Source organism: Microcaecilia unicolor, chromosome 4 (assembly GCF_901765095.1).
Source record: "Microcaecilia unicolor chromosome 4, aMicUni1.1, whole genome shotgun sequence".
Taxonomy (NCBI): domain Eukaryota; kingdom Metazoa; phylum Chordata; class Amphibia; order Gymnophiona; family Siphonopidae; genus Microcaecilia; species Microcaecilia unicolor.
Window position 1 is genome coordinate 96,003,853 of NC_044034.1, and position 130,423 is coordinate 96,134,275.

Sequence of the window (130,423 nt, forward strand, 5' to 3'; positions counted from 1 at the left end):
CCAGACTCCTCCACCCACTCAGAGGGATGCCTGAAAGATTATCCTAAATGGGCTAGATTCTATGTATGGTGCCAAAAGAACTGGTGCTGAAAAAAGTGCTATTCTATAAGCTGTGCTTAAAGCTAGACTCAGTTTATAGAATAGCACTTATGCCTGGGAATCATGCCTAACTTTAGGCACGTCCATTTGCACCAACTGAAATGCGGTGCAAATGTGCACGCCTACATTAGGCACGTATCCCCGTTATTCTATAACAAGCATTAATTTTAGAAATACCCCTGTTATGCCAATGACCCTCCCATTTCTGTGCCCCTTTTCAGATCATGCGTAAATTTTAAGCACGGATCCTGTGCCTAAATTTATGTATGTAAATACCGATTAAATCTAATTCGTGCCAATAATTGCTTGTTAAAAAGCCAATTATTGGTGCTAATTAGCTTGCTATTCAATTAAATTGCATACATAAATAGTGCACACACCCAAATTTGCACATGCAATTTTAGGCAACTTTTATAGAATTAAGGGGAATGTGGGTAATAGTATTTGTGTTGTTACATTAGGTGCATATTATTACACATATACAGATAGCTGATTTGTATGTGGGTAAAATGCTTTTTAGTTGCAGATTACCTTTTAGACAACTAGAAAGCTTCATTCTCCACTTCACCCATGCTAAGATAACAAGCATTTGCATTTTGAAACATACAATGCAGAACAAACGATCTCAAAAGGAAGTGGGAAGAAAATGAGGAAAAAATGAGCATTGGCAAGGAGACAACAATCATCCTCAGGGTCACATCATATTGGTGAAATGAACTAATTCATAGAAACTCACTGGCAACTCTTGTCTCTCCCAAATATACTAAATATTGGCAGGAATGTTAGCAACTATGGCATAAAAACATTGGTGGACACTTCTGAACACAGAAGATTGATTTGTGCCAATCATGTTTCTTTTCACCCTCTAGAATAAGGGTTCTCAACCTAGTCCTTGGGGTACACCTAGCCTGTCAGGTTTTCAGGATATCCACAATGAATATGCATGAGATTAATTTGCATGCACTGCCTCCATTCTATGCACATCAATCTCATTTTTTCATTCAAGGATCTGTTTTGTTACCCTGTTTTCATCTGCACATTGAACTTGGAGATCCCTTAGTGCACAACTGGTTGAGGCTGACCATATAGCCAATAAACTGCTCTGGATGCTACAGAGCCCTGAGTGTTCCATATGATGTCATGAAGGAAGGAAATTGTGGAGGCAGACATGATGAGAGATAGATGAAATCTTAAAATTCTTTATTAATAGTAGACTAAAATAATCCCAACACAGCAGTGTTTCACCCTACATGGGCTGCTTCAGAGGCTTAAACTTGACTTTGCTTAGCAGTTAGCCCCAGTATTGTCAGTGTTAACCACGTGAGGCAGAAAAGAGCAATGGAATGGGTGAGTAATGGGCAGGGACTGTGCCTTACATTTAATGTAGAGGTAATTATCTGATAGATAACATGGCACAGTTATCATTATCTCATGAGATGTAGCTAACTGCATCAAGTTGTCTTCCATTTAGTTAACTCGTTAAAAAACAAATGTCTGTGCATTAAGAGAAACTGCTTGGAATGTTTCCCACTGTTAACACAGAGGTTTTGCAATTATTGCTTGTTATTTTTGGGCAATTATTGTGTGGTTCCTGCAAGATTTTACAGCACTTTAGTATGTAGGGCCTCAGAGCAGACTGAGGAGGTGTGCCCTATTGGTTAGAAATCAGGGAACCTAGGATTCACATCCCTTGTCACCCAATGACATTCTGTGTGAGCTTGCGCAAGTCCCTTTATCTCCTGTTGCCTCAGGTACATTGTATGTTATTTGGGGAAGGGACTCATCAAACCTGAAATAACGTCTTCAACCAGCTTGAGCTCAAATTGGAAATACAGTGCGCTCCATTTAAGTGCATGTCAGATAAGCGCATGCTCTGTTTAACTGCATGCCATACTTCGGTCCTGATTTTGGCGCCATCAATTTCTATGGGGATAAACTTTGGTTTAGCGCACCCCTGATAAGTGCAAGATTCGCTTATATGCATGGTTTAAGACTGCTCCTCTGCAGGAAAGACTCCGCATAAGCGCACGCATGGAATAGGGAAGCCGATTGGCACGTGACAAAGGGGCGATAAATTTGAAATCTCATTGGTTAACTGCCACTGGCAGAATAAGTGAAAGAATGTTGTTAGAGTGTACACTGGAGTCATCGTTGTCATCACGCAACTGTAAGACTTTAACACTGGCTGAACGAATAGAAGTTCTTAAAAAATTAGAAAACAAACAAAGTCAAGCATCTACTGCTAAAGAATATGGTGTCAATCCCAGCCAAATTTCACGTATCTTGAAGCAGAAAGATCAGCTTCTGGAAGACTGGCAAAACAATACAAATCCACACAGGAAACGTAAACAGGTGGGAAAAGCTGAGGATGTAGAAGATGCTCTTCTTCAGTGGTTTTCTCAAGTCAGGAAAGACAGTTTCCTGTCAGTAGTCCACTGCTTATGGAGAAAGCTAATCAGCTAGCTGAAAATCTTGGACTAACTGAATTCATAGGAGCCAACTTTTCAAAATGATTGGGGGTGCTAAGCCCAGTGGAAATAGCCCTTCCTTGGACACATACAAGGAAATTCTCAATATTGGGGGTGCTCAAGCACCCACAGCACCCACAGAGTCGGCTCCTATGACTGAATTCAAAGCCACTGTTGGATGGTTGGAAAGATGGAAGGAGAGGAACAACATAAAATTCAAGAAACAGCATGGTGAAAAACAAGACGCTGATGACTTTGGTGCTGAAAATTGGGTTGTTTCAGTTCTTCCTACCATCTTGAACGAGTTTGCACCTCATGACATTTTCAATGCTGATGAAAACGGTCTCTACTGGCGAGTGATTCCTGATGGAACACTTGCATTCAAACAAGCCGAAACTACAGGAAGTAAAACGTTGAAGGACCAACTGACGATCCTCCTTTGCTGCAATATGGATGGGAGTGAGAAGTTGGAACCACTTGTCAATGGAAAGAGCAAACAGCCCCCTTGCTTCAAGAATGTTAAGCGACTTCCTGTGTCATACTAGGCTAATGCAAATTCATGGATGACTGGGGAAATTTGGAAGCAGTGCCTAAAGAAGTTAGACACTAGAATGCGGGCACAAAAGCGTCAGATTTTGTTGCTTTGTGATAATTGTGCTGCACACAGTGATGATGTCAGGCTGTCTAATGTCAAGGTGGTCTTCCTGCCACCAAACACTATCTTTCTGATCCAAACTATGAATCAGAGCATAATAGCCAATTTCAAACAACATTATCGGGCTCTTGTGCTATGTCGTCTGATGAGCGCTATGGATGATCAGACTGGCAAGGATAAACTGCTGTTGAACTGGTTCATAATCTATCACTGTTGGATTCCCTACATACAGTGGCGTACCAAGGGCGGGGCGGTGGGGGCAGTCTGCCCCAGTTGCACGCTGCTGGATGGTGCAGAGAGCAGCTGCGCTCCCGTCAGCTCCCCTGGTTCCCTGCTCCCTCTGCCCCGGAACAGGTTACTTCCTGTTCCGGGGCAGAGGGAGCAGGGAGCCAGTGGAGCCAACAGCCGCTCCCAGCAGCTAAGAATGCACCTGGGGGGGGACTTGATGCACCGGGGGGGTCGTGCTGCACCCTGGGGGGACAGACGCTGCTGCACCCGGGGGGGGGGGGGGGCTGCGCAGCGGTGATCCGCCCCGAGTGGCTGCCAACCTAGGATCGCCACTGCCTACATATGCAGAAAGAAGCCTAGAATCATGTTACACAGGCAACCATTGTGAACTGCTACAAGCGGGCAAGATTTTTTAAGGATGTGGAGAGGGACAAAACAGATGCAGCTGTTGCAAGCGCGTCAGATGAACAGGCTATTGACACCCCAGCCGGGGTTACTGAAGAGGAGTTTCAGCACTATGTAGCAGTTGATCACGATCTACAAACAGCTGATGGCAGCACTGATGTCGAGATATGCACCTACACGCAGGCAACAATGGCTGATGATGAAACAGATGATGAAATGAGCAACAAGGCACATGCTGACGAAATTCAACAACCTCCTGTCACTTTTGCAAGAGCGCTGGAGAGTCTCAACACCATGCGGGCTTATCTGGAGGCCACTGGATGTCAGTGCTATGACAGTTTTTACCGTCTGGCAGATGTAGTCTATGGAACTCACAGACACAATAGTGTACAGAGGACTATGACTGATTACTTCAAGTAAGCCTAACGTCAGTTAACGCAAACTGTATAACATCAGTTAATGGAGACTGTATACTGTACGTATAATAAACTGTACTGTACATATGTTTATCAGATGTCAAGCTTCTTTTGGTCACAACGGTTAAGTGCATGCTCCGGTTAACTGCATGTATTTCTTTGGTCCCAGACCCTTGCACTTAAGAGGATTGCACTGTACAGTCAAGAAATGAAAACATTATTATTCTCACATCTATGTTTCTATAAGAAAGGGAGGGTGAACAGTATGGGTTTGCTTGCTGGTGACCACGAACTGGAGTGAGTATGTTCCGGAAACTCTGAACAAATAGAAAGAAGACAGTGGACAAAAACTGGATGTGCTGTGATGTTTTACTAACCCATTCCATCTTCCCCTCTTCATTTTCCATACATCCTTTTATGAATTTAAAAGCAAATACTGCTGCTGTAGCCTAATCAACAATTTATTTGAGTATTTAGAACATTTCTTGACAAGCTTTCGGGAGCTTATACCTCCTTCTTCAGAACAGGATAGAATAAGCAAAAGACAGCATTAGCAGAAAGTATATGTGAACCATTAAAAGCGTTCCAGTGATAGACAGAAGGGAAAAAGTGTGTGTGGGGGTGGGGAGGAGAGGTCCATGTATAATCATCAGAAGATATCAACTTACTGAATGCTTGTTTTATGTTGATTTTATTTATTTAATTTTGGTTTTGTGCATTGGAGTGGACTAACACAGTATCTACACTACAGGTCATTTTCCTTGGGCAATGAGTATGATTCTCAAAATCTCAGGCAAAAATATATTGTTTAGCCTGGTGAAAAAGGTTATTGCTTGAAACTTATCTCCTAAACCTTAGTTCTTCATATTTCAGTGAACTAATACAGGGCCTGCTCCACTTCCTTATTTGAACTGTATCTTAGCATAGAGCAGATAAAAAGAACACAATAATGTGTTTAGTGTGAAGAGAGGGAAGGAGAAAGGGGGCTGATGTGGCAGCTGGCTCTCCATGTGTGAAAAAGAGAACACAAGCAATTTTGTATCTGCAAAGAGAACATTTCAATAGGGCTTCAGAGGAAGTGGTAAGAGCTATATGTATATTTCACTATGACCTGCTCTGTGAGTAATCAGGTGATGGAGGAGGGTAGTGGTTTAAGAAGAGAGTGACTTATTGCCAACAAAATTTCCTTATAAAGACAAAATCTCTCTCTCGCTGTTGGGTGACGCTCTATCACTCTAGCTACTTCCTTCCTTCTTGCCATGTAGTGGAGGTTGACAAGTGGCATTCTCAGATCATACAGGAGGGTCTCCTGAGCTTGCTTGATCCTGCAACACCTTGTCGTCTGAAGCTCGGACCAGGTAAATTTTTAAGAAAAAATCACAAGCTTTACTCCCTTTGTGATCTGGATATGATTTATTCCACGTTCATTATCCTGATGGGCCCTTGGCTGCTTTGTAACTCCTGAAAGTTTACGGTATCTGATTGCGCCCATCAACCATGGAAGATGAAGGGGCTATTGCAGCAGTTTAACTGCACAGGAAACTTGTGGTCAGTCAGTGCAACAGCAGAGAATAAGTGGCCTACCATGAGTTCCTAAGAAAGAAAATGTGTCTGAGCCATAGTTTTAGAGTTTTTCACAACTTCTCTTTTTTTTGAAAAGTTATTAGTGATCTGTTGTATGTTTAAAATTAAAAAAAAAACATGAGATAATTATGACATGTAGTTTGAAATGATTTGATCCAAGGATAGCACTCTAAGTTTAATGTTGGTATAGAGTTTATCCTTTCCACTGATGCCCGCAGAACTATGGACTTTATTTTATAAAAATTCAGAGATGTAAAATGTATAGGCTGGATTAAATCCAGTGGGATGCCCTTGGAGTAAATGGCAATTTTCTGTCAGGTTATACCATGTTGCTTGTCAACCTAGAATCTTTTGCAGTTTGCTGCTTTTTCTCTTCTGCAGCTGGGGTGGAGGTGAAGGTCATGATTAACACCAGCTGGTTTTGTTTGTTTGCTTTTAGAAAATTCGCACTGCAGTGATCAAATATTTCCATCATTTGGTTCATTTAGGGGTCCTTAGAGTGCCCTTACATTGGGTTTTTCCCAAGTTCTAAGGCATTTTTACTGCGGCTGTTAAGTAGCCGATATTCCATTTTTGCATTAAAGCCCATGTGCTAAAGTTGCCATTAGCGCATGACCATTAATAAATTACCGCATGAGTACTTCTGCCACCCATTTTGTGGGCAGTAAGGGCTCATGTGATAATCCTGCACTAACTGATTGGTGCAGGAATGTTCCTGACACGCCCCCTCTCCCCCCAAATTTAGCATGCGTTAAATTGGCAGCTACTGCAGGACACCTGAGCTCGTTCCACAGTACATCACATTAAGCTGTGTTAAGCGTGCAAAAGGACCCTTTAGGTACCTCACAAATTTTGGAGGACTGAGGCCCACTAGTGTACATACCAGTGGCTTTTCATTTCTTCAGATAGTGATGGTGCAGGGGGATATCAGCAGGGTTATTTTTTTTCAAGTTTGTTTTGTCTTTAATAACATGTAGTAGAAATGAAACAAAATAGAAACCCCCAAATTTCATTGCATGTTTAATGCGCGTTAATAATGTGTGTGCGTTAACCATGTATGTGCCTATAATATACCTATAGGCACCTACACGGTTAGCGCGCACGCTAATTGTAAGCGTGTTAAAAATGCTAACGCGCCTTAGTAAACAGGGCCCAAAATGAATCAAGCCTATTTTGTTGCATTTTCATTCAGTGAGATTGGATGAATACAGATCTTCAGTTTTCTATATTGCTGGACCCAGACTGTGGAATTCTTTTCCATATAATATAAGAGCCATACAGACTATAGGGTAGTTTAAAAAGGATTCGAATACCTTTTTAGTTCAACAGTCATATGGCGTAATCTGACCTGAAAGAGCTGAATTGAATTAATATCATCTGGGGGGCACTTTTACTAAGGTGTGGGAGAGCTAACGCGTGGGTAGCATGTGCCAAATTTGCTGAGCTAGCATGTGCGCCTGGCGGTAATTGTGAGTTTGGCTTGCGCCGAATCCCACAGTAGATTTTCTACAGAGGGGGGTGTTCCTGGAAGTAATCAGCTGTTGGCGCTCGCTGCATGGTTACTGCGCGATTAGCATGTGAGCCCTTACTGCTAAGTCAATGGGTGGCGGTAAGGGCTTAGGCCGTAAATAGGTGCGTGCTAGTTTTAATTTCAGTGCACACCTATTTCCCGGCCCATTAAAAGAAGCCCTTTTTCCCAGCTGTGGTAAAAACAGACTCAGCGCACGCCCAAAACATGCGCTCACACTACCGCAGGCCACTTTTTACTGCGGCCTAGTAAAAGGACCCCAAGTTATGATGATGGAACTGGGACGTGGATTGAGGTTTGATAAGATGCTGGGGAATAAATTTATTATAATGATGTAAGAGCTGAGTAATGCTGAATTGTTTTTTGTTTCGTATTTTCTGAATGTTCTGTTTTTGATTGTGTACGTTTATTGCTGTCCGCTCAGAATTTTATGATGGTGCAGAATACAAATAATATAAGGAGGTCTTTTACTAAAGTTTATTAAAGTTGTTTGTTTATCCCATTGTCTGTCAAGCCTTCTTCCTTTTCCCGCTTCTTGTTTTGCTGCTGTTACCCCATGGGACTTGTTTGTGTTCAGTTACCTTTTGGTTGTGTTAGTGTGGTCACCATGCTAACTGAAAATGTGCTCTATATGTTCTGTGCATATGGCAAAATATTATGGGCATCTACACGGTTAGTGCATTCTAAAAATGCTAGCGTGGCTTTGTAAACAGGGCCCAGAGTGAGCTTCGATGGCCAATAGTTGGGGAGTATGTCCAGTGCTGGGCAGACTTCTACAGTGTGAGCCCTGAAAATGGCAAGGACAGATCAAGATCAAGAACATATGTGTTATATTGCAACACATGCTATGAGTTTACCTTATTAGGTAAACTGGATGGACCTTGCAGGTCTTTATCTGCCGTCATCTACTATGCTACTATCCCCCCTGTTCTTTTTTTTTTTTTACCATTGCTTGTCTATGGGTAAAACAAATACCTTGTAAATAATGCACTAAGGAGCCCTTTTACTAAAGGGTTGCCATGCAGTAGTGGGCTTGCCACGCTACAAATCAGAACTACCTCAGGCCTAAAGTGGCCCCTGGCACCAGTGCATGGCATTTCTGGTGGTACTGAAAATTCCAGAAAAATATTACTGTAGGAGGTGGTAATCGGGCAGCATAATGCACTGCCCGGTTGCTGCTGGGTTAGCGTGAGGGCCCTTAAGGCCACCTAAATGGGTGGCGGTAAGTGCTTCCCCTGAAATGGCTGCAAACTTACCACATGGGCATTTCTTTTTTTCAGACTTTTTACCCGCTGCGGTAACAAGGGCCTCAGTGCATGCCAAAAAGGACCGCTGCTGCTGCTAGTTCAGAGCCCCTTTTATTGCAGCTTAGTAAAAGGGCCCCTCAAGGGAGTTAGGCTTGCAATTTAAGCTCACAAACATGGATGCAGCCCATCTCTAGGACGGATGATTAGACTGCACATTCTTGCCATCAGGAAACACCTGCAGAGTCAGTGAGGCATTAAACCTGGACTCTTTGCAAGCCTGCAAAGGAAAGTAAAAGAAAAATCCTTGTTATCAGAGCTCATGTAAGTGAGGCACAAGGAAACTTAGGAGTCCTCTTACAAAGCAGCGATAAGCCCAATGTGGGCTTACCGCTCACTAAAAGGGAAGTACAGCTGGTCTACCACAGCAGCCTGGCGGTAGTTCCCACCCCCAACACAAGCCATTTCCAGTGCTACAAAAATATTTTTATTTTTGTAGCACCGGTGTGTACCTGGCGGTAATCAGGCAGTGCCACATGATGCCCGGTTACCGCCGGGGCAGCATGGGAGCCCTTACCGCCACCTCAGTGGGTAGCGGTAAGTGCTCCTACCCAAAATGGGCACGCAGCAATTGCTTCACTTGCCGCACATCCATTTCTTAAAAAAAAAACTCTGCCTTTTACCTGCTGTGGTAAAATGGGGCCACAGTGCGAATCAAAACATGCTCGGATGCCAGCGCAGGCCCCCTTTTGCTGCAGCTTTGTAAAAGGACCCCCAATGTCTTGTAAAACACCCCTACATATATGTGGTAGAATATTTTGAGTCTGATGCAAGCTTCTAAGATAAAATAGATCCAGCAGCAGGCGTTGTCCTTCCACCTTGCATCCAGTATGATGTGGGTATAACCTTGCAGATTAATAAGGTTCATTTGGGGACATTATAAAATGTGAAGGGGCATTTTCGAAAGGATGTCAAAGTCAGAATTGGACTGTGCAAAAAGAAGCACAAAAGGGCCTTAAGGAATGGAAGAATCGAGAGTCCTTTAATCAATAGACCCGACACGGGCTGTGTGCCTGCGTGAGGGGTATAACAAATAAACATTAAAATACAATGGAAATAAAACATAAGTAATAAACATTTATCAAAATGTAAATATGAAATAAAATAATAAGTAAAAAAAACAATAATAATACACATGCTGGTTTTGATAAAAACAAAAAATCTTTACATAAAACTCAGAATTGGGACATCCTGCTCATAACATCCAAAAAAGTCCACCTCACAGTCATTTTTGAACAGGAAATATGTTGGGGGTTTCTGTTCGAAAATACCTGAGAATGTCCAAAATGCAGGGCTGGTCTTAGCAAGTGCGGGGCCCTATGCAGACCAATTTGATGGGGCCCCATCCTAGCCCCGCCCCCACCCTAGCTCCAGGGCCAGCCACCCCTCCCTCTGAGCTCCAGGGCAGCCACCCCTCCCTCCGAGCTCCCTCCGAGCTCCCGGGCCATCCCCTCCAAGCTCCAAGGGCCCCTCCCCCCAGGGCCCCCCAGCTCCAGGGCTCCCCCTCCCTCCCAGCTCCAAGGCCTCCCTGCCTCCCTCCCAGCTCCAAGGCCCCCCACCCAGCTCCAAGGCCTGCCCCCCCCGAATTTAAAAAGTTTACCTTGTCGACGTCGGGTTACAGCGGCCAGCAGGTAGCAGCAACAGTGAAAAGTGTGCGAGCTGCGAGCAGCTCGCATGCTTTTCACTGTTGCTGCTACCTGCCAGCCACTGTAACCCGATGTCGATGAGGCAAACTTTTAAAATTCAGAGGGAGGGGGAACTGGAGCTCGGGTGGTCGGGTTGGGCGAGTTCAGGCACGCTGCACGGGGTCCCCTTGAGCATGAGGTCCTATGCGGGCGCCTCAGTCGCCTTGCCCTAAGACCGGCCCTGCCAAAATGAACAGCCAAATAATGAACACCAAAAATCCAAGGACAAGGACATCTGTCTGGCAGCATTTTTTTCAAAAATGGCCACACAGACATCTTTGTGGAGCAGAGGAGCAGTGGACTGTAAACCAGGGTACCCAGGTTCACATTCCCCTACAACTCTTTTATTTTAAATGCTGAGCCCTCCAGCAACAGGGAAATACCTACTGTACCTGACTGTACACCACCTCAATAGCCTTCAGGTTTACAGGTATCAAAATATTTGGGTACAGTAGGTATATGTCTGTTTCTGGTGGGATCACAATTTAAAGTAAAAAAAAAAAATGAGAGAGAGAGAGCTGAACTTGGTTCTATGGTTCACAGTCCACCACTACACTGACCACTAGGCTACTCCTCAGATCTACTTTCTGCTTTGTTCAGAATGCCCATAATACCTGATGCTGTCATAGAGCATGGCATTCCTTTCTAGTTTCATTTTCAGGGGAGAGGGAGGGGACAGCAACCGCTGGGGGATTAAAGAGGGGCCATGGCTTAATCCTTCCAGTAGTAAGCTGCTCAATCAGAACTTTTTTTTTTTAACTCTGGACATGACTGAAACAGGTCTACAAAGAAATGTCCTTCTTTTTAGACAAAGGCGTTTCTTCCCATTCGGTTACCTCTGTTGGACATCCTAATTTTGAACCCACCCTCATCCCGCCCACAATACTCCCCATTCCTATTTGGATGAACTGCAGTGTAGGACCTCCAAATTTTGCTGTTCCAAAATTGCAATTTGGACATTTTGGGCAGATGAACTTTTTTTTTTTTTTTTTGCCATTTTGAGACATCCATGTGCTTTGAAAATGAGCCCCTTGGTCTCTGAAAATGGATTCAGATCTCTGCTGCATGATGCATTTTGCAGACTCTGATGTTAACTCTAGACATTTCCTGCTCCCCCACCTCCAAGTACATAAATCAGATAACAGTCTAGGAAAAGCAAGTACTTGATGATGCAGAATGTAAGAAACTCTCACATTCTTATGTTTGAGAAATGTTTGACATTCAAAATTACACTTTATTTTTCATTTTTACCTGTTTGCTACCATCTTTGACCCTCCTTTATCCAGAAGACGTACCAGGGAGGCTCTGAGACCCTCTCTAGTCCAAGAGTTGAGGGAGTATGGGGGAGGGGACAAGTGTCTCCTCCAATGTGTATCCATTTGGATACAGAAAGTGAAAGTGCCTTGGTGCTTTGTAGCTTTTACTATATGAGACGTGGGGTAAGGAATAATATATTGTAGAGGAATATATTCGAGTTATTCCCCAAGTTTTCCACGTCATCACTGTGACCCCTGACGCAGGTGCTAGTCACCGAAACACGGCCCGTGTCGGGTCTTTTTGTCAAGGCTCATTCATTAAAGAACTGTGTTCCATTTGTAAAGGCCCGTGGTGCTGTTTTTTTTGTTTGGACTTTAGTTTGTTCTTCGTTCCCTCTCTTTTGTTATATTACCTGTTTGCTACCATCTTTGACCCTCCTTTATCCAGAAGACCCTCTCTAGTCCAAGAGTTGAGGGAGTATGGGGGAGGGGACAAGTGTCTCCTCCAATGTGTACGCTCAGCATCATGTGATCCAGGAGTGGTCAGCAAAGCTGTGCACTCATCTTCCACCACTCTCTGGGCCTGAGCCATCACCTCTGCAGCCCACCTGGCACCAAATAGACAAGGGATCCCAGCACCACTTACATCACAGTTCCTTTCCCTCCCCTCCCCCCATACTCATTCTGAATATTTTATGTATGTGTATCCCATTGTCTATGAGAAGCTGTTCTCCTTTCCCTTCACAATACCTTTGTGGTGATCCGGGTGCCACTGGTTACAGTTCAGAACTGTTTGTGTCTTTAGAAGTCTTATGCTTACAAACTGCTGGGCTGCAGCTTGGCTTGGAAGAAAAGCCTCAGCATTTCCAAAAATATTTTGATGATTGAAACAAAAATATTGCAGTGCAAAGCGTTTTACATTTGTTGCTGGGCAAAATGTATAATCTGATAAGTGTTGCTTTCAGAAAAGGAAAATGCACAGTTCTAAAAAAAACCTGGTGTTTTTCAAAACCACACATTGTGCAGCATTTGGTTTAGGAGTCAGACTTTGCTTCATGAAATCTTTTTAATAAGAAAATATTTGCACTTTAATGAAACCTGTTATTTATACAGCGGGACCACTGTGAATGGCCTAGTTCAGCAGGGTCCTGGAGCACCCCTTAGCCAGCTGGGTTTTCAGGATACCCACAATGAATATGTATGAAATAGATTTGCATTTAGTGGAGGCAATAACCAGACTGGCTAGGGTATAGCTTGCCAACTGTGCCACAGATCTTAATTGGATACCCAACAACAAGGGTAAGGGAAGCAAAGGGGGTCCCCTCTGAACCTGAAGATGGGGAGGAGCATAGGGGATATAATCACTGGTATAAATATTAGTATTTTAACAACTAAATAACACTGAAATGCCCTGGACATCACCTATCAAGCAGATCTGAAACACCGAACAGACAATAATTAATACTGAACAATATATTCCAGTCAATATAAGAATTCTGTAAAAAATACTGTACACAAGCCTTTTAATCTGCATAGAACCCTTCTTCAGAGGCCACAGCATAGATAATACTCACATCTGAAGACGGGATTTAGGTGGAGCCAGGAGCTCAATACTTTTGGATAATAATTGCATTGATCTAGAAAAGGTATTAGAAGGTGGCAACCAGTGCAGTTGCCCTGGATCCTAGGCCATAGTAGGCCCCATGACTGCATCAAACTGATGGAGACATAGAGGGGTATAATCGAATGGCGCCGGCCATCTCTATGGGCAGCCAACTCCGTGGCCGGCGCCATAAGTGGGCGGAGCCAACCGTATTTTCAAAAAAGATGGCCGGCCATCTTTTTCTTCGTTAATACGGTTGGGCCTGGCCAAATGTCAGAGCTCGCCGGGTTTGAGATGGCTGGCATCGGTTTTTCCTCCATATACACCTAGTGGTTATTTACAGTGAATACATACATTTGATATTGTTTGATGGCATCAGTTTTCGGCCATAATGGAAAATAATGCCGGCGATCTCAAACCCAGCCAAATCCAAGGCATTTGGTCATGGAAGGAGCCAGCATTTGTAGTGCACTGGCCCCCCTCACATGCCAGGACACCAACCGGTCTTCCCCGGTTTTGGCCTATAATGGAAACCGAGGACACCCATCTCAGAAATGACCAAATCCAAGCCATTTGGTTGTGGGAGGAGCCAGCAGTCGTAGTGTACTGGTCCCCCCCCCCCCCAGAACACCAGCCAGGCACCCTAGGGGGCACTGCAGTGGACTTCAGAAATTGCTCCCAGGTGCATAGCTCCCTTACCTTGTGTGCTGAGCCCCCCAAACCCACTCCCCACAACTGTACACCACTACCATAGCCCTTACGGGTGAAGGGGGGCACTTACAGGTGGGTACAATGGGTTTCTGGTGGGTTTTGAAGGGCTCACATTTACCACCACAAGTGTAAGGGTGGGGGGGGGGATGGGCCTGGGTCCGCCTTCCTGAAATGCACTGCACCCACTAAAACTGCTCCAGGGACCTGCACACTGCTGTCTTGGAGCTGGGTATGACATTTGAGGCTGGCATAGAGGCTGTCAAAAAATATTTAAAAAGTTTTTTTTAGGGTGGGAGGGGGTTGGTGACCACTGGGGGAGTAAGGGGAGGTCATCCCTGATTCCCTCCGGTGGTCATCTGGTCAGTTTAGACACCTTTTTGAGGCTTGGTTACAAGAAAAAATGGACCAAGTAAAGTCGGCCAAGTGCTCGTCAGGGACGCCCTTCTTTTCTCCATTATCGGCTGAGGATGCCCATCTCTTAAGCACACCCCAGTCCCGCCTTTGCCACCCTGCTGACATGCCCCCGTGAACTTTGGTCATCCCGTGACGGAAAGCAGTTGAGGGCACCCAAAATTGGCTTTTGATTATGCCGATTTGGGCGACCCTGAGAGAAGGACGCCCATCTCCTGATTTGTGTCGGAAGATGGGCACCCTTCTCTTTCGAAAATAAGCCTGATAGAGTTGCATGCTGAAATCTAAGCTTATTCCATAGCAACGCACGTAACTTAATTGGCTTAACAAGCTAATCAGAATTGATAACAGCACTTAACAAACAATAATGAGCACTAATTGGCAATAATTAGAATTTACGTGCATAACGTGCTAAGCGTATTCAGTAATGTACTGTACCTAGGGGCGTGGTCATGGATGGGGAATGGGCATTTCATTGGTGTTCCAAAATGTGCATGCATTGTTATAGAATATGGCCCTCTGCGCCTAAATCGATATGCCGGGATTTATGCCATGTTTTCATTGGTATAAAATGGAAGTGTGTAGATTTAGGTACTAGGATATCAACTAAGCATATTCTATATATTGTGCCTAAATGTAGGTGCTGTTTATAGAATACGCTTAGCCAGAATTGTTTTCCTTGTTGATTTTTTAGGCACCATATATACAATCTGATCCTTTGCGCCTAACTTTGGGTGCGAACGTTTACACCTGCCAAGCTAGTGTAAATGATGGTGCCCGACTGATGGCAGTTAGGTGCGGAAATACAGGTCTTCTATAACATCACTCCTATATTCTGGGAACACCCATGACCCGCCCATGCCCCTCCCATGGTCACACCCCCTTTGGAGTAGCATTCTATGAAATTTAGGCCTGCATATTAAGGAACTAGGCATAGGACAGATCCATGCGTAACTCCTGATTACTGTCAATTAAGTGCTTATTAACTCCAGTAATTGATTGTTAGCACCTAATTGCCTAATTAGTTTACATGTGGATCTGGGATTCGTGCCCAAATTTGGGCAACCTATACAGAATCTGGGGGATAGGGGTAGATAGTGATGAGGTAGCAGACCAAATAAACAGTCTGTGATCAGTTTATTAAATTACTATAAAACATAGTTTAGTTACAAACCAATGCCTTATGTGTTTAATACATTGATCACAGACTGTTTATCTGGTCTGCTACCTCATCTCCACCTTGGTGGATCTGGGAATCTATCAAAAAGCTAACTAGTTGAGTAAGTTTGGATTCATAATTAAATGAGAGTAACTACAGTAGAACGCCGATTATCCGAACACCGATCATCCAGATTTCGAATTATCCTGACCCATTATCCACCAATATCTTCCCAGCCAATCCTTGTGGTCTGGGCAGAGAAAAGCTCTGCCTTTCCTTTTCTGGCCCTTTCCAGACTCACACGCAGCAGAAAAAAGCCCTTTCTGTCTTGCTCTTGTGGGGACGTGGCAGAGGAAACAGCCTTGCTATCGCTGCTTGGAAATGGGAAAAAAAAAAGCGAAAAAGGCATGTTTTGTCAGAAAATTGATATTGTGGAGAAATTAAGAAAAGGAGTGTCGGGAAAATTTTTGGCAGAAGAATATAGTGTAGGAACATTAACCATATCTGACATAAAAACACAAAATGATGCTATTGTAAACTGTTTTTGAAAAAGATGAATGGAGTTGTTCCAGAAAAACTACGAAAAGGTCACCTATTGAAAAGGTAGATAAAGTTCTATATGTTTGGTTCCTGTAAAAAAGATCCTTGGGACACCCAATTTCTGGGCCACTATTAGCCAAAAAGGCAATGTTTTTCACTAAGCAGCTTCATGGGGATTCAGACTTCAAAGCCAGCACTGGATGGCTTCGAAATTTCAAGCACTGCCGCGGAATAAGGCAAATGAAATCCATGGTGATAAACTTTCTGCAAATTTACTAGCAGCTAGTGACTTTGTTCTTCAATGTAATGATATTATCAAGAACTATGACCCTGATTGTGTTTTATAATGCAGACAAAACAGGTCTGAATTGGAAATCACTACCCCGTAAATCAGCTTCATACAGGAAAACAAGGAGATGTCATTGTATTGTTGGACAATGCACCTTCACATCCTACAGCTGAAAGCCTAGCGCAAGAGGAAGGTAGATTCAAAGTGCTTTTTTTGCCACCAAATGCGGCATCTTTAATGCAGCCAATGGATCAAGGAGATTGTTTCATTGAAATGACTTTACAGGAAACAACTGCTAAAAAAAACTTATTTGAGCTGATATTGAAACTGACAGTGGCATGATCCAATTCATAAGAGAATTGAACATAAAAGCTTGTTCCTACATGGTTGCTGACGTTTGGAATCATGTTAAAAACCAAACCCTGAAAAACGCGTAGAACATAATTCTACACAAACCTGAAAGACCCGGAGAGTGAGAGGAAGATTGTGTCCTTGAAAACAATTATCCAGATTTATGATTATCCGGACCACCCTCTGCAGAGGACAGTCCGGATAATTAGCATTCTACTGTAGATATATGAGAGTAATAAAAAGAGTAATGAAATAGATCTTGCATATGTAGCATCTTTGACTGATGAAGAGGCAGCTGAGGCATGAGCTGAATGCCCATGTGAAAAGAGTCGCTGCTGAGGTCACTGATCCTGTCTAAGCAGATGATTCTGTGATACTGGTGAAAGTTCTAGACACAATGGACTAGATTCTATATATCATGCCTAAAAAATTGGCGTACTTTATAGAATAAGCCTAAATTTCTGTGCAGTTTATAGAATAATCCAAGCACCTGTCCACACGACTAAATTTAGTTGCCTGTAGTTACACCAAGTAAGACTTGGTGTAAATTCTGACACCTAAATTAGGTGCAGACCGGGTGTATTCCAGGGGCGTATCTGCGTGGGGCCACAGGGGCCTGGGCCCCCGCAGATTTTGCCCTGGACCCCCTACCGCCGTCAACCCTCCCCGCTGCCGTTGTTTACCTTTGCTGGCGGGGGACCCCAACCCCCCGCCAGCCGAGGTCCGCTTGCCGCCTTTAAAGATATTTCTTCAGCTGGCGGGGGACCCCAACCCCCGCCAGCCGACCCGACGTCTTTAAAGTTCTTCTTCGGCCTCCGTGGCCGTGCTGTAGTTGACTGTTCAATCCAGTTCGGAGTCTGACATCCCAGCCATGCCCCCTTTCCAACTATATGACTTAAAATTTGTGCTCATCACATTATAGAATATTTATTTATTTATTTGTTACATTTGTACCCCGCGCTTTCCCACTCGAGGCAGGTTCAGTGCGGCTTACATAGTAATGGATTACAAGGTATTGCAGAGAGAGTACAAGCTGTGGTATAACAGAATAATGATGGAGATATGTAGATAGGTGGGATGGGAGGGTGATAAGGGGTAGGAGAGACAGGAGGGAAGATAGAGATAAGCAAGGGGTAAGAGGATGGGAGAGGTCATAGTTTGAGGGACAGCATAGGGAGAGTTGGTGGAAGACGTGGTCTAAATCTGTCTATTCTGTCTATTACATGGCGAAATGATTTCCAGTAGATCTAGAAATAAAATCATTTTAAAAAGCAAGATTAACACCTAAATAAGCAGGGGTAGATCCATGCAGTGCTTGATAGGTCAAAGCTGATACCTTAAATTGAAATCTTGTTTCTAATAGTAGCCAATGCAAATGAAATAACAAAGGAGTAATATGATCATATTTGTCTGCTGCAAAATAACTCTTGCTGTTGCATTCTGTACTCATTGTAATTTAGACTTCAGCACCTTTGTGCAACCAAAGTAGTCTAACAGTTAGTGCAGTGGGCTTTGGGCCTAGCAGCCTGGGTTCAATTCCCACTATAGCTCCTTGTGACCTTGGGCAAGTCACTTAACCCTCCATTGCCACAGGTACAAAAGCATAGATTGTGATGCCTCTAGGGATGTCTGGGGGACCAGTCTGTTGAAAATGCTGGCTCCTCCTTCATAGTAACATAGTAAGTGACAGCAGAAAAAGATCTGTACTACAGTCCATCCAGTCTGCCCAACAAGATAAACTCATATGCGCTACTTTATATGTATACCTGACCTTGATTTGTATCTGCCATTTTCAGGGCACAGACCGTAGAAGTCTGCTCAGCACTAGCCCCGCCTTCATCCCAAAGGCTTGATTTTCAATGTTTTGCACTTATTTGGTTTGGGGGTTTTTGTTTTCGAATAACGACCAAAAAACAAAACGTCCAAAGCATAAAACCTTGTTCAAAACAGTATTTAAAAAAAAAAAAAAGAAAAGATGTTTTTCTTTTTCAAACACAACCTTCTTTCCTATTCGGATTTTGGACTTTTTTGTGCAAAATGTCCAAAGTCGGATTTAGACGTCATATCAAAAATGCCCCTCCACGCTTCCTATTGTAAGAGCTTATTATGTATCTGTACCAGGGAGGGTGATGATTATAAGACACTGTATTTGACCAATTTTTTGGAGATTTCGCTTAAAGTAATAACCCAGAGCATAGCTTTGGAGTTGGCATTTGCATTGGAAGTGGACCATAATCTTGTATTGTGTTTATTCTTCAAGTATATGCAAGAGCAGTTTTTGGGATCTGTAATTCGTATTTCTGGACTTATCAAGAGCAAAGCAGAAGAGAAGTCCAGAGTTCTTGGCCATTAAGCCTTGAACACTTGCGCTTGGTGTGAGCTTTTTGTTAATATTTCCCTGTAATTGTTTTGTTCTGTTTGAGGGTAAATCATATTTATTTTTTGACCAGAAATAGCTCTTAGAGTTTGTGATATATCAAGAACATATGAAAGCTTTGAATGTAACTCCACAGGTATAACTGCTGATGTTGGCTGTGGGATAACCTCCCACATGTCTTTGGCATGTATTAGGATTTGATTTCCTTGTGGTTATTTTTCAGTAGAAACCCACCCCCTTTAATATTGTGGACAAACTAGTAAATTTTTATTTCCAATATTTCTTATTTCCTAGATATTGTTGCTATTTTTCTTCTTACTTTTGAATGTGATTATAAAATTGTAAGTTATAAATCAATAATGATTTTAAAAATTTAAATTAAATTTTAAACCAGAAATAAACTCATATGAGATAATGTCTGATTGGTTCATGTCATGTGAGACATCACTTGTGACATCATAATTGACAGGGCTAATAACACTCTACATGTGCAAAAGAATTTGTAGTAAAGAAATTAAGAACTATTCAAAATTTTTAAAATTTATCTGTTTATAGATTTATAGATTGTTGGTTCAAGTTTTGATACTTTCAAAACTGGACAATTGCGACTCTATATTACTGTTAATCATTTATATAGTGCTACTAGATGTAGGTAGCACTGTACACTTTATATGCAGCTATTTTCTCTGTCCCTAGATGTTTTGTTTCGTACAATAATAATATTTCTCAGCACTTACTGAGTCTTAATGTCTTGCCAGTTAAGCAATGGAAGAGCCCTAGGGCACCATTGTTGGGCTGTACTTAGGGCATTGGTTGACTTATTCCAGCTTCTATGTCCATTCTCTTTCTTAGTGCCCTGTTACAAAAATGATCCCCTACATGGCTACATGGATTTAAGTGGCTGAAATTATATATATATATATATATATATATATATATATATATATATATATATATATATATATAACTGGCCTGCATTTTGATTATGCAAAGCACATAGGCAATTGACACCGTCACAGTATCAGTGCTTTGGAATATTGGCAGAAAGTGACTTGTGCAAGGTCACACAAAGTGAATAGCAGAAGGGGACTTCTGACTCCTGCTCAGATGCTAGAATGTTACCTGGCTCACAATTTGAATGCAGAGACTCTCATGCAGAAAGATTTGCATAAGGCCATAAATAGGTGAAGGCCCTGGGAACTAACCGGGGCAGGGAAGGAACCTGTAAGAATGAGACAAGAATGGAGAAATGGGAGAAAGTGGCAGAAGTAAGGGAGATTGTGTGAGCATCCTTGCCTTTCACGGACCTTCTGCAACAAAGCCTGTGAAGGATAGCTACTCAAATTTAACACAAAGAGCCACTTTAAAGGGGTTAATGTAGCAGAAATGCATTAAGATAGGATTTGCAATACATCAGAACCATTTGTAGATCACCAGTGACTAGAAATAGGGTATGACATTCAGAATTAACTCAGGGGCTTTTTTTTCTAGCACAAGGAAGAACTTGAAATGGGAAGCTGTAAAATGAAAACCAGAGGAACTTGCAAACATTTGGATAGTTTCTGGGTTTGTTATTAATTCCTCTTTTAAAATGAGAGTGCTTGAGCAGTATGGTTCTCTTTCTCACTCTCTCTCTCTCTCTCTCTCTCTCAGCATAAGCAAACAAAATATTTAAAATATGTTCTTGTCAATTGCAAGTTCCACAAAAAATAACTGGCAGCAGAAGGCTGTTGGAGCTTTGCAGGAAGTTAGTAGTTGAATGGAAGCTTTAAATTAGAAAACTGACCCCTCAGTGTATTATCTTTATGATTATGGCTATTATTATTGTTAAAATCATCTGTATATTGCTATCAGGTGTACATAACCCTGCTTCTTAGAGCTTACAATTTAATAAGACAGACAGACAAGTGACACAGACAAAACATATGAGGTGGGGGGTCTCAGTTAAAATGATGGGGCCAGCTGCAAGAAAAGCGGCCTTGTAAAAACTCTCAGAGCTGGGAGACAGGGTAGAGTCTGACTGAAGAGGCAAACGCCTTACCTAGGGGCCTTTTCACAAAAGCGCAGGAGGGCTAATTCAATTCAATTCTTGTATACCGCTAATATTCCCTTTCCGGGGTTCAGGGGGTCTTTTACTAAAGATTAAAGTTAACTGCAGCAGGGTCCATTTATGGGTCCTGCTGCAGATAACTCGAGTTAATCTTTAGTAAAAGACCCTCTCAGTGTGGTTTACATTCTAAGTGAGACAAAATCAAATAGTGTTAGTGTGAGTTGTGAAAACAAAAATTAGAGATTATTGGTGTAATGCATGAGACTAAAAACATTAAGGAAAGGATAATGGATGATATTAGAAATCATGATCGATTGTTATGAAGCAGTCTTTGTGAAGAGAGAGGTTTTTAGCCTCTACTTGAAGTTGAGTTACCTGTTTTCTGTTCTGATGGGAATAGGTAGAGAATTCCATATTTTGACTCCAAGAACGAGGAATAGAGAGCTGAAAATCTTCTGATTTCAGATTGTCTTTTAGAACGGTGATGCTAGCAGCAGTTGTTGTTTCAGTCTGTTAGACTGGGACAGACATAGTGAAGTGGTTTTAGCAGTTCAGAGGTCAAGCCCTGTAGTGCGCACACAATCGGCACTACCGCTGGGGTAATGCACATGCCTGGCAGTAATTCCGATTCTGGCGCACGCCGAATCCCACGGTAGAAAATCATTTTCTATTTTCTACCATGGGGATGTTCCCAGCGGTAACCGGCAGCAGGCCCACGTTGGCACGCACTGCATGGTTACCACATGGGTAGTGTATGAGCCCTTACCGCTAGGTCAATGGGTGGCAGTAAGGGCTCAGGCCGTAAATAGGCATGTGCTAGTTTTAATATTAGCTTTTTTCTCAGCCGTGGTAACAAATGGCCCAGTGCGCGCCTAAAAGACGCATCAACACTACCACAGGCCACTTTTTACCGTGGTTTTGTAAAAGGACCCCCAATTAGCTGAATCAGTGGAAAATGTTTGGCTGAAAACTTTCTATATTCATTTGGAATGTGCTATTTGTTTAAAGAAACATGGAAAATGTAAACAACATTTCTGATATTGTTTCACATTGTTTTAAATCTGAAACAACAAGACATAACCTGCAGCATAGGGCCAAACAGCATCCCAATTCCCCACCTTCATCACATCCCAAACCCTTCTCAATCACAATCCAAAGCCCACTAAGACCATCACTTGACCCATCCCTGACCCCCTCTGATCTCCAGTACCAGCATTAGGTATTGTATCATCCTTACCCTCTGATCCACCCAAAGTGTTAGTATCACCCCTTCTCTAACCCCCCCCAAAGAAGTGGCCCACCTTCTCTGAATCTCCTCCAGCACATCAGGTATACCAGGTATATAGTGTCGGTGTAGAAGTGATCCCCTTTCACTTCTAGTCCTGTTACCACCTGGGTTCAAAATGGTGGATCTGAGTAATGGCACTGGCTAATTCTTAGAATTACAAGGTGAGACACCCACAAAACTATAATTTCAAACTTTTTCTGGTATTTAGAATTTGAGTTGAGACGGTTTGAAATTCCAAGTTTTATATTTAGACTGTCTAATTCTTGCAATAATTGATAAATAAAATGCAGAACTTTTGGAAATAGGTGACAGGAAGGCTCATTTTCAAAGCACGTGGACTTACAAAGTTCCATATGTTCGCGGGGATTTTTGCAATGTGTGATTTACGGGAGCAATGATGCAACATGAAATTTTGCATGAAACTGTGGAAAACATTCACGGAAACATTAAAACTTTTAAAGCAAGCTTACGGTGAGGATACTCTAGGTCGTACGCAGTGTTACGAATGGTTTACCCAATTCAAAAGTGGTCGTCAATCAGTTGAAGATGACCCTCGACTAGGAAGGCCTTTGACCTCAACTGATGACACTCATGCTCAGAAAATCAATGATCTGGTGCATGCAAATCATTGTCTGACTGTCAGAGAACTTGCAGAAGAGGTTGGAATCTCAATAGGGTTGTGCCATGACATTTTGACCGAAAAATTGAACATGCATCGAGTTGCAGCAAAATTTGTTCCTCGTTTGATAACCAACCTGCAAAAGGAAAATTGAGTAGATGCTTGCCTGGAACTCCTTGAACAAGCCAATAATGACGAAACATTCATGCAAAGGATCATAACGGGTGATGAAAGTTGGGTTTACGGCTACGACATTGAGACAAAAGTTCAATCATCACAGTGGGTTGGCAAGGGATCCCCCGCCCAAAAAAAAACATGAGAGTCCCGTTCCAATGTGAAGGTGATGATCACTGTTTTTTTTTTTTTACTTCAATGGGGTTGTGCACTTTGAATTTTTGCCTCAAGGTCAAACAGTCAACCCTCAGTACTACGAAGGTGTTTTGAAACAGTTGCGTGAAAAAATTTGCAAAAAGAGACCAGAGTTGTGGCGAGACAACTCATGGTTCCTTCACCATGACAACGCTCTTGCTCACTCAGCCTTGTCAATTTGCCAGTTTTGTGTCAAAAATCAAATGACTGTCCTCCCCCAGCCTCCCTACTCACCAGACCTGGCTCCTTGCGACTTTTTCTTTTTCCCAAAATTAAAATCTGTCCTGAAAGGATGCCGTTTTGACACCATTGATGACATTAAAACAAATTTGTCGCAGGCATTGAAGGACATTCCGAAAGAAGCATACCAGGACTGCTTTGCAAAGTGGAAACACCGCTGGGAAAAGTGTGTGAATAGGGGAGGGGAGTACTTTGAATGGGACAAGGACCAATAATCTGAAACTTGTAAAATAAACATTTTAAAAATAAAGTTTGGTTATTTTTTTTTAACAGACCTCGTACATAGCAATTCTGCCCCTGCTCTGCCCATACTGTGGACCCAGGAATGCCTATTCATATAGGGAGTAAATTCACAACAGCTATTATCTATTTCATCAAATATTCTTCTATTGATAGGAGGAAAAAGACTTTAGAAGCTCAGAAAACCAACCACATCTGTTATTATTTAGGCAACCCCACATTTAGAGTTGCTTTACTTCTTTCATCCTGTGCCTCAAGCTCGTCTTCCATCTTTCCCGTCCCTGACATGTTTCCTAGGAAACCCAAGCCTACCCTACATTGGATTGGTTTGGGGAATCCATACTTCATCAGCAAGGACCGAGACTGGAGGGGTCAGATTTGAGAGCGGAAAAGTTGGTTGCAATGCACTGCCAGGGCCTGTCTGCTGTGCCTTAATTTCTAGTTCCTTTGGGTTGTTGTTACTTTTTAATAGGCTGCCCCCAGGGTGCTTGTCAACTGTAGCAAGATTTGGCAGTGGCTCCTTTTCAGCCCTTGTTTCAAGTCTGGTTTCAATGAGAAATGCGTGTGTGAAGAATTAAGGAGTTGGTGCTATGGCTGTGCGAAGAGGGCTCCATACAAGATGATACTTCATAGAGTGAAGAATGCTGGCTGCAGGCGCCCGGATCCGATAGGTGCGCCTTTCTTTTGGGGTGATTGGGAGTGTTGCTTAAGGAGTGGGCCTTAAGTGGGAAGGCCAGCTCCTTTAGTATTGTGCTCTTTTTTGGAGTTCTCTTCTGCTGTCATCCTGCAGTTTTGTTTGGTTCCATTCTAAAGCCACTTCTATTGCTGCTTTTACAGGGTAGTACCAGAGTTCTCAGAGAAGCCACTTACAGACAGATGATCAAAACCCCACACTGTTCCAAACAGCGCTCAAAAAATAGCACTGGAACAGCGCAGGGCGTTATTAGACCTATGATCAGAGATAAGTGCATGCAAATTTAAGCACGCAATTATCTCTGATCATGGGGTAGAAGTGCAGGAGAATTGTGCCTGAGCATGCGCTCAGCACAATCCTCCCGCACTTGTTTGACAGGTCTGGGCTGTCAAAAGCTCAAACCTGTCAAACACAGGGGCTGGAGGTCCATGGGACCACCAGGCCCCAACTACCCCTGCCCCGAGCAACGGGGGCTGGAGGTCCGATGGACCTCCGGTCCCCGCGATGATTCCCCCCCCAGGTTCAGGGAGGGCTGGAGATCCGGTGGGTCTCCAGCACCCCCTAACTCCCCCAGCAAAGGGTCCATGGTGGCCTAGTGGGTGACCAACCAACTCCCCCCGATGATCCCCCCCGAGGTTCAGGGAGGGCTGGAGATCTGGTGGGTCTCCAGCCCCCCTAGTCCCCCAGCAAGGGGTCCCTGCTGGTCCAGTCCCCCCTACCCCCCTACCTTTATTTATTTGTTTAGATTTTGCTCACACCTTTTTCAGTAGTAGCTCAAGGTGAGTTACATTCAGGTACACTGGATATTGCTCTGTCCCAGGAGGGCTCACAATCTAAGTTTGTACCTGAGGCAATGGAGGGCTAAGGTACTTGCCCAAGATCACAAGGAGCAGCAGCGGGATTTGAACAGGCCACCTCTGGATTGCAAGACCGGTGCTCTAACTACTGGGCCACTCCTCCACTTGTGTGTTGGAGGAGGGAGGGTAGCCTGCCAAACTCCTCTTCCTGCGACACCGCAAAATGGCAGCGCCCAGCCCTGCCCAGTGTATCCTGGGATGCGCTGGGCGGGGCTATACACTATATAAGGGAGCTTCAGGGGGGTGATTGGTCGCCCATTAGGCCACCGGGGACCTTTTGCTGGGGGAGTTAGGGGGGGCTGGAGACCCACCGGATCTCCAGCCCTCCCTGAACCTGGGGGGGGGATCGTCGGGGGGGACCGGAAGTCTGCCGGACCTCCAGCCCCCTGTCACTGGCAGGTTTGCTGTTGGGGGGAATGGGGGCCTGCCAGCATGCAAATGCATGCTAGACAGGGCTCACCATTCCTCCTCAATGATCCGCAAACCCTAACGCCAGCTTGGAGCTGGCATAGGGTTTGCCGCGGCCAGCGACTCAATCTTTGGTGCGCTGGCTGCTGATCATTGGGGATGTATATGTTTAGCCCTGTTTAGCATGCATTTGTATGCTAGTTGCATTCAGAGCCCTCAAGCGCGTTGTTTCACATGCTCGAGGGCTCTGATCATGAGGCGTTAGCAAACACAGGTGCTAGTATGGCGCTAACAGTCTCTAGTGCCGGCGTTTGCTTCTGATCATCCCCCTGTTAATGGCTTGTTATTGGGATTGATTGCCCAGGCCACTCCAGAAGTTGAAAGCCAGTGTACCCAGACTCTGAGTACATGCTAATCCAGCTTTAATCTAGCTGCAGATTTTCTGTTTTTGCATGCATGTTTCTGTAGGTGAAAGAGAACCAAGAAGGTGGTTTGAATAAAGATGGGATCCCCTGTCGACTGGTTTAAAGTACATGTTTACATGTGTTGAGTGAGTTCTTGAGTACCAACAATATTAAACAAACTAATTTATTGTATCCACGTTTGGGGTGACTTGTCTTAAATTTAGCATTCTCAGTTGTTTTGAAAAGTTGGTTACTATATGTGCCTGCTTTTACACTGTGTGAACTTTGTGCTAGTCAAAAAGAGGTGTTTAGAGGTGTTCTAGAGATTGGTGCAGGGGAGGAGGAAACATAGATTTGAAAATTAAATCTGCATATAATGTGGTAAATGATGACAGAGAAATACCAGTATGATCCATTGAGCCTTACTGGGGAGGTTATTGAGGTTGCACCTGCAGTACAGGGCAGGTTACTTTGGCTTGTGTTGTTTGGGTTCCACCTGCTGTGGAGTACAAGTTACTTCCCCATGATTTCTTAGAAGTGCAAAAAGTCATTTTATAGCTGAAGTGCTCTATGGTTCTATTGTTTTGTTTTGTTAAAAAGAGTGTTTTAGCGTATGATTAAACTTCACAGCATGTAACAAACTTGGACTTATTTTTGCGCTTGTTTTGGGCCACAGAACACCTGGGTCTCAATGATACATTTAATTCTGACAAGGCTGCCTCACTGCCTGTGCCGTATACACCAGAAAGTTCCAGGGCTTGAATTGCATACTTCAGAATGAAAAGTTGCATGGATTGTGAGGTTTTGGAGGGAAAAACAATAACCTTCATTTTATGCTTCACCTTATTAAAGCGGCAAATGTAAGAACAATGCAAATAAATTTTCAGTCATAAGAAGGTGAAGATAGCATAGCTTGCTAGGGTCTCCATCTTGGATTCCTCCCCCCTTCTTCCCTTCCCCCAACATAACTCTTTATATTAGGAATATAATGGTAGCCAATGACAAACAAGTGGGAAATTCTGTGTATATTGGACTATTATACAGTTCTCTAGCACGGGGAAAGGAGGTGGATGCAAATGGTAAAAGCTATCACCAGGATGGCATGAATTAATTAAATTACAAAAATCACACTGAAGCAAATTTTATAAAGCTATTTTTTTCTACATGTATTCCTTTATATACATGTAAAAAGCCTCTAATAAAATTACCTCAAATGTAAAACTTCGCATGATGACAAGAGTTAATCAGTGTTTGAGCATAATTGAACAACGGATGAGTAAGAATCGCTTGCCCATTGATTTGGCAAAGACCGAGATGATGGTGGTTGAGAGACGTGTGCTTGGTTCTCCTAAACCTATTACATTATATTACATCAAGCTTATATAACGCTCTATACCAAATGGTTCTGAGCGGTTTACAATAAGGAAAACCAAGGTAAACCCTTGGGAAGTTTACATGCTTATCAAGCTACATAAGCAATATTACAATCTCCTACCAAAATAATCTGCAAATTCTGTCTGAAATAAGATAAGCATTATAATGAATCCAGAAATCTCTTCAAAAGTAAAGTTTCCAAGTTTTTGTCCGAACAAAATTAGATAGCTGAATAAAACAAGAAGATACTAACTGTCAAATCTTTGTTGATTGTACAGCAATAAATTGATCATAAATTAAAAATCTCTTTCTACACTTAGGAGCTAGAGTGAAATAAGAGAAATTACAAACTCTCTGAAGCTTATTAAATTGACTAAATTCAATAAGAGAAACTTAATATGCTGGACAAGCTCCCGATAGGATTTTAAATTATATACAACATAATTTAAAATGTATTCTCACTTGTATTGGCAGCAAGTGTAACTTCAAATAATAAGCTAAAATCCAACCAAATTATGTGATCTAGTTGATTATAGAAACATTACTATTGTACATTTATGATTAATTTTCTTGGCACATTTGTTGGTTTTAATAATTTTATTTTATTCTGTATTTTTATATTAATTATACTGTATTAACATAACATAACATTTCAGCTCTAATATCCTGCCATTAACCTATTCAGCTCTTTGCAGGTAACAGTTAAGAGAACTGGGACAAACCAGGAATTACAATTAAAGCAATAATAACCAGAAATTCTAAATTAAAACAAGTATGTAGGATATCAACAAGATTTGGTCAGTGGGCTGCGGCGGCTAAGAAAGCAAATAGGATGTTAGGTATTATTAGGAAAGGAATGGAAAACAAAAATGAAGATGCTATAATGCCTTTGTATTGCACCATGGTATGACCGCACCTCGAATATTGTGTCCAGTTCTGGTCATCGTATCTCAAAAAAGATATAGTGGAATTAGAAAAGGTGCAGAGAAAGGCGACGAAAATGATAAAGGGGATGGGACGACTTCCCTATGATGAAAGTCTAAAGCAGCTAGGGCTCTTCAGCTTGGAGAAAAGGCAGCTGAGGTGAGATATGATAGAGGTCTATAAAATAATGAGTGGCATTGAACTGGTAGATGTGAAGCGTCTGTTTATGCTTTCCAAAAATGACTAGGGGACATGCAATTAAGCTACAATGTAGTAAATTGAAAACAAAATGGAGAAAATATTTCTTCACTTAACGTGTAATTAAACTCTGGAATTCATTGTCAGAGAATGTGGTAAAGGCGGTTAGCTTAGCGGAGTTTTAAAAAGGGTTGGATGGCTTCCTAAAGAAAAAGTCCATAGACCATTATTAAATGGACTTGGAGAGAATCCACTATTTCTGGGATTAGCAGTATAGAATGTTTTGTATTTTGGGGGGATTTTACCAGGTATTTGTGACCTGGATTGGCCACTGTTGGAAATAGGATGCTGGGCTAGATGGACCTTTGGTCTTGCCCAGTATGGCAATACTTATGTACTGACGATGTTCTTGAAATAAGACGGTCTTCACGTTTTTTCTAAAAAGATGATAATTATGTAACTGTCTAACTGAAAGTGGAAGGGAATTCCAAACCATGATAGCCTGATAAGAAAATGAAGATCTAACAAATTTATAGGAAGTAATTTTTTTAACTACCAGAAAACTTTTAATTTCAACAGATTCTGAAGATGGTGTCTGTTATATCCTAATGAAAGTTGTATAAGCTCTATCATATAAGATGGTGCAACTCCATATATGATTTTAAATACCATTATATAAATTTTATCCTTGCTTCCTTTGGGAGCTAGAGTAAATGTACAAAATATGATGTTATTTTACCTTATTTTTGAGCAGAATATATAAGTCTTACCACTGTATTCTGAATCATTTGTAGCTTTTTAAGGACCATCCTCGGGCATCCAGCATATATGCTATTGCAGTAGTCCAGTTGTAATAACAGTAAGGATTGTACCATCAGAGTAAATTCAAAATTTCTCCTAATCAGGCTCAGTTTTCTCAGCAAGAGGAAGGACTTTTTTTTTCAGGTTATTTACTTGTGGTTCATTGGCAGCAGACTATCTGAATACCGAATATCTGCACAGTAGAATCAAAATTATAGGAATCATTATCTACTTTAAAGATCCATTTGTTCCAACAATGGTTTGATGATCCTATGAACAAGAATTTGGTCATCTCTCTATTCAACTTTAGTTTGTGTGCCATTATCCAGCTCTCAATGGCATTCATATAACCCTTTAATTCATCTAATTATTAGTTATTGATTTATGCATTTACTCTGGGATTCTATGTATCATATTGTGCTTTATTTTCCACATGGAAGTCGAAGCATATTCTATAACAATGAGCATAACTTAATTGTTTTTTTTTTAAATATGTTTTAGTGATGACAAATTTGTACAAAAGGAAATGGTGTAGGTACAATCAAATATCTACCATATATTTGTGTTATTAATGAAAATACCAAATTTACAAGGGTGCAATTTGCCATCTTACTTGTTAACTTTCCCTGCAGCCCTCCCCCTTACTTCCCATGTTATATGCCTTATACATAAGTTGAACCATCAAGCAGACAACTTTAAACAGTGCAAACAGCATTGATTCTCAAAGTCCAAGTTCTGGCCTGCTCCATTCTCCGATTTACAATAAATCTCCCTTCAGGTTCCCTCCCCCCCCCCACCAACACCTCCCTCCCCCCCCTTTTCACTAAATAAGGCGTATCTTATGTCTAATTAACCATTGAGTACTCTACTATGAGCAAGTAGAGTCAAGGTGTCACAAAAGGAGACCAGCACTGTAGAAATCTATCTCTCTTACGTGAGGCAAGGTCTAGTACTGTCCTATGTTCCATACTACTTAATGTGATCATGTGTGACCTCCAAAGTTGGATAGAGGGACTGTCTGATTGTAACCACGTCTTGAGTATCATTTTTTTCCCCCATCATCTCTGTATGTCTTAGAAAGTCTTTCAGGCCTGCTCTGGCTGGTCTTTGAATAATAAATACTTCAAACAGCAGTGTGGGGGCTTGCCTCCATGGGATATTCCACATCCGAGAGACATGGGAACCTTCCTGAGTCCAGAAGGTTAATACTGAAGGGCAGTGCCGGAAAGAATATTTGAAGCGGGGGAGTCGGAGAAACTAAACAAATTCTCTGTAACCTTGGAGGATGTAATGGGTCAGTTCAGCAAGCTGAAGAGTAGTAAATCACCGGGACCTGATGGTATTCATCCCAGAGTATTAATAGAACTAAAAAATGAACTTGCGGAGCTACTGTTAGAAATATGCAATCTGTCCCTAAAATCGAGTGTAATACCGGAAGACTGGAGGGTAGCCAATGTTACTCCGATTTTTAAGAAAGGTTCCAGAGGAGATCCGGGAAATTATAGACCGGTGAGTCTGACGTCGGTGCCGGGCAAGATGGTGGAGGCTATTATTAAGAATAAAATTGCAGAGCATATACAAAAACATGGACTGATGAGACAAAGTCAGCACGGATTTAGTGAAGGGAAGTCTTGCCTCACCAATCTAATGCATTTTTTTGAGGGGGTAAGCAAACATGTGGACAATGGGGAGCCGGTTGATATTGTATATCTGGATTTTCAGAAGGCGTTTGACAAAGTGCCGCACGAAAGACTCCTGAAGAAATTGCAGAGTCATGGAATCGGAGGTAGGGTATTATTATGGATTAAGAACTGGTTGAAAGATAGGAAGCAGAGAGTAGGATTGCGTGGCCAGTATTCTCAGTGGAGGAGGGTAGTTAGTGGGGTCCCGCAGGGGTCTGTGCTGGGTCCGTTGCTTTTTAATGTATTTATAAATGACCTAGAGATGGGAATAACTAGTGAGGTAATTAAATTCGCCGATGACACAAAATTATTCAGGGTCGTCAAGTCGCAGGAGGAATGTGAACGATTACAGGAGGACCTTGCGAGACTGGGAGAATGGGCGTGCAAGTGGCAGATGAAGTTCAATGTTGACAAGTGCAAAGTGATGCATGTGGGTAAGAGGAACCCGAATTATAGCTACGTCTTGCAAGGTTCCGCGTTAGGAGTTACGGATCAAGAAAGGGATCTGGGTGTCGTCGTCGATGATACGCTGAAACCTTCTGCTCAGTGTGCTGCTGCGGCTAGGAAAGCGAATAGAATGTTGGGTGTTATTAGGAAGGGTATGGAGTCCAGGTGTGCGGATGTTATAATGCCGTTGTATCGCTCCATGGTGCGACCGCACCTGGAGTATTGTGTTCAGTACTGGTCTCCGTATCTCAAAAAAGATATAGTAGAATTGGAAAAGGTACAGCGAAGGGCGACGAAAATGATAGTGGGGATGGGACGACTTTCCTATGAAGAGAGGCTGAGAAGGCTAGGGCTTTTCAGCTTGGAGAAGAGACGGCTGAGGGGAGATATGATAGAAGTGTATAAAATAATGAGTGGAATGGATCGGGTGGATGTGAAGCGACTGTTCACGCTATCCAAAAATACTAGGACTAGAGGGCATGAGTTGAAGCTACAGTGTGGTAAATTTAAAACGAATCGGAGAAAATTTTTCTTCACCCAACGTGTAATTAGACTCTGGAATTCATTGCCGGAGAACGTGGTACGGGCGGTTAGCTTGACGGAGTTTAAAAAGGGGTTAGATAGATTCCTAAAGGACAAGTCCATAGACCGCTATTAAATGGACTGGAAAAATTCCTCATTTTTAGGTATAACTTGTCTGGAATGTTTTTACGTTTGGGGAGCGTGCCAGGTGCCCTTGACCTGGATTGGCCACTGTCGGTGACAGGATGCTGGGCTAGATGGACCTTTGGTCTTTCCCAGTATGGCACTACTTATGTACTTATGTACTTATGTACTTATATGCCCTAGATGGGCTCCCACCCCAGAGCACTTCGGGTAGTTGTTGCTGGGCCGTATAGCAGCTCTAAATGCTCTATGTGGGGATATGTAAAGGCACATAATGAATTTGTATTGCAATTCCCACAAGTCTGCACTTCCAAAAACTTTATAGCATTTCAGTAGACTTGTTTGCAAATGTGTGTCTCGGATGTGGCACCCCAACTCTAAGGACCATCTCTGCGCTAGAGACCCATATGCCACTGCTGGCGCATCTTCTCTCAGTTTAGTGTGGTAATATTTAAGGGGTACTGCCAATTGAGCCTCCAGATCATAGATCTCTACAAGTTTTTCCCATATACATAATGTGAGAGAATCTTTCGGCAGAGACTTAACTGAAAATAGGTTAGGAAATCCTGTGCGAAGAGACCCTGACTGACCTGCAGATCTGCGGGGGATTTCAAAGTACCCTCTTCAGTTAATACTTGGAATAGGAAGATAGTCCCCTTACACCTCAGTCGCTCAAAAGCGGCCGATGAACTTCCCATCTGGAAGTCCACATTACCAGAAAGCGGCAAAAGTGGAGTGGAGTGCTGGTTGACCTTATAATATTTGCAAATCCACCTCCATGTCTTCCTTAAAGAAGAAAAAAGGAAAGTCAGATGTGCTGGAGTTTGGGCTTGGCCCGGTCTCGCATGTAGCCAATAACTAAAGTGTGTGGCTCCCAACATCAAACATTCTGTGTTGGGGAAAGAAAAATACGATGTGCCTCTGAACCCGTCTGACAGGTGCCTCATACATCCAGCCACAGAGATGAATTTAATACTAAGAGCCCCCAAACCGCCCCTGTTTCTTGGAAGGTACGTCTGTGCCACCAATACCCTTGTCCGGCAACCATTCCATAGGAACTGCTGTATTAAGCAATGTAGGCCCATTTCATCCTTATGGGTAAGAAAAAGGGACAATACCTGAACTACATATATCCATTTAGGCATTATTATCATATTATATAAAGTGACTCTACCCCAGAGAGATAAAGGGAGGTTCTGCCACATCGCTAGTGATGTCTTTGTGGAAGCCAATAGTGGCATAAGATTGATTCTATATGTCTGACTCAGCTTAACTGGAATGTAGACCCCCAAATATTTAATGTGATCGGTCTCCCACTTAATAGGGAACTCTCCCTCCCATTGATCATGGATAGAGGACTGTGTTAATTGGATGTTAACAAGCAATTATCAGCACTAACTGGCATTAATTAGGATTTATGTGCATAACTCACTCAGCATTTTCTGTAATGTGGTGCGCATAAATTCTAAGTTGCATAGTTGAAAAGGGAGTATGGCCATGGGTGGGGTGTGAGCATTTCTAAAATCTATGTGCGTTGTTATAGAATACACCCGCTCTGTGCCTAATTTAGGTGTTGGGGTTTATGCCAAGTAAAACGTGACGTAAACGGCCATGACTAGATTTGGTTGCATGGAGAGGCGATCAGAGTAATTCTATATACCGTGCAGAAATTGAAGCCTATTCTATAAAATTTAGGCATACTATAGAGAATACGCCTAGGCATACTTTATTTTCCACGCAAAATTTTCAGGCGCCATATATAGAATCTAGCCATTAGGGCCAGATGTTCAAAAGGACTTATCTGTATAAAGTCCACCACTGTAGGGGCAGTTTTGGTGCTATTCTGTGAGAAACTATTTTGTAACAATACATGGGCACCCAGGTTCTGTTCTAGAATATTAGCATACTGACATGCCTAACATTTGGGTGCCTGCACTTCAGAGGTATAGTTAGGTGGAGTGCAAGGAGAGCAGCCGCTCCCCCAAATAGATTTTGAATAAAATGGCGCCTATGCAGATTAGCCCTTCAGCTTCACACTGACACCTATTTTACAAAAGGACTGCTCTCCCTGACCTCAAAACCTGGCTACGCTTCTGATGCAGTTAAACAGCCATACAGCTGGTGCCTAAAAGTGGCAGGAAAATGTTAAATTTAGCAATATTCTGGTAAATTTTATGTGTAAGTGGGAGCCCCTCCTATGTCCCGCCCATGCTCAGCCCCTGTGTATGCCCCCCTTGTATTTATGCATAATGCCACTTAAATGTGGCATTAGAGAATAGCACTTAAGTGGAACATTGACATTTTTTAAGTTAGGTTACGTTAGGTTATTTTTCTTGATATACCATATTTAACTGACTCACAGACCAGTGGCGTACCAAGGGGGGGCGGTCCGCCCCGGGTGCACGCCGCTGGGGGGATGCCGCGCGCCTGTCGGCTCTTCGCATTCATGCTCCCTCTGCCCCGGAACAGGTTACTTCCTGTTCCGGGGCAGAGGGAGTATGAAAACAAAGAGCCGGCAGGCGCGCGGCACCCCCCCCCCCAGCGGCGTGCACCCAGGGGGGGTTCTTTTGCCGGGGGATCGGGGGTTCTTTCGCCGGGGGGCGTCGCGCTGTTCCGGGGGGGCGCTGCACCTGGGGGGTGGGGCGCATCGGCGATCCGCCCCGGGTGTAAGCCCCCCTAGGAACGCCACTGTCACAGACTAAAGCGGTTTACAAATTCACTTGTCAGTGTTAGTAGTCTGTACATTTATGCATGTAGGGGTAAATTCCATAAGTGGTGCCAAAAATTATATGTGCTGAGCACTCTTCTATATAGGGTTCGTGTCCTTTATAGAATAGCGCTTATGGCATAAACCGCGCCTGCTAAAAACCGGTACAAATGCCGTGCCTAAATTAGGTACAGTTCGGCTGAATTCTGTGTTTATGCATGTAAAATTTTGGAACTCCCACGGAATGCCCCTAGCCACACCCCCACAAGTTTGTGCACATTAGGATTTAAATGGAGATCGTAATAGAATATGATCTGTGCGCAAATCCTAATAAGGCCAATTATCAGCACTGATTGTCTTGTAAAGCAATTGTTGTGTGTATAAATTGGCTATGTGCACTGATTTGCACGCACAACTTTAGTTGCTGTTTATAGAATCCTGGGGGGGGGGGGGGGGGTAATGTGCACATAAATGTTAGCGGGCAGTTAGTTCATTTTTTATTTTATTTATTTATGACATTTCTACCTTGCACTTTCCCAAGAAAGCTCAGGTTCAATGTGGCTTACATAACAAATTAAGAAGAAACATTACAAGAAAATTAATATTAATACAAGAATACAACTATTTAAAAAAATTCATATTAGCTGAACAGAGATCTAAATAATTGGGCTTTAAGTAAACTTCTAAACAACATATAATCAACTGGGTGTTTGATATACTTGGGTAATGAGTTCTAGACTTTGGTACTTTGGTAAGAACAATTAGCGTTATGGATTGTTTTGTAGGTTAAATTTTTACAACTTGAGAAATGTAATATGAGATATTCTCTAGAAGATAAGGTCACTGAACATATAAAGAGGAATCCAATAAAATTTATATGGAAATATAATGTATGATTTTAACAAAATATTTCTAAAAAGCAAGGAAAAGACCTCAAAACGCTCGACCGCTTACTTTCAGTTTTCAGCGGCTTTAACTGGGGGCGTGGTGTTCATCACTGGTCATAAAAACCTTGCTTGGAAAGAATTATTTTAACTTTTAATTTATTTCCAAATAGATTTTAACAATTTTGCTCTTTTTACAAGAAAGCACTAAGTTATGGTCAGATCAAGAGAGAGGAAAAAAATTTTCTCAATTCTTTCCCTGTCGAAGCACAGCCCTTGAAAAAGCCCACAAGCGAAACGGATGGGGCCACCGTCGGGCAACAGATAAGTGCTCGACTTTACTTTATCTTTGTAAAGCTGCTTTAGAGCACTTCAAGAGAATCAGTGAAGGTTTTTATGAACCAAAGAAAATTTCAAGTTAGCATTGATATTGTCAATATATTTAAAAATATTTTGAGGTCTTTTACTTGCTTTTTAGAAATATTTTGTTAAAATCAAACATTATATTTCCATATAAATTTTGTTGGATTCCTCTTTATATGTTCGGTGATCTTACATCTTGGAGTCCTGTATGGTAATCCTTTTACTATTGTCTAGAAGATAAGGTGGCATTTCATGGTGAATGGTGATAACTTAATGAGATCTTAATGAGTGCCTCAGGGATCGGTGCTGGGGCCGATTCTATTCAATATATTTGTGAGTGACATTGCCGAAGGGTTACAAGGTAAAGTTTGCCTTTTTGCGGATGACACCAAGATTTGCAACACAGTGGACACCCCGGAGGGAGTGGAAAACATGAAAAAAGATCTTCGGAAGCTAGAAGAATGGTCTAACGTTTGGCAATTAAAATTCAATGAGAAGAAATGCAAAGTGATGCATTTAGGGAGTAGAAATCCAATGGAGACGTATGTGTTAGGCGGGGAGAGTCTGATAGGTATGGATGGGGAGAGGGATCTTGGGGTGATAGTATCTGAGGACCTGAAGGCAATGAAACAGTGTGACAAAGCGGTGGCTGTAGCTAGAAGATTGCTAGGCTGTATAGAGAGAGGTGTGACCAGCAGAAGAAAAGAGGTTTTAATACCCCTGTATAAGACGTTGGTGAGGCCCCACCTGGAGTATTGTGTTCAGTTTTGGAGGCTGTATTTTGCGAAGGATGTTAAAAAAAATGGAAGCAGTACAAAGAAAAGCTATGAGAATGGTAAGGGATTTGCGTTACAAGACGTATGAGGAGAGACTTGTTGACCTGAACATGTATACCCTGGAGGAAAGGAGAAACAGGGGTGATATGATACAGACGTTCAAATATTTGAAAGGTATTAATCTGCAAACGAACCTTTTTCGTAGATGGGAAGGCGGTAGAACGAGAGGACATGAAATGAGATTGAAGGGGGGCAGACTCAAGAAAAATGTCAGGAAGTATTTCTTCACGGAGAGAGTGGTGGATGCTTGGAATGCCCTCCCCCAGGAGGTGGTGGAAATGAAAACGGTAACGGAATTCAAACATGCGTGGGATAAACATAAAGGAATCCTGTTCAGAAGGAATGGATCCTCAGGAGCTTAGCCGAGATTGGGTGGCAGAGCCAGTGGTGGGAGGCGGGGCTGGTGGTTGGGAGGCGGGGCTAGTGCTGGGCAGACTTATACGGTCTGTGCCGGGGCTGGTGGTTGGGAGGCGGGGAAAATACTGGGCAGACTTATACGGTCTGTGCCAGAGCTGGTGGTGGGAGGCGGGGCTGGTGGTTGGGAGGTGGGGATAATGCTGGGCAGACTTGTACAGTCTGTGCCCTGAAGAGGACAGGTACAAATCAAGGTAGGGTATACACAAAAAGTAGCACATATGAGTTTATCTTGTTGGGCAGATTGGATGGACCGTGCAGGTCTTTTTCTACTGTCATATACTATGTTACTATCTATGTTAAAATGGTAAGATAGCATAAAGAATCTGATGAACAAGAACACAGAGCTTAAATGAAATTCTTTCATTGACAGGTAACCAATGTACGTAGATCCTTAAAAAGAGGAGATGCTTCAATGTAATGCAGCAATCTATATGTAACGCGGGCAGCCATGTTTTGTACAGTTTGTGGTTTTCTTAGGAGACTACACCTTAATACCTGCATAAATTGAATTGCAATAGTCAAATTTAGTTAAGACTAACAACTGAACTAAAGTGCAAAAGACTGATCTTGAAAAGAATGGTCTTAATCTTTTAAGTTTCCATAACGAATTAAAGACATTCAAGACTACGATCTGACGAAGAAGGGCAACCTTTGAAAGCTAATCAAGAAATGTATTAAGTTATGTCCAATAAAAAAGGTATCATCTTATTTTCTTTTCCATGTTTTATTTTGTTTGATTTCTATTGATAACCTTAAGAGTGGACTAACACGGCTACCACACTCCTCTACAAGACTACTTTGGAAATTTGGCAATCAAAAGAAAGAAACTGATCAATTAAGATCTCTAGGATTTACATTGTTGAACCCAAAGAATAAGTAACATTATCAATCTTAAAACTTGAGATGGCTATTGGATGATAAGGGCTAGTTACTATAATAAATTTCATTTCATCAGTATTAAGTTTCAGTTTGAAATTAAGAGCCCAAGATTCCATTAATACCTACTTTGATTTTGGATACAGATAAGTCCCCTATCTATGTATTTTCAACAGCACTGTAGGAGAGTAATTTTATAGGAAACGAGAACTTCTTCCTTTTTCTGTTGCCAGTACGCAACTGTGGAACACCCTTACAGGACACTTGTGGCTTTGTAGTAATGTGATGAAATTTAAGAAACTTCTCAAAACACAGTTGTTTGTGGCTGCATTTTATTGAGTGTTTGTAATGTTATGTCTTCTGATACCAAAGAGATGAGATTTCTTGACGCGAGAAAATGCCTCTGTACGTCAGCGGTCTGAATATTTTTTAACTTAACAGGCTCGCTGAACTGACTCTTCATTGGTAAAAAAAAAACCTCATGTTTTCTTGTATCTCTTTTCTCTTTATAATTTCTTATTTCTATTTTTCTTTATTATTTCATTAATTTTTTTATGCTATTGGAAGCAATATGGCTGAAAGCAAATACACCTAAATAGTCACTTATCTTCAGGTCTTTACCTATGGGTCCCGTTTTGCTCTTACATCTACATAGGATTCATCAGGGAAAACTTTGTCATTCAGACTATACTTTCAACGATTTCTACAAAATCAAAAAGAAACCTCATCAATTCCACATTTTTAATCCATACACAGTCTTAAACTGCAAATTCTAATAAGGACTGATGTTTCCCGATGGAACGCAGCAAACTAAAAATGCTGTAATACAGAGGCATTTTCTCGCATCAAGAAATCTCATCTCTTTAGTATGTCTTTTCTAAATGACTTGCGCACAAAGTAAGATTGCAAGATATAAACTTTATCCCATCTAGAAAGTGTCTGATAAGTGAAGTTACACAGCACTATTCAGTATAACCACCTCGGATTTAGATTAAGGTTTAAATTTTGAGTGGTGGAAGTTCTACTATTTTGAAAGTATGCCCTCTGATACAACATGTATTTATTTTAGTTATTTGTGATTTGACTTTACTGACAAACAGAACAAAGTGGTTAAACAAATACAAAACTAAATTAAAAAGAGTAGAAAAAGAACTACAATATAAAATAGGAAAGAAATACAATCAACCAGAAGACAGCAGTTTAGACACTCATCACATTCTCATTTACTTTCTCTCCCAGGCAATATAATGCCCTCTCTGTTCAATTATACATCATCATTAACAAAAGCCTGCTGGAACAGCCATGTCTTCAGTCCAGTCTTAAATCTAGTGATGTTAGTTTCACTGTGCAAGACTAAAGGAATGGAGTTCCACAAATGTGGAACTGCAAAGATAAAAAAAAACCCACTATGACGAGATGATTCTAATTTGGCAAAACAAAGCCCTGGTAAACACCATACAGTGGACATTGAGTGATTGTAATGCTCGTGGTAATGAATATGGAATAGTTAGTGATGACAGATAAGAAGTACTTTGACAAAATGCCCTAAATGCCAAAAGTAAACCTTTAAACTGAATGTGAGAGAAAACTGGCAACCAATGATGATCCTTTAATATTGGGGTGACATGATCATATTTCTTTAGATGACCTATTTTCAAAGCACTTAGACTTACAAAGTTCCGTGGAGGGGCATAATCGATAGGGACGCCCAAGTTTTTCTGAGGACTTCTCGTGAAGGGGCGGGGAAACCCATATTATTGAAACAAGATGGATGTCCATCTTTTGTTTCAATAATACGGTCGGGGACGCCCAAATCTGGAAATTTAGGTCGATCTTAGTGATGGTCATCCTTAGACTTGGTCGTTTCTGATTTTCGGCAATAATGGAAACTGAGGATGCCCATCTCAGAAACGACCAAATGCAAGCCCTTTGGTCATGGGAGGAGCCAGCATTCGTAGTGCACTTGTCCCCCTCACATGCCAGGACACCAACCGGGCACCCTAGGGGGCACTGCAGTGGACTTCAGAAATTGCTCCCAGGTGTATAGCTCCCTTACCGTGTGTGCTGAGCCCCCAAACCCCCCTACAACTGTACACCACTACTATAGCCCTTATGGGTGAAGGGGGGCACCTAGATGTGGGTACAGTGGGTTTCTGGTGGGTTTTGGTGGGCTCACATTTACCACCACAAGTGTAACAGGTAATGGGGGGGAATGGGCCTGGGTCCGCCTGCTTGAAGTGCCCTGCACCCACTAAAACTGCTCCAGGGACCTGCATACTGCTGCAATGCACCTGAGTATGACATTTGAGGCTGGCATAGAGGCTGGCAAAAAGTATTTTTAAAGAATTTTTTGAGGGTGGGAGGGGGTTAGTGACCACTAGGGGAGTAAGGGGAGGTCATCCCCGATTCCCTCTGGTGGTCATCTGGTCAGTTCGGGCACCTTTTCGTGGCTTAGTTGTAACAAAAAAAGGACCAAGTAAAGTCGTTGAAGTGCTCATCAGGGATGCTCTTCTTTTTTCGATTATGGGTTGAGGACGCCCATATGTTAGGCACACCCAAGTCACACCTTCGCTACGCTTCCAACACGCCCCCGGGAACTTTGGTCATCCCCGCGACGGAAAGCAGTTGGGGACGCCCAAAATTGGCTTTCGATTATGCCGATTTGGGCGACCTTGGGAGAAGGACGCCCATCTTCCGATTTGTGTCGAAAGATGGGCATCCTTCTCTTTCGAAAATTAGCCTGATAGTAACCTATGGAACTTTGTAAGTCTAAATGCTTTGAAAATGAGCCCCTTTAAAGTAAGCAAATAGCTGTGTTCTGTAAAGTTTGCAATCTTTTAAACAGGGTTTTAGAAATACCTAAATAAATAATGTTACAATAATCTAAACATGTTGTGAAAAGAGAGAGCAACAGTGACTGAAATGTATCACGGGTGAAAAGCGAACAAACTGATTTCAGTTGGTGTAAAAGAAAAAAATTGAGATTTACATAACACTGAAACTTGTGGTTCAAAAGAAAGACTAGAATCCAGAAACACACCTAAATAGCAGAAACTTGATACATAGTAAATGATGGCAGATAAAGACCTGTACAGTCCATCCAGTCTGCCCAACAAGATAAACTCATTTTACATGGTATCTGATACTTTATATGAATACCCGAGTTTGATTTGTCCTCAGAGCATCAAACAGCATAAGAGGAATAGAAGGAGGGGATAGGTGACCTATCAGTCAACAGGCCACTATTTTATCACAATTTAGGACAAGTAGGTGATCAGCAAGCCATTTAGAAATTACATCAAGACAACATTGAAGACACGATAAATCAGGGTTAGAAGAATTAACTTTATAAAGCAGTAAAATATCATTTGCATAGATATGAAAGGAAATACAAGATTCCTGAATTAGAGCAGCAAGCGGACTTAAGAAAATATTAAAAAGAAGTGGAGAGAAAATAGAGCCTTGTGGTACTCCACAGATTAGAGATTTAGAGTCCGAAGTCGAATGATTGAACATGACAGAAATTGATCTTGTATTAGCCAGGGACGTAGCCAGAAGTTGATTTGGGGGGTTGTGTCCTGGGGTGGGGGCAAGAATTTCCTCTTCTCCCGCTGCAGCACCCCTCCACTCCAGCTCATATCTTTATTGGTGGGGATGTTCAAGCCCCCCCCCCCCCAGGTGAAGAATTATTGCCAGAGGCAGAGCCCTGCACGTGGTGTCTGAAAAGCAAGGAAACATGCGCTGCTCCACCCTCTGCTACCAGCACTTCCAAGCATGCTCAGTTCAAATACATGAACTGAGCATGAGCGGAAGTGCAGCATCAGTGGCTAGAGCACCCTGCTGATTTCATCCTACTACTTAAGCAGCACTAGCAGGGCTCTGGCAGCAAAACACTATGGCTGGCAGGTGAGCACCCCCACCAGCCACATATTAGCTGCCACAATTTTAGAGGAGGCCTGAGCCCCCCACTCGCTACGCCACTGGTATTAGCACTGGCTCTTCTAATAATTCTTGGTTGCGAAAGGACTCCACAACTTTAAACCAGTGCTCTTGGTAGAACACTGTATGTTTGAGTGGCAGTCACTGAAAACGTGGCACACAAAATTCAGACTACATGGATATGGAGGCTACTTACAAGTTATGGAGCCCTTTTACTAAAATTCACTAGCGTCTGGGCTTGATGTGTAGTAATGTGGGGTTTTATTGCATGCCAAGCCCAGATTTAATGTAGCACTTCTGTTTTGTTTTCTTTAAAAAATATTTTATTGCAGGTCGTGTTTGAATGTTGTCATTAGCACACAGTAACTGCATAGAGTTAACGCAGGAGTACTTAGTGCTCCTACATTAAGTCTGTGTTATCCAGTTACCATGTGCTAATCATAATGCGGTAGCTCAGTGGTTCCCAAACCTGATCCTGGAGGCACCCCATCCAGTCAGGTTTTCAGGATATCCACAATGACTATTCATGAGACAGATTTGCATGCAGCGGAGGCAATGCATGCAAATCTGTCTCATGAATATTTATTGTGGATATCCCGAAAACCTGACAGGCTGGGGTGCCTCCAGGATCAGGTTTAGGAACCACTGGGCTAGCTGGATAATTTTTTTATTTATTTGGATTTTGCTCACACCTTTTTCCGTAGTAGCTCAAGGTATGTTACATTTCCCTGTCCCCAGAAGACTCACAATCTAATTTTGTACCTGAGGCAATGGAGGGTTAAGTGACTTACCCAAGATCACAAGAAGCAGCAGTGGGATTTGAACCAGGCACCTCTGGGTATCCAGAATGGTGCTCTAACCACTAGGCTCCTAATGCAGGAACGCCCACTCTCTGCCACCTCTGAAAAATGTTTAGAATAAATCTTTTACATGCAAACAGGCAAAATGCTTTAACATATTGCTGTTAGCATATGCTTGATTACCTTTAGCATAATGCTTGATTAGCACACTCATGTTTGAGTGTGCTAATCAAGCATTAACCCCTCATGTTGTGCATGCTTGATTTTAATGAAATTGAGCATGTGCAAAGTGTCGTGCATGCTCAGTTTCACTAAAACCGAACATGCACGCGATGAGAGGAAAGCAGGGCAGGCAATGTAAGGAGAGCATCGCTGGGGAAATGTTTCAGCTGGCAGGGGTTGGGGACCCACACCAGCCAAACCAGGGGGCACTGGATCCATTTTGGGGGCCCAGACCCCTGTTGTCCCCCGTAGCTATGCTACTGGCCCTAAGCACCTGCTGATTTTGCTTATTGTTTAATCCAGGGCTGGCCTTGAACTACCACTGGCAAAGCGAGAGCTAAATGAAAACAAAAAAATCTGGTTAACTTAGATCACATCAGTATTTGGTTTACTTTAGGATATACAGTAATGTTCAGTAATCTAACTTAACCAGTTAAGTCAGCTGAATTATAGCTGATTATAGTTAGTTATGTGGATAGCTTTAACCGGATATGTTTCTACTGAATACAGAAAGATGTTGAAAGTCAAGAAGAACCATTTGTGCTGCATGAGCACAGAACACTTTAATCTTTCCACTGCTTACAACTGGCACCAGTTTTACTTTCATTTGCAGCTCAAGAAAGCAGGTTGGAAACTATTTTGTAATCTTGATTTCCATATCATCATGCTGATCAATCCATAGACTGGTGGGTTGTGTCCATATACCAGCAGGTGGAGATAGAGAGCAATCCTTTTGCCTCCCTATATGTGGTCATGTGCTGCCGGAAACTCCCCAGTATGTTCTCTATCTCAGCAGGTGGTGGTCACACACAGCAGCAGCTCTGGCTAGGTCTCCAAGCCTAATCTTTAGGTTTTGTTGAGTACCTGGGGTTGAGGGCTCTTCTTGAGCAAGTGCAAACCTGGTGGTGCCAGGTCCCTCCTTTTCTCCCCCCTCCCGCTGGCTCCGTTAAAAAAAAAAAATAATAATTTTTGGACGTCCTTAAGGGCGTTTATTTCAACGTTTATTTCAACGTTTATTGCAGCTGCTCACTGGGACACCAGTTCGTTACAGCTCGGAGCGAGAAGCAGGTAATTTTTACCTTTTTATAGCGGGCAGGGGGTTCCCTGTTCGGTCTCCACGTGGCTTATGGCGTCAGAGGGCGAGGGCGCGAGGATTCGCTCCCCGGACCGCGTGGGTGCGTCTAGCGGGGATGCGGGGATTTCAAAACCTGAATCGCCTTTGTTAGGCATCAGTTTGGAGTCCGTTCAGTGTCCCGGTTCCTCCTCCGGTGCGGCGGTTTTTCCCGCCATAAGCGCCCATCCCCCGCTGCTCGCCCACTCCATGTTGGCCGGCCACTCTGCTCGGATGACTTCTTCTTGAGCCGCCCTCGAGCTGGGAGACGTTAATACTATGGTCGCCCTTGATTCGGGTGACGGTAAGAAAGCGGCCAAAGTTAAGCGCCGTTCTTCCCGCGCGGCTCCTCGGAGTTTCGCGCCGGATGCCATTTTGGATGCACAGCACGTTTCTCCCCCGCTCTTGCGAGCGCCGGTTGAGGGGGCGGCTAGGGCCGTGGCCCAAGCTGCAGAAGTGCACAGTTCGGGGGGATTCTCCCCTGAGTTCATTTTGCTGCTCTATCAGGCTTTTCTTATGCAAAACGCTGCCCCTGCCCCCCTGTAAGATAAAGGGGTTGAGGCCTCCGGAAGCAAACGCCCTCGGGTGGATTTCCAGGCCCTAGAGGACTCTGTCTCCTCTGATGTAGATGAGGGCAGCGTATCTCAGTTCTCCCAACGGTCCTTTGGGGATTCCTTGGAGCAGACGGATTCCCGCTCGGATGGAGCGGATGACCCCTCTGCAGCGCGGATCTTTCGCTCAGAGGATTTGCCCAACCTGTTAGTGCAGGCCATGAGCATTTTGAAGATTTCCTCTCCGGAGGACGTCTCTCCCTCAGCCTCTGTTGGCTCTGCCATTATGCTGGGGACGAAGCGCCCGCCTAGAACCTACCACGTGCATGAAGCCATGCGCACCTTGATTTCGACTCAATGGGATGTCCCAGAAGCGAGCCTCAGAGTGGCTAGGGCTATGTCCCGCCTCTATCCTCTGCCTGAAGGTGAACGGGAGGCCTTTCTTTGGCCTACCGTGGATTCTTTAATCACTGCGGTGACTAAGAAAACGGCGTTGCCGGTGGAAGGTGGCACGGCCCTAAAGGACGCCCAAGACAGAAGATTGGAGGCGGCCTTAAGGTCGTCCTTCGAGGCGGCTGCTTTAAGTTTGCAGGCCTCAGTTTGTGGCTCCTATGTGGCCAGGGCGTGCCTGACGATTGTGCAGCGGGCTTCCCCCTCGGATCCTTCCTTGAGGGCTGATTGGTCGGCCCTGGAATCGGGCTTGGCTTATTTGGCAGACTTGCTGTATGATGTCTTGAGAGCCTCAGCTAAAGGTATGGCTCAGACAGTCTCTGCACGGCGGTGGCTTTGGCTGAAGCATTGGTCTGCGGACCACGCCTCTAAGTCTCGCCTAGCTAAGTTGCCTTTTAAAGGCAAGCTAATTTTTGGGGTCGAGCTGGACAAAATTGTGACCGATCTCGGCACGTCTAGGGGCAAGAGGTTACCAGAGGTTAGGGCTTGGGCCAGTGGTGCTCGCCCCGGGTCCTCCAAAGGACGGTTTCAAGAAGCCCGTCGGTATCGCCCGGGCAAGTCGGGCTCCTCTGCCCCCTCTTCCTTCAAGAGGAACTTCTCCCCCAAGCAGCATTCCTTTCGCAGAGACCGCCGTCCCGGAGGTGCTTCCTCCGGTCCTCCCCCAGGGTCTCGTACCCAATGACGGGGCCCTGGTCCATGGCCCAGTGCAGATTGGAGGACGCCTGTCCTCATTTCTGGGCGAGTGGACCAGGGTAACTTCAGACGCTTGGGTCCTGGAAGTCATCAGAGACGGCTACAAGCTAGAGTTCTGCCGACCCTTAAGAGACGGGTTTGTACACTCTCCCTGCAAGTCTCCGGTCAAAGCTGTGGCAGTACAGCAGACTTTGGACAATCTGATCCGCCTGGGTGCGGTCGTTCCGGTGCCAGAAGATCAGCTTGGCAAGGGACATTACTCCATTTACTTTGTGGTACCAAAGAAAGGAGGTTCTGTACGGCCTATCCTCGACCTCAAAGGGGTCAATCGGGCCTTGAAAGTTCGGCACTTCCGAATGGAGACTCTCCGCTCTGTTATAGCGGCAGTGAAGGCAGGGGAGTTCCTGGCTTCCTTGGACATCAAGGAAGCTTACCTGCATATTCCCATCTGGCCTCCTCATCAACGCTTTCTGCGTTTTGCAGTCCTGTGCCGACACTTCCAGTTCAGAGCCCTCCCATTCGGGTTGGCTACTGCTCAGCGGACCTTCTCCAAAGTAATGGTGGTCATCGCGGCCTTCCTTCGAAAGGAAGGAGTACAAGTCCATCCTTATCTGGACGACTGGTTGATCCGAGCCCCCTCTTATGCAGAGTGCGGCAGAGCTGTAGACCGGATGATTGCTCTTCTGAGCTTCCTGGGGTGGATCATGAACTGGGAGAAAAGCCAGCTGCGCCTGACTCAGTCCCTGGAATATCTGGGAGTTCGTTTCGACACCCAAGTGGGCAGAGTGTTCCTGCCGGACAATCGAATTAACAAGCTGCAGGCTCATGTGGACCAGTTCCTAGTAGCCTCTCCTCTTCGGGCTTGGGACTATGTGCAGCTGTTGGGCTCTAGGACGGCCATGATGGAAGTAGTGCCCTGGGCCAGGGCTCATATGAGACCACTACAACTCTCTCTGCTGCAGCGCTGGACTCCAGTGTCGGAGGATTACGCTGTGCGCCTTCCCTTGGACCTAGCGGTGCGCAAGGCACTGAGCTGGTGGCTGAGGACAGACAAGTTGTCCGCAGGGATGCCTCTTTTGACCCCGGAGTGGGTTGTCGTCACGACGGACGCCTCTTTGACGGGCTGGGGAGCCCATTGCTTGGGAAGGACAGCGCAGGGGCTCTGGTCTCCTGCAGAGGCAAAGTGGTCTATCAACCTCCTGGAACTCAGAGCCATTCGGTTGGCGCTTTTGGAGTTTCTCCCGGTACTGGCGTTGAAGCCAGTATGGGTCCTGTCGGACAATGCCACTGCTGTGGCCTATATCAATCGCCAGGGAGGTACCAAGAGCGCCCCTCTAGCCAAGGAGGCCATGAATCTATGCCAGTGGGCGGAAGCGAACCTGGAACAGCTGTCGGCGGCCCACATTGCTGGAGTCATGAATGTCCAGGCGGACTTTCTCAGTCGCCATACCTTGGATCCCGGAGAGTGGCAGCTATCGGCTCAGGCGTACTTGGACATCACGAAGTGCTGGGGCCAGCCGAGCCTAGATCTGATGGCGTCATCGGCCAATTGCCAAGTGCCATGCTTTTTCAGCAGAGGACAGGACCCTCGATCTCTGGGAGTAGATGCTCTTCTCCAACAGTGGCCGACACAGGAGCTTCTATATGTGTTCCCGCCCTGGCCCATGTTGGGCAGGGTGCTAGACCGGGTGGCAAAGCATCCAGGCCGGGTAATCCTGGTGGGTCCGGACTGGCCCAGACGTCCCTGGTATGCGGACTTGATCAGGCTCTCAGTGGACGGACCTCTGCGACTGCCAGCGGAGCAGGGCCTGTTGCATCAGGGTCCCGTGGTGATGGAGGATCCCTCCCACTTTGGTCTTACGGCCTGGCTATTGAGCGGCAGCATCTGAGGAAGAAAGGCTTCTCAGACAAGGTCATCGCCACTATGCTGAGAGCGAGGAAGCGCTCTACTTCTACTGCTTACGCCAGGGTTTGGCATACCTTTGCATCGTGGTGTGAGGCAGGCTCACTTTCTCCCTTCACTGCTCCAATTTCTTCAGTGTTGGCGTTCCTGCAAGAAGGTCTGGAGAAAGGCCTGTCGCTCAGTTCCCTTAAAGTCCAGGTAGTGGCTCTGGCTTGCTTCAGGGGCCGCCTGAAGGGTACTTCCCTGGCTTCGCAGCCAGAAGTGGTGTGCTTTCTCAAGGGAGTTAATCACCTGCGCCCTCCTCTGCACTCAGTGGTACCTGCGTGGAATCTCAATCTGGTGCTAAGAGCCTTGCAGAAGCTGCCTTTTGAACCCTTGTCGAGGGCATCTCTGAAAGACCTGATGTTGAAAGCAGTCTTTTTGGTGGCTATCACTTCAGCCAGAAGAGTTTCCGAGCTCCAGGCGCTATCATGTCGAGAGCCCTTTCTGCAGTTCACTGAGGCAGGAGTGTCTATTCGCACAGTGCCTTCCTTCCTGCCCAAGATTGTTTCTCGCTTCCATGTGAATCAGCAGCTCTGTCTCCCATCCTTTCGTAGGGAGGACTACCCAGAGGAGTACTCTGCTCTCAAATATCTAGATGTGAGACGAGTCATCATCAGATACTTGGAAGTGACCAATGATTTCAGGAAGTCGGATCATCTGTTTGTCCTGTTTGCAGGTTCTTGTAAGGGTCTGCAGGCTGCTAAGCCTACAGTGGCAAGATGGGTCAAGGAAGCCATTGCAGCGGCTTATGTGGCCGCGGGGAAGGTGCCGCCTATCCGGCTGAAGGCTCACTCCACTAGAGCTCAGGCGGCCTCGATGGCGGAGGCCGGGTCCGTCTTCTTTGGAAGAGATTTGCAAGGTGGCAACTTGGGCATCGGCTCATACCTTCTCCAGGCATTACCGCTTGACTGTGGCTGCTCGGTCGGAGGCCCGGTTTGGAGCTTCAGTGTTGCGGTCAGGGATTTCTATGTCCCGCCCTGGGTGAGTACTGCTTCTTTACATCCCACCAGTCTATGGATTGATCAGCATGATGATATGGAAGGTAAAATTATGTATCATACCTGATAATTTTCTTTCCATTAATCATAGCTGATCAATCCATAGCCCCGCCCAGATATCTGTACTGTTTTTATTCTGGTTGCATTTCAGGTTCAAGTTTAGTCTTCAGTTCCTGTTCAGGAGGACTTCTTGTTCAAGTTTTTTCAATTGGATTCTTCAGGAGTTGAGACAATTTTGTGTTACAGTGAGCTGCTGCATTCCTCTCCCCTCCGTTTTACGGGGCTGAATTGAGACCTAAATTCTGCCGGCGCTCCCTCCCGCTTCGTGCGGCTGTAGGGCAGCTTTGTACCCCTCCCGCTTCGGCGGTGGTAAGGTCAGTCAGCTCCTCCCGCGGTTGCGGTTGCAGGATAAGCCAGATCCCCCCGCATCGGCAGGTGTGGTGTCCCTCCTCCGCTCCACGGGGATGAGCTGGACGGATTCCCCTCCCCCACTTGTGTGGGGATGAGCTGGGTTAATTCCCCTCCCCCGTTTCGGCGGTGGTGAGCTGGGCAGAGTGTCCCTTTGTGGGTGTAATTCTCTAAGTGCTGAGTCCTGCGGATGGAGCTTTGATATCGACATACTGAGGAGTTTCCGGCAGCACATGACCACATATAGGGAGGCAAAAGGATTGCTCTCTATCTCCACCTGCTGGTAGATGGACACAACCCACCAGTCTATGGATTGATCAGCTATGATTAATGGAAAGAAAATTATCAGGTATGATACATAATTTTACCTTTTAATCTAAGGGGCCCTTTTACAAAGGTGCGTAAGAGGCCTACGAGTGTCCAGTGCACGCCAAGTTGGTATTACCGCTCAGTTACCGCATGCCCAGGGTGGTAATTCTGAATTTGAAGCATGCTGAAAACACGTGGTAGAAAATATATTCTATTTTGTCTTGCTTTATATTCTATTTTCTACTGTGTGGTGCTTACCCGGTGGTAAACGGAAGTGGGCGTGTGCTGCATGCCTACCGCCTAGGTAGCGCATGAGACCTTACCGCTAAGTCAATGGTTGGCAGTAAGGTCATTTTTATTTTGCTGCACATGCATTTTCCGGCCCCTTAAAAAAGGCCTTTTTCCAGGACGCGGCAAAAATTGGCCCGGTGTGCGCCCAAAAGATGCGTTCGCACTTCCGCAGGCCACTTTTTGCCATGGCTTAGTAAAAGGGCAGCAAACAAAATGCAGTGTAAACTAGAGTTCAAAATAGGTAACCTAATACTATAATATACAAAACTCTAGTGAGGTAATTTAGAAACAATCGTGCTTCAACAATGTTAAGGAGAAAAGCCCTCAGAAACCATCGGCACACGGCCATAGGTTTTAAGAGATGTTATGATTTTTAATAATAACTATCGCTTAGGTTCTATCATAGGGCATAAAAACTCCCTAAAATGTTAGAGTATAAATTTGCTCTTCTATCTAAAGTGTTGGAGTATATTCTTACTCTTCTGCACAGCTTATGGTTACTGTTAGTATATTTCAAATAACCAGCATCAAAGAGCATGAAAAGGCACTGCTGCTTTAAGAGGCACTCTCTGCTTAGCGTTCTGAGGGCTTGTCTCCTTAACATTGTTGAAGCACCATTGTTTCTAAATTACCTCACTAGAGCTTAGTAAAAGGGCCCCTAAGTCTAGCATAGGTTGTTCTACATTTCAGATGCTTCTAATAAAGGGATGCTAGTCCTAACGGGTGTTAAGCCCTTAATGCAACACTTCCTTAGGAAAACAGGCTACCGCAAAATGCAGTGGCGTAGGAAGGAGGGGGCGGTCTGCCCCGGGTGCACGCCGCGGGGGGGGGGGGGTGTCCGCTCCGTTGGTTCCTTGCTCCCTCTTCCTGTTCTGGGGCTGAGAGAGCAAGGAACCAACGGAGCTGACGCAGCTCCCAGCGACGTGGACTCGGGGGCGGATCAGCCCTCCCGCCCGCCTCTTGCTTTTAAATCAATTAAAAATGTGCTTGGGGGGGGAGGGTGCGTGCCGAGGGGGGGGGGGGTGCTGTGCTGCACCCGGAGGGGGTGCGCAGTGGCGACCCGCCCCGGGTGTCAGCCGCCCTCGCTACGGCACTGGCAAAATGCGTTAAAAGCATTGGGCGATATTTTGCCTTTTTTGTGCATGCTAACTTATGTGTTACATACTTTTTAAATATATTTTTCAGAGGTGACGTGTCATGCATGGAGAATGGCTGTGGCAGCGTTAATCAGCTAGCACCTTAGGATTAGGATTCACATTCGCACGTGCTAGCCGGTTAACACAGAGTTAACACGGGACCACTTAGGACTAGATCCAGTACATGGCACCCAAATTTGGGCACCGAAAAAAATCCACACAGCGCTAGTCTATAAATGGTGCTCTGAGTTGTGCGCCTTTTAAAATAGCATTTAGAGCTCATTTCCGTGCCAAACTTTGGGTGTGAGAATTTATACCAACTGAAACCTGGTGTAAACCCTAGGCATGTTAGGTGCGGATCCCCGGTATTCAATAATACTGCACACATTGAATGCCCCTGACCCGCCCATGCTCCCAAGGTCACGCCCCCTGTTCAGTTATGCACTATAAGACTTGCACGCTGATCTTTATAGAATAGTGTGCAGCAAGATGCACGCGCAAATCCAAAGTGTTGCTAATTAACGCCAATAATTGATTGTTAGTACCCAATTATTGCAACTAACTGGCTCCTTAGCCAGTTTAGTTGTGCATGCAACTCAGGATCACATGCAATTTTGCATGCAGAAATTTGTGCACCATTTATAGAATCTGGGGGCATGAGGCAGTAAGTACTCACCTATTAATTCTCGGCAGGTACTGTGCTCTAATGGGAACATTAGTGGAGGAGTAGCCTAGTGGTTAGAGCACTGGTCTTGACATCTGGAGGTGGCAGTTCAAATCCCACAGCTGCTACTTATGATCTTGAGCAAGTCACTTAATCCTCCATTGCCTCAGGTACAAAATTAGATTGTGAGCCCTCCAGGGACAGAGAACTACCCAGTGGTACCTGAATGTAACTCACCTTGAGCTACTACTGAAAAAGGTGTTAGCAAAATCTAAATAATTAAATAAATTAGTGCATGACCTTCAAATAAAAAAATAATAAGTGCAAAAAACTGCCGAGATAAATCTGGGCTTCGTGCGCATTAGAATGCGTTAAGTCCATATTTCAGCAAAAGGGCCCTGAAGCTAATAGAAATGTATAAAAGGGCTAGATTCTGTATATGGCACCTGAAAAATCAGCACAGAAAAAATTACACTTAGGCATATGCTCTAAAGTACACCTAAATTTTAATGAATGGGCCTAAATTTCCATGCGGTATATAGAATAACACCGAGCACCATGTGACCAAATGTAGTCATGGCCATTTTGGCCACATTTTACTTGGTCTATATCCCAATGCCTAAATTAGGCACAGAGCGGGTGTACTCTATAATAATAATAATATAGTATTCATAGATTTTAGAAACGCCCATGCCCCACCCATGGCCATGTCCCCTTTTCAACTATGTGACTTAGAATTTAGGCGCACTACATTACAGAATACACTTAGTGAGTTGTGTGCATAAATCTCAATTAATGCCAATTGGTGCTGATAATTGCTTGTTAACATCTAATTAATAGCGCTGATTACCTAGTTAATCAATTAAGTTGGTGCACATTGTTATAGAATACGCTTCAGTGTCTGTTCAGATTTTCAGGTGCCATATGTAGAATCCTAGGGAAAGTGTCTCAAACTACTGCACAGTGGGAGATACTCACTATGAGTAAACCTCAGGTAGTATAATCACCGAGGCTGTTGTCCAATGATGAGTCATTGTGAGACTGGGAAGTAGGGGTACATAGAAAAGAAAAGAGAAGACTCCAAACTGATAACACTCGCATTTCTCCAGGTGAAACATGGCTGTCTCAGCACAGATCTCCGCTGAAGAACTGGAGGAGATCACGGAAGCTTTCCGCAAGATCGGTGAGTTTTCTTCTTTTACATCACCTGTAATGTCCACAACACAAATACGCACAGCTGGAATGCAGTGCCGATGCAAATGAAATCAGACGCAGCAGAGAATTCACCAGGGTGTAGGATTTGAAAATGCCACGCAGATGTGGTGCATTTTTTTTGGGTCATTTTCAAATGAATGAAAAAGCATTAGATAGAGTCCTTTCCCCCCTCCCCCGATATTCAAAATTATTTAACTGGCTAGGAACAGCTCCTGGCCGGTTAAATAAGTTTTAAGTGCCTAATCGCGGATATTCAACAGGAGATAGGTTATCTCCCGCTGAATATCCCAGTTGGTGTGACATAGCCGGCTTGGCATGGATATTCAGTGATTAACAATCCACCAACAAGGGGATAATGCTAACCTACCAGAGCCTGTGTTACATAACCACATTCACAAAGACTCCAGTGTTCCAATTGTATCAAAACACGTTACCTTTATTACACCAATGTGTCCATACTAAACGTATGACACATATAAACAGTTATATGTGTCTTACGTTTAGTATGGACACATTGGTGTAATAAAGGTAACATGTTTTGATACAATTGGAACACTGGAGTCTTTGTGAATATGGATATTCAGTGCCTAACCGGCTATGTTGAGCGGTCATAATAAGCTGAATAAATAGCAGGCCTATGTTTCACCGTTAAAAAGTTAACTGGTTAGCACTAAATATCAACTTAGCTGGTTAACTTTTTAGCAGCCAAAACCCCCCAGATATTCAACACCAGTCACTGGGAACGGCCCAGAATTCAGTATCCGGGCTCAGTGCCGATTGTGGCACTTGTGTGGGCACCCTCTCACAGGCTGAATATTAGGCCTAGTGATTTTGAATGGCTCCTTAATTGGCTGCTTTTGTACAGTACATGCAGGTTTGCAAAATGTGCTCATATGCATTTTTCAGTGCTGGAAAATATATGTGTAAGTTGCAAAGTCAGTGTAAACACAGAAGAACACAGTCTCCGCAAATCGAAAATTGCAAAGGACACAGCGAAGATGACACAGGTGCCTCGAAAAATGGCAGGGCTGGGCACCGCTATTTTTGAGGCGGCGCCGATGGAAGAGGAGGGAGGCCACCTTCCTCTTCCAACTAAAGGTAGGGGGTGAGAAAGGGCTGCTAGACCCACCAGATCGCCAGCCCCCCGGACCTCCAGCCCCCTGTTGCTTGGGGGGGGGGGGGGTTGGGTCGGGGTTCCTGCATGGGGCTGCTACATTGGGGGGAATGGGGGCCTCCTCTATGGTCTGCAAACCCTAATGCCAGCTCTGAGCTGGCATAGGGTTTGCCGCAGCCAGCGAGCCATTCTTTGGCGCACTGGTCACTGATCATTGGGGATGAATAGGTTTAGCATGCATTTGCATGCTACTTATGCTAAGAGCCCTGTTTTGCATGTATTTGCATGCTAGTTGCATTCAGAGCCCATGAGAGTATTGTTTCATGTGCTCAGGGGCTCTGATCATGGGGCGGTAGCAAACGCAGGCGCTAACAGCCTCTAGTGCCTGCATTTGCTTATGATCATCGGTCCATGAGTGAAGTCATTCATTTTCTGCAAGTATAGGTTTGCAAAATAGATGCTCTGGCTGTTCTTGATGGCAAATACACATGCATTCCTGCATTTTCTTATATGTATTATACAAAAGGCTTCGTGTTCAGTAGGGCTTTTGTAAAATACAGGGGAAATGTGAACATCCTGACCTGGATGCCCCCTTTCCAATATAGAGGTCCTATGCAAAATGGGACTTTACATCTAGGCAAATGAAAGGCAGCCCTAAATTTAAGAGCTCAGTTCAACCATCTAAATTTAGTTGCCTTTTCAGCTGTAAACTTAGTCTTCATTAGGGCAAATACCAAGAAGCAAATTTCTCTCTAAGGTGCATGGGAGTCTTTTATTCTTGTTATGATTGGGAATGCTGAAGGAATCATACAGTTTTAATAGTGTGGGGTAAACAAGTTCTGTGGGACTCCCAGGTGATCTTCCTGCTCTAGGAGATTGAAACCAGAGATTGCTGTAGTACAACTGATGGTAAGCATGGGTGGTGACTCTCACATACCTTAGAGGGAACATCACTGCACCACTAACCACTAGGCAAAGGTACTAAGGCAGGCAGTTTGATACAAGGCATTTCAACACATAAAGCACTATTTTACCCACAGAAATGGCTTTGATAATTACCCTCTTAAAGTGCAGAAATTGATGGAATGCAAGGAAAGTCTGCAGACGTATGTTCCATTTTCTTGTAACATTTTCCAATTTGCTATGCATTATAACAAAATATTTAACAAAACTGTTTTCTTTATCTTGCATCAGTTTCACCCGAACCTTCAGGGGAACCACGTGGTGTTTAATATCAGTTATCTCCATTTAAACTTCCTGCAAAGAGTCTTGAGCTTATCAGAGATTGCATGAATTTGTTCAAATAGAGCCCTTTCAATGGCACAGATACCTTCTCAAAGTGTTTCAAACTTTGAAATACAGCAGGTTTCATCAATTCTGAATCAATGGATACCTGGGAGTTTCCATTTTTTTGTTTGTTTCCAGTTATAGCACTGTCACACTCGTAGCCCCAACAGCTACCTTGTCCATCAACTCCTCTGGCATCTTTAGGCACAACTGTTGGTAAAGAGACTCAATCTCCCCCACCTGTCAGATTGTTTTACAGCCATCAGATCTCCCAAAACCACTGGACCGCTCTCTGCCTAAGCTTTCCAGACATCATCAGGAGGCATCACTGCTACCAGCTCTCTGGCAGTTTGAGCCTGTGGTGCAGCAGAAGGAACATGCATGTCTGGGCTTCAGGTGGTGTCCAGGTTTGAGGTTCTTGGAGAGTCTCTTTCCCGTGTATAAATCCCCAAAGACTTCAACCCAAGAGTAAATGCTATAAAGCTAGCCAGGGAAACATATGTGTCTATCAAATTGCTCATAATCTACTGAAAACATGCATTAGTGACTCTTACATGTACCTACAAAGTAGGAGAGATAATCACTCGATTCAACAGGAAATCAGAGCAATGCCAACCACTTCCATACATAGGTGCTATGCCATCTGGAATCCTGCTCTCCTTCCCTACAATTACACGTTTAAGTTAATTTAGAACCCTGAGGTGAAATCCATCAGCTCTTGGTAGTTTGCTATTTAGCTTGATAATTTGCTCCAAAAACTCTTTTTGATTAAAAGGCATCAGCAATATTAGTCTTATATTTCAATTGTGGTGACCTAATCCGTGTTTACTTCCTTCTTTGCCTACTCCCACCTTCAAAGGTGTTTTGGATATACATACAATTCAGATTTACTCTCTTAATAAAAATTTGCACAAAATCAGGCATCTGTGCTCAATTGCAATGAGAATAATATGATTCTTTGTGTTTACAGATACTGATGGAAATGGTTTCATTAGCCCTAATGAGTTGACTGAACTGTTCAAAGCAGCAAATTTACCTCTGCCGGGATATAAGGTACGAGAAATCATACAGAACCTGATGTCCACTGGAGATCAAAACAATGATGGGAGGATTAGTTTTGAAGAATTCATCTCGGTGAGTATTATGTTTATTTATTTTTATTTATTAGGATTTATTTACCGCGTTTTTAAAGGAATTCACTCAAGGCGGTGTACAGTAACAATAAATCAAACATAAACAATAGACAATTACAGCAGTAAAAATATTCAAACAACAATACAAAGTATGGCATAGTATGCTACATTAAATTGCCAACACAATACCCAATAAAACATTTTAATAGACAGCATTGGGTGTAAGCAAACATGGAACATATAGATAGATAAGAAAGAGTAACAGGAGTAAGAAATTAAGGGACTAGTTAAAGAGAGTTGCAAATAAGGTCAGAAAGGTGCTTGAACATTATTTTGGCTAGGATAGGAGTAGATAAACATGTACTGCTATAATATATGCAGTCGGTGTCATTTTCTTCTTCCGTTAAAGGCCTGGTTGAAAAGCCAAGCTTTTTTCACCTGCTTTCTGAAGTAGAGATAGTCTTATGTTCAGCAAAGCCTTTCAGGGAGTGCATACCAGAGTGTGGGGGCTATTCCAGAGAAAGCTTGCTTGCGGGTATCACATCGTGTGAAGTCCTTTGGCGAGGATGTGGTTAGGGAAATTCCTTGGGAGGACCTTAGATACGAGGACCTTGGGAGGACCTTAGGATCCTGTTCTTCAAGTACTTTGGGCCATTTCCTTTAAGGGCCTTGAAGGTCATACAGAGAATTTTAAATTTGGCTCTGTACTGTACTGGTAGCCAGTGAAGGTTATGCAAAAGTGGTGAGATGTGGTCACTTATAACCTTCTATTAGTCTTGCTGCAGCATTCTGAATCAACTGGAGCTGGTGCAAACCCTTTGTTGTCAGACCATTGTAGAGTGCATTACAATAATCCAGTCTTGATGTTATCATGGCATGCACAACTGAGACAAGGCTTGCCTTCTCAATATAAGGAAACAGGCAACGTAGTTGTCACAAGTGATAGAAGCTGCTCTTGAAGGTTGCTTGGATTTGGGGGATCAGAGTGTTGAATTGAGCTGTATTCCAAGGTTCCCGATTTGTGATTTCAGGGGGAGTTCATATTTCCAAAAGAGATTTTGATGTTAGGTATGTCCATAGGTGCCCGGTATAAGAGGCTTGGAGAGGCTAAGCCTCCCCTGCTGTGCTCTGAGGGGCTTAAATTGTTGATTTACCTCCATCCTCACAGCAGGAGCTGCAGTGAAAACCATCTAACCTTGTGTAACCAGTTGTAGAAATTGGTTTATAGTTTGTTTACCTTACTGCTGGGAGGGTGGGGGGGGGGGGGGGGGGGTTGGCTGGAGGTGTCCTGGGTTGCCAGGGAGATATTTAACGAGGATGACTTCCTGACCTGCACTGAGGACAGATAGCAGCAGAATCGGATACTGGGCCAGCATGATCAGAAAAAGTCACCAGACAACAAAGGTAGAAAAGATCATTTTATTTTCATTATAGTGTTTGGAATATGTCCACTTTGAGAATCAGGTGCTCAACATTAAAAGTTTATATTTATTTACTTATTTATGGCATTTTATCCCACATTAATTAGGGTGTTTTGTGGCTCTACATGAGAATTGTGATGATATGATCCCTTGTTTCATATTGTTGACGGTCTGCATTTTCCGTATGGGTGGTATATTGGTGTATTAGGTTCTGCCCAGTGTAATATTTATGGTACAGTAAGGTTCTGAGTGTGTTTTTGCACAAAGTTGTGCATAGTGTTTTGCAGTTGAATGATTATGCTTAGAATATGCTTTGAGCAACCACTTTATTCTTTGACATATGATACGTATCTAATATCTAAATTTAATAAAAGGTATTAATTGTGACTTTTATTTTTATTTATTTATTTTTTCTGTGTGTTATCAGACAATTATGGATTTAAGCTCTACCCCTGGCCCCACCCCTAACCCCACCCCCTTTAGCCTTCCCAAACAGTTGGGCCACCGACCGCCTATGGGTATGTCCCCACTTGTGTTAGGGACCCATAGAAGCTCAGTTTTTCTTGGGTTCAGGAAACGTTCGTTGTATTTAGCCCATTCTTGAATTGATGTTAGATAGGTTGTCAGTTTGTTCAGGGCATTTACTAAAAAAACATGTTTCAAACATGCCACATCATGATTCATGTAGGCTGCTACCCTGGCAAATATATGGCAATGATTTACAACATAAAAATATTGGAATAAAGTGACACTGCTTCTCCCTTTTACCAATGAAAATATGCTTTCATATTGGTCTGATTTCATAAGTCAGACTTGTTTCATGATAGTGCAATGATGCTGGGAATTGAGCATGTGCTACTGTAGCACTGTGGTAACTCTTCAACCAGTTTGTAGAAGTTCTTGTGATACAAAATAGAATAGTGTTGCTTGCTTTTTGCCAGTGAATTTAAACATAAATTTGAGATTTTTAAATAGAACCTACTTTTTAAAGGTATTTCATGGCCTGAAAAAAACTGATGTTGCCAAAACATTCAGGAAGGCAATCAATAAGAAGGAAGGTCTCTGCGCTATTGGTGGGACCTCGGAGCAGTCCAGTGCTGGGACACAGCATTCTTATTCAGGTATGTCTATTTATACTTTGATTATTGTGCATATTTATAGCCAATAAGGGGCATTTTTGATATGACGTCTAAGTTCAAATTGAGACGTTTGCTAAAAACATAAAAAAACCATTGAGCTCATAGCCATAATCGAACCAGAAAAACATCTAAATTTCTGGTTCGATTATGGCTTTGAGCTAGACATTGTTAAGTACATAAGTAATGCCACACTGGGAAAAGACCAAGGGTTCATCGAGCCCAGCATCCTGTCCACGACAGCGACCAATCCAGGCCAAGGGCACCTGGCAAGCTTCCCAAACGTACAAACATTCTGTACATGTTATTCCTAGGATTGTGGATTTTTCCCAAGTCCATTTAGTAGTGGTTTATGGACTTGTCCTTTAGGAAACCGTCTAACCCCTTTTTAAACTCTGCCAAGCTAACTGCCTTCACCACATTCTCCGGCAACGAATTCCAGAGTTTAATTATGCGTTGGGTGAAGAAAGATTTTATCTGATTTGTTTTAAATTTACTACACTGTAGTTTCATCGCATGCCCCCTAGTCCTAGTATTTTTGGAAAGCGTGAACAGACGTTTCACATCCACCTGTTCCACTCCTCATTATTTTATATACCTCTATCATGTCTCCCCTCAGCCGTCTCTTCTCCAAGCTGAAAAGCCCTAGCCTCCTTAATCTTTCTTCATAGGGAAGTCGTCCCATCCCCGCTATCATTTTAGTCGCCCTTCGCTGCACCTTTTCCAATTCTACTATATCTTTCTTGAGATGTGGCGACCAGAATTGAACACAATACTCAAGGTGCGGTCGCACCATGGAGCAATACAACGGCATTATAACATCCTCACAACTGCTTTCCATACCTTTCCTAATAATACCCAACATTCTATTCCCTTTGCTAGCCGCAGCAGCACACTGACCAGAAGGTTTCAGTGTATTATCGACGACAACACCCAGATCCCTTTCTTGGTCTGTAACTCCTAACGTGGAACCTTGCATGACGTAGCTATAATTCGGGTTCCTTTTTCCCACATGCATCACCTTGCACTTGCTCACATTAAACGTCATCTGCCATTTAGCCGCCCAGTCTCCCAGTCTTGTAAGGTCCTTCTGTAATTTTTCACAATCCTGTCGCGAGTTAACGACTTTGAGTAACTTTGTGTCATCAGCAAATTTAATTACCTCGCTAGTTACTCCCATCTCTAAATCATCTACTATAATAAAACGCACCCTCAACGTTCTGAGGACACTGACGTCACTGCAGGCACTCACACACCAGTTCATAAGTTCATGGTGGTGAAGCCACAACACTCACCATGTCTTCATGCCCCGCCCTCGCGTCACACGTGATGACGTCGAGGGCGGAATAAGAAAACAAGGCAAAAGAACGCATGGGGAGCAGTAGGGAAACACGCTCCGCGTGTTTCCCTACTCCTCCCCTTCCAAGAAATCCCAGCCGGCGCCGACGTGCTCATCACCCCGGCCTTTTTTACCCCATCGCCCCGCCCCTTTCAAGGTACCGCCCCGCCCCCGGTAGCACACTCTTCCCCTCATCACCTTCCCTCCCCCCTGTCACCTCCCCTACCCTTACGCCACTATCCCTGGTGGTCTAGCGGTACCTGTTCGCTCGGGCAGGAACGAAGGAACCCCCGCTTTCCTGCCCGGAGCGCTGCTGCTGCTAGCTGCCCGGCTGAATTGTGTCTGAGTCCGGCTCTCGGCGATTCAAAATGGCCGCCGAGAGTTGAAGCTGCCTCGCGAGACTTCAACTCTTTGCGGCCATTTTGAAACGCCGAGAGCCGGACTCCTACACGATGCAGCAAGGCAGCTAGCAGCACCTCTATGGGCAGGAAAGAGGGGGCTCTTTCTTTCCTGCCCCGACTGAACAGGTAGCTCTAGACCACCAGCGAGACTAGTGAAAGGGGAGGGGAAGGGACTCCCGTGCCTGCTAGCGCCCATTTCATCAGAGGCAGAAATGGGCCTTTTTTACTAGTTTATAAATATATTAAAAAGCAGCGGTCCTAGCACAGACCCCTGAGGAATCCCACTAACTACCCTTCTCCATTGTGAATACTGCCTATTTAACCCCACTCTCTGTTTCCTAACCTTCAGTTTTTAATCCACAATAGGACATTTCCTCCTATCCCATGACCCTTCAATTTCCTCTGTAGCCTTTCATGAGGTACCTTATCAAACGCCTTTTAAAAATCCAGGTACACAATCCACCTTATAATTGAAAGAGAAAAACGCCTAGATTTCGACCCAAATCGGGAGATAGAAGTTCATCTCACAAAAACGAATAAATCGGTATAATGGAAAGCCGATTTTGGACGTTTTCAACTGCACTCCATCGCGGAAGCGTACAAAGTTGACGGGGGCGTGTCGGAGGCGTGGCGAAGGTGGAACTTGGGTGTGGTTATCGGCCGAGGAGAGATGGGCGCCTTTCGCAGATAATGGAAAAAAAGTATGCGTTTGTAGCTAGAATTTAGGGCACTTTTCCTGGACCCTGTTTTTTCACGAATAAGGCCCCAAAAAGTGCCCTAAATGACCAGATTACCACCAGAGGGAATCGGGGATGACCTCCCCTGACTCCCCCAGTGGTCACTAACCCCCTCCCACCACAAAAAAATGATGTTTCACAACTTTTTATTTTCACCCTCAAATGTCATACCCACCTCCCTGGCAGCAGTATGCAGGTCCCTGGAGCAGTTGTTAGGGGGTGCAGTGGACTTCAGGCAGGTGGACCCAGGCCCATCCCCCCCCACCTGTTACAATTGTGCTGCTTAATGCTTAGTCGTCCAACCCCCCCCAAACCCACTGTACCCACATGTAGGTGCCCCCTTCACCCCTTAGGGCTATAGTAATGGTGTAGACTTGTGGGCAGTGGGTTTTGAGGGGGTTTGGGGGGCTCAACACACAAGGGAAGGGTGCTATGCACCTGGGAGCTCTTTTACCTTTTTTTTGTTTTGTAAAAGTGCCCCCTAGGGTGCCCGGTTGGTGTCCTGGCATGTGAGGGGGACCAGTGCACTACAAATCCTGGCCCCTCCCATGAACAAATGCCTTGGATTTATTCGTTTTTGAGCTGGGTGCTTTCATTTTCCATTATCGCTGAAAAACAAAAACGCCCAGCTCACAAGTTGTCGAATAAAACATGGACGTCTATTTTTTTCGAAAATACGGTTCGGTCCGCCCCTTCACGGACCCGTTCTCGGAGATAAACGCCCATGGAGATAGACGTTTTCGTTCAATTATGCCCCTCAATATCAACTGGCTCCCCATTGTCCACATGTTTGTTACACTCAAAATGCCCATCTGTAAGTATCATTTTCAAAAATAAAATGTTGCAGGGAAAAATATAGAAAAACAAGCCTTAGGGACATCTGTCTGGCCATACAGATATCCCAGCAATGTAGAGGGGCAGCCTAGTGGTCAGTACAGTGGACATCACATAAAATGACACAGGTAGAAATCCCACCCAAACCCCTTCTTATTGTATTGTGAACCCTCTAGGAACAAAGAAAACCTTACTGTATCTATAGGTCTACCACTACAATAGCCCTCAGGCTTGCAGATCACTTATATATTTAGGTACAGGATGTATTTCTATATTTCAGGAGGGCTCATATATTTGTACTGAAATTAGAGTTAAAGTGGGAATTGAACCTGGGTTTGTTGTTTAAAGTCTACTGTACTGACCACTAGACTACTCCTTCCACTTCCTTGCTGCTTGCCTAGGAATGGCTATAATATCTGGAGCTATCATAGAGCCTGGTATCTACTGTCACTATCACATCTTTGGGGGATGGGAGGGGGTCATGCCTTAATCTCTCCAGTGTTCAGTTAGTTGTGACTGAAACAGGTCTAGATAAACATGTACTTCTTTTTTGCCCTGGATGATTTTTTTCTATTCCATTATTGCTGAAAAAGTTCAGATTTTAAGCCCACCCAAACACATCTCCGTGTGATTTAGATGAACTGCAGAGTAAAACATCCCAATTCTGAGTTTTGAAAATTGCAACTTAGACATTTTTTATGAGAAAAACATTCATCTACTGCTTTGTGCCACTTTTGAGATGTTTTTCTCATTTGAAAATGAGTGCCAATGTGACAGATGTCTAGACTTACTTTCTTTTCCCTCCCTCTACTTGTTAGAGGGCTGGGTGTACTGCAGTGTTTTCCCATTTTAGAGGTAATTTTGTAAGTGTATTCTTTAGTGTGTTTTCTGTTCATTATCATACCTTAAAAAATATAGGTGTTGATTTTCAAAGCACATAGACTTACAACGTTACATAGCAACCAATGTAACTTTATGAGCCTACTAGTAAAAGAGGCCCGTTTCAGAGCAAATGAAACGGGCGCTAGCAAGGTTTTCGTCGCCAACACCCCCCCTCCCTGGCCAACCCCTTCGTTGTTCTGCCATTGCTCTGCCCCCAACATCATGACATTTGATGCGAGGGCGGGGCCCGGAGCAATTCCCCCCCCCCCCCCGCCTCCCTGCCTCCCTCCCTGCCAACCCCTTCGTTGTTCTGCCATTGCTCCGCCCTCGAGGGTGGGGCCCGGAGCGATTTTGGTGGCTTCACCACCACGAACCTTCGAACCTTTTGAAGGAAGTCAGGGCTTGGCTTCACTGACGTCAGTGTCCTCAGAACGTTGAGGGTGAGTTTTATTATAGTAGATGTGCTTTGAAAATGAGCCTCTGACTATACACAAAATTGATTTAGAGTGGCATTTTAGAAAGGACAAACATAATAGAACTGAATCATCCAAATTGGAATCTGTTAAGTTCTACTAGTATTTTAGAACAGGATCTGCTGCTGACTTAGAACCTGTTCTAAAATAAATGATTAAATGGATGTCTATGTGCTGGTCATAGGAGCCAGCTCTATGGGTGCTTGAGCACACCCCATATTGGAGAAATTTCTTGACTATGTCCAGGGAAGGGTAGTTTCCATTTGGTTTTGCACCCCCAATCATTTTGAAAAGTTAGTTCCTATGGAACCGGTTACATGCAGCAGGAGCAACCATTTTAGAATTATAAACATCTAAAATATGATAGTGCACCATAGGGAAATCAAATAGCGGAAATAACCCTGGATATTCAATTCTGTGGCATACATAGCTTCCACCATTGAATATCCAAATATGTGCGCTACCCGGAAGTTATTCAGACTACAGCCCAGTTAATTCAGTGCATAAGGTTAGGCCAGCCTTTTTGCTATCCTAACTTTGTACACTTACTTAGCCAGTCAGGACTAGATTCCATGTATGGCACCTAAAAAATTGGCAATGAAAAACAACGCACTTACTGCTATTCTATAAACCTTGCCTAAAGTTAGACGTGGTTTATAGTGTATGTATAGGAGGAGATTCTATATATATAGCGTCTAAAAAATCGGTGCTGAAATCAATGCCGACTAAGCATATTCTATAATCAGCACCTAGATTTAGGCACCAATTATGGAATAAGCTTAGTTGATACTTCAGCGCCTACATCTGCGCGCATCCATTTACGCCAACGAAAATGGTGTAAATCTCAGCTTGTGGATTTAGGCGCACTGGGCCATATTCTATAACTAGGCACCTAAATTTTGGACCGCCCATGAAATGCTCATTTCCCCGCCCATAACCATTCCCCTTTTTGCCTCCGTGCATTAGTTCGGCGCACATCGTTACAGAATACACTTAGCAAGTTGTGTGCCTAAATTCTAATTAGTGCCAATTAGTGATTATTACTTGTTAACTGCTGTTATCAGCGCTCATTAGTTTGTTAAGCCAATTAAATTATACGCACTGTTATAGAATTTGCGCTGATTTCGGCGTCTAAATCTAAGCACACTATATAGAACTTGGGGATAGTGCCCATTCCCATGACTAAAATTTAGTTGCGGCGATTTACACCAACTAAAGTCTGATATAAATGACCACACCTAACTTAGGCACAGATTCTATAACACTGCGCATAAATTTTAGGAATATCCCTCCCATGGCCACACCCCCTTTTGAAATCTGCATGGTAGAATTTACGTGCACCACTTTATAGAATACGCTTATCAAGTTGTGCCTGTAAATTCTAATTAGTGCCAATATTTGCTTGTTAGTGGCCAATTATCAGCGCTGATTGGCTTGTTAATTAATTAAGTTACACATGCAATTTATTCAGTGGCACTACCCAATTACATGCCATTGAATATTGGCAACTGGCCAGCTCAGCAGGGTTTGACTGGGCAGGATCCTCTTCTGCTGGTTAAACCCCTTTGAATACCAAGCCCGCATGCGCTTCCCATCACTTTGCTCTCTCTCTTCTCTAGAAGATCTCCCACACATGCATTATCTTTTGTCCTCATAAAAAATGTGATCCTAACTCTTTTATGGTAAAACTTTGCAAATATTTCCTGATTTTTCTAGAATTACTCATTTGTCCAGGAAAGCTTTCTCGGGTTCAAAATCTTCTGTGTTGAAATTGGGTGGGACTCTTTTTTTCTGAGATTCCCCTGTAAATGTTTGATTTCTTTTCAAGGGAAAAGGGGATGTTTTCTCTGATCCTCAACATTTAGAGACTTTCCTGGTAGAGCACAGTGATGTATTAGGATAGCAAGAGAGGGTAAAAATGAGTTCATTATTAGGTAACTCTCATATAATTAATGAATTGTCCTTAAAATATTTCTTTATTTTGATTTTGCATTTTTCTTTTCTTTTTATTAGGCCTTTCTTTTCCGTGATGTGGGCTTTAATGTCTTCCTTTATTTCTTTGTGAAAAAAAGTTTTATATTTGTGAATGTTTTCTGATAATTACTTATTATATTACTCTGATGTAATGTTATAAAATCTTTAAATAAAAAAAATGTGACCCTAAAACTGTGATTGACCTGATTACAGAGGAAGAAAAGTATGCCTTCGTGAACTGGGTTAACAAGGCCCTGGAGAAAGACCCAGACTGCAAACATGTTATTCCAATGGATCCAGACACAGATAGCCTCTTCACAGCTGTCGGTGATGGCATCGTTCTGTGGTGAGTAACATCTCTTTACCATCACCTGCCGTACATATTTCTATAGCTGACAAATCAGTTCATGGTCATGGAACACACAGTAGAAAAAAATAGCATATGGGACTGAACAACATTGTCACTGTTTTTATTATAAATATACCTTGTCTTGTGGGGTTCTAATATATCTGAAACATTGGATTTTGTCTTCATATGATAAGCTCCTGAAGAAAACAAAAAATGTTTGCAATTTAGCTTCTCTCCTGATCATTTTTCATGAATCAATTCCAGAAAGAAATGAAAAAGAAAAGATAGAGAAAAAAATTTCTTAATCATTTGAGTACTGAAACCTGTCTTCTACTTCTGAAGTACTGTATTAGATCAGAAATTGTAAGCTGACCTAGCTCGTGGTTCAGTAATAGTGCTGTGAATCTATTTTCCTTTACAGAAAACTAGCACATGCCAATAATTAGGCACAAGTACAAAGGCCAGCCATAGAGAATAAACTGGTATTTAGACATGTATATTGCAAATACATTTAATCCTAATTTTATTTTTACTTTTTAAAAAATAACAAGAAAAATGTATTTAACTAAAAATCCAATAGAGTACAACACTGTACTACAAAGGAAAAAGGACAATAAATATAGATCACATCATGGAGGACTTGCCATTGTGTGTGGGCTCAAAAAGAAACCAAATATGAGAGAAAACTTGAATCTCCATCTAACTCCCCCCACCCTCACACAGGGCCGGTCAAACTCGGTAAGCGGGGTAAGCACCACAGGGGGGCGCCTGCCTTCGAGGGCGCCGCCATACCACGCCGCCCTTGGTGCTTTAAATCTTTAATTTACCTCCGTTCCAGCAGCCGCATCATTTGAGAGCCCTGCCCTGTCTCTAGCCTTCCCTCCCTTCGTTAGTTCGTTCCGCAGTCCCGCCTTCTGACATCATTTCCTCAAGGGCGGGGCTCTGAGGGAACGAACTCACGAAGGGAAGGAAGGCTAGAGACAGGGCAGGGTTTTCAAATGACGTGGCTGCTGGAACGGAGGTAAATTAAAGATTTAAAGTACCAAGGGCGGCGTGGTATGGCGGGGGATGGGGCGAAGGAGAATCGCTGGACATGGGCAGGGTGGGAGAAGAGAGAAAGGAGATTGGGGGGCGCCAACTCATAGTCTGCTGGGGGTGCCAGAGACCCTAGGACCGGCCCTGCCCTCTCACCAGGGGCGTATCTGGAATCCGGCGGTAGGGGGGGCCACAGCCAGAGAGGGGGGGCACATTTTTGCCTCCCTCCCCCCCCCCGCCGCCGCCGCCTCTCTCCACCCCCTCCCCGCCGTCAACCCTCCCCCGCTGCTTACTTTTGCTGGCGCCGAGGTCCGACCCGCAATCTCCGTTTTTCGTCTTCCTCCGTGGCCATGCTTCCAGGAAGTAACGCTGCAGTGCTGATTCGTTGAATCCAGTTCGACGTCTGACGTCAGACGCCGAACTGGATTCAACGAATCAGCACTGCAGCGTTACTTCCTGGAAGCATGGCCACGGAGGAAGACGAAAAACGGAGATTGCGGGTCGGACCTCGGCGCCAGCAAAAGTAAGCAGCGGGGGAGGGTTGATGGCGGGGAGGGGGGCCAGGGCGAAATCTGCGGGGGCCCAGGCCCCTGTGGCCCCACGCAGATACGCCCCTGCCTCTCACACACACAAAGAAAAGAGAAACAGAAACTGAGAAACTCCTAAATACAGCTTGAGACACTATTTATTAATGAGAAAGGCTTCTAACTGAGAAGGATCTAGAAACACATAATTAAGTGCTTACCAGGAAAGCATAAGAAAAAAGTCCCACCTAGAGCCAAAACATAATCTTTAAATTGCAAAAAACTGCTTCCTCCTATGTTGTGTAGCCCGAGAAACTTATGGAAAAATATTAATCGTTTGACCATAAAAACAGAACTTCCTTTTTAGAAAAAAAAAAGACTTAAGCACTTAGGGATGGATTCTATATATGGCGACTAAAATCTAGGTGTGTCGGACTTACGCGTCTAGTGGTATTCTATAAATTGCATTTATATTCAGATGTGGTTTATAGAATAGTGCATAGGCTGGGTGGATGCACCAAGATTTAGGCACAGCCATTTACACCAGTAAAAAGCTGGTGTGAAAGCCTGTGCCTAAATCTAGGCGCACTTCCCTGTATTCTATAACCACGTGGTAGATGTGATTGATGGCCCCAACATGCCCACACTCCTTCAATGACCATGTCCCCAGAATACACTTGGATTTTGGTGCAGATCTCTAGGCACACTATATATTTATTTATTTATTTAATTTGTTTCATTTGTATCCCACATTTCCCCACCTATTTGCAGGCTCAATGTGGCTTACAATTTTCCGTCATGACTTATGTCATTTCAGAATACATATACAATTGATAATATATATAGAACATGAATGCTAAATGAACAGTCAGGTAAAAAAGGGAAAATATACAATTGGTATCGCATATTGAACATGGATTGCATATTAAAATTAAGCAATATGCACATGTAATAAATGCAGCACTTGTCTTTATTTCAAAATTGTGTTATTTCCATCTGAATCTTTTCAAAGCAGCCCTACTACTAATAAAATTCACATCAGGGCTTATCAATACAGTGAAGAAGAGCAGTACAAATAAGAACTATAACATTATTTAGAAAACTTATGCCAGTCTTTTTCTTTCCTTAATTTCCAGTAAAATGATCAACCATTCGGTGCCAGACACGATTGATGAGAGAGCCATCAACAAAAAGAAGCTCACGCCATTTACCATTCAGGTGCTGGGATATTATTTTGTTCTTTTCCTGCTGTCATCCGTAGAGAGAATAGAAAGGACATTTGTATAAGCAGTCACCACAATCGCAATTACAAAAGCAATGTGCATAGGGAGAGAAATGGCCGCCAGTAGGAAAAGACAGGTGACAAGGCCTCTGTATAAGTCCCTGGTGAGACCTTATTTAGGGGGACCTTCTACAAAACTGTGGTAGAGCTATCGCTGCTTGTCATGCACTAATCTAGCACTACTGCCAGGTCACCGTGGGAGCCGGAAATAGTGCTGCCCACATTGTGCACCATTTCCGACGTACCGGATATTTTTTTTTCCACTGGGTTACCGTGGGAGCCTCTACTGCCTCCTAAATAGGAGACGGTAAGGGATCCGCCAGGAAATGGCCACACAGTCATTTCCTTTTTCTTTTTTTCACAAAACCCCCACTGTGGTAAAAGGGGCCTTGGCGCACGGCAAATCCACATGCTGAGGACACTGCAAGGCCCCCTTTACTGCAACATAGTAAAAGGGCACCTTAGAGTACTGAGTACAATTCTAGAGAAAGGTTTAAACAGGATAGAGTTGGTCTGGAGGGCGGCTACTAAAATAGTCAGTGGTCTTCATCATCATCATTATAATTATTTATTTATTATTTGTTACATTTGTATCCCACATTTTCCCACCTATTTGCAGGCTCAATGTGGCTTACATAGTACCATAGAGGCGATCGCCAGTACCGGTTTGAACAAATACAGAGTGAGGTCGTGATAAAGTTCATGTGTGACAGACACATTGGGAATCGTAAGGAGGAAGAGTTAAGTTATGTCCAGTTCTAGCTTTGGTTTCGTTATGGCACAGGGTTAAGGTGTTTAAGTTGGATCGTTAGGGTATGCCTTTTTGAACAAGTTAGTTTTTAGTAGTGTCCGGAAGTTTAGATTGTAAGCTCTTTGTAAGCTCTTTGAGCAGGGTCTGATTGTAAGCTCTTTGAGCAGGGACTGTCTTTCTTCTATGTTTGTGCAGCGCTGCGTACGCCTTGTAGCGCTATAGAAATGCTAAATAGTAGTAGTAGTCATATGTTGTTTTCAAGGCGCTTGGTAATGCGTTCCATAGTTGTGTGCTTATATAGGAGAAGCTGGACGCATAGGTTGATTTGTATTTCAGTCCTTTGCAGCTTGGGTAATGGAGATTTAGGTATGTTTTTGTTGATCTAAATGTGTTTCTGGTTGGTAGGTCTATGAGGTCTGTCATGTATCCCAGGGCTTCTCCGTAGATGATTTTGTGAACCATGGTGTAGATTTTGAACGCAATACGTTCTTTGATTGGGAGCCAGTGCAATTTTTCTCATAGTGGTTTGGCGCTTTCGAATCTCGTTTTTCCAAATATAAGCCTGGCTGCTGTGTTTTGAGCTGTTTGGAGTTCCTTTATGATTTGTTCTTTGCATGCCACATAGATTCCATTGCAGTAGTCCAAATGGCTTAGTACCATGGATTGTACCAAGTTACGAAATATTTCCCTAGGGAAAAAAGGTTTCACTCGTTTGAGCTGCCACATTGAGTGGAACATTTTCTTTGTTGTAGCTTTCACTTGGCTTTCTAGTGTGAGGTTTTGGTCGATTGTAACTCCAAGAATTTTCAGGCTGTCTGAGATAGGGAGGGTGTGATCTGGAGTGGTTATGTTGGTGGGTTTGTTCGTCATATATTGGGATGAGAGGATGAGACCGTGTGTTTTTTCTGTGTTGAGTTTTAGTTGAAATGCATTCGCCCATGAGGTCATGGTGTTCAGGCTGAGTTTGATTTCTTTGGTGATTTCTGATAGATCATATTTGTAAGGGATATAGATTGTGACATCATCTGCATATATAAAAGGGTTAAGGCCTTGACTGGATAAGGACTTGGCTAGTGGGGTCATCATCAGGTTGAAAAGGAGCGGTGATAGTGGTGATCCTTGAGGTACTCCATAGTCTGCTTTCCATGGTGATGATATGTTCGAATTTGATTTCACTTGATATGTTCTAGTAGTGAGGAAACCCTCGGTCCAGCTAAGTACACTTCCACCAATCCTGAAGTATTCTAGGATGCTTAGTAGTATGATGTGGTTTACCATGTCGATCGCACTAGACATGTCGAATTGTAGGAGAAGTACGCTTTTGCCGGTTGCAATTTCTTGTTTGAATTTGGCTAGGAGAGTAATTAGTACTGTTTTGGTGCTGTGGTTGGAACGAAATCCTGATTGTGATTCGTGCAGTATTGTGAATTTGTTTATGTAGTCAGTTAGTTGTTTAGTTACCATGCTTTCCATCAGTTTGACTACCAGTGGGATTGATGCTACTGGGCGGCAGTTGGTGATATCATTTGTTTTTTTGTGATATTTTAAAGCATATGGGAAAACTTAAAAATCTTAGGGGCCCTTTTACTAAGGCGCGCCTAAAGGTTTCCTGCGCTGGTGTAGGAACGTGTTTCGGACGCGTGCAGGTCAAATTTTCAGCACGCCTGGAAAAAAGGCATTTATTTTGTGGCCAAAAATGGACGTGCGGCAAAATTAAAGCCAGTGTGCATCCATTTTCAGCCTCAGACCTTTCTTCCACCCATTGATTTACTGGTAAGGTTTGATGCGCTAACCGGGTGGTAAGCGGCCATCGCCGGGTAAGTGCCACGCGGTAGAAAATAGAAAATATTTTCTACCATGTGTTTTAGGCAAGCATAAAAAATGGAATTACACGGTAGCCGGGCGGTAGTTCCAATTTGACTCGCGTAGGCACCTACGTGCCATACTAAAAGGGCCTCTAAATATGCATACATTGGAAGAAAGGTGAGAGAGGGAAAATATGACAGAGAAGTGTAAATACCTCTGTGGTATAAATGCATAGGAAGCGAAAGGCAGCTCTGGAATGATGGGGCATAAGATAAAGGTGAAAGGGAACAGACTCAGGAGTATATATTTATATTCACTCTGCTTTAAATTTCAATAAAATGTTTTGATTTTTCCTAAGACACGTTGAGGAAATTCATCAGATATCAAGAATAGAAAGAATTTTACAACATTGATATAATATTTCAAACAAAGTCAAAGGGAAACCAAATAATTTGAATAAACCTGAAGTGAGCTATTAGAAAATATGAGATATTGAGAGTAAAAAAATTTGACAAAACAATTTGCTGGAGCTACAAAAATTTTCTAGGTTTAATAAAGTGATTTGATTGACTTTTCACTTTTTTGGACACAAATGTCCTGGTAAACATGACATCCTTTGGTCACACTGGCAGAGGAATAGAATTAGTTCTACCTTAGCCAGCTTTAACATCTGAGATAGTTTATTTTAATGCATTTTACTGTAGCCTTATAGCATATTATTCATTCACAATTTGCTGTGTTAGAACTGGTAGCAAGCGGAAACTTTTCCTTGTAATATGAATCTCTCTGAACCTACCACTGAGACTTGAAATATTGTCAGATCCATTACCCTGTACATTTTACATAATAACATTTTCTCTCTCTTATTTGGCATCTCTTTAAAGGAAAATTTGAATTTGGCTTTGAACTCTGCTTCAGCCATTGGGTGCCATGTGGTTAACATTGGTGCTGAGGACCTGAAGGAGGGGAAGTCTTACCTCGTCTTGGGCCTTCTCTGGCAAGTTATCAAAATTGGTTTGTTTGCCGACATAGAGCTCAGCAGAAATGAAGGTAATACACCTTTCCAATCAAACACATTTGCATTCATTTCATGGAGATATTCTGATACTGGCTTGGAATGGTATTGCAATAAGGAGTATGCAGTAGGATCATTGGTGTGTGTGTGTGATTGAATCTGTCAAGGACTGCTATTACCTAAGTGGGTGTCAGTAAGGTAGCAAAATGAATTGGAATCATCAATTGTTTGGCTTTTCCTTTGCTAAAAATAAGAGTGAGATTCTGAGTTCTCTAGTAGATGAAGTAGCCTGGAGGTTAGAGCAATGGGTTGAGAACCATGGAAGTCAGAGCTCAATTCCTTTTTTTTTTTTTTTTGTGCCACTGATACTCTCTGTGAGCTTGGGCAAGTCACTTTGGAAGTAATTCTATGAAATAAGTGCTAATATTTACAGGTCCATTAGCCATGCAGATGCTTAGAGTATTGATCAACAAACAAGCAAACCAGCAGTTCTGAAGTTGGGTGACTGTCTTAATAAATAAAACAGCGCTTCAAAACTGTCGGTCTGCTTGTTTGTTGATCTCTACATTTAGTTGCGAATCACTGCCTCTTTTTGCTGTCTTTTAATGCTTAGAAAACTGCCATAGAGGCATGTATGCGTGCATACATGGGTAGACTCAACTTGGGCCTGTGTTTCGGCCACCTGGCCTGCATCAGGAGTCCAATGCCACTAAAGCTGTGAATTCCAATAACCATCAACGTTATTGATTTTAAAATGTTGGCGATCCTGTCAAAGGGTCACTCGTTTCAAATGTTGCTCACAGTGCTCTGATCAAACACTTTTTTCATGGATTGAAGTGTTTGATTGGAACACTATAAGCAACATTTCAGATGAGTGACCCTTTGACAGGATCGCCAACATTTTAAATCAATAATGTTGACGGGTATTGCAACACACAGCTTTAGTGGCATTGGACTCCTGTTGCAGGCCATGTGGACATAACACAGGCCGGTGTTGAGTCGAACCATTCTTTGATTAAAGTTTTATAGCACCATCACTGACACTGTGTTTTTTGTTGTCATCTTCACTGTGTCTGTTTGCTATTTGTGCTGGTTTGCAAAGATTGGTTCTCCAGTATTACTTTCTGTACACATGGGTATCTTGCATAGTATATATTTGCAAAGGAGACGTACACATGCATGAGTGCATGAGTGGGGCTCCTATTTATGTGGATCTTTACTGAATATTGTAAGTTATGCATATACGTCTGACACGTAGGCACGACCATTTTCACCAACTCTATGGCTGGCATAAGTGCTTATGCTTAACCATCTAGGCACATATATACCCAGTTAGGCAATACCCTGCTCTAGTTCTTACCATGGAACTCTTGGTAAGAACTAGAATTTCTTGGTAAGAATGCCAATGTGGTCAAGCATGTCCCACCAAGGGAGAGAGGGAAGGGATTTTATTCCAAGTTCTTCCTGATCACAAAGAAAATGGGGGAATTTAATCTCTTCCTAGACTTAAGGGCCCCGAACAAGTACCTGGCCAAATAAAAGTTCAAGATGGTTTCCTTAGACACCCTCATACCCATGATATAAGAAGGAGATTGGTTACGCTCTCTGAACTTAGAGACTTCCTGTGATTTTGGATATACCTGTATGTTGGTATTTGGGTTTTGTAGTAGGCAAACACTATCTCTAGTATCATGTATTGCCATTTGGCCTTTTCCTGGAGGAAAAGTCTATAGTCTGTTATTGAGATGGACATGGTGGAAGCCACTGTTTATCCCGAGATTGGTAGCATGGAATGTTGCTACTAATTGGGTTTCTGTCAGGAACTTGTGACCTGGATTGACCACTGTTGGAAGCAGGATACTGGGCTAGACAGACCATTGGTCTGACGCAGTATGGCTATTCTTATGTTCTTATGAAATTAGGTGCCTATGTTCCCTTATAGCATAGGCTCCTACCAGGCACCTAACTGTACAGTAAATGCCCTTTTATAGAATTGCCTTTCACATTTCCCATTGGCTGTAGTACCCACTTAGATTATAAGATCTTGTACCTCAGTGATAAGCTCTCTGGGGGCAGTAAAATACCTACTGTATCTAAATGCAACTCAAATTGAGCTACTGAGAAAGGTATGAGCTCTATTATAGCAATTTATAGTTTCCTACTATGCTTTTAATTTACTGAATGTGTTTTGATTTGCATGGTAATAAATGCATGTCTTTAATTTTGTAACCTAACCTGCTTTAGGCTTCAATAATAGGGCAGGATATTAAACTGAACACATTGTCCACCAGTGAATTTAAAATAGGAGAAAACAGATTCTGAAAACTTACTCTTTTTTTGTTTTTGCAGAATAACTGAATGTTTATAACATTATCAAAAGTCATGACAAGAAAGACATTTGGAACTGAAATGCATTGAGCGTCTAAACAAGTGTGCTCTCTCTCTCTCAGCTCTGATTGCACTCTTGCGGGAAGGTGAGAGCCTGGAAGATCTGATGAAGCTGTCTCCAGAGGACCTGCTGCTGAGGTGGGCCAACTATCATCTGGAGCATGCTGGCTGCAACAAGATCAACAACTTCAGCTCCGACATCAAGGTACAGTAACTGGACTGTTCATTCACGGCAAAGTGGCTTGAAAAGCACTTTGGCATCTCAACTACAGACAGGTGGAGACTAATTCTATAACAAGCCACCTTGGATAAGAAGGTAAGCAGGTGATTATTTCAAACCTATTCTATAAAGAAAAGTAAGCACCTACTTTTCATTACAGAATACTAGCTTAAGTGGCAGATAACGTGTTGTCACTTACAGCATCCCTACAAATGCCGTAAATGCCCATGCCTAGATGTGTCGCAACCAGTAATAAATCTTTATTGGTATCTCACTAAGTCAGATACAAAATAAATTGTTATCTCTCTGGAGCAGGTTGTCACACAGAAAAGCGAGACGCAAAAACTGGCTAACAAAGTCTGCTCAGCTAACACCTCTCTCAGCTATCACATATATACCCTTAGTAAGTTGAATTTTTCCCAAATCATGTGATTTCTCCTAAACTAGAATCATTAGGTAGCCTGTGCCATATATGGGTATATCAGTCTCTCCTGACGTTGTGTGCACATGCACACTTGGTGGCCATTGGCTAATTACTTATCTGTATAGCGTGCAGTTAGTCACAAAGCAAAAGAAATACATAGAACAATAACCTTGTGTCCTCTCTCTGTCTCTCTCCCCACAAATGAAACATTCTGGACATGTTAGGCTGACTGTGTCCTCAGTCTGTCTTTTAGCATGTCCCAAGGTTACATCCACATTATATGAAGAGCATGTTCTCAGCTCCAGCCAAGTGTTATTACTGGTGTCATTCCTCAGTCCTGAGAAAAGCACTGTATGTAACAAAGATGCTAACTTGTTAGGCCAACTTGTGAGAACCAAACTTCATGCCTAGATGTTAACCAACTAGTGGAATATGCACAAGGGGCCTCCAAGAACAGGTTGGCCTCAGAATATGGCTTTATTAAAAGACCCGACACGGTCTTTGTTTCAGCAACCTGCCTGCATCAGGGGTCTTGATAATAATTCATTATTATCTGCAGTGATCTGATAAATCAGTAGAGAAAGTCAATCAGAGTACTTTCAGGAGTGCAGCTGTATGTGCACAGAATGATTTCCAATGTGAAACAGTATCAGCTTACATCAGAAAAACTAGCACGTTGATTAAAAAGTAAGCCATCAAAACATGGTGTGTACTTTTCCGCTAGTCGGTATTCTGTGAGGTCATTTATGCAAGTGGCCACTTACATGCATAAATGACATCATTTATGCACATTCATGCCACCCAAAATTAGGCTGCTCTTTATAGAATTACTCCCAACCCAAATATATAGGCTATGTATCAAGTGTGTTTAAATACAAATCTAAACAAAGGATGTGCTGTTGTTTGGAAACAACAAGGAAATAAATGTTGTAATTTTGTTTTGGATCATTTCAAATTGGAAATGATAAAAGTAAGTGCTCCTTTATATAATTGCCCTCTTAGTCATATAGGGGTGAATTCTATAAGTTGCGCCTAAAAAAGATCAGTGCTGACCCAGCCCCCCCTCCCCCCGCTTAGGAGAAAGTGGCGTCACATCACCGAATGGCTGCTTAGCTCTCTTGCTCTTTCCTTAACCACATTATCATTAGCAATATCCTGCTCCATCGGTGGATTTTTCTTGTTTATTTTGTGTGTGGTGTATCATTCCCGCTGTCCGGCTATGAATAAAGCCTCTTCGTCCGTCCACCTATTTTCTACAAGGGCAATTCTGTAATGGGGAACCTACATTTACATGCCATTTGTACAGGTCAAAGGACACAAAACTAGCACTTTCTCAGGTAAGTGTACACTTACAGATTTAAGTGCTATTCCGTAAGGGCGCACAGAAATGCTAAGGAGGTATACACATGAGCAGAGCAAGGGATGTGTTGCTGCTGTTACATCAAGTCTATGGTTGATGTACCCATGGGCTATGCTAATATTCTATAAAGGAATTGGGGTGTGTAGATGTCGTTATAGGATAGGCTTTCATTGTGCAGCATTAGGGTGCCTAAATGGAGGCGCCTACTTATAGAATTGTTTCCTATCACCCGGATTCTATATAGGTCACCCAACATTGGGCATCAGAATTTGCTCACGGATCTTAGATCTGCGTGCAACTCAATTGATTAATAGGCGATAACAAGCACCAATTAGGCACTTAAGTGGTGTTAACAAGCACATACTTGGAGTCATGCACAGATCTCCTCTGTGTGTTATTCTATAACATGATGCTTAACTTTTCCTGCGAGCAACCCAATAGGGGCTGTAGCCATGGGAGTGGCCTGGGCGGGTCTACTACTACTTATCATTTCTATAGCGCTACAAGGTATACGCAGCGCTGTACACCATACACAAAAGACAGTCCCTGCTCAAAAAGCTTACAATCTAGATAAGTCAGGTAAACAGACAGAACAATTAAGGGTAAGGGAATAAAGAGGTGAGGATAAAGGATAGGGTAAGTGAGTTAGGAGTCAAAAGCAGTGGTAAAGAGGTGGGTTTTGAGTTTGGACTTGAAAACGGGTAAAGACGGGGCTAGACGTACAGGCTCAGGAAGTCTATTCCAGGCGTGAGGTGCAGCAAGATAAAAGGAATAGAGTCTTGAATTAGCAGTAGAGGAGAAAGGGACAGATAAGAGAGATTTATCTACAGAACGGAGTACTTGAAGGGGGACGTAGGGGGAGACAAGAGTGGAGAGATACTGGGGAGCAGCAGAGTGAATGCACTTATAGGTCAATAGGAGAAGTTTGAATTGGATACAGAAACGGATAGGGAGCCAGTGAAGTGACTTAAGGAGAGGGCTAATGTGGGCATAGCGACTTTGGCGGAAAATGAGCGCGCAGCAGAATTTTGGACTGATTGAAGAGGAGAGAGATGGCTAAGAGGGAGGCCGGTGAAAAGTAGGTTACAATAATCAAGACGAGAGGTGATAAGAGTGTGGATAAGGGTTCTGGTAGAGTCCTCAGAGACGAAGGAACGGATTTTGCTAATGTTGTAGAGAAAAAACGACAGGTTTTGGCAATCTGCTGAATGTGATCAGAGAAGGGTCATGGGTGTTCTCAAGAGTTACGCACCATATTACAGAATAATGCATATCTGTGCCTAACTTTGGGCACCAGACTTACGCCTGATAGAGCCATCAGTAAATCTGGTGCACAAAGTTAGGAACGACCTGCAGTGGCGTACCAAGGGGGGGGGCGGTGGGGGCAGTCCGCCCCGGGTGCACGCTGCTGGGGGGAGGGTGCCGCGGCGCGCGCCTGTCAGCTGAGTTCGCTGACTTCGCTAACTTCGCTGCAGCTCTCTCTGCCCCAGAACAGGATACTCCGCCCCGGGTGTCATGCCGGCTAGGATCGCCACTGGTGACCTGTGTGCTGTGCTAGTATTCCATAAAGATCGGGCGCCTTTTGTAAAATACAGGCTTTGCCCGGATCTTCCTGGTGCCTAAATATATGGAATCCAGCCCTATGTGCTTATACCCTCATGCTATTTTATAAAACCCATTTCTGCCTGTAGAACCTTTGGTATGACAAACTAGAACTTGGTAGCACAGAATTAGATCTGTTTCTTATACTGGCCTTCATATTTACTGCTAGGAATTACCTGAAGAAATCCTGATACTTCCCCCCCCCCCCCCCCCCCCCCCCCATTTTTTAACCACTGCTCTGTAAATCTTTCTTATCAATACTTACTTTTTTAGTTTCTGAAATTCTCCATTAAATATCTGCTGCTCTCTTCTGTTGCTTCTTTCATTGACCCTCTTAACTAATAGACTTCTACAGCATACCAAAGGTAAGTTTAGCTTGTACATAGTTCTGTACAGCAATCTGTTCTTTCACATCAACTGTGCTCTAAGAAAAATACTCTAAGGGCCATGTCTTCGAAACTGTGGTAAGCGGTTAGCACAGGTATTAGCACGTGCTAACCATTAGAGTGGAACCATATTACCGGCTACCACATGGTAAAAAAACAGTCAGTGCACTAAAGATCCCATGCCATGTACTATAGGTTGGGGTGGGAATGGGGCAGAAAATGGATGGAGATGGAGTGAGGACTTTGTTTGTGGTTAGTGCACAGCAACCCCTCCTTAAGAAAAGAAAACCCACCTGATCCCCTAGCATCAATCCCCTTCTCCTCCCACCCCAAACTGACATAAGGCAGTCTCCCTTTCTCCACTCCCCTGAATGACAGAGGTAGACCCCTCTCTACCCCTCCACCAAATGACAGAGGATAGCTTCTCCATCCCATAATGCAGGTGTTCCTTTTTCATCTCCTCCCCCAAAGACCCTCTAGGACCTACCAGTGGGTTCCCTGATATCTAGGGCTTAAGAGTAGGAAAAAATCCCCAGTCAGGGTTTTTTTTTGTTTATTCATTTATTACGTTTGTACCCTGCGCTTTCCCACTCAAAGCAGGTTCAATGCAGCTTACATAGTAATTGGAATTACAAAGTATTGGTGGAGAGAAATAAGTTGAGTATTATCGGAGTAATAAAAGAAATAGGAATGTAGAAATGCAGAGATGAGGGGAGTAGGAGAAGTATGAGCAAGGGTAAGTGAGCAATTGGAGGGTAGATGAGGCGGAGGGGAATGGGCAAGAGTGAAGGGAGTAGGAGAGGTGTGAGTAAGGGTAGGTGAGCATTGGGGGAGGGGTCGATGAGGCGAAAGGGGATAGAACAGGGGATAAGCAGGGGAAAATGAGGCTAGATCGTTGTCATTGTCTCCTGGATATGTGATGAATAGATGGGTTTGTGGGAATTAATCTGGATCGTTTTTTGGATAACTCACCTAGAATGGAATAGGACAATGCAGGATTAACATTTTTTTTATAAATAAATAATGGTAGTCTTGCGGTACTACAGCTAGGGGTTAATAGCCAAAAAAGGACCAGGGCCCACTGTTCCCTCTAAGCTGAGCAGGAGTCCTCCAACTGCTTTGCTACCAGTGGGGGGTGCTGTTTTCAATTGCTAGAGACAGGCAGGTTCCCTGGAGTTCTGCAGAGCTTGTCTGTCCCTCACTATTGAAAATGTGTTAGTGAAGTAGTAACCCCCAATGGCAGGACTGTAGGTGGAGGACTCCTAGTCTGCTTAAAGGGAACAGTGGCAGGCCCCCCCACCCTTCCAGAGAAGCAGAAGGTAGCCCTCATTTCACTTGCACCCCAGATTGGCAGTGGCAGCTCACACCTTAAGATACAGGTGGCCCTCCCCCATACTCTCTGAAGACTCCCTGGGATCTACCCAGAGAAGGAGAGGGAGTCCGCTGTTTAGTATTTAAGGGCAGGAGCAATCTCAGCTCACTCCTGCCTTTCCAGTGCCAGGTCCAATATGGTACTAGTTGACCCCTAGCAGGTAGTACAGAGACCTGTTTACCGAACGTACCGCACATTAAATGCAAACATAAAGTGTAGTAATTAAATATCACCCCTCTCCTCTAGTCACTTCACTGGCTTCCAATCAGGTACCGCATACAGTTCAAACTTCTCCTACTAACCTACAAATGCACTCAATCTGCAGCCCCTCACTACCTCTCTACCCTTATCTCCCCTTACGCTCCTACCCGAAACCTCCGCTCACAGGACAAATCCCTCCTCTCTGCACCCTTCTCCACCATCGCCAACTCCAGGCTCCGCCCTTTCTGCCTTGCTTCTTCCTATGCTTGGAACAAACTTCCTGAGCCCATACGCAGAGCCCCCTCCCTGCCCATCTTCAAATCCTTACTCAAAGCCCATCTCTTTAATGTCACCTTCGGCACCTAATCATTTTACCTCTATCCAGGAAATCTAGACTGCCCCAACTGACTGTCTGCACATGTTGTCCATTAGATTGTAAGCTGACTGCACATGTTGTCCTTTAGATTGTAAGCTCCTTTAAGCAGGGACTGTCCTTCTTTGTTAAACTGTACAGTGCTGTGTAACCCTAGTAGCGCTTTAGAAATGTTAAGTAGTAGTAGTAGTAAATGTTGGGGCTGTATCAAACATATAGCCTACATTTACCAAAGAGGGCAGTCACTTATTACATGATAAATGCATCAGTCGATAGCACGGGTGCATCAGTGCTATCAGCTGATGCATGCACCATGGTCTCATTGGTTGTAAAGAAAATCCACCCAATCCCCTACCCACCCTCCCAAGTGACAGAAGGCAGTCTCCTCTCTCCCCCTCCCCCCTGAGTGACAGAATGCAACCTTCTCATTTCAAAATGGCAGCAACCCTCCCTCATGCACCCTTCCCCCACTGAATCCACTGGAGGGTTTCCTGGTATCTAGGGTCTAAGGACAGGAGCAACCTTCAGTTGCTTCTTCCCTCTCCGGTTCCAGGTTCAAAATGGTGCTGGCAGACCACGGTATTACCACTAGGGGGTCAATCTTCCAAATAAGGAAGAGGGGGCTATTGCCTTCTGTCACTCAGGGTGGAGGGAGAGAGGGGGGATGATGCTAGGGGGATCGGGTGGGTTTTCTTGAAAATTGATGGGGCCGTGCATCAGCAGGTAGCATCAATGCTTGCCATACCCCTGATATTTACCATACAGGCTTTGCACTTTCCACATATTAACTCCCCTGCTGACTAAGCCGTGCTAGTGGCTGCCACGAAGCAATGCCAACACAACCCATTCAAAGCAAATGGCCTGTGTCGGCATTAGCACACCTCAGCCGCTACTAGCGTGGCTTAGTAAACAGGGAGTATGTTTTCCATTTAAATTGCAGAAAGTGCCAGGATTTACTGCACTTTAGTAAGCAGGACCTCGTGTTTTTACCCTTACTATTTTAATCAGTTTTAGAAGAGGATTAGGTAGTAATCACATCTTATGGCAGCTTTTTTTGGTCAAATGAGTAACTCAAAAGGCTGATGTCAAATGGTGCTATTATTCAGATAAGGATCATGGAAGGGATTTTATCCATATCAACTATATTTTCTGCTTTGTCTGTATCTAAATTATTACAGACACATTATTGAGGGGCTCACTGATATTATAAATCTCCTAATTAATTGCTAAATTAAAATCATAGCTGAAAAAACCCCCATTATTTTATTATTTATTTATATATTAGGATTTATTTACCGCCTTTTTGAAGGAATTCACTCAAGGTGGTGTATAGTAAGAATAGATCAAACATGAGCAATAGGCCATTACAGCAGTAAAAATATTCAAATAACAATACAAAGTATGGCATAGTATACTACTTACAATTTGAAGAAAGCCAAGTCCAAGTGACCAGCGCAAACACAGAAGTAAGAGCTCCAAACAAAGTTTATTGTGTATTATTAATATCTCCATTATTTTATTTCTTAAAATTTTATTTAAATGTATTATTTTTAAATGAATTATTATTTTTAAATATAATATCACATTTATATTTTGATCTTTATATATGTTTTTTTTATTCTTATTGTGGGCTTTTTGGATTCTAATTGTCTGTTTTATTTTTATTTTTAATTTTTAAATTTTAAATTTCTTTATTTCTATATTCTATTTTTTGTATAATTTTTGCAGCTTATATATTTTTATATATTTTTGTAGCCTGTATTGCTGTATATTTATTTATCTTTATCTTTGTTTTTATTTTAATTTGTATATTGATTTTTACTTTATATGTTTTTAGACCCCTGAAGAAGGCTTTTCCGCCGAAACACGGACTGTGTAGGGTCCCAATAAACTTTGGAGCTTTTACTTCTGTGTTTGGGCTGGTCACTTGGACTTGGCTTTCTTCCACCCTGAGTTTGCTTTGCTTGCATTATTGTGGAAGGAGTAGACACCTCCCCCTTTTTTCTCCTTTGTATACTACTTACAGTGTCAACACAATACATAATAGAACTCAGGAAGGTACAGCAGTGGATCACATCTAACCTACTAGTGGTCTGTTTCACACCAATATGAACAAGGGACTTAAAGGCTAATCTTCAAAAGGCTAAGGTGTCTAAAATTTTAACTTGAATTCCCAAATTTACAAACCTAAAAGCAGGTGGAGTTGGGATGGAGAAAAAAAGTTAGAAGCTTAGCATTGATTGTCAGCACTAGGCAACTAATTTAGGACCTCATGTCTAGGCAATTGAAAAGGAGGCCTAAATTTAAGGTCATAAGTTTTAGATGACTACATTTAGGAAATTTTTCAGTTGAAAATTGAAAGTTTTTTTTAAATTATCATCCTCTTAGCTTCTAACATTGTATGTGATACATCATAGAATTATAAAGCATGTTCTATCTAGGTTTTAATACCTGTGATTTCTTGATTTACAATAGGATTCCAAAGCTTACTATCACCTGCTTAACGAAGTTGCCCCAAAGGGAGGAGAAGATGGAATCCCCGCCATTGCTATTGACATGACAGGACTGAGGGTAAGAACTGAGCAACTGAAGGTTCCAGTCACCTAAATTTCAGTCATACAGATATTGCTTTCTTGGTCAAAAAAATGTTCAAATTATATGGTTAGGGAAATGACAACAGCATGAGTTGTCACCAAATTGAAACTTTGTTGTAGAGATGACCCAATGTGGCCAGATATCCAGCATGAATGCCTACATCAGGGGTCTTGTGTTTCCAAAATCGGAAACAAGACTTAAAGTACACACCACTCTGCTTGCCTTCCACCTATGCTAACGAGCTTCTCATTTTCCCCCCCAAACCCACCTCCCCGCTCCCCCCGTTTTCTATTTCTGTTGATGGCTCTCTCATTCTCCCTGTCTCCTCAGCTCGAAACCTTGGGGTCATCTTTGACTCTTCTCTCTCCTTCTCTGCTCATATCCAGCAGACCGCCAAGACCTGTCGTTTCTTTCTTTACAACATCCGTAAAATCCGCCCCTTTCTTTCCGAGCACTCTACCAAAACCCTCATCCACACCCTTGTCACCTCTCGTCTAGACTACTGCAATCTGCTTCTTGCTGGCCTCCCACTTAGTCACCTCTCCAGTCGGTTCAAAACTCAGCTGCCCGTCTCATCTTCCGCCAGGGTCGCTTTACTCATACTACCCCTCTCCTCAAGACCCTTCACTGGCTCCCTATCCGTTTTCGCATCCTGTTCAAACTTCTTCTACTAACCTATAAATGTACTCACTCTGCTGCTCCCCAGTATCTCTCCACACTCGTCCTTCCCTACACCCCTTCCCGTACACTCCGCTCCATGGATAAATCCTTCTTATCTGTTCCCTTCTCCACTACTGCCAACTCCAGACTTTGCGCCTTCTGTCTCGCTGCACCCTACGCCTGGAATAAACTTCCTGAGCCCCTACGTCTTGCCCCATCCTTGGCCACCTTTAAATCTAGACTGAAAGCCCACCTCTTTAACATTGCTTTTGACTCGTAACCACTTGTAACCACTCGCCTCCACCTACCCTCCTCTCTTCCTTCCCGTTCACATTAATTGATTTGATTTGCTTACTTTATTTATTTTTTGTCTATTAGATTGTAAGCTCTTTGAGCAGGGACTGTCTTTCTTCTATGTTTGTGCAGCGCTGCGTATGCCTTGTAGCGCTATAGAAATGCTAAATAGTAGTAGTAGTAGTAGTAACGATTAAAGCAGATCACCTCAGCAAAATGTCACTATCATAAATTTGAATGTTGTTACTACTGTGCTGACTAGAGCTGTTATGGAAGTGGTGTTCAGGATCTGGAAGAAGGGAGACCTAGAGGCATATTTTCAAAGCACTTTGGGAGGCTAAGTTCCATAGGTTTCTATGGAACTTTGGGAGGCTAAGTGCTTTGAAAATAAGCCTCCTAGTCATCATGTAAGATGATACCTAATAGCCAAATTTAGAGTCTCTGATAGCAGACAGGGCATTGGAATGGGGTGGGCCCTGGCTCATCTAAACTTTTAGGGTTTTTTTTTCTGAAGTAGCTAAGGCCATTCAGAAGAAAGAATTCATTTTTGATGTTAAGACCCCAATTGTTGCAGGTGGTTGGGTTGTTTTGCTCAATTTTCCTCGCAAATGTGTCATTACATATCATTCTGATGAGTATGCTTTTTATGCTTTCTCAGCTTGTTGCCTTTTTTGAGTAATAAAGTGGCTGCCTTCCCATTGGACGCCTCATTACCTTCTTTGAATGTTCAGGGTTCAGCTGCTTAGTTTTCTGTTAAGGAACAGTCATCAACACAGTAGGTTCTACCTGTTTTCCTTTAAAGTCTTGCCTGGTTTAAGTTCTGTCTGATATTGAGTATTCCTGATTTGAAGAGTACAACTGTTTTCCTCCAGTATTATTTGTGTTTACTGTTTTCTTAATGGAGCTTTGAATTTTTTCTTTTTGTTTGGAATGTTATACAAGGCCTTATTTCTTGGTTGTGGTTTTGAAGTTCTTAATAAAAAAAATTACAATTAAAAGTACACACTTACAATTAAAAGTAGCCTAATGGTTAGAACAGTGAGCTGAGAACCTGGGGGAACTGGTTTCAATTCCCACTGTGGCTCTTTGTGATCCTGGGCAAGTCTGTTATCCTTTCATTGCCCCAGGTGCGGAAACTTAGATTGTGAGCCCACTAGGGGCATAGAAAATACCTGTGTATAATAAATGTAAGGTGGTATATCAAATCCATGAGCAGCCCCCCCTCCCCAATATCTATTATCATTGCACTTCTACCACAATTGAAAGAGATGTTCCTGGGGGTAGGATGTGGAAATATATGTTTACTTTTGAATTTTCACAAATATGTGTGTAAGCTTTTTCTGAGACAAGCTACCTGTACAAATTAGCAGGTGTAATTTTGGGCAGGTATTTTCCCCTAGACAATTTTCAAAATGAGCCTACATATGCACTTTTATTTTCAAACTTAATGCAAAGTCTTCATTAAGAAGGTGCCTAAGAACTTTGCACCTGTCCAGACAATCTTAAAATTACTTCCATACTTTAGACACATGGGAAGTAGATTCTATATATCATGCTTAAATTCAGCGCTGAAATGAATTTCGCCTAAGTGCATTCTAAAAAGTATGCCTTAATTTAGGTGTACTTTATAGAATAAACCTAAATTTCCACACAGTTTATAGAATATGTTGAGTGCCAGTCTGTGTGACTAAATTTAGTCACAGGCAGTTACTCCAAGTAAAACCTGGTGTAAATGCTGACGCCTAAATTACACATAGACCGGGTGTATTCTATAACCATGTGCATAGATATTAGAAATGCCCACTACCCGCCCATTCCATGCCCGTGGCCACACCCCCTTTTTAACTATGAAACTTAGAATTTACAGGTCAGAGAAAAACCACACGGAGTGTGGAGGTGCACTTGATCCCCACAGGACAAAAAAAGCGAAAACAAAAAAAGGGGTGGGGAAAACAGGCTGTATTCAAACAATGGGGCAAATGTATAGATTAGTTAAAACAATGATTTTTATTGTGAATAGGTTACTCCCTGTATAAGCAATTTGTTTTTGCATTACTGATGCATGCATTTACTCTGCAACACCATTTTTTCCACATTTAATTCTTTTAGAGATTACATGACTGTTATTTTAATATTACTTTTATGGATTTGAAATTGGTTATAATTTTGCTCTGTTTTTTACATCTATATATGTTCATTTGGTTTTAACTCATATATATGTTTTGAGATGTTCATTTAGTATATACGTACACTGATATATTTATTTTGTATGCAGTGTTTATGTATTATTTCTGTCATTATATTTGTTTTCATAGACTCCTGAGGAAGGTGCTACGCTGCCGAAACACGGCTGTGTTGAGTCACCTATTCACAATAAAAATCATTGTTTTAACTAATCTATACGTCTGCCCCATTGTTTGAATAGAGCCTATTTTCCCCACCCCTTTTTTTGTTTTCACTTAGAATTTACGCACAGCACATTATAGAATATGTTTAAACAGTTCTGTGCGTAAATTCTAATGCCAATTAGTATCAATAATTGGCAACTATCAGCATCGTGGCTTGTTAACCAATTAAGTTATGCGCATTATTATGGAATATGCTTCAATTTCTGTTCGGAAATCTCTGTGTGATATATAAAATCTGGAGGATGATTTGTAATGTGTTGTAGAGAAGGCACGTCAGCAACGTTAATTGTAGTAGAGAATTCTTTACATTTCTAAAATTAATTGTTTAATAATTATTCATTGTTTCATAGCTATTATTTTTTGAGTTGCACCTGGTATAATTCTGCATTCTATTGACACAGGAAAAAGATGACATTAAGAGAGCTGAGTGTATGTTGGAGCAGGCAGACAGGCTGGGCTGCCGACAGTTTGTGACAGCCACAGACGTGGTCCGTGGAAATCCAAAACTTAATCTGGCCTTCATTGCCAACCTGTTCAACAAGTATCCTGCTCTTCAAAAGCCAGAGAACCAGGATATCGACTGGAGTTCTATTGAAGGCAAGTAGATCAGAAAGATAACTGATTGTGTGAAAATACAAAAACATGGTTGTGTAAGAATAAAAGACGGTCAATGTATACACAGAAGAAACAAATTTCCACAGGATACACAATATGCAGGAAAACATGGAAGATGACTCAAGAATGAGTGAGCAACATTCCAATCAATAAGACTGTTTATTAGAAGATGATCAAGACTTGACAGCTGTGTTTCGGCCTGCTAAGCCTGCATCAGGATGCCTAGCCGGCCAAAACACAGGAGGATGGGAAATGAGGGCGGGACCAGAGCTCAGAGAGAGAGAGAGAGAAGGGCCGAGCCTGCACGCATTTTAGCGCTGCTGCCAGCCGCCGTAACCCGTCCCCGATGAGGTAAGTCAAGAGATGACTTTTAAAATTCGGACGGAGGGGGCCTGGAACTCGAAGGAAGGGAGGGAGGGAGGGAGGAAGGGAGGGATGATGAATGGAACTCGGAGGAAGGGAGGGAGAGGGGAGGGGGGACCCTGGAACTGGGAGGCGACTCTGGCTGAGGCAACAAAGCACGTGCCAACAGAGAGGGCTCTGTGTGCCCTCTCTGGCACGCGTGCCATAGGTTCTCCATCACTGCACTAAGGTTTGCCAGCAATAAGAGCAAGTTGTGGACAGGTTATGAGTTTTTCTTCCCTTTGCAACCTATAAACCCTCTGACTATCTGTCATTCCCATGACTTGTGTTCTAGTGAATAGTTACTACTCCAGTTTGAATGACTATACATGTGTCATCAATTTAAATAGTAGAAAATACTAGTTGGTTTGACCCTGTATCAAGAAACAGGCTGGGCCAGTCTTGGGTTTATCCTACTGCATGTGTGAATTTGTTGTCCTGTTTTTACTCTTGTTGGTGGTGGTGGTGGTGTGGGGTTTTTTTTTTTTGTTTTGTTTTTTTGTTAAGGAAATCAAAACTGTACCTCAGTGTAGGCAGTGAAAGCCAGATCGGGTATAGCTCAGCTCATCCTTTTTGTGATGGAGCTATATGGTCATTCTAGTACTAATAGCCATAGTGCCATGAGATAAGAATAGATTTTTTGCAGGCTGTGATACCTTTCATTGGATGATGTAAGAACTATATAAAAGTAGTGTTGTACAGAAGATTTTATGATAACTCAATAATTCTGATCATAATTTTTGGCTAAATTTTTATGTTGGTCCAATTAAAAGTATTTTATATCTAGAATGATGTATATAGAAAATTCAAAAAGATATATAAATGCATTAGGGTGGTTATTTTAGAAGTTCTATTCTTGTTTTGAACATCTGAAAACTGACATTTAGGCCTTCATATTGCATAAATGTCCAAATCCAAATTTTACAAAGGCAGGATATGGACGTCTAACACTGCAGTATGTCTATATAACAAGGGGGTGTGGTCTGGGTGGGTCTAGGGAAGGCCCAAAATATGGACGTCTAACTCTGATCACAGAAAGGGAAGGGATGCCCAAGTCTAAAATGATGGACATCCATATTTACACCTGGTACTTGTATTCTATTTGTAGTCCCTGGTAACACCAGTTTAAAGAAAGATGCTCTGATTGAGCAATTCTCCCCTGAATGAAAATAAAGGAAGCAATAGTAGGTATTTTTCTGTCTATGGAATGCTCACAATTAAAAAAATAAAATAAAAAGAAACAAAAATTGCAAAAAGCTGCAGGGGAACTTGAACTGGCAGATCTGTGCTTGTAGCTCAGAGGTGGCTGCTTTAATTATCAGGCTATTCTTCCACATGGCCAACTATGTGGCCATTTTATAATATGGACATTCTTCTGCTGCCACACAGACATCCATGTCCCTTATTTTGCCCTGTTCATAATTCGGACATTTCAGTTTGTAAAATGGGTGTTCATGCTGGATGTTTCCAGCACATGGATATCTGTCTCAAATGTATTTTAAAACAGTCCTATTCTAAAATACATGTGAGATGGACATCCATGTTCTGATTTGGACATCCTTTCTAAAATGCTACTCTACATTTTGCAAAATATTTCCATATATCCTAGAAAAGATATCACAATTTGATGACATGTTTATATAATATAGCAACCTGAAATTCAGACCCATAGCCATACTCATAGATCTTGTTCTGGGAGTATGACATAGAGGAAAATCCCCTGCCTCAATATTTAATGAGTTAAAGTAAAAGAGAAAAGAGAACTTATTCAAAGAATATTGTCAGGAAAAAAAGAGCTATTTCCATAGTTTCTGGAATATTTAAAAGAATCTTTGTTTTAAAGAAACTGAATATAAAAATAAGAGACGTACAGTTGAAAACCAACCTCATACATACATTGACTTCATTTAGAATAATTTGTACTTGTTTTATAATAATACAATAATATGAGCTCATGGTGGGTTGAGAGACTCCCAAATACCCAAAGAGGTCAAACAGCCTAGTGCTCACCAACAGCATTGTCAATGTAGTGAAAAAACTTCTAAACATGTCATCATAGTTTTCTGAATAATGCACTTATCTTTAATGTTTTTAAGCCAGTATTCATACAAACAGGGTGCCGACATGGACCATGTTTTGCAGTTAGCTTCGTCAGGAGACCTGACGTTAAAACTCAGTGAATTTGATACATTTTCAAAACAAGTCTCTCCAAGAGTGAGCACAAAAATTAAAGTAGTAATACATTAACTTGTTATGAACAAAACCCACAAAATTAGTGCAAAAATATATACTTAAAACTATATTGTTATATATGTATATATAAAGGATGGGCACCTAAATGCACTTAGCTAACAGTTCAAAAATGGTACAACTGTAAGGCTCTTACTTTTGTGTTGAAATATATCTGCCTTCCAGTCTTAATAATTCTTCCCATATTATTGTGTCAAATAAACTCTTCAAAAGAAACCACACTGAAAAGTCCCTTCTGTACAAAACAAATCCCTCTGTGTCTTGCTGTAAATATTCAGATCAGTCATTGCTTCAAACAAAGTTCTTCAAACAAAACAACACTAGAAAGTCCCATGTGTAAAACACAAACCAGATGCAAATAAGGCTCTAAAACTGCCCCAAACATCACAGATGGTCTGACAGCAACAACAAGTCAACAGTGATTTGCCTGAAAAGGAAGTAGCTGCCTCAGGGGATAAACATACACTGCACAAAGCAGACCAATCCGTATAGGAGTATGTACTTTATTGGCACAGACACCCCATGTGACCACATTTTGCCCTAACTGCTTTCACCTGTGGATAGGAAGTGCCGCTCTTTTGCAGTATCTACTATTTAGCTGTTCTGGATTGTAATCAGTTCTTAGGGAAAAGTTTTGCTTTATCCTCTATTAGCTCTAACCAGGGGCGTAGCTAGGTGGGGGCATGGGCCCCCGCATATTTAGCCCTGGCCCCCCTGCTTTCACCCCCTTGCCACCGAACCTCCACCGTCACATTCGACCCCGCCTCCCCCCCACCGCCAACCCTCCCCCGTCAGGTACCTTTGCTGGGGGGGGGGGGGTCCCCAACCTCCGCCAGCCGAAGTCCTCTTCAGTGCCGGTCTCCGGCGCGTTGCTGATCTGGATTCTGTTTCTGTGAGTCCTGACATCCTGATCAGAGAACATGCTGGACTTGGAGACCGGCGCTGAAGGGGACTTCAGCTGGCGGGAGTTGGGGACCCCCGCCAGCAAAGGTACCTGGCGGTGGCGGGAGGAGAGGTCAAAAAGGACAGTGAGGGGCGGTGGTCAGCAGCGCCGGGGTTGGCTAAAATGTGCCCCGTCACCTCGGGCTCTGGACCCCCTCCCGCCAAAGTCTGGCTACGCCCCTGGCTCTAACCCCTGATGCAGTAGTAGGGTGCAACAAGGACACGTCAGGTATCTGTACTAATAAAGTACACACTCCTATACCGATTGGTCTGCTTTGTGCTGGGCTGCTAATTATATCATTGGCTATGTTGATTTTTTTTTGGCTATTATTGCTTCAGGTGAAACAAGGGAAGAGAGAACATTTAGGAACTGGATGAATTCTCTGGGTGTGAATCCATGTGTAAATCATTTGTATGGGTAAGGAATAATTATCATCCTTCCTTATAGCTATTGATGCCTTTAAAGTATGAGGAACTAACCATAAAATGTAATGAGATCACCTCACAATATCTAGTAAGACTGAATTTAATGGGAACACGGGGACACATATCAACCCTCAAATTCTATAATTTTGTGTGTACGTTTTAATTCTATAAAAGTCACAAAAAATTGCATATGCAAATTTGGGCATGCATCCAATTTACATGTGCAATATCATTGATTAATGAGCTAATTAGTGCCAACAATTGGCTTGCTAACAAGGAATTATTGGCACAAATTAGATTTAATTAGAATATGTGCATGTAAATTTAGGCATGAGATCCACGCCTATATTTTACATGTGAATTCAATAAGAGGGAGCGGAAATAGGAGAGTCATAGGTAGAACTTGGGCATTCCTAAAATGTACACACATAGTTATAAAATAAGGGAGAAATGCTCTAATTTAGGCACAAAGTTTTGCACCACATTTCAGCTGGTGCAAATAGCTGCGCCTAAAGATAGGCGCAATTCCCAGGCATACGCACTATTCTATAAACTGCCTCTAACTTTAAGAGCAGCTTATAGAATAGTGCTTTTTTGGTACCAGACTGTAAACCACTTAGGTCTAGGTGGTATATAAATACTTAAATAAATAAATAAAATAAACATTTTTCAGCTCCATATATAGAATTCACCGCTTAAAGTGCAAAATTACTTACACAGGTTATAGAATACTGCCAGTTATGTGTGTAACTTGTTACATTAAGCGTTAATTGGTATTAATTGATGTTAATTTGCAGTTATGCGCATAACTGCATTTAGTTATGCCTCATTTTATCTTTTAGCTTTGTAGTTTTTCCCTTTATACATTCCTATTTATTATAATCTTAGCACGTAATTTCTTTAAGAGCCAATGGTCAATTTCCCCATGCTGTTCCGAACAACACTGGGAAATAACACCCCTATGATCAAAACTAATAACATGCAAAATTATACTATGTTTTGATCTTCGGAGTACTTCTGCGGAAGGATCGTGCCTCGACATGCACACAAATCACAATCCTCCTGCAGAAGTTGTTTGACAGGTCCGGGCTGTCAAAAATAAAGAAATATCTTGGACTTGTCCAACCAGCCCAACTTCTCAAACCCCAACACAAAGGGGCTGGAGGTCCAGTGGACCTCCATCCCCTACCTCCCCCCCCATGGAACCCCCCTCTCAGCCACACCCTTCCTGTGGTCTAGTGCCCCCCCAACCCTCAGTCATACTTGGAAGCAGGAGGAGGGAGTAAGCACACCCTCCTCCTGCAAGTACCGCCTCAAAATGGTGACCTCTGTCCGATGCATCCGGACCTCCAGCCCCTTTGTGTCAGTGGGGTGGGGGGACCGTAAGCACGCAAATGCATGATGGACAGGGTCTACCCATTCCTCCTGAATGCCTTGGCAAACCCTAACGCCAGCTCCAAGCCGGCGTAGGTTTTGCTGTGGGAGCAGCACCCTTGTTTGACATGCTGCCCACTGAGCATTGGGGAGGAATAGATAGTGCCCTGTTTAGCATGCATTTGCATGCTCATTACGTTCAGAGCCAGCAAGCTCATTGTTACACCTGCTCGCTGGCTCTGATCATTGGGTGGCAGCAAACATGGGCACTAGTACATCACTAATGGCCTCTAGTGCCCACATTTGCTTTTCATCATCTGCCTGTCATCAAGCAACTGTGAGCTGGTATGGACATGAAAGGGGCCTGGGTGGGTCAGAGGCTTGGCCAGCACTTATGCACCAAAGTTATAGAAATGCTATCAGTTATGCATCTGACAGCAGTAAAGCATAAGCATTTACACCAGCCATTGAGCTAGCCTAAATGCTTGCGCATGAAGTTAGGTGCATAACAGCAGACGTTTGCTAGTATTCTATAATAGCAATTATACGTTTAATTGTCCTTATAAAATTTGTACTTAGCACAAACTCTTTAAGTGACCTTTTGAGAATTACTCCCCAAATGTTTGGGTGCTGGCTCTGTGGTTCGGGCCACAAATCTCTGCACTGCAGTTTGGTAGTCTTCTGTATAGAGGCAGTGCGCTCAAGCACAGCCGCTACTGCAGTGACCAAAGGTGTTGGAACATGGCATTTTTGTGTTGATTGACTTCACAAGTCTTTCATTAAAACATTAAAATCCAGAAGAAGCCTTACAGAGAGAATACCATGAACATAGAGAGTGCCACCTTCCTATACAATTTGTTATTATTATTCAGTAAACTTTTAATGACATTATTAAACTGCCTTATATTGTCTATACTACTTAATACTCATCTTTAAAGTATAACACTTGATCTAATCGGCTTAGGAGCACTCTTCTCCGACACACACGTGTTTCACTGGATTGCTTTTTCAAGGATGTTCCCTATTTTTTATTTATTTATTTGTTGCATTTGTATCCCACATTTCCCCACCTATTTACAGACTCAATGTGACTTACATAGTACCGTGATGGCGAACGCCAATTCCAGTATGAGAAATACAGAGTAGTAATTGCGTTAAAGTACATGAGTTACAGAGTGAATTAGGTGGTTAAGAGGAGAAATTAAGTGTCCTGATCTGGTAGCAAGTTTTGTTGCGTTGCCACCGCTCATCCTGCCAACATTCACCAAACATGGTCAATGAATAATGATAAAAAATTGTATAGGAAGGTGGCGGCTGCTGAACCAATGACGATTTGAGTATGTAAAACACTGTGCATGAGTGAATAAAGGCACAGCGCGTTACCACTGAGGTTTATTAACCTACACATTTACTCCTGTTTCTTCACTTGGATTTTACGGGTATCTTGGAAGAGTATTTGATATCCGAAGTGTGTTTTGTTGAATGAATCCAACATCTACTTAAAATGAAGCCATATCCATCTGGTTTAATGAACATAGAGAGAGCATAGAGGGTCACCTCAAAATTAAAAGAGGAAAGCCCCAGTGCAGGCCACTGTGGACCATGACCACTGCAGAGATGAACTTTTTGTGGATTTTGAATCAGGACAGCCTTGCCTTATCTGGCCAGCCCCTCAGATACATTCCGACTACAAACATACTCACACTGACTTTATTTCAATATGTTGCCTGTTTCTACTTCAGGGATTTACAAGATGGACTTGTGATCTTCCAGCTATATGAAAAGATTAAAGTTCCAGTAGACTGGAGCAGAGTGAACAAGCCACCTTATAAGTTGAGTGGCAACATGAAAAAGGTAAAATTATAATTTTTGCAGGATTGCCCGCTGTGATTCGTATCAGTTCTTACAGTACCTGAGGGCTGTAACAGATATAATAATGCCTCATTTTATCTATTAGCTTTGTAGTTTTTCCCTTTATACATTCCTATTATTATAATAACTTGTTTGTAGTTAATTAGTTTTATGTACATATCTAGTTAGAAACAAGCCTGCAATCCCTCACGCATGCTGTCAAATCAAAATCTACAGCAAGAGAATGAGGGCACTTTTATAACAGGTAAACACGAAGGGTCATCAGGACACCTCAGCTACAATTTTTCCCCCACTGCAGAAAAAATCTTGAATTTCATTTAAAAGGTCCCTTAGGGTCTCTTATTCCATTTTTCTTTCCGTTTGGACCTGGGGGCGGGCAGGGGACAAGGGACCCCCCTCTCCCGCTTTGAGCTCAAGATCCCTCAATATTAAACATCTCCCTTGCTGTCACCGGCAAGGATCCCTCCATCTCCTTCTCTGGTCCTGTGGTCAGAGCTCTCCAAGCTCTGAATCCAGCAGCAGTGTCTCTGAGCTGCTGCCACACCTGTACCACTGCTGCCAGCCTCCCCCATGTGTGCTCGATTTCTGGTGACACTACTGCCAGCTACAGAGCTTGGAAAGTTCTGGCCACTGGACTGGAGAAGGAGATCTTCAGCTTGGGATCCTCAGGTATTTATATTTTGCATTTGGGTGTGGGGTACTAGGAGGAGGGCGAAGGGCAGGTAGAAAATTTGGTACCCACCCATTCTGGGCTCAGGGTCCCTCAAAATTAGCTGTCTGGCTACACCAGTGGTTTTGAGACCACCATGAACCCAGATACCACTCCATGTTTTGTAGGGACATTATTAAATCAATTTAATAAAGATGTCTTTGCCATAAACACCAGGGCTGGGTTAAGGCACAATTTAGGTGAGGCACTGGCTCAGGGTGCCAAAACTGAAGGGCACCAAAAGCCTAACTCACTATCTCACCATTCACAGCGATGATCGCATGTTCCTTTGCTGTTGCAAAAGTTGGCTCAGGGCACCACACCCTTTGAGCCGGCCCTGATCAGGACTGCCATCCTTACACCTATGTTTACTAAGGGGCGCTATGGGCACGTTAGCGATTTTAACGCATGTAAACAGTTTACACACATTAAACACTAATGCGCCCATAGAAATATACAGGTGTGTTAGCGTTTAACGTTAAAATCGCTAACCCACCTTAGTAAACATAGAAACATGATGGCAGATAAAGGCCATATGACCCATCCAGTCTGCCCATCCTCTGTAACTCCTAATTCTTCCTGTTTCTAAGCAATCCCACATGCTTATATCATGCCTTTATAAATTCTGGAACAGTCCTCGACTCCACCACCTCCACCAGGAGGCCATTCCACGCCTCCACCACCCTTTTTGTGAAATAATACTTTCTTAGGTTACTCCTAAGCCTATTCCCTCTTAACTTTGTCATATGCCCCTCATTCCAGAGCTCTCCTTCATTTGGAAAAGGCTCTCTTCCTGTACATGAATGCCCTTGAGATATTTAAACGTTTTTATCATGTTTCCTCTCTCCCAGCGTATACATGTTGAGGTTCATAAGCCTGTCCCTATAATTTTTGCATTCAAGACCGCTTACTAATTTCGTAGCTGCCCTGTTTGAAAGTTGTATGGTCGCCAGATGCAATCACCCCCAAGTCCTGCTCTTCCTTCACACACTGAAGCACTACACCCCCTATACTGTACCGTTCCCTCGGATTTTTGTGACCCAAGTGCATGACCCAGCATTTTTTGGGATTAAACCTTATTTGCCAAATATCAGTCCATTTCTCTAGCTTTGCTAGGTCCTTCCTCATGTCATTCACACCCTCCAGGGTGTCCACCCTGTTGCAGAGTTTAGTATCATCCGCAAAGAGACAAACCTTACTAGACAGCCCTTCCGCAATAGCGCTCACAAAAACATTAAAAAGAGCCGGCCCTAGGACCGATCCCTGCGGTACTCCACTGATGACCTCCTTTTCTTCAGAGCGAACTCCATTTACCACCACCCTCTGTCTCCTACCATTCAACCAATTTTTTACCCAATCAACTCTAGGTCCCGCACCGAGGGAACTCAATTTATTTATCAGTCGCCTGTGCGGAACTGTGTCAAAGGCTTTGCTGAAATCCAAGTATACCACATCAAGCGCCCCTCCCACATCCAACTGTTTGGTCACCCAGTCAAAGAAGACAGTCAGATTCGTCTGACACGACCTGCCACTAGTGAAGCCATGCTGCCTCAGGTCTCGCATTCCATGTAGTTCAAGAAATGTCACAATCCTCCTTTTCAAAAGCGTTTCCATTAGCTTACTCACCACCAAGGTCAGACTGACAGGTCTGTAATTCCCAATCTCTTCCTTACTTCCACTCTTGTGCAAAGGAACCACATCCACCCTTCTCCAGTCCACCAGGACCACTCCAGTTTCTAAGGAAGCATTGAAGAGGTCTGTCAGCGGAGCCAACAGAACTTCTCCGAGTTCCTTAACCACCCTCGGGTGTATCCCATCAGGCCCCATTGCTCTGTCTACTTTTAGTTTGGCAAGCTCTTCACGAACACAGTCCTCCATAAACGGGTCTTGGTCTACCATACATCCATCCCCTTTAGCCTTTGTTTTTTGCAGCCCTCAGTCTTTCATTCGTGAACACAGAGCTAAAATAATCGTTAAGCAGTTCAGCTTTTTCCTTATCATCTTCCACATATTTCTCTCCCTCAACATACCCCTTAATATGGACTGAGTGTTTTTATGTGCCTTTTGTAGGGTTATATATTGTAAATTTACCCTTATGCACACAAAAGATGTTTATTTTTTGCACTGAGTATGAAACACTACTATAATTTCTCAAGCTTGTCACTTCCAGACAGAGGTATGCCTCATTGCATGTATGAAATAGTTAAACAAAGAAAAGAACATATGAACAGTCATTTTATCAGCAAAATTCAACTTACAGGAAGACAAATAATTCTACTTGGTTATATGGAAGTAGTTTAGATAAAGAAACTACCCACTAGGGATATGCATTTGTTAGTGTTCCTTTGTATTGAGAGAAATGTTTGGCTATTGTGTTGTATTCTCATCTCTTTGTAATGTTTTGAGACATGAATGTTATTGAGTTTTGCAAAACTTGAATAAAAATGTATTGAAACCAAAAAAAGAAAAAGGGCAGTTCTATAACAAGGCGCCAAAGGATATATGCTCCTATGTGCACATAAATGTACAATAAATTTGTGCTTATGCATGTAAGCACCATAATTCTTTACCGGAGGATGTAGTAACAACGGTTAGTGAATCTGGGTTTAAAAAAGGTTTGAACAAATTCCTGGAGGAAAAGTCCATAGTCTGTTATTGAGATAGACATGGGGGAGCTACTGCTTGCCCTGGGATTCGTAGCATGGAATGTTGCTACTACGTGGGATTCTGGAATCTTGCTACTCATTGGGGTTCTGGAATGTTGCCACTATTTGGGTTTCTGCTGGGTACTTGTGACCTGGCTTGGCCACTGTTGTAAACAGGATACTGGGACCATTGGTTTGATACATGGATCATTGGTCTGACCCATTATGGCTATTCTTATGATCTTATGTGAGGCCCTCCATGCAAAAGCAAGGAGGTGTGTACTTGGGCAGAGCATGGGCAGGGCATGGGCATGTCTCCCAAATATGCACATAACTTATAAAATACTATAAGTTAGGCACGCCCTGCCTTATTTAGGTATGGTCAGTTATGCCGGCTCTAAGGCTGATGTAACTGTAGGCGCCTAAATGTAAGGCACACCAATGTTGGGTTACATTAGTATTCTGTAAAGGAATCTGTGCACCCAGATACTGTTATAGAATAGGATCTCATCATGTGGCATTGGGGCACATAATAGGAGGGGCCCATTTATGGGACTGTTCCTTTAGTGCATGCTACATTACTACTACTACTATTTAGCATTTTTATAGCGCTACAAGGCATACACAGTGCTGCACAAACATAGAAGAAAGACAGTCCCTGCTCAAAGAGCTTACAATCTAATAGACAAAAATAAAGTAAGCAAATCAAACAAGTTATAGCATAGAGCAGAACTATGCATGGGGCCAGTAGCGTAGCCAGGAACGTTTTACAGGGGGGGGGTCTCTCCCTGCCACCCCCCCCAACCTTAAAAATCTTCTTGGCGTGTTCACATGGCAGCGGAACTCGTAGGCTACATGCGGCCTGCTCCGGGACTTCCTCCCTGAACTGTCCTGCCCTTCAGGGCGCAGCTTATGAGTGCTGCTATTGGGTGAAGATGCCGAGAGAATTTTAAGGGAGTGCGCATGCCACGACACAGACCCTAAATACGCCACTGCACAGGGCACAGGAAACCTGTCTTTCCCTGACACATCATTCTGCCCCAGTACACCTCATCTGGCCCTGGGAAACACTAGCCAAAAGGGACTAGTAAAATCCTGGTGGTTTTGAATTTGATTAAAATCTACAAATTAACATGTTAAGTTGATTAATGCACATTAACCCCCTAATCCTATAAAAGTTGCCAAAAATTGTGCATGCAAATTTGGGCACACGCCCCTTTTGTGCTTGCAATTTAATTGAATAATAAGCCAATTAGTTCCAATAATTGGCTTTTTAACAAGCAATTATTGGCATTAATTGGAATCTATTTGGGCTTGTGATCCATGCCTAGATTTTACACATGCCCTGAAAAAGGGGGCACAGAAATGGGAGGTTCATGGGCAGTTTGAGGCATATCATGGGAGTGTTTTTTTTGTTGTTGTTATACTAGCAATTATAGAATAAGGGGGTTCTGTGTGTAAATTTATCTGGGGGAATTTGCACCACATTTTCATTGGTTCAAGTGGCCGCACCTAAATTTACGTGTGACCCCTGGGACTTAAGCACTATTCTATAAACCATGCCTAACTTTAGCGCTTAAAGGTTTTTTTGGCGCCTTTTTTTAGGCATGATTTATAGAATTCACCCCTAAAAGTTCTAATGCACATCTAAGTTTTTTTTAATTAAAATATATGTATGCAATGAGCTGAAATGGACTGAAAATGGTCTATGCAAAAGAACCTGCATCAATGTTGTGGCTATTGTTAGTTTATTCAAAAGGATATGCCGCTGCCTCTCCTGACCTAGTGTTACCCTGGAAAGCTTTGTAGACCCTATGCAAGTTTATGCCATGCCCGTGTATTTTTACTTATGTACCACAATATTCAGCTGATTGATACCACTCACCTTAGACCCAGATAGTGCTAGGCCATGTCTGGGCCAGGGGCGTAGCCAATCCTTCAATTTTGGGGGTGCCCACAGGTGGACTGGGGGACAATGCATTCTTGTCTCCCCCTCCCCCATATGCGCGCATTAACCATACCTTTGCTGGCAGGGATGCCGAGGCTCTGCTAGCCAAATAAATACAGTGCCTTCACTCCTTTCCTTCTTGGCTGCTTTCTTCTTATAGAAGTCAGTGGTTTCCTTGACTTCTTGTGCGAGAAGTCCCAGAATTGGCAGCTGAAGGCACGCTGATGCCACCTACAAGAAGGAGGCAGCCGAGAAGGAGGAGAATGGAGGCACTATATTTATTTGGCTGGCAGGGCTTTGACATCCCCACCAGCAAAGATAAAGGGATGCTGCAGTTCTGGATGGGGCCTGAGCCCAAAGTAAGGGGGCCCAGGCCCCCAAGGCTCCCTCACCATAGCTACGCTACTCAGGGCTGCCGAGAGACATAGCCGGGCCTGGGGCAGAACCGGACCGCCACAAGCCGCCACTCGCACCGCAGCTCCTGCGGGGATGGGGTGGGGACGGAGACAGGTCCTGTAGAGACGGGGCGGGGATGGAGACAGAGCCTGTGGGTACAGAGCGGGGATCGGAACAGAGACAGCGGGGATGGGGTGGGGACACAGACAAATTTTTTCCCCGTGTCATTCTCTTGCTGGGACCCAGATAAGACATTTATGTAGCCAGGACCAACATAAAGGGATCTTTCATGAATCCAGTCCCCCAGCTCCTCCAAATCCAAATCCTTTCCAAATTCCCCTTCCGATCTTCCACCCCAAGTTCTAATCTCCCCCAAACCCCCCGGTTCTTATCCCCCCAATCCATTGCCCCACCCTTTGGTCCCACTAGAACCCTCTTCCACTCTCACCCCATCTGTCTCCTGGATCCAAAAGTTGGTGCTAACCCTTAGTGGTAGTCTTCTCATATAAGGACAATTTACTCTATGTCTTCTGCCCAATAAAGTCATTTCATTTTCAATAATTATTTTATAAAGTTTGAACACCAGTAGCAGATCATGTCACTGGGTTTGTTTTGCTTACAGCTTGAAAACTGCAATTATGCTGTTGAGCTCGGAAAGAATCAAGCCAAATTTTCACTGGTTGGCATTGCTGGGCAGGATCTGAATGAAGGAAATCGAACTCTGACATTGGCCTTGCTCTGGCAGCTGATGAGAAGGTATTGGAAAAGCTGTGCACTGCCCTCTACTGCATGCTCACTTTACTAAAGGCTTTATATGAGAACAAACGTATGTTCTACTGTAAGCTAAGTCAATTAGTGTTAACAAAAAAAGTGCCTATGTGAATGCATGACTCCTGTCTATGTGATTATGTGTGTGTGTGTGGGGGGGGGGGGGGGGGGTTCTTTTCATCTTCACTGATACAAAAAGTCATTGAATTTTAAAGGAGTAACCAAAGTTATGATACCTAGCTGAATACTAATTTAGGGCTCGATCTTTCAGATGCTGCTACGAGGATAAGTAGCACTGACTGGGGCCAGCAGTTAATTTTCAGTGGCATTATCTGGATAATGCCGCTGAAAATTAGTACAGACTTTGCCGGCACTATTTGGATAGTATTGTGGTGGTCTGGGGCCTAGCCTGGGTAAAACAGCAGTATTCAGCACCACTACCCAGATATCTGGGTAACTTCAAGCAGCTAGTATTCTATAATGGAACCTAGGCGCTCGGGTGCCCAGGCGTTTACCATGTGGACTCGGGGCGCCTACATGCAGGCACCCAGTTATAGAACTGTCCACTAACTGTTTAACATACTTTAGTAAAAAGGACCCTATGAAGGGCATAATCGAATGGCGCCAGCCATCTACATGGCCAGCCATCTCCGGGGCCGGCTCCACAAGTCGGCGGAGCCAATCGTATTTTCTAAAAGCATGGTCGGCCATCTTTTTTTTTTTGATAATACAGTTGGGGCCGGCCAAATGTCAGAGATGGCCGGCATCAGTTTTTGCCCATAATGGAAACCGAAGCCAGCGATCTCAAATCCGGCCAAATCCAAGGCATTTGGTCATAGGAGGGGCCAGGATTTGTAGTGCACTGGTCCCCCTCACATGCCAGGACACCAAAATAGCTCCCAAGTGCATAGCTCCCTTACATTGGGTGCTGAGCTCCCCAACCCCCCCCCCCCAAAAAAAAAAACCCACTCCCCACAACTATACACCACTACCATAGCCCTAAGGGGTGAAGGGGGGCACCTGCATGTGGGTACAGTGGGTTTTGGGTGGATTTTGAAGGGCTCCCATGTTCCACCACAAGTGTAACAGGTAGGGGGGGATGTGCCTGAAGTCCACTGCACCAACTAAAACTGCTCCAGGGACCTGTATACTGCTGCAATGGACCTGAGAATGACATTTGAGGCTGGCATAGAGGCTGGAAAAAAAGTTTTTAAAGTTTTTTTTTGAGAGTGGGAGGGGGTTAGTGACCACTGGGGGAGTCAGGGGAGGTGATCCCTGATTCCCTCCGGTGGTCATCTGGTCAGTTCGGGCACTTTTTTGGGACTTGGACTTGGAAAAAAAGGGTCCAAATAAAGCGGACCAAATTCTCGTGAAGGCCGGCTTTCTTTTTTCCATTATTGGGCGAAGCCGGCCATCTCAATGCACGCCCCCGTCCCGCCCCCATCCTGCCTTCGCTACCGTGCCGACACACCCCCTTGAACTTTCGCTGGCCCTGCAACGGAATGCAGTTGAAGCCAGCCAAAATCGGCTTTCGATTATGCCGATTTGGCCGGATTCAGGAGATCGCCGGCCATCTCCCGATTTGTGTTGGAAGATGGCCGGCGATCTCTTTCAAAAATCAGCTGGAAAGTCTGCAAAATTATGGCCTCATGCAGTGTGATATATATATATACAACCTAGGAATTGTGTTCCTAATAAGTTAAGAACCAGTACTGGTTTGTGTTAAGGTACACACTGAACATGCTGGAAGATATCGGGGGTGGACAGAAGGTCAACGATGACATCATCATTAACTGGGTAAATGAAACGCTGAAAGAAGCTGAGAAAAGCTCCCGCATCTCCAGTTTCAAGGTACATTCTAGAACATCTTACTTTATAGGTCACAGATGTGGTAGGGACACTTGAAAGATGCTGTAGAGGCAAACCGCTGGATTCTCTAAATGGCGTGCAAATTTCCGTGTGCAAAATTGCACACTATCCTGAGATGCATGTGCAACTAAATTGCCTATCAAGCCAATTAGTGCCAATAATTGGGTGCTAACAAGTACTGGCGTTAATTGGCAACAGTTTGGATTTGCGCACACATCTTGCTAAGTGCTATTCTATAAAGTTCCATACACAAATCTTACAGCGTGCAACTGAAAAGGGGCATGGCCATTGGAGGGGCATGGGAGGGTCAGGGCCATTTGCTAAAGATGCACGCGGTAATACTGATGCACCAGGATTTACACCAGGTTTCAGTTGGCGTAAATCCTCTCACCCAAAGTTTGGCACAGAAATTGGATCTAAACGCTCCTCTATAAATGGCGGGCAATTTGGACCGATGTTTATAGTTTAGTGCTCCACATGGATTTTTTTCAGCACTGTTTTTTCATCACCATTTACTGAAACTAGTCCAAAGTTCCCAGCCTGTGTGAAGAAAACTCAGGCATTATACAACAGTGACACCTATGGGTGGGATCCAGGGTGTCCCCCCCCCCCCCCCCCCCCCGTTCCGTCTAAGCTGAGTGAGAGTCCTCCAACTACATTGCTGCCAATGGGGGGCAGTGCTTCATTACTGTGTTTTCAATCACTAGGGACAGGAGTGCCCCCAACTGGAAGGACTGTAGCAGATTGTATAAATGGGGCCCAAATCTGTACACAATCCTGAGACCTGCACGCAAATAAATTATATAATGAGCGTTAATCAATAATTGGTTGATAACATGCAATTTTGATGTTAATTGGCACTAATTTGGATTTGTACATGGATCTGTCTGTGAGCGATTCTATAAAGATCTGTTCACAAATATTCTCATGCACAACCCAAAAGGAGGTGTGGCCATGGGAGGGGCATGGGTGAGTCAGAGGCATTCACACAATATTATTGTAGTGTTACAAAATTCTGGGGATCAGTGCCCAACTTGTATTCCAGGATTTATACCAGGTTTCAGATGGTGTAACCCTTTCACCTACAGTTGGGCGCGCAAATCCCTTTTAGGCGCTATTCTCTAAATGGCACTCATCCCGGAACGCCCTTTGTAGAATAGTGCGGAGTGCTGACTTTTCCCCGCGCATATTTTTCGATGCCATTTCTTGAATCTGGCCCTTTAAGGGCAAATCTACAGATTACATTATTAGCACTTAACGTGCGTTAAGTGTACGCTTACCCATGAAATGCTAGGAGAGCACCTAAGCAGTATTCTGTAATGAGTGCTTAAATAACATAGAACTAGATTCTATATATCACACCTAAAAAATCAGTGGCAAAAAAAAAAAAATACACCTAGGCGTATTCTAAAAAGTACATCTAAATCTAGGTGTACTTTTTAGAATACGCCTAAATTTCCAAGTGATTTATAGAATACGGCGAGTGCCTGTCCATGCAACTAAATTTAGTCATGTGCAGTTACTCCAAGTAAAACTTGGTGTAAATGCAGATGCCTAAATTAGGCTTGGACTGGGTGTATTTTATAACAACGTGCATAGATTTTAGAAATGCCCACAACCTGCCTATTCCATGCCCCCTTTTCAACTATGCGACTTACAAGCATCATGTTACAGAATATGCTTAGACAGCCACACATGTAAATTCTAATTAATACCAATAATTGCTTGTTAATTGGCAATTATGAGCGCTGATTGGCTTGTTAACTAATTAAGTTGTGCACGCAAATCCACAATACGACCGGATTTGCACGCACAACTTAAGTCACGCTATATGAAATCCAGGGGATAATGTGTAAATGCAAGGAGGCATGCACACGAACAGAGCACTGGCAAGGTTCCCGTTTATACATGTAATTTAGGGAATACTGTAAATTATGCGCCTCCCTGCTGCATTTAGTCACCCTTATTTATGCCAGGTCTATGGCTCACGTAACCGCAGACACATAAACGTAAAGCGTGACAATGCTAGGTTGTGCTAGTATTTTCATACAGAATCTGGGTGCCCAGGTGTGGTGTAGAATAGGCTCTCATTATGTGTCTTCAGGGCACCTAAATGGAGGTAAGTTTTAGACTTACCCCCTTTGTAATTGTAACCCTGGGCACACATCCGGCTCAGCTCAACTCCTGGGTTTTGCTCCACCTCACCCAGGACCAGAGTCACACAAACAGAATACTTCTGCCAAACACACAACTCCCACTGGTAGAATCACTTGAGCTGGGCGCAGGTCGGGGCCGGAAGAAATCTGGTAGGCCAAGGGTATGCTTTCTCTGGGCACTTCCACTCAAAAGATTAGTCAGCAGTCTCAGAGTTGAACTTCAACTTGCATTATTATCAGTAACTTAGTAAAAAGAACAGTTCATAACCTTGTCAGCTTGGTCTGTACAATTCAGGGTGTTTTTCTTCAGATGGTCAGCACAGCACAAAACAGTCTCCATATGATATCAGGGCATTCAAACTTACAGTTTAGTTCTATCTTAAATCTCCTCTATTTGCAAACCAGAATAAAGTACTTGGTAATCTTGATTACACTCTCAGTCCACAATTATCTCCACATTATCTCTTCAGTTACTCTCTGTCCCATCCCAGAATAGGGGTCATTCACACCTGCAATGAAAGTCCTGCCAGAAGTGAGGCACGCCCACTCCCACTTCTCCTACCTGGGGTGTATACCCTCCTCCAGACCCCCCTCCCTTATCCTGTTTCAACTATCTTTCTGTTCACTCCCTAATCATGCACCCTTGACCTGTATTTGTACACTTACTTAATTTAATGTAAGCCACAAAGAACTGAGTCCTTGACTCAGATGAGTGTGGGGTATAAATCCAATAAAGTTAAAGTTAACGTATTGTCCTCCAAGCACTCCTTCTTGCTCCCTATTCTGGAACTCCCTGTAGGCATCCGCTGCTATGTAGCAGAAATTTGCAGTCACCACACAAAGCAAATTTCTCCTGCTTTGATACCCAGGACTCTCTGCCTCGGTACAATGGGTCTCGGCGGGGGTGGGCTACCAAAGACCAGAATGTTCTCCAAGCAATATCTTTTATTAACGTATTTATCCTTCCTACTAGTGCTGGACTTTACTCCGATTGCCTCACCAGGCTGTCAATAACAGCTCTGTCTCCTTACAGGCTCATTTTTGAAAGAGAAGGATACCCATTTTTCGACATAAATCGGAAGATGGACGTCTTTCTCACAGGGTCGTCCAAATCGGTATAATCGAAAGCAGATTTTGGAAGTCCCCAATTGCTTGCAGTCTCAGGGACAGCTAAAGTTCAAAGGGGGCATATCGGAGGCGTAGCGAAGGTGGGACTTGGGTGTGCCTAACACTAGGACATCCTCGACCCATAATAGGAAAAAAAGGACGTCCCTGACGAGCAGTTGGACGACTTTACCTGGTCGTGTTTTTCTCATGACCAAGGCACAAAAAGGTGCCCAAAATGACCAGATGACCACCGAAGGGAATCGGGGATGACCTCCCGTTACTCCCCCAGTGGTCACGAACCCCCTCCCACCCTCAAAAAATATCTTTCAAAATATTTTTTGCCAGCCTCAGATGTCATACTCAGGTCCATGACAGCAGTATGCAGGTCCCTGGAGCAGTTTTAGTGGGTACTGCAGTGCACTTCAGGCAGGCGGACCCAGGCCCAACCCCCCCTGCCTGTTAAGTTTGTGGAGGAAACAGCGAACCCTCCAAAACCCACCACAAACCCACTGTACCCACATCTAGGTGCCCCCCTTCACCCGTAAGGGCTATGGTAGTGGTGTACAGTTGTGGGTAGTAGGTTTTGGGGGGCTCAGCACACAAGGTAAGGGAGCTATGTTCCTGGGAGCAATTTCTGAAGTCCACTGCAGTGCCCCCTAGGGTGCCTGGTTGGTGTCCTGGCATGTCAGGGGGACCAGTGCACTAGAAATGGTGGCTCCTCCCATGACCAAAAGGCTTGCATTTGGTTGTTTCTGAGATGGATGTCCTTGGTTTCCATTATCGCCAAAAATCAGAAACGACCAAGTCTAGAGATGACCATCTCTAAGGATGACCAAAATTTCAAGATTTGGACGTCCCTGACCGTATTATTGAAACGAAAGATGGACGTCCATCTTGTTTTGATAATACGGGTTTTCCCGCCCCTGCATCGGGACGTTTTGCGAGGACGTCCTCATCAAAACTTGGACGACCCTTTCGATTATGTCCCTCTTAGTGACCCCCAGAAAATCCTCTCACCTCCAGCCTTATGCCAAAGCCCATTTTCAGGGGGCGGGGGGGGGGGGGGGGGGGGGGGGATAACATAATCATGGGCCTGCAAGCCACATTTCAAAGAAAAACTCCTTGCAGAGTTTCCCTTTGAAAATCTTAGAGTAGCAGTTTAGCAGGGAAAATGTATATCTATCCTACTCTGCAGGAAGAAAGTATGCAAGGTAAACGATATACAGGGATTTCAAAATGAAATCACCAACCTACTTCTCTGGGTGTATTCCACCCCGTCCCTCTCTTCAAGGTAACCCATGTACCCAAGGCAATATCTTTGAAAACTGTCCCCTTAAAGGTTACTGCTTACAAAATGATAATATTTGCTTTAACATCTTGTTGTTTCACATGTTTTCTGTATGTTTTTCGTGTGTAGGACAGTAGAATCAGCACAAGTCTGCCTGTCCTAGATCTCATTGATGCCATTCAGCCGGGTTCAATCAAGTATGATCTTTTGAAAACAGAGGACTTGAACGATGAGGAGAGACTCAATAATGCCAAGTATGTACAGATCACCTAACTCAGTGGTTCCCAAACCTGGTCCTGGAGGCACCCCAGCCAGTCAGGTTTTTAGGATAATCACAATGAATATTCATGGGAGTGATTTGCATGCAACCTTAGGATTATTTATGTGGGTACAGGATTCAGATTGCTTATCCCCCCTTAATTTGATTTTTTAAAATAGTATGCTACTTACAATGTCAATACAATACACATTAAAACATCTTAAACAGCGTATAGGGTGTAAGCACAGGCAGAAGATATGGATGGATAAGATAGAGCAACAGGAGTTAGATAGAAATAAGGGTGACTAACTTAAGGAAAAACATACTGCTGGGCAGAGCTCTTAATCAACTGGTTTTCCGCAGATTCACTCATTGATAAGACCTGATACTCCCAATGAAAAGAAAGCTAAAGTTGAACTTTCAACAGTACCAAAACTGGCATACCAGATTATGAAAGCAGATAAGAGCATGGGATGTAGCTTTTATGGTCAATAGTTTGTCACTTGAAGTGATGTTTTCATTTGTTAGTGTCTTACAAATAATTGATTTGCTGTCTTGGCTTTGAAACTTACCTTAATTTTTCTTGCAGGTACGCCATCTCCATGGCAAGAAAAATTGGAGCCAGAGTCTACGCTCTTCCAGAAGACTTGGTGGAAGTGAAACCAAAGATGGTCATGACAGTCTTTGCCTGCCTCATGGGAAGAGGAATGAAGAGAATTTAAAGAAAAATAGATTTGGAAGTATTAGCAACATGCTCGATTCCCACAAGACTGGACCCTCACTCAAAAACAAAGAGTGAAGCTTTCCCCTAGTTTTCTTTGGTCATGCTTAGCTGTTGAACAGTGCTCCTCCAAAGACAACACTTGGTCTGTGAAAATGTGTTGAATGAAATTATTCTTTGTATCCCGTTCATCACCGAGGCACTTGCTCAAGAAAACTGGAAAGTTCCTAAAGTTGGGTGTTGAGTTCTGGAATTTGTTTCTGATAACGTTCCAAAGAATTAGGCTTCCATTATGCTTTGTATCGGTGGCTACAGTATTAAATTCAGTGTATTCCTGAGGAAAGAAAACATTTATTATTTTGAGGGAGAACTGTTAGAACATGTTGCAGATAGCATGTTCATGTGCTACCAGTCTTTTTTAATCCCGTGATCTTGCTTCCAATGTGTACTAAGAAATGCGTAAGATGATTTTCTGAACAATGAAAAATATCCCTATTTATCAAAATAAAAATGTTTTCCAGTCCCTCTGCAGGTGCAATGATATACTCCATGCTCATGCTACTGAAAAGCAAAGTGACTGAATCCTGTCTCAGTGTGGCAATGGTATCTTTAACCCTTTTTTCCAACTTCTACCTTCTACCTCTCCACTTGCTGTACGATGATAAAAAGCCTCAGTGAATAACAACTGGAAAATAGTGGTTAAATATTCCTTAACAAAAATGTCAAAGCTCTGAGCTGCAGATCTGCCTCTAAAATGTGTCTGTTGATTGTTCTGATAGATGTGACTATACCATCTTGCTGTCATAAACCCATAATAAAATCACTTGGTCCTCAATCGACTAGTCTCTTGTGGAACAATATTCTTGCAGCTTATAACAAGGCAAATCATTTGCAGGAGACTTTGCTAGTCAGGATTTAGTATGTCCCTGCTTTCTTTAAGAGGTTGTGTGCTTGACTGTTTAAATGAGAGAATGCAGCTCTGGTGGGAGGAGAAAAGTGCATGAAAGAGAGGCCTTTAGCAGCAGACAGTATGGCAGGTCCATTTATTTATTTTCAGGCTTAGAATCACCCACCCCAAAACTGGCTGAGCAGGGTATACAAAGCAGATAATATAAACAGATCAATAATGAAACCTGGCAGTCAGAGTATTTTTTTTTTCAAATGCTGGCCTTGGTATCCTTGCTTGTATAGTCAGTGCTGTTCGATATAGATATAATAGAGTGACTGCCGGTAATTATACAGATAGCGGTGATATGTATAGTTTTAGGTTCCTACTCATGTTCTGCCCATATTCTGGCCAGACACTATACAGATGGGGGAAATTCTATATATGGCACTGATCATTAGGTGCTAAAGCATTCTAGTGGGTGCAAGGCATGCAAATGGGGCAGAAATGGCAGTTCCATGAAAAAACACATGTGCCTATTTGTAGAATACGTGTAAGTGTTCTGCATGGATCTGCAAAGTGGGCATGGCCATGGGAGGGTATAGGCGGGCCAGGGGTGTCCCCTTAAAATGTGTGCAATGTTAGAGAATTTGGAGGATCTGTGCCCAACTTGCATGCTAGGATTTATACCTGGTTTCAGTTGGTGTAACTCCTCGCACCCAAAGATAAGTGCAAATCCTGGTGCTAGGCGTTATTCTACAAAGAGCGCTGATTCTGGAACACCCATTATAGAATGCTTTTCAGCACCAATTTATTATTTTTTTGCGATGAATTTTGAGTGCCATTTATAATGTTTTTCCCATAATGCCAAAGACAATAGAGTGATTTTCTCTGGCATTACCCATAAACTGCCTTTGAAAATTGGCAGCCTAAGAACAGTTTATTGCCAGTAAACTTAGACTAGGAGGACATGTAGGCACTTATTTTGGGCTTATTTTAAAACACAAAAATATAGAAAAATGTAGGCAGATAAAGACCCCACAAAAAGCTGCAGAAATCATGGCTAAAATGAAGCTGTGGACATTCATAATTGGTTGAAAATGTATAAATGTTCATGCATGGAGCACTGTGTAAATGTTCATGCATGAAACACAAGTATGTAGGTAAATCATGACTGCCCATGCTCCATCCAAAAATCTGCCTTTGAATACTATTACATAGCTGCATACTAGTACATACATTCTCATCATTGCATGTACTTGTACATGGGGTAATTTTATAAGCATATAAAAAAGAAAGCAAACCCATAAAACCTAATACAAGAAACAAATCTCTCCCCCCCCCCTCAAGTTTCCTGATACTCACTATACCTGAAATCGTGTCAAACTGCCAAGAAAAAAAAAACAGGCCCCAAGAAGCCTCGAACCCCCCAGGATCAAGCACTCAATTTCCAGGTCCTTTATTGGGGCACCAGTAATATCGGATTCAGTTGCATGCACTTAATTCAGTGCCATAATGGAGGAGAAAAATGACAAAATGACACCCCCCCCCCCCCCCACACACAATAACTGCACAATTAAAAAGAGGTGGAGAAAACCATCTGCCAAAATAATTCCTTCTTCACAATAATTCACTTTACAGGAGCACTAACATAGTATAATGAGTATCTAAAGTGAGTTCTAAAATCTAAAATGAAAAATGCTCTGAGCAAAAATTCCAAAAAGAAAAAAATTACTACTTAGCTTGAAGATACTGCAGCTGTCCCATAAGAACTTCCAGATCCTGTCGGTCCAAGCCACTCACTTTCTCCAGTATAAGCGGGTTCTTTCCAGAAGAGCTAGCATCCAACATTCCACTATATTTTCAGCTCAGGCCTGTACTGTACTGAGCAGATAACATAGTATTAAAATGAAAAGAAAAAATAAAATAGCAAATGCAATCTATGGAAACACATTGGTCAGGGATGGTGAGTTCCAGGTAATGAGTACCCCATTAAAGGATTCTGACAATGAATATTCATGAGACATACCTGCATATATTTGAACCAAGAGCCAGATAAATCTGCATGATTTTCTTGACATGTATATTAAGAAGGGCCTTGAATCAAATAGATTGAAAATTCTGCAGGAAACAAATCACAACTTGGAATCATCCTTATGGATTGAAATTGCATGTGTAAAGGGGAAAAGGATAGTGATAGGAGTGTACTATCGTCCACCTGGCCAGGATGAACAGACAGATGTAGAAATGATATCAGAAATTAGGGAGGCTAACAAAATGGGCAATAATAATCAGTGATTTCAATTACCCCAATACTGACTGGGTAAATATAACATCAGGGCATGCTAGGAAGGTAAAATTCCTTGATGAAATCAAGGACTGCTTTATGGAGCAGCTGGTATGGGAGCTAACAAAAGGAAGAAAAATTCTAGACTTAGTCCTTAGTGGAACACATGATCTGGTGCAGGAGGCAATGGTGCTGGGGCCGCTTGACAACCGTGATCATAATATGATCAGATTTCATATCAGCTTTGGAGTAAGTACACACAGGATATCCAATACATTAGCATTTAACTTTCAAAAAGGAGACTATGATAAAATGAGAAGACCGGTGAAAATAAGTTAGAGGAGCAGCTGCAAAGTTCAGGTGTGGATGCTGTTCAAAAATACTATCCTGGAAGCCCAGGACAAATATATTCCATGTATTAAAAAAAGGAAGAAGGAAGGCCAAACAATAGACGGCATGGTTAAATAAGAAACAGCATAAGGAATGGCAAGTGAAATGCAAATCGCTAAGTAAAATTTTTTTAGGTATATTAAAAGCAAGAATCCGGCAAAAGAATCAGTTGGACTGCTAGATGTTTGAGGGGTAAAAGGGGCACTCAGGGAAGAGAAAGCCATAGCGGAGAGATTAAATGGATTATTTGCTTCTGTCTTCACCGAGGAAGATTTGGGAGAGATACCGGTGCCAGAAATGGCATTCAAAGCTGACGAGTCAGAGAAATTGAATGAAATCTCTATAAACCTGGAAGATGTAATGGCACAATCTGACAAACTGAAGAGTAGCAAATCACCTGTACCGGATGGTATTCATCCCACAATACTGATAGAATTGAAAAATGAACTTGCAGAATGATTGTTAGTAATATGTAATTTATTTTTAAAATCAAGCATTGTACCAGAATATTGGAGGGTGGTCAATGTAACGCTGATTTTTTAAAAAGGTTCCAGAGGTGATCCGGGAAATTATAGACCGGTGAGTCTGACGTCGGTGCCTGGCAAAATGGTAGAGACTATTATAAAGAACAAAATTACAGAGCATATTAAAAAAATATGGATTAATGAGACAAAGCCAAAATGGATTTAGTGAAAGGAAATCTTGCCTCACCAATCTATTACAGTTCTTTGAAGGGGGTGAAAAAAACGTGGATAAAGGTGAGCCGGTCGATATTGTATATCTGGATTTTCAAAAGGCTTTTGATAAAGTACCTCATGAAAGACTCCAGAGGAAATGTTCATTTGTTAGTGGTATCTCACCTGGATTACTGCAGCGGGATTTATGCAGGTTGCCTTGGATACCTTTTGCAGAAACTCCAGACTGCACAAAACACTGCGGCAAGACTAATCCTGGGTAAATCGCGTTTCGAGCATGCTCAACCTCTGCGTTTCCTTCTCCACTGGTTGCCTATGAGGGAACATATCTCTTTCAAAATCTGCTCCCTAACTCACAAAATCATATATGGGTTGACTCTGGAATATATGCTTCGCCTTATCGACCTGCCTTCCAGGAATGCAGTTGCCACCTCGAGGTCGTATCTCAACCTGCACTTTCCAAATTGCAGAGGCGTTAGATACAAGAAGATCTTCACTTCATCCTTACAATACTCCTGTGCCAAGAATTCGAATGGTTTGCCAAAATGCTTAAAGCTGCAAAATGATCACCAGCTGTTCAAGAGGCTGCTGAAAACCCACCTATTTGGACTGGTCTACTCCCCCCACTCTCTTACCGATCAATAGTCCCACTTTCTTACCCCTGCATCTGTTATGCCCCCTTCCCCTCCCTTGCCTATTCTTGTCTCTTACCGTTTTCTCTTATTGCATTGTCATTTTTAATTCTCCTATGTAAGCCATATTGTGCCCGCGTGTGTGGGAAAATGTGGGGTAGAAAGGTACTATAAATAAATTGGAGAGTCATAGGATTGGAGGTAGTGTTCTATTGTGGATTAAAAACTGGTTAAAAGACAGAAAACAGAGAGAAGGATAGATAGTGAAGTTCCCCAGGGGTCTATGCTGGGATTGCTGCATTGTAACATATTTAAAAATGATCTAGAGATGGAAATAACTAGTGAGGTAATCATGGGCGTAGATTGGGGGGGGCGAGGGGGGGCATTGCCCCCCCCAAACGAGTCGCACCGGCGAACTGGCGGGGCTTAATTGTGTCTTCCCCGCCGGCGCTGCCTCGGTCTCTGACTCCCTGCAGCATTTTTGTCCGTCGCCGTCAGCGCTGCCATTCATTCTCACAGGCAGCCTCGTTCCCGCTCCCCTTTGCCGCGTCCTCCGGCTCTCTCCGATGCACTTCCTGTTTAACAGGAAGTGCATCAGAGAGAGCCGGTCGGAGGAGTGGAAGCGGCAAAGGGGAGCGGGAACGAGGCTGCCTGTGAGAATGAATGGCAGCGCTGACGGCGACGGACAAAAATGCTGCAGGGAGTCAGGGACTGAGGCAGCGCCGGCGGGGAAGAGCGAGGCAGCATGCTGGCTGGTGGCAGGGAGACAGGGAGAGACAGTCACAGGAGCACTGTTGAGGTGATGGGGTAATGCTAGGTAGAGGTGAGCGAGAGAGGTGGGGAGTGTTGGTGGGGGGAGATGCATGGGGGAGAGAGAGGGAGAAATAATACTGGATGTGGAGGAGGAGGGAGGGACAGCAAGAGAAAAGGGGAAATGTTGGAACATGGAAGTGGGAGGGAGGGAGACAGAGAGAGAGATGCTGTATGGGGATGGGAGAGATGCTAAAAGGGGAAGGAAGAGAACGAAAGAGATAGATGTTGGGCCCAGGGTGCAAGGAAGGGAGATAGTGAGAGTGATGTGGGCAGTGAGAGAGAAGACAGAGGGAAGAGAGGTTGTACATGGGGATGGATGAGAGGGAGGGATAGATATACACTAGAGGGGAAAGAGAAAAAGAGGGAGATTATGGATCCAGGGACAGAAGGGAGTGAGGGAGAAATGCTGGACAATTGGAGGGAGGGAAGAGAGAGAGGAAGAAATGCTGGACCACAGGGAAGTGGGGGCTGGAAGATGCTGGGGTGTGGGTGTGTGTGTGGAAGGGACAGGGAGATATTAGTCTACAATGGGAGAAAGGGAGCAGGCGTGCTGGGCTAGAAGGTTGGAGGGAGGAAGATGCTGCAAATGGTGGAACTATTTGGGAGAGGCCAAAGGGGAGGTGGGAAGGAAACAAATGAGAGGATGATAGTGATGGGGGGGGGGGGCAGAAATGTGGTAAGGGAGAGTTGATTAAAGATGAAAGGAAATGAAAGGTTGGAGGAAGGACAGAGAAGAGCAATGGGGCAGCTAGTGGGTGAGAGAAAGAAATGGAATTTGATAGCTGAAAACTAAAAAGGAGGAGGATGAGGACGAGGGTGAAATTTAAGTGATCACAGAGGAAAGAGCTAAAAAAGAAATAATGTGTCAAAGGTAGGTGTAGTGAAGGAATGGAATAAGACAGGAGAGAAGAGAAAAGACAAATGGACAGCAAGCAGTTGAAGGAGAATTAGCAGAAAGACAGGAAAAGAGGAAACTGGAACCAGCATGATTGAACAGTAAAATGTCCAGACAACAAAGGTACAAAAAAGTATTTTATTTTGAATCTATTAAATGGAATATCAAATGGAAAGAAGACACTGCATAAAACAGAAGACACTGGGACCAAAGCGAATAGAAAAACTAAATGATCAGACAACAAAGGTAGAAAAAAGTATTTTATTCAGAATTTATTAATTGGAATATGTCAGCTTTCTGTGAAATTTTGCATGTAAGTTTCAATTTTTCTGGTATTGCTGCATGCTGAGTCTGACATCGAGTTAACTTTCCAGTTCAGTATTTTGCCTTCATATTTTTTGCTTTCTAGTTCCTTGTGTCATGTTTGTTGTGTCATGTGTTTTTCACGAGGTAGTGTATTGGTGTTTTAGAGCCTGGTGTAATTACAGTTCTGCCTTTTCACGCATAAGGTTGCAGCTCATCCTGTCCTTGGAATTAGTGCTGTTATGGTTTAGTAAGGTTATGAGTGTGTTTTTGCACAAGTTTGTGTATAGTGTGTTGCAGTGGAGAGATTGTGTGTTGGCTTTACTGAGGTGGCACCAAAACATCAGAAAGGGTGTAGAGCCTAAATCATGACACACTACCTCTTGAAGGATCTACATATAGAGCTTATGCATTTCTAAGGTCAACACTGGCATGGTATGGGAAAAGGGGTGGGGAAATACTACTGGAGTGGAAGAAGGAAAGAAGGAAGGGAGAAGGAGCTGGCTTGATACCTCATACATATTCATTATGGTTATTCCCAAAAAAAGCCAGCTTTTTTTCCCTTCCTTCCTTCCTCCATATTAGCATATTCATTTGCATATGTATATATGCAAATGAATATGCTAATATGCTCCGCCCCATCCTTTGCCCCCCCAAATAAAACAGTCAAACTACGCCTATGGAGGTAATTAAATTTGCTGCTGACAGAAAGTTATTCAAAGTTGTTAAATTGCAAGAGGATTTTGAAAAATTACAAGTGGATCTTATGAGACTGAAAGACTGGGCATCCAAATGGCAGATGACGTTTAATGTGAACAAGTGCAAAATGATACATGTGGGAAAGAGGAACCCGAACTATAGCTACATTATGCAAGTTTCCACATTAGGAATCACTGCCAGGAAAGGGATCTAGGTGTCATTGTTGATGATATGTTGAAACCCTCTGCTCAGTGTGCGGCAGCGGCTAAGAAAGCAAATAGAGTGTTAGGTATTATTAGGATAGGAATGGATAACAAAAATGAGGATGTTATAATGTCTTTGTATCATTCCATGGTGTGACTGCACCTTGAATATTACCGCATCTCAAAAAAGATATAGTAGAATTAGAAAAGGTATAGAGAAGGGCAACGAAAATGATAAAGGGGATGGGAAAAGTTCCCTATGAGGATAGGCTAAAGCAGCTAAGGCTCTTCAGCTTGGAGAAAAGATGGCTGAGGGGAGATATGATAGAGGTCTATAAAATAATGAGTGGAGTGGAACAGGTAGACGTGAATTGCTTTTTTACTCTTTCCAAAAATACTAGGAGTAGGGAGCACGCAATGAAGCTACAAAGTAGTAAATTTAAAACGAATTGGAGAAAATATTTTTTCATTCAACGTGTAATTAAACTCTGGAATTCTTTGCCAGAGAATGTAGTAAAAGCAGACAGCTTAGCAGGGTTTAAAAAAGTTTGGACAGCTTCCTAAAAGAAAAGTCCATAAGCCATTGTTAAGATAGACTTGGTAAAATCCACTGCTTATTTCTAGGATAAGCAGCATAAAATGTATTGTACTGCTTTGGGATCTTGCCAGGTACTTGTTACCTGCATTGGCCACTGTTGGAAGCAGGATACTGGGCTTGATGGTCCTTCAGTCTGTCCCAGTATGGCAATACTTACGTACTTATGACATTTCCTGTGTTATTTCATGTAATTTTTAGCCAGAAACAACAGTTTTTATAAACAATTAATTTAATTTAAAAAATACTTATGGTTGGAGGAGGAAAGAGAAGTGAGCGCTGGGGGCATTTTACATCTGAAGCTGTGCCTGTGAGTTTCCCGGGTCATCCCGGTCCCACTGATGTCATCAGCGCGGGACCGGCATCTGGAAATTTAAGCCAGCTGCATCTTGTGCTTGAGTGAGGAGGTTAGACTGAGAAAAGGAGAGGGTACGAGGCTATCTAGCCCATTATATCGATTGAAGCCAGTAGGTGTAGCTTGCTGGCAGTAGGCGGAGTCACAAGTACACTCAAAACAATAGCAGATGCTATTGAAAGCAATAGTAAAAGATTATTAGGAATAATGGACTGCCTATACTGGTCCAGTCGTAAAAAGTCAAAAGCTGTTCAGTTGGATATGCAGCACCTTACAAGGTAGAGGACAAAAGATTTTTTATTTGTACTTATTTGACAACTTTTTAATTTATTTGAAAGCGTTCCATATGTAGTTATAAATATCATGAAATCAAAACTGAATATCATTAAAATAGCTTTAAAAATTATTCTCCGAGGACAAGCAGGCTGCTTGTTCTCACTGATGGGTGACGTCCACGGCAGCCCCTCCAATCGGAACACTTCCTAGCAAAGTCCTTTGCTAGTCCTCGCGCGCCGATGCGCACCGCGCATGCGCGGCCGTCTTCCCGCCCGAACCGGCTTGTGCCGGCCAGTCTTCTTTTGTCCGCGCTCGGTACGGTCGTGTTTCGCCGTTCGCGCCCCAAAGTTGACCTCGCGCGTCGTTTTATCGACTTAGTTAAAAAAAAAAAAAGAGGTGTCGGAAGGAGACCTTTATGGTTTTCTCCCTTCCCGTACTTCCAGTCTTTGCCCCGGTAAGTTTTCTTTCGTCGTCGGGGTAGGCCCTATTCAGGCCTTGGTCGAAGTTTTTCTTCCCCCTATTTTTGCGGTGCCATTTTCGCCATTTCGAGTTTTGATCTCGCCGGCGCGATTTTTCCGCCCATGACATCGAAGTCTTCCAGCGGCTTCAAGAAGTGCACCCAGTGCGCCCGGGTAATCTCGCTCACTGACAGGCACGCGTCGTGTCTTCAGTGTCTGGGGGCTGGGCACCGCCCTCAGGCCTGTAGTCTGTGTTCCCTTTTACAAAAGCGGACTCAGGTAGCGAGGTTAGCCCAGTGGAACATTTTGTTCTCGGGCTCTTCGTCGGCATCGGCACCGGGAGTATCGACTGCTTCGACGTCGTCGGCGCCTGGACCTTCATCTTCACCCCCGATTGCATCGAGTGCATCGAGGCATCGGCCCTCTGCATCGGGGCGACATCGGAAGGCTGCGTCGGCGTCGGTATCGAGACCTCCTCGGCTGCTGATGTCGTCGGACGGTGGTGCTTCGTCTGGAGTGCAGGTGAGGGCTGTCCATTCCCCTGCTGGTGGCGGTGAGCCTTCGGGTGGGTCTCCCCCCATTCCGAGGGCTCCTGCGGTACAGCCCCCCCGAGACCGACCTCCTTCGGTCTCGGCCCCGAGGAAGCGACGACTGGATTCTACGTCCTCCTCGTCGGTGCCGGGAAGCTCCGGTGACATGCTTCGCAAGAAGTCGAAGAAGCATCGTCACCGGTCCCCTTCCCATGTCGGCACCGAGAGCTCTGGGTCGCCGAGGGAGTCGGCACCCAGTAGGCATCGGCACCGAGAGGACCGCTCGCCCTCTGTTCAAGAGGTGTCGATGCGCTCCCCTTTGGACAGCCCGGAACAGCCTCCACACCCGGAACAGACTCTGACGTCGACGCCTGCATCGGCTTCCATGCCTTTTTCTACAGCCGCTCTGAACGAGAGTCTTCGGGCCGTTCTCCCAGAGATTCTGGGAGAGCTGTTGCGCCCTACCCCTCCGGTACCGGGGGTGCTTGCGCCACCGGTACCGTCGAGCGAGGCGCCGGCTGGCCCATTGTCCGGGGTGAGGTCTCCGACATCGGTGCCGCTTGCGGTACCGACTGCGGTAGCCTCCCAGGAAGGCTCCCCGACTACGTCGGCAGAGGGAGCTTCGCCGGTGCGGGCGAGGGAGTCTACTTCTCGACGCTCCCACCGTGGCCGTGGTTCCACGGAGTCGAGCCGGGCACGGTTGCAGACACAGGTCCGTGAACTTGTGTCTGACACCGATGGTGAGGCCTCGTGGGAAGAGGAAGAAGACATCAGATATTTCTCTGACGAGGAGTCTGAGGGTCCTCCTTCCGATCCCACTCCCTCTCCTGAAAGACAGCTTTCCCCTCCTGAGGGCCTGTCTTTCGCTTCCTTTGTCCGGGAGATGTCTACGGCCATCCCCTTCCCGGTGGTTGTGGAGGACGAGCCCAGGGCTGAAATGTTTGAGCTCCTGGACTATCCTTCTCCACCTAAGGAAGCGTCCACAGTACCCATGCATCATGTCCTCAAAAAGACATTGCTGGCGAACTGGACCAAGCCTTTAACTAATCCCCACATTCCCAAGAAGATCGAGTCCCAGTACCGGATCCATGGGGACCCAGAGCTGATGCGCACTCAGCTGCCTCACGACTCTGGAGTTGTGGATTTGGCCCTAAAGAAGGCCAAGAGTTCTAGAGAACATGCTTCGGCGCCCCCGGGCAAGGACTCTAGAACCTTGGACTCCTTTGGGAGGAAGGCCTACCATTCTTCTATGCTCGTGGCCAAGATTCAGTCCTACCAGCTCTACACGAGCATACACATGCGGAACAATGTGCGGCAGTTGGCGGGCTTGGTGGACAAGCTCCCCCCTAAGCAAGCCAGGCCTTTTCAGGAGGTGGTCAGGCAGCTGAAGGCGTGCAGAAAATTCCTGGCCAGAGGGGTGTATGACACCTTTGATGTTGCGTCCAGGGCCGCTGCTCAAGGTGTGGTGATGCGCAGACTCTCATGGCTGCGTGCCTCCGACCTGGAGAATAGAATCCAGCAGCGGATTGCGGACTCACCTTGCCGTGCGGATAATATTTTTGGAGAGAAAGTCGAGCAGGTGGTAGAGCAGCTCCACCAGTGGGACACCGCATTCGACAAGTTCTCCCGCCGGCAGCCTTCAGCCTCTACCTCTACAGGTAGACGATTTTTCGGGGGAAGGAAGACTGTTCCCTACTCTTCTGACAAGCGTAGGTACAATCCTCCTTCTCGACAGCCTGTGGCCCAGGCTAAGCCCCAGCGCGCTCGCTCTCGTCAGCAGCGTGCGCCTCAGCAAGGCCCCTCGGCTCCCCAGCAAAAGCAAGGGGCGAGCTTTTGACTGGCTCCAGCAGAGCATAGCCGACATCCAAGTGTCAGTGCCGGGCGACCTGCCAGTCGGAGGGAGGTTGAAAGCTTTTCACCAAAGGTGGCCTCTCATAACCTCTGATCAGTGGGTTCTCCAAATAGTCCGGCAAGGATACACCCTCAATTTGGCCTCAAAACCTCCAAATTGTCCACCGGGAGCTCAGTCTTACAGCTTCCAGCACAAGCAGGTACTTGCAGAGGAACTCTCCGCCCTTCTCAGCGCCAATGCGGTCGAGCCCGTGCCATCCGGGCAAGAAGGGCTGGGATTCTATTCCAGGTACTTCCTTGTGGAAAAGAAAACAGGGGGGATGCGTCCCATCCTAGACCTAAGGGCCCTGAACAAATATCTGGTCAAAGAAACGTTCAGGATGCTTTCCCTGGGCACCCTTCTCCCCATGATTCAGGTAAACGATTGGCTATGCTCTCTGGACTTGAAGGACGCCTACACGCACATCCCGATACTGCCAGCTCACAGACAGTATCTGCGATTTCAGCTGGGCACACGTCACTTCCAGTACTGTGTGCTGCCCTTTGGGCTCGCCTCTGCGCCCAGAGTGTTCACCAAGTGCTTGGCTGTAGTAGCAGCGGCACTTCGCAGACTGGGGGTACACGTGTTCCCATATCTCGACGATTGGCTGGTGAAGAACACATCCGAGGCAGGAGCCCTGCAGTCCATGCAGATGACTATTCGCCTCCTGGAGCTACTGGGGTTTGTGATAAATTACCCAAAGTCCCATCTTCTCCCAGTGCAGAAACTCGAATTCATAGGAGCTATACTGGATTCTCGGACGGCTCGCGCCTATCTCCTAGAGACGAGAGCCAGCAACTTGTTGTCCCTCGTCTCGCGGGTGCGAGCGTCCCAGCAGATCACAGCTCGGCAGATGTTGAGATTGCTGGGCCACATGGCCTCCACAGTTCATGTGACTCCCATGGCCCGCCTTCACATGAGATCTGCTCAATGGACCCTAGCTTCCCAGTGGTTTCAGGCTGCTGGGGATCTAGAAGACGTGATCCACCTGTCCACGAGTTTTCTCGAATCCCTGTATTGGTGGACAATTTGGTCCAATTTGACTCTGGGACGTCCTTTCCAAATTCCTCAGCCACAAAAAGTGCTGACCACGGATGCGTCTCTCCTGGGATGGGGAGCTCATGTCGATGGGCTTCACACCCAAGGAAGCTGGTCCCTCCAGGAACGCAATCTGCAGATCAATCTCCTGGAGTTACGAGCGATCTGGAACGCTCTGAAGGCTTTCAGAGATCGGCTGTCCCACCAAATTATCCAAATTCAGACAGACAACCAGGTTGCCATGTACTACGTCAACAAGCAGGGGGGCACCGGATCTCGCCCCCTGTGTCAGGAAGCCATCAGCATGTGGCTCTGGGCTCGCCGTCACGGCATGGTGCTCCAAGCCACATATCTGGCGGGCGTAAACAACAGTCTGGCCGACAGGTTGAGCAGAATTATGCAACCTCACGAGTGGTCGCTCAATTCCCATGTAGTGCGACAGATCTTCCAGGTGTGGGGCACCCCCTTGGTAGATCTCTTTGCATCTCGAGCCAACCACAAAGTCCCTCAGTTCTGTTCCAGGCTTCAGGCCCACGGCAGACTGGCATCGGATGCCTTCCTCCTGGACTGGGGGGAGGGTCTGCTGTATGCTTATCCTCCCATACCTCTGGTGGGGAAGACTTTGTTGAAACTCAAGCAAGATCGAGGCACCATGATTCTGATTGCTCCTTTTTGGCCGCGTCAGATCTGGTTCCCTCTTCTTCTGGAGTTGTCCTCCGAAGAACCGTGGAGATTGGAGTGTTTTCCGACCCTCATCACGCAGGACGAAGGAGCGCTTCTGCATCCCAACCTCCGGTCCCTGGCTCTCACGGCCTGGATGTTGAGAGCGTAGACTTTGCCTCTTTGGGTCTGTCAGAGGGTGTCTCCCGCATCTTGCTTGCTTCCAGGAAAGATTCCACTAAGAGGAGTTACTTCTTTCTATGGAGGAGGTTTGCCATCTGGTGTGACAGCAAGGCCCTAGATCCTCGCTCTTGTCCTACACAGACCCTGCTTGAATACCTTCTGCACTTGTCTGAGTCTGGTCTCAAGACCAACTCTGTAAGAGTTCACCTTAGTGCAATCAGTGCATACCATTACCGTGTGGAAGGTAAGCCGATCTCAGGACAGCCTTTAGTTGTTCGCTTCATGAGAGGTTTGCTTTTGTCAAAGCCCCCCGTCAAGCCTCCTACAGTGTCATGGGATCTCAATGTCGTTCTCACCCAGCTGATGAAACCTCCTTTTGAGCCACTGAATTCCTGCCATCTGAAGTACTTGACCTGGAAGGTCATTTTCTTGGTGGCAGTTACTTCAGCTCGTAGAGTCAGTGAGCTTCAGGCCCTGGTAGCCCAGGCCCCTTACACCAAATTTCATCATAACAGAGTAGTCCTCCGCACTCACCCTAAGTTCTTGCCAAAGGTTGTGTCGGAGTTCCATCTGAACCAGTCAATTGTCTTGCCAACATTCTTTCCCCGTCCTCATTCCTGCCCTGCTGAACGTCAGCTGCACACATTGGACTGCAAGAGAGCATTGGCCTTCTATCTGGAGCGGACACAGCCCAACAGACAGTCCATCCAATTGTTTGTTTCTTTGATCCCAACAGGAGGGGAGTGGCTGTGGGAAAACGCACCATATCCAATTGGCTAGCAGATTGCATTTCCTTCACTTACGCCCAGGCTGGGCTGGCTCTTGAGGGTCATGTCACGGCTCATAATGTTAGAGCCATGGCAGCGTCGGTAGCCCACTTGAAGTCAGCCACTATTGAAGAGATTTGCAAAGCTGCGACGTGGTCTTCTGTCCACACATTCACATCTCATTACTGCCTGCAGCAGGATACCCGACGCGACAGTCGGTTCGGGCAGTCAGTGCTTCAGAATCTGTTCGGGGTTTAGAATCCAACTCCACCCCCCTAGGCCCATGTTTGTTCTGTTCCAGGCTGTACTCTCAGTTAGTTGGTAAATTTTTTAGGTCAATCTCAGTTATGTCCTCGCCATTGCGAGGCCCAATTGACCATGGTTGTTGTTTTGAGTGAGCCTGGGGGCTAGGGATACCCCATCAGTGAGAACAAGCAGCCTGCTTGTCCTCGGAGAAAGCGAATGCTACATACCTGTAGAAGGTATTCTCCGAGGACAGCAGGCTGATTGTTCTCACAAACCCGCCCGCCTCCCCTTTGGAGTTGTGTCTTCCCTTCTCTTTGTCTTGCTACATATGAGACTGGCCGGCACGAGCCGGTTCGGGCGGGAAGACAGCCGCGCATGCGCTGTGCGCATCGGCGCGCGAGGACTAGCAAAGGACTTTGCTAGGAAGTGTTCCGATTGGAGGGGCTGCCGTGGACGTCACCCATCAGTGAGAACAATCAGCCTGCTGTCCTCGGAGAATACCTTCTACAGGTATGTAGCATTCGCTTTGTAGCCATGGTCTCTTTGGCATTGAAGGTGATCTCTCACTGGAAGTCCTTACATCAGGCCACTTATCAGGAATGGTGGAACTCATTGCTCCAAATGTACAAATTCGAGTTACATCTGGCTTCGAGTTACAACTTCGCTTCCTATAGGGAAAAATGGCTGCCACTGGTGTCCTATTTTGCTTCGGTACAGAGATAAGCACTGAGGTTGATGTATTTTGTGGCCTATGCATGCCTGGATTTGTATCCTCCAGCACCCCCCTCCTTTTTTTTTTATTATTTCTCCACCTCCTCTTTCTTCCCCCTTTTTCTTAATATGTTTCAAGTTGTGGATAGTTGTTTCTTGAATGTGAGCTCCAGTTTTGCCATGGTTGTAACTGTTGCTTGTTGAACTGTGGTGAGCTCTTGCTTCTATTGTATTATGTTGAAATCCAATAAAAGATATTAAACTATAAAAATTATTGTAGCTAGTAGAAACAGCACTAATAAAGGCAGTATTTTGTGCTCATTTTTCTACATTGTTCTATACAATACAGTAATAGAATGCCAAATTTCAGTGAGGATATCTTGTTTATTGATGGATTCATCTTAACTGTTGTTGTAATCTGCCTTGGGAAGCATGGTGTTATAAAGACTGGAAGTAAAACTAAACTCTCCTTTCCTTGGGGCACATGGAATCACATCTTCAACTCATCTCTTTTGTACAAATGGATTATTCTGTTTTGAACATGTTTCAGGGTCAAGTGGTTTTCATAAGTCAAAATAATGAAAATAAATGTTTTCTTTCATTTAAATCTCTCATTTGTTTAACTAAATGGGCTATAAGCCCCTAATGCAGTCCATTGGCTTTCTTATATGTTGTCCTTGTGATGACTTATACTGTGCCAAAACTGGAAATACAGTGAGACAGAATAATAGAATTCAGTAACTTCCAAAACTTATTAATTAACATTATAATTCTGTTTGCATTTGGGTAATAATTGAGAAAATGCTGTTGAAAACTGATGAAGAAATGAATATATATCACAGAACTGGAACATTTTGGCACATTTAGACTGACTCTGGACTTCTGCATGAAGGTAGCTCTGCCCTCTTTATTTAATATCTTTCTTTTAAATAGTAGTAATAAACAACATTAAGTGCATTTTTAAAATATATCACTGCATTCCACAAAACAAAAGGAGCAAGTTTACACAAGCCATCTTTCTCTTTTGATCTAGACACAGGAAAAAAAAAGATTTTAAATGCTTCCAGGCAGGGGCGTAGCCAGACACCCAATTTTGGGTGGGCCTGTGCCCAAGATGGGTGGGCAGAAGAATTCTGCCTTGTCCAACAAGTGATTTGGTCTCTCCCTCGTTCACCTGCATGCCATATGGCCTCTCAAATATCCCCCTCCCCTGCTTACCTTGTAAATAGCAGATTTTCACTGGCAGCGAGCAGCAGCTAATACACACTGCTCATGTTGGCCCCACAGCCTTCCCTCTGATGCAGCCTCCTGTTTCCGCTTAGTTGGGAATACATCAGAGGGAAGGCTGTGGGGGCCAGTGCAAGCAGTATGTATCAGTCGCTGCTCACTGCAGGCTAAGATCTGCTACTTAAAAGGTATGCAGGCAGGACAGTTGTTGGGAATTTTTGGCTAGTGGGGCTTGGGGATCCCTGTCAGCCACATCATAGGTATGTTGCTACTGGGTGGGCCTGAGCCCAAAGTGGATGGGCCTGGGCCCACCCTTGGCTACGCCACTGGAAGAGATGCCTGATTCTTTTTAGTTTCTACGTTGCTTTAAAGGTTTTTGCGATGACTGCTTGGACTTGGATGTTGAATAACAAATGCTCATCTTCTCCTGATTCGTATAACACAAGATTCATTACACAGAAAACCAATTTCATATTCCACTACAGTATATGCCTGAATAAACAAACATTACTACTACTACTATTTAGCATTTCTATAGCACTACAAGGCGTACGCAGCGCTGCACTAACATAGAAGAAAGACAGTCCCTGCTCAAAGAGCTTACAATCTAATAGACAAAAAATAAAGTAAGCAAATCAAATCAATTAATGTGTACAGGAAGGAGGAGAGGAGGGTAGGTGGAGGCGAGTGGTTACAAGTGGTTATGAGTCAAAAGCAATGTTAAAGAGGTGGGCTTTCAGTCTAAATTTAAAGGTGGCCAAGAATGGGGCAAGACGTAGGGGCTCAGGAAGTTTATTCCAGGCGTAGGGTGCAGCGAGACAGAAGGCGCGAAGTCTGGAGTTAGCAGTAGTGGAGAAGGGAACAGATAAGAAGGATTTATCCATGGAGCGGAGTGCACGGGAAGGGGTGTAGGGAAGGACGAGTGTGGAGAGATACTGGGGAGCAGCAGAGTGAGTACATTTATAGGTTAGTAGAAGAAGTTTGAACAGGATGCGAAAACGGATAGGGAGCCAATGAAGTGACTTGAGGAGAGGGGTAGTATGAGTAAAGCGACCCTGGCGGAAGACGAGACGGGCAGCAGAGTTTTCAACCGATTGGAGAGGGGAGAGGTGACTAAGTGGGAGGCCAACATGTCTTCAACTGTTTGTTTTTTTTTTTTTAACAAAGATCAAAACTCTGCACTCATTTGAGCCCAAGAGGCAAGAAGTTCCACAATTGTGGACCTACTATTGTAAAAATAGCAGATCGATATATCTCCAAGTGCACAAACCTAAAAGAAGGAACCTCCAATAGGCTTCTATCCATTGATCTTAAATCTGTCACTGGTTGATGAAAATGTAAATCTGAGGCAATCAATACAGAAGCTTTATTATTCAGGACTTTAAACACCAAAGAAGCTAACTTATACTTTATCCTAAAAGCAATAGGCAACCAGTAGAGCTGTTTCAATACTGGTAAAATGTGTATATAATGTGAGCAGCCAACTTAAACTCTAGTAAGAGCATTTTGTGCAACTTGGAACACACTCACATTCTTAGATATACCTGCTATGAGGCCATTGGAATAATCAAATCAAGGACTGATAATACTTTGACGTACCATCCTGAAATTACTTTGATTCAAGAGCTCTTTCAACCGTCTCAGCAATCGTAATCTAAAAAACAAATCCCTAATAATTTTCTGAACATGATATTGCAAGGAAAGAGAAGAGTCCAAGAATTACGAAACTTGCTAACCACAGAAATTTCATCGTTTCCTAGAAAAATGAATTAGCGATATCTGAATGAGATCCAACAAGCAATAAAATCTGCATCTTGTGAAAAGGGTCATCGCTGAGGTCCTTATTTAAGACTTAAACAATCCATTACAAATGCATGGTGACATATGCTTTAAAAATAAAAGTTGTGTTGTGGGTCTGTTTTGAATATATATATATATATATATATATATATATATATATTCATTTATTACATTTGTATCCCACATTTTCTTGCATAGCAGTAGGCTCAATGTGGCTTGCAGGTTCCAGAGAGGAGAGTACCAACTCCGGGAATATATACAGAGTGGAAAATAGAGTAACAGTAAGTGCAAGGAGGCTGATAAGGTTCCGGAAAGAAGAATACAACTCTGGGACAAATATAGAAAGATGTAATCCCAATGAGGCTGATAAATCTCTGGGGATGGGACTACAGCTTCTAGTGAGCAATACAGAGTAGGATAAGGGTAGAAGTACACTTAAATATAACTGGAGTGGTAAAATTTGTACAGTTTGAAGTAATAGGATTATGTGGAAGGGGTATTGTTCATTTCTTAGATCGAAAGATGTGATGCATTGTTCAGGTCTGCTGGATAGGCTTTCCGGAAGAAGTGAGTCTTGAGGTCTTTTTAGAAATTTTAGCTGGGTGTTCGCAGTTCTAATGTTTCTAGGTCAAGCGTTCCAGAGCTGGGTGCAAATGTAGGAAAAGCTGGATGCATATGTTGATTTGTATTTTAGTCCTTTACAGTTTGGGTAATGCAGGTTTAGAAATGTTCTTGATGATTCAATGATGTTTCTAGTTGGTAAGTCGATAAGTTCGGTCATGTAGGTTGGGGCCAGACCACGGATTATTTTGTGGACCAGAGTGCAAATTTTGAAGGCTATTCGCTCCTTGATTGGTAGCCAGTGCAGTATTTCACATAGGGGTTTAGCACTTTCGAATCTTGTCTTTCCGAAAATGAGTCTAGCTGCCGTATTCTGCGCGTTCTGGAGTTTCCTTAAGATCTGTTCTTTGAATCCCGCATATACGGCGTTACAGTAGTCAACATGTGATAGTATCATTGTTTGAATTATGTTACGGAAAGTTTCCCTTGGGAAGAATTGTTTGATCCGTTTGAGTTTCCACATTGCATGGAACATTTGCTTCATGGTGGCAGAGGCTTAGCTCTCCAGGGTTAGGTTGGTGTCAATAGTAATTCCAAGGATCTTCAGTTTGTCCGATATTGGAAGAGTATGTTCTGGGGATTTTATGGATGAAGGGAGGTTTGTTTTGTGGTGAGAATAAGGCAGTAAGTTTTTTCCTTGTTGACTTTGAGTTTGAATGCCAATGCCCAGGCATCCATTAAGCTTAAAGTAGTCTTTATTGTAACAGTGATTTCTGTTGGATTAGAGCTGAACGGTATGTAAATGGTGACATCATCCGCATACAGAAAAGGATTATGATTATGCTTGTATAGGGCATGAGTAAGGGGGATCATCATCAGATTAAATAATATGGGTGAGAGAGGTGAACCCTGGGGTACTCCACAATCGGTATTCCATGATATGGTGATATGGAATTCCATGGTGATATGTTTGAGTTTGCTTTTACTTGATAAGATCTCGTGGTTAGGAAATCCTTGATCCATTTGAGTATATTCCCTCCTATGCCTATAGGGTTAATGTGATCCCATCCTTATATTCATTTGACTACATAAAGAGATTTATCAAGGAATAGTAGTCTGATTCCATGACTCAGGTGGAATAATTTAGTTATCCTGCCCTAAACAAAGGCATAGAGGTGTGTAACTTGCACAGAACAGTGGGAACAACCCCAAATACAGGCACAGAGGGGTATAACCTGTACAGGGTGGCAAATACAACCTTAAATACAGACATAGAGGGGTGTAACCTGCATGGAGTGGAAGGTAAAACCCTAAACACAGGCACTGAGGGGTACAACTTACAAAGAGTGGCAGGTACAATCCTAAACAAAGGCATAGAGTTGTGTAACCTACATGGAATGGCAGGTGCAACCCTAAATACAGGCATAGAGGTACATAACCTGTACAAATCAGCAGGTACAAATCTAGCCACCTTACTGAGCATACTAGATGGACCATACTGATCTTTTTCCATTATCATTTACTATATTACTATATTAATTTTTGCATTTAACACATGGTAAGTGCAGACTTTACCACAATTTAGTACACAGGCTACAGTGTTACAAAACCTCTAAGTTGTGGCCAAGTCTGGTAACTTTTTTGCATGCATACACGCCAGGTAATTTTTGTTAGATATATCTATTTAAAACTCATACATTTTGACTTTGTGGTTGCCTGTAATTTTAATTTCTGCCTACTAAATACTCTAGTCACATGTTCCTTATTTTACACTTTCAGTGTTGTTACACATCAGTCCTGTTCCCTTTTCATCTTTGTTTCACTTGTTGGACATTTTTTTTTCCTACCCTGCAAGTCTCTTTTCCTCTCATTTGAATATTGAATTAAATATTCTATAAATATATATAATTGTTGTCCCTAATTTTCAAATGAGAGGAGAAGAAGCATAAAAAATCAAAGTTGGTGAGAGGTTATATGTGTATGCCTGATGCAAAGAGCTCCTAGTTCCCAGAGAATGAGTCTGTTCCCTTGAGGCTAGAGTAGCAGACTTGGAGAAGTTGAGAGAGTCAGAGATGCACAGAGAAGACCAAGAGGGATGTTGTAGAGAAGTCCCACCTTCATTCTAGCAGCCCCTGTGCTGCCTTGGAGAAGACAGGCCTCCTAAAAATAGAGTATCACCTTGGTGAAGTAAGAAGTACTCCTGTAGCCAGGACCTGCCCACCAAGGGATGCACTATCCTCTCGTACTGAGGATGTCTCCAAGAACTTCTGTTCAGATGAGAAGAGTTAGGACAGCTGTTGTATTTGGTGATTCGATCATTAGGCATGGAGTCCTCACAGTAGTGTGCTGGCGGCCATCTTGATGAACCCACCACAAATGGCTGCGGGTACTTTGTGAGCGATAGGCCTTGTGTTCATTAGTTTCTCTATGTTTTACTTTTGTACCCCGCAGACCAAGAAAAAGAGACAGCTGGTGAAACACTGATAGCTAGCACTGAGAAAAGAGGACAGACCAAGAACAGCATTCTGACTGCTGATAATCCCTACTGTTTAAAGGGACATCACAATCAGAGTGGCTGTTCAGGCAGTTCAGCAAGCCATAAAAGTACGCATTTATGTTTTAAAAGAACAGGTTTTGCAGTTACAGATTGCAAT

At 43.6% G+C, this 130,423-nt stretch overlaps 1 protein-coding gene across 1 annotated transcript; it reads left to right on the top strand.

Annotated features, from left to right (window-relative positions):
- Nucleotides 1-5,513: 5,513 nt before the first annotated feature.
- Nucleotides 5,514-109,507, top strand: LCP1 (lymphocyte cytosolic protein 1). The gene is made up of 16 exons (XM_030200505.1): nt 5,514-5,629; nt 53,040-53,113; nt 56,517-56,680; nt 59,092-59,221; nt 66,090-66,222; nt 68,921-69,002; nt 72,508-72,673; nt 75,089-75,231; nt 83,440-83,535; nt 87,323-87,518; nt 91,470-91,548; nt 94,673-94,784; nt 101,123-101,256; nt 102,996-103,119; nt 107,818-107,942; nt 108,537-109,507. Exons 2-16 carry the CDS (start codon nt 53,047-53,049, stop codon nt 108,667-108,669), a joined length of 1,884 nt encoding a protein of 627 aa, XP_030056365.1. The 5' UTR covers nt 5,514-5,629; nt 53,040-53,046; the 3' UTR covers nt 108,670-109,507.
- Nucleotides 109,508-130,423: the final 20,916 nt, after the last annotated feature.

Coding starts and splice junctions, on each gene's coding strand:
- LCP1 (XM_030200505.1), top strand. CDS start 53,047: ATGGCTGTCTCAGCACAGATCTCCGCTGAAGAACTGGAGGAGATCACG. Junction 59,222..66,089: donor GACACAGCATTCTTATTCAG/GTATGTCTATTT, acceptor ACCTGATTACAG/AGGAAGAAAAGTATGCCTTC. Junction 66,223..68,920: donor GGTGATGGCATCGTTCTGTG/GTGAGTAACATC, acceptor CTTAATTTCCAG/TAAAATGATCAACCATTCGG.